The sequence below is a fragment of the Centruroides vittatus genome, unplaced genomic scaffold (assembly GCF_030686945.1).
Source record: "Centruroides vittatus isolate TY-2023 unplaced genomic scaffold, ASM3068694v2 contig_693, whole genome shotgun sequence".
NCBI lineage: Eukaryota > Metazoa > Arthropoda > Arachnida > Scorpiones > Buthidae > Centruroides > Centruroides vittatus.
The window spans coordinates 73,111-184,508 of record NW_027122437.1 but is presented as its reverse complement, the minus strand read 5'-3'; the positions used below and the strand labels follow the sequence as shown (position 1 = coordinate 184,508).

The following is a 111,398-nucleotide window of genomic DNA, read 5'->3' as shown; positions in this document are numbered from 1 at the left end:
TGCGTGGGGAAAAATGTGTTTTTATCTAAATTATCCGTTAAATATTGTTCCAAAATAAAATACAATAAAAAAAATAACAATTTTTTAAATATTTGAATATAAAGCAAAAATAATTAAATATTAATAAAAATACTGAGTAACAGTAAAATGTAAAATAAATAACTAAAAAATATACAAAAATATGTAGTAGAATTGAAGTAATTTTGGTATCCCGACAGACTTATATTTTAGAATGCACTTGCATGCCGTTGGTAAACTGTCTTTTGCATTAATGCACTTATCTTTCAACCTGCTTTTGTATATTTCAAGTTTTTCAGCGTTCTGTGCTAACGTAGGAGAGTGTACAACAGTGGCGTGTGGTGACATTTGATGATAGGGATGCCGTCTTTTCATAAAAATTATAAAGAAACCTAATCATTGGAAGCGTTATACGATATTTTGGTGTGTCGCATCCACGAGCTAAACCGCGATAAGTAGGTGTTTTGTAAAGCGCATGCGCGAATTGGCATGCGGAATTGGGTATTTTGGCCGTGGAAACTGTCCCGTATTCGATAATAAAGCGTTTCCATTGGGAATATGTGTTATACGAATTTGTATTCAAATATAGAATAGCTTTCTTATTATTGTTTTTTAATCGCATAGAAATTTGTAATAAAATAGATTATGTGGTTATAATAAAATACTACATATTAGAAAATGCAAGGAAACGGCGCTTCCACGGACGGTGTGCCACGGACGGTGTGCCATGAGAAGAGACAAACATCATTAAGACTTTACGTCTTAATGATGTTTGTCTCTTCTCATTTTATAACCAAGCCCTCAGTCTGCGTCATTCTGGAGAGTACTGTGTTATTGGACGCTTTTCTTACGTTACATTATTAAACTTCAAGGTTCAGTCTAACCTTCAAGTTTCTTGCGGTGACACCGATGTGATCCTTGTCCATCTTAACTGCATTTTTTCATGCCGTATCCTGTACATACCTGCCGTTTCTTTTGTTTGTAGTTTATCCTTATCGTTTCTTAAAATCCGATACTTAGTTGGGGATCTTTTTACAATCATATTGGACCCTTCATGTCCCGTGATTTATTTCGTGATGTTAGTTATATCTTTGTTAAAAATTCCACATTATTTTAGATTTGTTATCTTCAAATTGTCTAATCAGACTTTCTATATCCTAGTTTGGTGGCTGTTTATTTAATTTTGTTTAGCTTTTTCATTCTGTATATTACACTCCCACAGTATAAAAAAGCTCTTTCTGATGAGTGCCCGGATTGCCGCTACCTGATATTGATAAGGACCATTCGATTGAAAGGAATGTATACGTTGTCACCTTCATAACGTAAGCTATAACGGAAGCTTAAAGAGCGTGAAAACTCGTGCACCTCCACACACATCATACGTACAAAAAGAAAAAAAAATTCCCCGAATTTTTCGCATTTCTTGACGTTTGATGGTATACTGAGTCCAAAAATCTTCGGGGTATTCGACCAATCGCTATACTTCCCTTCTGTTATATATAACAGCCGGGGAGAGTGACACGTTATTGTATTTGTAATAAATATGAATTAATAAAAAAACAGTTTATAAAGACCAAGTGGTTTTTATCCTTCATTTGTCATAATTTAAAATATCAGAGATTTAATGTAATTTTCAATAAAATAGATGTTTTTATCTTTTCATTATGAAATTTTCGGTACAAATCAATTTATAATAAGTAACATTTACAAATACACGCAGTGTAAATTCTACAGTTTACACTGCGTGTTTATTGCGAATTTACACAATTCTACAATTTACACGCAGTATAAATTGTAGAATTGGAGCTCAAATAAAGCAGAAACTGTGTGTAAATTGTTGTACTTAAATCCAGAATTGGAATTTTATATTGGATAATGTGGTCATTGGACAAGAGAAATAACCAAATCTTACACTTATACATGATAATTTTTATGTAAAAAAATAAATTTATTAAATTGAAAAATTTATATATCAATTCTTATTATTTAGGGATTAAATAGAGAAATAATTACAGTAAAAAATATGCAATGTGAATGAAATTCAGCGGCATTTCTTTATCGTACTGTATATTACTGAAAAATGCAAATTGTTCATATACACCGCATACCTGCAAATACAGATATTATTATTATTTATTTAAATTTTGATAACGAGCAATTATTGTGACATCGTCACAATGCCAAGCTACAATTTTTAATCATATTTTTAATTTACATAATTTAAAATATATGCTTTCCACTTCAAATTAGTGGTGGCTTGCCCCTGTATATCATACTTTTCCTTTAACAACAGCGTCGTGCCAATATAACACCTTTCTGAAAAAATTTTTGAATTGAAATAACGTGAATTCAAGTTTGGACCTGCATTAGCCGAAAGCGTCGAAAGCGAATTATTTTTGAGATGAGTGGTAAAAATCTTATTTTGTGTTTAGTTACATTAATTGTTATATGGCCTAACTATTGTTATATGTTAAGTAATTAATTTTACCAAATATTTCTCTCTCATAGGTAAACTTGATATATTCATTAATTTCATTGGCTTTTTCTAGTATTTTCTCAGAGGATGTTACTTTACTATTGTATATAATAATTATGTCATCTACATACTTGCAGGAAATACTATTCCACTTAGTCTATCTCCCACACCCTGGACCTTTAACCATTAAAATATAATAGCTATAATGCCTCTAGTACAGTGTTTCCCAACCTTTTTTTGTGCTATGCCCCACCTAAGCCTTTCTAAAATTCTTATGGTCCCCCAACATATATGTTGAACTCTTTTGGAAAGTCTCTCGTTGTCGTGTTCGTTGATGTTTTTTCTTGCACTTAATTGCCACACTGTTTTATCGTAACCACGATAAAACCCAATCCTTTCATCAAAGTCTCTTGCACTTTCCAGTCATTGCCAAACGCGGCCTGGAACACCACAACTCACGTCTGCCCACCTCGAGGTCTGGACAAAGAATGTTCTTTCTCCTCTTTCACCGGCCTCAGGCCTCGTTCATCTCTTTGTTCTCAGTGGTTTTTAGAATTGTTAATCCCACTCCAAGGGAAAAGAGTTATAAAGGAAAGTTCTAGAAAATTAAAACTAACTTAAATACATATTTACAATAAATACGGCGTACAGCGGCTATACGGCTAACTTAAACTCTGGACGAGTTTCGAATTGCCCTCCTTAACAATCAAATTGCCCCCCTGTAAGTCGTTGGCCCCACGTTGGGAAACACTGCTCTAGTATATCCTCTCTGAACGCATTGAAGAATTTTCGACAAAAGGCACAGGAGTCAATCAAATCATATTCCATACGCATACGCTATCTTCTATGCATACAGAAAAAACACACACATTTTTTTTCATTTCTCGACGTTTCACAGTTCCTCCAATTCCGAAAGTGTATAAATGTTGGAGAAAGAAGTGATCATCGTACTTTTCCTTCGTTATATGTAACAGCGGAAAAGTAAAAATAATTACAATAATTACAAATAACGTATCATAATCAATTGAAGGCATCATTAGACATTTCACCGTAAAGTTCTTCCAGCTTTTTATAAAAGACAAATAATGATAAAACAAGAAATAGTAGACCACGTGCAATTCCTCCTGTGATGAAACTTGTCATTATTACTACTTAATAAAACAAATGTAGTTTGCATCATTCGTGTGATATTATAAAATTATATTCATACAAGTCCGTCGAAATTTTGCATCAGTTTCTATAAGATTAGCTGGCCCCGTTAAAACGGACAGATCGCTCACGAGTCGCGTTGCGTATGTAGACGAACACATTAATGGTGGCAAGAATAATAATCTCATCACAATTTACAGTGACTGATAAAATTTGTGTGATAAACGTCGATTAAATTTCCTTTTTGCTATTTTAACTGAAATTTGGAAATAAATTATATTCAACGATATAACAGACAGTTCAGAATGATCACTAATTTTATTACTTCTTGTAGCCGAAATAATAATAAAGTTTATTTATATCATTATATAGAAATAGTTTTATTAAATGCAATGGAGTAGATTGCGTAAGGCTTAAAGCATTTTGGATTTAACTTATAATACATTGAAAACTTGAATTACCTGTTAAAACGATTACAAAAAATCTGAATTAAGGTGAAAATATATGATTACATTTACTCTTTATCAATACGCCTACAGACAAGAATTTTGGGTATTTAATGTATCGAATATCCAGTGAAAAACAAAGATATTACGTCTGCTATTTGGAATTTAAATTATTTCGAAATTAGATACACAAAACATTTGTTTATATTGTGAAGATCGTGATAGAGTGACAGTTAAATAAACAAATAAATCATAGAATAATTATTTGCAGCAGAAATGTGCCGAAATTGTATAGAAAAGTTAGAAATAACAATAAATATCGAATATCACTCTAAATCGTAAGCAGTAAAAAAAAACTGATAAAGGATAATCTAATTAAATTAAGAATCGTTATGCAAAATGGCAATAAAATAACGTGCAAAAAAAACTTCCTAATGCGTTAAAAAGTTAAATCTCAAGCTCGGTTGAGCAAAAAAAAAAAATGTTTTAATCTTCGTTGATATCGATCTCTCGAAAACCATTGCACGAAAGTAATCAGAGTCATCTCCGATCACAGATAATAACTGAATTTAACGAATACTAAGATCGGAAATTGTAAGTTACGCAGCATCTTTACAACATTTCTTCCAGAATACAAAATTATTCAATAGAAAATAATGTGAAGAGGAAGTTTGGATGAGGCTGCTGATGACTAGGATCGATTCGTTGGATGGAAGCAATTAGCGCCATTTCCTATCACGAATGCCCACTAATTTCGTACAATGGAAAAATTGGAAATTGTGAGTTACGATTCCTCAACGGATTATGTGTTAGGGAGTTTCAAAAATTTTCATATTCCAGTAGAACATGAATGAAACCAACAGAAAGAGTCAAAGGTAGACGATTATGGCTAGTTCGAAGACGGTGCTGCCGGCCGGGAGTGGTGCGACGTTCCTGTAATCCAGCTACTCGGAGACTGAAACCGGAGAACGGCTGGTGGAAGGGAGAAGGCTTTCGCGTGGTGCAATGTCGATCGGATGTCCGCACTGAGTATCACGTCGATATGGTATCCAAGGGCGAACCCGGGATCACCGTGTTGCCTGAGGAAGAGCGAACCGGCCCAGGACGGAAACGTAGCAGGCAAAAGCTCCCGCGTGGTGCAGTAGTAGAATGGCATCTGTGAATAAACGGCGTGTCGGCATTATTCCGATAAGGTCAGACCCAGTTCTGTTCTTCTACTAATTTTTTCACGTATTTATCATATGTGGTATCCTTTGACTATCGGCATTGCGGCCATCGGCCGCAATTTCGATAGTTATGTTACATCAGTAACGGCTGGTACGTCATAAAATTTTCCATCATACATTTGGAGATTTTGGTACGCACTTTTGTAAAGGTTGCTCACCCCTGCTGTATATGGATTTATGTAAATCCTGTTGTATGGGTTTAATCTGGGATGACCATAAATAAATGACCATTTTCGCTTGGGTTTAATTGTTTATCTGAGGTATAGAAAATGTACTCTACCTTAAGATGACCTCAAATTTTTTTTCTTTTGTTTCAAATAACATATATTTGTAAGTATTTATAAAAATATGAATATAGTTAAATACTTTCTTCGGAAGAATTAATACTTTTAGAAACAATCAAACATTAAAATTTAATTTAGAAATTCCAAAAATGATAAAGTAGCAACGAAACATTTCTGAAAAATCGTTGCAATTTAGAAATGCTCGTTATTGGGAGGTTATTGTTATTGGAGATTCGACTTTATATAATTCTCGAGATATTTAAGTTTGTGTTAAATAATTAATGAATATATTTAAAAAACTTATGTAGTATGTCTTACATTCTTCCCTTATTCTTATACACTTTTGTAAATTGCATCCATCATAAAGTATCACAAAATGTCTAGTGAAACATAAAACTCCAAATCATTAACAAGTTTTATTCCTTAACTTAATTTATCAATACATCAGCATAACATGTATTTTCTCTTTCATGTATTTGTAAATTATTTATTTTTCGTTCGGATCATTACACTTATACATTTGCAGAGATTCCTCTAAGTCTGAAGCCATAACTGTTACGTTAATCTTTGTCTTTTACAGGTAATGTATATGACGTTGAATGAGATGAAACTAAATTCGAGTTATTTTAAGGGTGAAGACTCGCAATCAGCGTTAAATTGCCGAAGTGTTTTACAAGATGCATTTATACTTTTCGGCAACTTTATGCTGATTGCGTGTCACCACAACGAAATCTTAAATTCATTTCTTTTTATTCGGCGCCCTTAATCTGATTAAGAATGAACAAAGATCAACATGTACAGGTACTTTATGGTTTTAAACTTATGATACACTATATATACACATATTTATATATAAAAAGCAAAACATTTTAATTATACTTGAGGATAACTGGCCAAGGTGGCAACTCCACATTGATTCTTTTTGTTTCTTGACATTTTGATATAACCATCTGCACCCCAGCTTGTTCCCCAGCTTCCAGAAAAATTCAAAGCTAAATTATAATTATTAAATTCTCGTATAAATTAAAAACGATTTGAGTTTACCTATTTTTAATAAGCCAATACTTAGCACCGTCCTTAACGCTTCCATATCCAACAACAAGAACAGGCATATTTAATAAATCACTGCTGCAATTTTCATTATCGTAAACTCCATCCCTGATTGCAGTGTTATAAATGGCGTGTATGTATAGTATTACGTATCAAAGATATGTCAATAGTATTATAAATTTACCAACCTGTAGAATTGAAAGAATCGAGAACTTGCATCGATCACAACAGAAATTGGACCAATAGTGGCAATTGCATGCTGCAGTGATTTTTCGTCCCCACTTGGAAGATCCACGAATCCGTAACACGTAGCTCCAACAGATTTACTGTTAAACTTGCAAGAGCCCTCCTGAAGAAAGTATACACAAGGCCAATTTGTATGTTAAACATATAATTATTATTATTTAACTTCTAATTTCTTACTTTTCCTTCGTATGAATATGATTCTTCAGTATCGACGCCTCCGTTGAGTTTTACATATTCAAACGCTTGATCTGCTGAACCTTCTCCACATCCTTTGTTACCTAAGATAAATTCTAACATTATTTCCATAAAATTGTTATGAAATCGAATATGATACACGAGCATCCAGAATCTACACATCGTTACTTTCGCCTATAAGTCAAGAAATACTGTTCAGAACAGCAAGGATCTTGACACGTAAACCAGAGCGTTGTATTTTGTATACAAAAAATCAATTGAAAAAAACACATTTAGTATAAGCTACGTGAAACCAAATACCATTTATAAATCTGGTAGAATACCTAGAGTTTGGCTAAAGTCCACCTTCATTCTCATACCCAAAAACATTGGTTTTTCTCGGTGCGATGACTACCGTTTGATAAGTTTAATGTCTCATGTGCTCAAAATCTTTTTAAAAATCATCCATAGACGTATATACAGGAAATGTGAACTAGATGTTCATGAAACACAGTTTGGATTTCGTAATGGGCTTGGTACACGAGAGGCACTCTTTTGTTTAAACGTATTAGTTTAAAGATGCAGGGATAAGAACGCCGATGTTTATGCCAGTTTTATACACTATCGTAAAGATTTTGACAGTGTAAATCACTAAAAGATCATGGAGATCTTAACATCAATTGGCATTGACAAACGCAGTCTGCGTGTCATCGGCGAACTGTATTGGCATCAAACAGCAGAGGTCAGACTTGAAAAAGAAACTTTCGAAACCACGTTAATTAAGAGAGGAGTGCGCCGAGGTTGTGTGCTATCCCCCTCCTCTTCAATATATACTCAGAGGCTATATTCAAAGAAGCGTTGGAAGACAGTGATTGTGGAATCAAGGTAAATGGCAAATTAATTAACAACATTAGATACGCGGATGACGCAGTGGTTATGGCAAATAGTCCTGAAGAATTACAACAACTGATGGACCGTATTGTCGAGTACAGTAAACTGCATGGTCTCTTTATGAATTTTACCAAAACCAAACTTTATGTGTTTTCAAAAACAAGGGAAAATGCAAATCTTGTCATTCGCAGGAACACTATCGAGCAGGTATCATCTCTCAAATACCTCGGCACAATAATAAACGAACAATGTGATCAACGTAAAGAAATAAGAGCAAGGATCAAACAAGCCAGAACATCGTTTATAAATATGAAAAAATTTTTTATTACATCCGATTTGAGTTTATGTTTGAGGATTCGAATGTTAAGGTGCTACATCTTCTCTGTCCTGCTGTGTGGATGCGAAAGTTGGACTCTAGACCCCAAACTGAGAAAAGAATTGAAGCGTTCGAAATGTATTTGTACAGACGAATACTTCGAATATCATGGGTGCAAAAGATTACTAATGTTGAAGTCGTAAACCGCATTAACAAACAAAAAGAACTCTGCTGACCATCAAGATCAGGAAAACACAATACATTGGTCATATAATCAGAGGAGAGAAATATGGAATACTTAGACTAATATTAGAGGGAAAAATACAAGGAAAAAGGTCTGTTGGGAGACCAAAAAATCATAGGTTTAAAGACATCACAAGGTAGTTCGGGAGAGCATCTATGGAGATATTCCGAGCTGCTACATCGAGGACAACGTTAGCTATACGAATCGCCTACCTTCGACAGTAGATGGAGCATTAAGAAGAAGAAACCAAATGCAACTAAACGTATTAAGCATTATCGTAAATGGAGACAACTACATGGCACATTAATCATTATCTCTGTAAATAATAATTAATGTGCCTTGTGGTTGTCTCCTGCGCGTACATTGCTGCTCATCGATTTCTCAGCTCTGTCCGCAGCAAAGTCCAATCTTGACGCTCCTAGAGTTTTCTTGATGGAGGCTGGTGGAAAGCAAATCGTCTTTCTAAAGCACACCAAATATGTTCAATGTCATTTTCTGGCATTATATGCGACAATATTTTCACTGCAAGCAATGTATTAACAAGTGCAGCCTTATGTATAGTACATGTGCATTGTCCTGCACCAAAATAAAATATGCACTCGCAGCACCTCGGAAAAATTTGACATGTGATTTCTAAACATCGTCTCTGTACGTTCTTGCAATAATTGAACTCTTTGCAAAAAGTGGGTCTCAGTGGCTTTTCTTTATTTTTAATTTATCTATAGATTGGACGATTATTTCAATTTATGGACGTGACAGTATATATAGGAATAATTGTAATCAAGTTTATGTATTTTCAATTCCTTAGTATTATTATATGAAGTTAGTTAAAAAATTCTTACCTTGTGATTTAGAACAATCGATTAAATTCTGCTCACTTAACGTAACCAATCTATTTGTTTTCCTTTTCTGTTGTCCTTCTAATGCTCCAATGGCAGCGAAAGCCCAAGCAGCACCACACTTTCCCTAGCATCAAACTTTTACGTCAATTTACAGAATTAATTCTTAAAATTATTATATTTGTACCTGATTTTTGACTTTAGTAACGTATCCTTTTTTATTCCAATCGACATAATCTGGAAGAACTATATTTTCAACACTATTAAAAGTAAATACTGACGTCGTTGTTCTATTAACTGCTACCATCGAAGCGCACATCTTCTGCATGAATTCCGTATGGTTCTACAAAACAGTTTTATATTACAGAAAAACCTTTAAATAATGTCCGGTGATAATAACAAAAAACGGCCGCTGTTTGAAAGCTATTTTTTCAAAATGGCCGCTATCTATATGTAAACCATTATTACAGCTTGTACTGTATTAAATTACATGTTTCATTAATTGTTCGAAGTGCTACTATATGCCGCTATCTATATGTAAACCATTATTACAGCTTGTACTGTATTAAATTACATGTTTCATTAATTGTTCGAAGTGCTACTATATGCCGCTATCTATATGTAAACCATTATTACAGCTTGTACTGTATTAAATTACATGTTTCATTAATTATTCGAAGTGCTACTTACCAAGTCGCTATATTCGTTAAGTCCGAGCCTGTAAGACTTCAAACCCAAGTCATAATCTATGTTATGCTGTAAAATGAAATCCAAATTATGTAACCAGATATCGTGCCTTATGATTGTTTCGTCTTCTCCGTACTTTTTATTAAATTTCATCTGTAAAATATAAATTTGTCCTTGACAATTCTTAAAATTACAAATTACATAAATGTTTAATTACCTTAAAGTTTCTCCATTGCTTTTCAAAATGAAAACAAAGTGAAATATTTTCGGCAAGAAGTAAGCAAATAATTATCATCTGTAAATATTTGAAGGTAACAATTCTTCATTAAGTATTATAATAACGAAATTATAAAGATTTTCAGAAAGCAGAAACTGAATTTTAAAAATCCTAAATTAGTTATTAGGAATTATAACCAACCTGGAAATATATTTTTGCCATTATACACTGCAGCACGAATATTTATCGCCACTTTACTTCCTGAATAAAAATTTCAGGTATTTATATACTTATATCGTTTTATCACGATATATCAAAGTACAAACAGAACAGGTTTCATCGTTGTATATTTCCAGTGAAAACATTTGAACAATTTTAGTTAGCTGATACAATAATCTTTTTAAAAATCCTTTTCTTCTTGTGGCACTAACATAGCCTTTTGATCCTGTTGTGAATTTGCAAGGCCTACGAAGATACTAGAGTGTTGATGAGTGGGCGCAATATATTTAGAATTGACCACTAATGAAAATCTGGAATTTCAGAAGTTTCCAGGTAATCCAGGTGGATCTGGGATCGAATCCAGGTAGCAATCTTAGATGTTTTAACGGGTGATATATCCACAAAATGCAGAGTGCGTTTCTTACATTTGCTGATCGCTATTGTGGGCAAAACAGATACATACTTTAAACGTGGATGAAGTCTTAATGCCCATTAGATGGAGAGAAACGAAAATACTAAAAAAGTTGATCATGTAAATTTCCGGAAAAATTAATTTTTTTTAGAATCTAGATAATTTATTAATTCTGGAAGATTTCCATTCTCCAGCACGAAACACTCAGATATTTTTTAAGTCCATGAGTTCAGAGATTTATTTGTAAGCCAATACGCCATTTAACTAAAGATTTATGAATAAGCATTTAGTTATTTAGTTCTTTTGTAATAGATCAATTAATAAATACGTTTTGAAACTATAAAGAACGGGCAATTATTTATTGTGACATCGTCACAATGACGGTCTGAGATTTTTAATTATATCTTTAATTTATTTCATTTAAAATATATGCTCTGCATCGCAACTAAGTAGTGGCTTGCCCCTGTACAGTACATCACATTTTTCCTTCAACAGTAGCGTCGTGCCAGTCATCAATCTAATATCTTTCATGGGAGGTTTGAATTGAAATAGCGTGACTTCCGATTCGGAACGAAAGTCTTATATGGTTACTCGGGGCCTTTTGCTCTTAAGATTTCCATATCTGGTCTCTATCTCTGCCTTCTCAAGATTAAGGGAAGGATGGACGAAAGTGGGAATTTATAGGTCTACGATTTTTTCAAATTGCAACCCAACAACTTTAGACTCACTTGACAGCCATGCAAATATTTTGGAAATGGACACTGAAAAACGTATCATCACTTAAAATTACTTTCCACTTCTGCAGTTTATCGGGTGTTTGACATTTATATTTTTAATTTAATTTAATTCGATAAGATATGACCACACAACATGTGAGCTCATACCAGAATGACTTTCTACAGAAACTGGCCCATATTTAGGAGATAGACACGTGACGAAACTCTGGAAAATTCCACCTAACCTGCCTTGGGTCAGGCCCAAACTCGCGACCAACTAACAGTTTTTATTGGTAGTTAGACCTTTTGGCATTTATTAAATTCTAATATCAAATCAAATCAAATCAAAATATTTATTTATTTGTATCGGGCTGTTGGCCTGTTACATCAGGCTGTTATAATAGCATAATCACAAACCTTATCAGTATAGTATACACTGTATACTATACAGCAATATTTAATTAAAATTTCATTATTTTGAGTATACATTTTTTATGTATATCTGGTTTATACATCAATTAGTTTACATTAATTAATTTAATTAATTACCAAAGAAAATTTTTGCAAAATTATACAGTTTGTATATGGTAAAAGTATTTGCTGAATGGAAAAACAGATACATCTTATTTTCCTCCACAAGATTATTTAAATAATTTAAGCAGTCTTTAATTTTTTAATTCTTGTCCCACTCTTACGCTCACAAAACATATAAATTTGGTCAATATTTCTTTACATCTTGGACAGGACATTTTAAATAAATCATAAATTTTATTATTGACCATAATCATCTCCTTATTTAGTCTAAGTTGGATGAAAAATTTTTTGATTACAAAAGGGATACTTGTGAACATATAATTATTAATAAATGGTATTCCAAGATAATACTATACCACTCGGGTCTTTTCCGATTGTATATTTCTTTAATATCTTGTGACAATCAAATTTCCAAAGAATTTTGAATCAATTGAGATTTAAGTAATTCGCTAATTTTGGATTTTTCCAGGAGTGGAGCTATAAAGATACCACAGTTATTAACAATACATTATATTTGGTCTACCCAAGATCTTCTCTGCGAATCTTGACAGGATTTTTTATATAACAGAATCGACAATTTAGTAATTAAATTTCCGCAATCTCTAATTATGAATAATTTAATAAATCTTTTTATAAAGAAAGGAGTTAGTTTAAAATAATAAAAAACCAGTTTATCTGTAAAACTTTTACACTAGATCAGCGATTCTCAACCTTTTTAGCTCCTCGACCCTCCAAATAGTAAATATAAATAAAATAAATATTTCGCGATCCTTACGCAAAGGAATAATAACAGTAAGCCTTACTATTACTAATTGAATTTTGACTGTAATTATAAATGTAATTTTTTAAAATATTATATAATCACATTGCACTAATTTTATACATTAAAAAAATACCGACAGTATAAAAAATGTAATACAACTATTCCTATTATTTTATGTCGCTGCGTTAATAGCGACGAGGTATGAACATGCATGTATGACGTGTGTAGTGTGTATACATGAGCAATTTACAAATTCCAACTTGATGTGTACGTGCTCTTTGTAATTTGATCTCCTCCTATAATACTCGCTGTGAGAGCATGTTTGAACACGCATATCGATGCATTTGAACAAGTCGCGCTGTCACAAGTGTAGTATAAAAGAGGCGCTGGCGATTGCACCCAAGGGCGTCGCCAGAGGGGGGCAGAGGGGCAGTTGCCCCTCCCTAGACATGCGAAAAAAATTATTTAAATGCTAAGTCATTTATTCCCCGATTTATAATTCCCGAGCGAAAAACCCAAGAAGATTATGTTTTAATTAAAATAATCTTCTTAAGCTTCTTAAAATTTATGAATCGTTTTTATTTTATTTACATACAATTCATATCCTCTATCAATTTATATCATCTTGCCCCCCCTGGCCCATTGGCTGGCGACGCCCTTGATTGCACCACTTTAGTTAAGTTTCGAATGCGAAGCGTGTGTCTGGTGCTTTTATTTTAGTGTTCGGTCAACCGTGAAACTAAATTGTTTTTTTTTTTTTAATTTCTAATGCCTAATGGATAAATTTGTGAAAAAACGAAGTGAGCCATCTACACCTAGTGAATCGGTTGGTACAATGACAGTTACTTAAATTATGGTTTTACCTCATTGGATGGAAAGCCACAGCGTGTTGTTTGCTCTCAAGTTCTCTCCGATGAAAGCACGAAGCCATCAAAATTAGTTCGACGCTTGGAAACTAAACATCCGGTTCGTGAAAACAAACCCTTGGAATTTTCCGAAAGAAAATAACATACCTTAAGTAATCAACAAACTTATATTCGTAAGTTAAGCCGTACTGATAAAAGTGTACTTGAAGCATCTTATCTCGTAGCATTAAGAGTAGCTAAGATGTCCAAATCCCATACCCCGGAGAAAAACCACATATTTCCTGCTGCAATTAATATGGTCAGTGTTTTAATAGGTGTGGAAGAAGCAAAATATTGAAAAACATTCCGCTTTCTAACGATACAATATCGAAACGAATCGATGACATGGCTTCCGATGTTCGCGATCAGATAATTCAGCAAGTAAGTTCGAGTGTATATTTTAGTATTCAATTTGATGAATCAACAGATGTAGCAAACATGTCTCACTGTAAGTTCTTATGTTTTGTGAGGTATGGATGTGATAGGGACACATCAATCAAAGAAAATATATTGTTGTGCAAAACAGTACCGGGTCATAGAACAGGACAATGTCTTTCTGATGTTTTTTATGAAGCTACGAGAAACTATACTAACAGAGATTGAACAAAATGTATTGCAGTATGTAGTGATGGTGCAAAGATTGTGGAATATTGCATAAAAGTATATTTTGGTAGATTTATTTCTACAGCGGACAGATGGCCGAGCGGTCGAGCGGTCAAGGTGCTAGCCTACCGCTCTGGGGGACTCGGGATCGAATCCGAACGGATCGAATAATCCCCAGGAATTTTTCGGGGGGTGGTCCGTTCGGATATGTCGGACCCCGTCCCTCAGCACCCGGTCGCCCCATTGTGGGCCTGGCCGAACCCATAATGGGCTTTCTATAAGAGGCTCTCTTAGTGCCCACGGGGTGTCAGCAGAAGGTGGGAAAAGAAACTTTACATACTTACGTACTAATAGTTCACGAAAATTATTATCTTCATAAACTATTAGTACTTAAGTATATGAAAATTTATTACATTTCATGTTGTACGAGGGTTTTACCCAATTCTCCAATGGTGTCAGAGTGAATCCGTGCTATAGAAGTACCGTGTTATACGGGGGTTACCTGTAAATCTACTCGCAAAATGTACGTCACAAACGTAACATTTACTTGTTAGCATCTTGTCTCGTGGAATGCATCGCATCCACTCCTCAATCTTATAGCTAGGAACACGGAAAAAATGTCTCTTCTCGTTCGATGACTTATATCTTGCCTTGCATCCTGACACAAAGCACGTTGGCATTTTTATGTAGCTAAAAAAACAATTATTATAGGGAAAATCACTGACTTCTATATTATACACTCTTGCTGTGTATAACAATGCTCTTCTGCCAACAGAGGCGCCAAATATTGGCTCTAGCTAAGTTTGAACTATTAGTCGAAAGACCAGTTAATCTACCGACTGACCTTGCCCACATCAAATTTAGGTCTTGCCCCGCCACAGCTTACCGAATGGGCACCGTTCGACGACGCCATTGCTTAAGCTTGTTTTTGTCGCAGAGCAGCTCATCAAACGGCGGGCGCGAGTTTCCTGATCAGCGAATTTTTTGCAGAAAAATAACTTAACTTTGGAGACATCATTAATAAAAATATAATTTTTATGGCCGTTGAATAATAAATGATTTTTAGTAGGTCCAGTGCTCGTTTAAACTCAACGGTTTGTACAATATCCGCTATTGGTCCAGATTCGACCAATCTTGTCGCGACACGAGTCGGCGATGACGTTTTACCGTGTTATACGAGTCTCTTTTAGCGTGTTATACGAATCCGTTATATAAACCCGTGTTATAGGGGGATCTACTGTATTACCAATCCTATCAATATTCTTTTTGTTCTAATTATGATCAATGTTAAAATTTAATAGGTTTAAAGGTTGACAGGTTGGAGTGATAAAGGGGATCATGTGTCATATCTCAAACCGTAATGATGATTTTACTCATTATTAGCATTTAGAATTTATAATACTGAGGGGGGGGCTGTGTACAGTACATCTCGATAGTCGAAATCAGCTAGGTCAGTCAAGCCGATTGCATCTGCGAACAGGATTGGCATGTCGTTGAATTTTGGTTTCTCACGCAGATGAAAAAGTCTAAATGCCAATATCACGAGTTTATTTACAGATAGTTACAACTCAGAAGCTCATAACAACATCGATCTTGGAGACAGTGGTCGGATCACACGAGACGGATATCCGAACTTGAGTAAGTCGACCCGAAAAAGTGGTTAGCCTCGACCTTGATGTCACGCCGGTTGGGGTCGGTGGTTGGGCACAGTATTACCGAACACCGCAATACCCATCCCTATCCTCAAAATTAAGATTTTTGCCATTTTATAATAATTAAAAATATAAAATGATTTTTTTTAATAAAATATAACAGATAACACCATCAAAATTTTAAATGTTGCCAGGAAAGTTAAGCAACTTGTTGTTGAATTTTTTTAAGCAGGACTTATTACACTTGTAGTATAGAAGGAAAAACTTCTAGGTTGTTTCCACTTTCCTTTCTATTACTCCCAAATGCATTTTGAACACTTTTCATGCCTCTTCAGGGGATACAAAGGTAAAATTTTCTGGCACAATATTCACAAACAAATAAACGGAGGAGGAATGAAAAATATTCAAATGCATTTAGGAGTAATAGAAAGGAAAATGGAAACATCCTAGGTTTTCTTCCTTCCATACTATAAGTGTAATAAATACTGATTAAAAGAAAAGTCCAAATTGACGAAGAACATATTAAAACAAATTAATAAAGGACAAGAAGCTAACTCCACAAATCTGTTTGTCTATTAGTGTGTGTTTTGCTGGATGTTTTTGGTGTTAGTGTGTTAATTTGACTTTCTTCGGTTTTATGAGGTATTTATTTATAATGTGATCATAAACAAGAAATATTTATATATTCTTATGTGAGAGACGAAAGCTATATTAAAAATTTAAATAAACTGATAAAAGTTGAACTGATTCTTCATGATAAAAAGAAAGTGAGACAATTTAATAGTTATTATTTAAAATTCTTTATGACAAAAATATGTTAATTGAGATAATTTAATTGTATATTTTAAATGTTTCCATTCAAAATACAGTACAGTACATCAGCATTACTTTTCATATTAGTGTTTTAGAAACAAATCTATTAAATCCTTCATTATCTGTTCAAAGTTTTAGAGCATGTGTACAGCTAGGAATCTCATAAAATGGATGATTTTATTTTATTAAAACAAAACTTATTTTAAAATAATTTCATATTAAAACTGCTAAATATACATTTTTAATACTTTCATTTATTTCAAAATATTAATACAGTAAAATTAGTCATCAAACTTAATACAGCAACACCTGTGTAAACTGGAATCACAATACTTTCTGGTTTGGCAGGTTTCCATTTTGAACAGCTTTTAGTAATTTTTTTTTCTTTCTTTTATCTTCAACTACATCTGATAAAGGTCACATAGTTTCATTTTTATAGTAAACTTTTTTTACTTACGCAAAAAATTTTATTACTAGGATTAATCCAAAATGATTCAAACTAAAGATGCGAGGTTTCAAATGCAAAAATGGAAAACTAACTATTTGATTCTAAAAAGTTCTTTCCTAAAAATTTATGCTAGGTATTTCAATACTTCTTACATGCAATCCTTATGAGTTCACATGACAAGAAACAAGCCAACTTGCATACCAAAATCTAGTGTCTTGCTCTACTGTTGAAATAACACAATAATACAAAAACTGAGTTATTTTATGATCTGACTTTTCAAGAACTTTTAATACTCTAATTAATCATATACTACAGTCTCTAATTATCGACATGTTAACAAACTTGTTTTAGAATACTTGGTACTAGTTAGCTACTTATTACTGTGTATAACAAATCAAAATGCTTACTGGAATTGATAAACTAAAATAAAACAACACCTTTCACTGTTCCAGCACAATGTTTAATCATTTAAGAACATTTTCGACTGACTTGATCAGTCTTCCTCAGTTATTTGTACAAATGAAAAAAAACTAAGAATTCGAATTTATGAAATATAAAAACACAAAAATCCAACTGCGGTTGTGCGCTTTAACGGTAATATGCCTCGCGTGTCATGCAAATGTACAATGAATACAAAGGTAAAAAAATAAAACAAATTAATAAACAATTCAAAGTAGGTAATAAAATAAAAATAAACTAAAAAACGGCGTTGTCAATGAAGAAGTATCAGCTTGCTTTACGTTATTCAAAAAAGGATTTTCAAGCAGATGATAAACCATCCGCATCTCTGTGATTGATGCACTGTGAGGTTAATTGTGCTTTATGTACGTTGACAGGAACGTTGACAGTACGGTTCTGGCAGCCTTTGCAAAACAACAGAGTATCTCAGTATACTGGGATAAAGCTGCTATCATAAAGGCTACAAGATCTAGACAGGCGATTAAGCATATAAAAAAAATGGAGATACATAAAGCACAATTAACCTCACAGTGTATTAATCACAGAGATGCAGACAGTTTATCATCTGCTTGGAAAACCTTTTTTGAATAACGTAAAGCAAGCAGATACTTCTTCATTGAAAACGCTGTTCTTTAGTTTATTTTTATTTTATTACCTATTTTGAATTGTTTATTAATTTGTTGTATTTTTTACCTTTATATTCACTGTACATTTGCATGACGCGCAAGGCATATTACCATTAAAGCGCGCAACCACAGTTGGATTTTTGTGTTTTTATACTTCATAAATTCGAATTCTTAGTTCTTTTTCATTTGTACGAATAACTGAGGAAGACTGATCAAGTCAGTCGAAAATGTTCTTAAACGATTAAACATTGTGCTGGAACAGTGAAAGGTGTTGTTTTATTTTACTCTGTATAAGTTGTCAATACTATTACTTTATTATCATTGTTTTCACAAATTACATTCAACTGTTTGTTCTCAAGAACTCAATTCTTGGAACTCATTAAATTCTTGATGTTCTTATATAAACATTTCAATACCCAATGCTACTAGTTAATGCCAAATGATATTGTAATGTAGTATTCTCTAATCTATGGGGCATGTTCCCTAGTAAGATGTAAGACTATTGCAAGGAGGCTAACAGCTTTTACCAAATTATCATTTTTTAATACAAACATATAAACAAACAAAAAAGTGAAATCAATGTCAAAAAAATGAATTAAGCCTAATTCACAACCCTTGTCCAAATGACTCAAGTACAAATGCTACAAATTCATCCACACTCTTTTTCACAACAATTTTTTTCTGAAAAACAGAAGTGGAGGTACAGAAAGTTTGAAAACCACTGCTGTAATGAATAGGGCATTTCGAAATTTAATTAATGATGCAGCAGATAAATAGCCTGGTTCTTGATTCTTAAAAGTATTTGATTCAGTCCATCTAATTCAAACAAAGACCAATATTAACAAAACCATTGTGTCTATCTCTCTGCTACCTGACCTTTGTTCAAGGTCTGACAAGGTTTGAAATTGTTCTCAGAGTACAATTTATCACACTCTGTGATGACCATTATACCTGAGACAATTTTACTTCATTCTTCTACAAGTAAGATCTTAATTTTTCATTTTATCCAGGTTAAGTAATATTCTTTGTGCTCAAAAACCTACTCCATTACTGCATTGGAAAAGTTACTGCTTATAGTAAAATTTAACATTAAAACATCACTCCATTCTGAAGAATTTTTTCTGTTTAGGCAGGTTTCTATCTTATTCAGGTTATGTTTTGGACAGTTACTGTGCTATATCTGAATGTACACATACACTATTGACTCTCAATATAATGGACTAACAGGAAGAAACAATGATTCCAACAATGTAACTTGTCCATTGTATGTTGTGTACTTTTCCTATTGTATCTACCTTAAATACAATAAGAAAAGTCTTATTAAAACTTTAGATCTCCTCCCCACATAATGATAAAACCTGTAACAAATACAAGAAAATAGCTTAAAAGGTACAATAAAAATAATAAAACTATCCTAAGTATCAAATTAAAAGGTTAATGAAAAGCATATAACAATGATTTTCTGTGCATTAATTTTGAGCTGAGCTTCTTCAAGGTGGGCCATCAAAAGAACATTGGAGTCATAATTTATTAACTTATATCATCAGCATACATAATACAGGTACTCCTCACTTTACGACCAAGTTTCGTTCTGACAACTACATCGTTAAGCGAATTGGTCGATAAGTGAGGAGCTTGTGCCAGGAATATAGGATCATTGTAAAATTATACAAATTATGCAACAAACTTCAAATTTATTCATAAAAAGACTATTATAGCACGCGCAAGCCTATTATAGTACGCTTAGTGCGCATGTCACCATTTGCCACTGATCGACACTCAAGCTGAGAAAGGGGATTCCCTGAATTGCAGGTCGAAACTCAACTGGTCGTAAAGCGAGTGGTCGTTAAGCCGATAGGTCATAAAGTGAGGAGTACCTGTAACAGAAGATTTAAGTTGAATAGGTAATAAACAGACCTTTTCACATGTTTCCAGCAATTTTGCTACGAATAAATAATAAACAGACCTTTTTTGCCCTTTTCCAGCAAAGGTCTGTTTATTATCTATCTATATGTATACAGTGAAATTGCTGGAAACATGCAAATAGGTCTGTTTATTATCTATTTCTAAAAAGAATAAGTTTTTTAAGATTCAAGTTGACTGAATTGTTAATATAAACTGAAAAGAAAAATCCACCCAATATCAATCTCTGTGACATACTACAGGGTGAAACAAAATTGAGAAATTCAAATTGACTTATTTTAATTTTATAAGAACGGGATAGGAATAAGTTGTTGAGCTAGAAATGATATATCAAGGTTAACATCAAAATAATCACAGAGTGCTGAGAGAAGAATATTAGATAGAACAGAGTCAAAGGGCTGGTTAATGTCTACATAGATAAAGATAACATAGGCAAATATGTTATGTTCAACTTCAATACAAACTTTATTCAAGATGTGATAAGAAATACAAACAACATATATTGTGATGAATGCAGGGAAAACAAACACTACATTTCCCGCAACGATGTAAACAATACCTGATAATTTACTGACCAGCAAATATTTCGAGAACTAATAGATGCTGTCTGATATTCTCATGCTGTATTTTTATTCTAACAAGCATATTTCTGAAATCTGTTCTAATGGTGCATAAAATCAAGAGTCAATAGTATAATACTTTTCATTTCCACAAATACATCACAAACATAATCAGTATAGTCTAAAAAAACAAAACAGAAACAATAGGTGCACATATACTTAATATGACTTTTATATACTCACATCAGAATAATTTAGAATCCTTGTTATGTTTTTTCAACTTCAACTTGCTGTATCCATCTTTATATAATCTTATTCCTAATAAATCAGGGTGATTAAAAAGATTATTGACAAACTTAACAAAAAGAACAACTTACAATTAGGAACCAATGTTTTCCAAAGTAATTGTAAATCAACACAAGCCTTTGAATGTAAGAAACAATGTAGGCAACAAAACAATGAAATATTCTCAATTTGTACAAAATTTAATAAGTAAACAAAGATTACATGAACTTACAAAAGGTGTTTGAACTGGCAATCACAACATGCAATTCAGCCATTGCATACTCAAGCAAAACCCTGATTCATTCTCTCAAATATACTAGGCATCTCCGCAGACAATGTTGCATGCTTCATTCTGGCTAAAAGTGTTTCTGGATCATTCACTGGTATCTCATTGTTATTGTATAAATAGGAAGCCAGCAAACCAAACACACTTAATGGCATCTTATAAATGAGACATTTCATATGCCCCAAAGAAAGTAATTAAGAGGCATCAAGTAAAGGAAGCAGACTGGTCATGCAACCACATTGCCTCTTTCAATCCTATACCTGGGATATGTGCAATTCAGAAATTCCAGCACATAGAGAGTAAAATATACTGGCATTCTATCATATTGCATTCACATTTGTTGCTACACAATAAGTGGCATGTCACTTAATAATTCAGAAGTGGCCTTTTCGTAAAACATTCTGTAAATCTATTCATTCAATTTTGGTTGCAGGAGATAAGTCCTGATGATCACTAATAATACCTGCTTATAAGTTCACTGCAATAAGTTCTCTTGGTGGTGGTGGTGGTGGTGGTGGTGGTGGTGAACAAATGTAGTATTAAAATTATGTTCCACCTAAACATGGCTATTTTGGCAATTGAAGAAACCCGCTCTGTTGAATGATGTCTCATCTGTGAACATGTGGCCATCAGCCTTAATATTGTATATATTTTTACTTCTATTTTCATTTTAATTTAATACTCTGCTTTCCCTTCTTCCTAAATCCTTCCTGGAATCTTCTCTCTCAACCGTTATTGCCCGTGGGTAGGATTAACCATTCTTGGAAGTTCGATAGAACAAAACAGTTGAGGATGCTTGGGGCAAAACAGACACTTTTTGGCAAGATCTCGGAGAGGACAGCTTTGTAAGGTAGGGCTCTAAACTGGAGAAGAACAGAAGAAGAGACTGCGAGGCCAGAGAGATCAAAAGGAGAGAACCACAGGTAAGAGAGTCTTGAGGACACACTGAGAGACCCAAATAGTCTCTAGACCTACCAATAGACACGACATTGCTAAAGTTAAAGAATGAAGCGATAAGTTGCATCCTACCCAAGAGCACACACCGACCAAAAAAATCCCAGGTATTTCACTTCCCTATCCCTACTTCCTTTTTTCTCTTTCCTATATTCTCAATTTCCTTAGATTTAGGTTAGACATAAGTTAGCTGTAAGTTGCTCAAACAGCAGGTGTATTAATTGCTATGTGCAGTGACTTTCGATATTGTTATAAAAGATAAAAAAAACCCCGTTTGTATATAATATTGGTTTCAGATTTGTAAAGTTGGGATCCCTTCTAAGAACCTGTTCAGAGAGAATAAAGAGTACTTTGTGTTAAAATTATTTTTTTGTACTTCTTGTTGTACCGTTACGTTCGAACACCATACTGTTTCTTGTAGCGAACATCACAAACAACATGATGCTCAAAAACAGAGATTTTGGATGCAAAATCTATTGACAAAATTGCACCTGTCATGGGAAATCTTCCACAGATAATACATGCACTTATGTGGAAAGTAGGGGTGAAGCTGGTTATCATGGAAGACTCACCTTACTCTGCTTTGTAAAATTTCCATTTGATTAATTATAGTATGTTTGCTGACAGATAGCTATTCTTTTTCATATAAAAGTATATCCTCTTCAACAGCAACTGTTCAAATGACCTACTTGCAATTCTGTGTGATGTACTATATGCAGGAAACCATTTACTCTGACTCACCAGAGAATATTTTGGAACATATCAATAGTAAGTCTACGTAAAACAACTAAAAGTCAATGCATGCCTTTCCAAAATAAACAAATAGTCACAATACATCCACAACATAGTTTCTTACATTGAAAGTCTTGTACTGACTCAGGATTACTTTGGAAAACTTGAATTTCTATCAAAAATTGCTCTATTCTGACTCATCTATGTGCTTCTTAAATTTGTCAATGACCTTTAGAATCACTCTATACAATTAAGAAAGGAAAATGAAAATTAATGTAAACTTTCTTAAACATAAACAATACAAAAAATGCTTCATATATCATTGAAAAAATAGACATATCTATCTATATTGAATCTGAAAAATACTTACCAAATATTGTTGTAACGAAGGTCTTTGTTACAACAACTGAAACTAATATTAATTAATTGAATGTATCAGAAGCACTTAACATAGTGAAAAATGAGAGATTTGAATTCTTACAATCTCTAAGAAGCATCATAAACAAAAATAATGACAACAGAGAAGACATTTTGAGTTCTGCAGTTTGAAAAGTCAGAATCACTTGTCATTGTGAAACAAGTAATCTGAAGGAGCTGTAGAATGGTGGCTGCTGTAGGAGTGACAACAGATATGCCTTAGCGAGCAGAGAAAGAATTTGAGTATTGGTCAGATGAGTGCCGTGTGATGCAAGGTGCACATATTGAGAAATTGTAATGGACAAATATGAAACTTGGACAGTTTTCTAATGTTTTAATGTACATTACAATATTTTTGAATAATATTTAACTTAAAACATCACTAACTCAACACCAGAGTGCAGTAAGTTAACAATACCTTCAAGCCCGATACTGGTGTGTTCACCCATGACGACAAAAAAATGAAAAAATAGTTTGTTACTAACGTTTTTGAACCAAACAGGTTCTTCCTCAGGTAACGTTGAATTCCTGATGGAATGCAGATCAAAGAAAAGGAATACAATTCGAAACTCGAACACACACTTCTCGATTACATCTTCTTGGGCATGCGCTCTCCAGCGATTGTCATTATTTATAGATTTTCATCCATAAGCGCCTGCCACGCTACTGATAGAGTTCTCTCTTCTTTGTGATTGATGTAGTTATTATTGCTGAGGCTAGCTATGTAGATGCACATGGCCTCTAACCACCTGAGGTGTTGTGTGTGTTGTGTGGTGTGGATAACTCTCACCTGATTGAAATCCGGCTCTATGTCTGGATACGAGGAGTAAATGGCCAGAGCAGTGGTGGTCCTCTCATTTTTTCATTGTTGAGGGTGAACAGACTGGTAACAGGCTTGAAGATATTGTTAATTTAATATTTCACTTAATTACAATATTTTAAAATAGTAGCATTATTTTTGGAAGACCTTTATAAGACAAATTATTACAAAATAAACTTACTAATAACTATCAATTTGGATAAATTCAACTCACTCTTGAAATTCTCCAGAATGTTATTTTATTAAATTAAAAAATTTTACAGGGTATTAAATAAAAAATAAATATTACCTGTTTCTTGGAAGAAATATTATACTGTATTTCATTGAGGACTACTTCATTCTGTTATTAGATAATTCTGAAAGAAAAAACTTAAAAATAAACTATTTATGTTTTAACTTTTATATCTGCTTTTAGAAAATCTTCAGTTATATAGAAACAATAATTAGTTTTATTATAATTATTATTACATTAAAATTTACATATACATTTTTATCAACATTTTTATATTCAAATCCAGTAGCCTTTCTTATCAGCAGAGTTATATTTCAAAACCACCAGTGTATTACCTTCAGTTTCAGAGGATAATGAAATTGCAGATAGTACCAAACTCTAAATATACTGTTTTTTCCTATATATACACACTAGGAGATTAACAACAATAACTACCATATTTTCCGGCATATAAGACGACGTTTTTAACCCAGGAAATTCTTCTCAAAAGTCGGGGGTTGTCTTATACGCCGGGTGTTGTCTTATAGGGCGAGTATATCCCAAACTCTATATTTTAACTGTAAAAGTCGGGGGTCGTCTTATACGCTGGAAAATACGGTAATAATAAAATAGAACAATTATAACAACATACTGTAATAAAAGTTATGCAAATGTAACTCAGCGCACAAGTTTTTTTCCTTATTAATTCAAAACCTTTCACCTTTTCACTCAAACAAAGCTTTATTACTTCTCTTTGAGTTATCTGAATTGCTAAGATCACAACTCTTGAGCTTTGGGACCCTTAGTAAATAAAGGTTACCTGAACACAAGTGCTATGATACCATAACAGTCAATCTGATAACAAAGACTACTACATGGATATTGTACACAGTGTGAAAGCACTGGACAGCATGCTACTCAGAACAATGTGCAATTTAAAATTGGATTGAATTGGATTATTGATGTTTTATGGCACAAGAGCATCATAGACCAAGCTGCACCATCCAAGTTCAATTTAAACTTATGAAGTGTTTATTTCTGGAATTTTTCTTTTAATATTTTTGAATTGGGACTGATGACGGGTAACTTAATCATGGACGACAAAACTGCCAATAAGAGAGACTACTGTAATATGAAATCTCTAACATCCAGCAAAAATTTAAAAGTGTTTATAACTACTTTTCATAGACTTTATCAAATTACACATTCAATTTCTATAATAGCATAACCTGATCACAACTTCAAGTAGCTGAAAAAATTTATTTTTAAATACTCATCGAGAAAATTAACCATAGACAATATATATAAAGTTAGATTTTGAATTCACGACTATGATAAAATCGTAAATACAAGGATGTCCTTTATATTCTGAGACTAGTTTATCTTCTAATAACATGGAATACATATTACAAATAGGGATTGCAATCCAGCAGTGTTTTCAATCCAGCTGGATTTTTGCTGAATCAAAATAATTCCAGCTGGATCCAGCGCAGATATATTTTTGGTGCAATAAAGTGTTATCTGTCTATCTATCTATCCAGCATTTATGGTTTTTTTTTAAAAGAAATAAAACATTTTTTTTAAGATACTTAAGAAACTTTTATTATTTAGACTGGTCACTATAAATCAGTAAAACTTCTTACACATTTAGGTAGTAAACTTAACTTTGGTTCGCATTAACACTCGAGATAGAGATAATTAACTTTAAATGTTTAGTTAGATTATAATGTAATCTTTAAGTTAAATAATAGCAAAGGTAATTCTACTAATTAATTTATATTAATATATAATATTCTAATAATGTAAGGACGGATAATCAGTGACAAAGTGGCTATCAGTCTTACCAGTTTTCTTATATAGGCTCTATATATGAGTCTGTAGTTATTTATAAGTACAGTATATAAAATGTACTGGAAGTAGAATAAGTTAAATAAACTACATCTTTATCAATCCAGCAAAATTTCATAAAATAATAACGTTTTCAATCGTTTTTAACAATCTTCCTCAGTTACAAAAAAGTAGAACATTAAATATAGAACATAAAATGTGTTCGGAATAAATATAAAAATTAACGGAAAATGCCCAAGCGAACAAAATATAGATAAATAAACAAAATAAATAGCGAAAAGGTGGAAAAAATATAAGATATGACAACGAAACCAGCATTGTCCTTTAATAACATTAATTAATGTAAAAGGATCTCTACGCGATAGACAATGAGTCCGCATCTCTATGGTTTATATAACCAGTTGTCATGTGCGCCTTGCAGATTTCCAATCTCTCAAGATGTTTGATCGTTTGCCTATTCGTCGTCGTTTTTATAATTGCCGCTCGATCCCATTGGACGTTAACATCCTTCTGTCTTGCATATGATGCCAGTGCAGTGTTGTCAAGGTTCTTACTAATTGTATATTTGTGCTTGTTGAGCCTTTGTTTTAAACTGCGCATCGTTGCACCCACATAAACAAGCTTGAAATCGAAACGTCGGTCGCGTAAAGGCACTGAATATTTACTCGCTGTTGAATTCCAATCCTCTTTCTTTTTATCATTTCTTAAAAGTTTGAAAACAGTGGGATTACATCGGTATACAATGCAAAAATTATTAGACCTGGCAGTACATCTATGTATTTTCTTTAAAAATGGGATGTAATTAAGCACTATTCTTTTTATATTTATTCCGAACACATTTTATGTACTATAGTTAATGTATTTTTTTGTAACTGAGGAAGATCGTTAAAAGCAATTGAATACATTGTTATTTTATTAAATTTTGCTGGATTAATAAAGGTATAGTTTATTTATAAGTAATTTAATTATTAGTGTTAGTAAAGTAGTGAGTAAGTAATTAGTAGCAGTCTAGTAGTTAGCAAAGCGGCAACACCGACAACGTAGACTTTTGCGCCATTATTTAGAAAGTTAATTGAGTATTTGCGGATCCAGCAGGCCGAAGAATGCGCTGGATCCAGCAGGCAAAAGAATGCGCTGGATCCAGCAGGCAAAAGAATGCGCTGGATCCAGCAGAATGAAGGGATTGCAATTGCTGGATCCAGCAGGCAGAAGAATGCGCTGGATCCAGCAATTGCAATCCCTAATTACAAAACCATTGTGTTATAAAATTTCATGCAATAAAAAAAAACAGGGTTTAGAAAAAAAATAAAGGAGCAAACAGGCAGATCTATAGTGTTTCAAAATTTATTTTATGCTTTTCTTCAATACTTAACATTTTCCTTTTTGATTTGCTACTTGGATAACCAGACACTCACTCATGTTTAGGATGCTGTATTAAACACTTTTATCAAGAAAAGTACATAGACAAGCATGATATAAACTAGAGCAACACATAAATAAACTGAGATAATTAAAGAGAAAGATAAGACATACAGAAGAATCTCATTTTAACAGATTGCTCGGGCCGCCGAAAATCATCTGCTGTTTCAAGAATCCATTATATCACAAACAACAGATTTCCTGCATACCCAGGAAAATATCCGTTATTCGAATAGAATAGAAAGCCATGTCATCCCAAATTTCAGATAAAGCAAGACAGCATGGTCAATGGCCAACATATGCTGTGAAATTATTGATTTCACAGTATAAACTAAACAAAAATAAATTTTTCTCCAAATATAGTCCAAAAAACTCTACCGGTTCATTTTCATCTTCTGATGAACTTGTCAAATCTTCATCATCATATAATTCTGAATCAATATTTGAGAGCAGTGACAGCATTAATATCACTTCCTCTCAACTTTCTGCCATGTTGAACACCACAAAATAACCAGCATTTTTAAAAATGTGATAATTGCCTGGAATAACAAACTATGACCAATGATGTCAGTCACCACTATCGCAATGCTACCGGTGAGAATTTCCACACGTGCTTTTAGTTGTGATTGAAAAGATTTATTAATACGAGGGGAATTGAAAAACTGTTACAATGTATATTTAGAACTGCTTCTCCATCAATAAAAGTGTTTTATGTTTCAAAGACTTGTTTAAATATATAAATATACAATATATACAGGGTGTTTCACTCTTACTAGTATTTATACAGACATGTTTTGAGGCATGGAGGACAACTGAAATGCTATATTGACGGTCTTAAGAAAGATGTATATAGTGGAGAAAGACAAGGTGAAGGAAGACTGTGAAAGACTTGTTGTCTAATTTTAAGAAGATACTAAATTAGAACCTTATAACTGAAACGAAGAGTGTGGCTATAATTGTATAGCATGATGTTCAATAAAGGAGCAAACCTACTGACAGGTTGATAAAGTAGAGAAAGAATGCTTGTAAGAGTAATTGCTCCTGGTAATTTCTAAGAGCACAAAAATTAATTTATTTTTGTTATTCCTCATGCAGTAAGAAAGTATTGAATTTTAGCTAATTCTAAGAATTTTGCCAAGTGGAATGACTGCTTCTTCTTTTGTCTGTCTAATATGCAAGGAATGAATACATTTTGTTATAATTGATAACTTTTAATAATGAAATAATGGAAATGCAACAAATTAATTTTACTTTTAGCTACTACTCTTTTAGATTTTCAACGTGTGATGTTTCTTCCTCGAAACTAGTGTATAGTTTTTAAATATTCATTACATCCAGGAAACAAGCTATCTCTTCCTGAAATTTGCAGAGAAACAAGTAGCATTGCTTTGTTATAGCAAGAGGTGAATTTCTCAAATGAAACTGAAGCCTATGGCAGTAGATTTCATAAATACCAATGTAATTTTAAAGACAATGTTTCTAGACAATATCACAGTTTTGCATCAAAATCCTCCTGTAAAAAATGTGATTTTTTAAAATATATTTTAAAAAATCACATTTTTAGTGAGCTGAATATGAGTCTGAAGTCCAAAAATCTTCTATTACCCACATCTTTTTAAAAAACTACTAGTATTTTTGTAGAAAAATGTCTCTTTTAGACAAACTTTGTTACTGTTGTTTGAATAAAATATAAAACCAGAGAACAAATAATGTGCTAAGAGGTCTTCAAGAAGGATACACTAAATTCTGTTTTTTATATAAAAGAAACAGTCAAACGAGAACCAGTCACTACTTGGTTAAAAAGTGGCCTAATCACATAGCAAACACACAAGTCAGAAGAATATTGCTTTTCCTGCTCTGATGGAGAAAACTGAAAATCCTCTTACTGCCTCATCATATCGAGCTAGGTTTGATGAAAAACTTTGTAAAGTGCACGGACAGAAAAGGAGAAGGATCTGTTACCTGAGACAAAAGTTTTATCATCTGAACAATGCAAAAATAAAGGAGGGAATTTTTGTTGGTGCCCAGGTAAGACAGCTTTTGAAGGATCCTAGTTTCAAGGAAAGACTTAACCCAACAGAAAAACAGCATCTCAGATACTCCAAAGCTTGAGCAAGAATATTTTTTGGGGAATGTATCATCTAACAACTATGACGAAATCACGGAGAAGTTGTTAACATCTTAACAAACACTGGGTTTCAATATGTCAACTCAAGATGAATTTCCTGCATTCCTATTTAGATTTTCTTTTCCTATTAACCTAGGAGCTGTTTCTGATGAACATAGAGAAAGGTTCCATCAGTCTCTCTCTCTCTCTCTCAAATGAAAAAATTGGTTTAGCAAATGGTGGAACAAGAACATGTTAGTGAATTACTGCTGAACTCTACAGCAAGAGACTTCAGAAGAATAATATAAAAGGCAATACATTAATGTAGCAATATGCCATATAATATATACATTAATGTGGCAATATGCCATATTAATGTATATATTAGATATAAATTTAGTTTTAAGTTTTCTTTCTTCTTCCTTTTGTTTTCTCGAATTTTCTATTAACATTCCTTCCTGTGGGTGGGGTAACCCTTTCCACGAACCACGTTAACAATGGGAAGTGACGTCCCTGGGGCTACTAGAACGATAAGAAGAAAATTCATTCTTGGGTCGGACTCTCAGTGAAGGCAGACGTGCGAAATACGTCTACCTTCTACTTTCTACCGTCTACATTTACGCTCCTGCTTGTCATCTAAAGGGACAAAGGGAGACGAAGGTGGCCTACAGAAAAAGAAAGGACCCCACTAACGTAAAAAGAGAGAGACAACGTCACTTGTATAAGGAGAATCTTTAAAGAGATCTGAAAAAGATCATCAAGAAATGATTTAGAATGGTTCCCCACCAGAAGCGTCAATACCAAACAGAGAACCCGGGTATTCCTTATAACCTCCTCTACCATACTAAAACTTCTTTCTATTCTTCCTTTCCTTTTTAGTTTATAATTTAGTTTATGTTAGTCATAAGATTACAAGTCCGTCTTTCTTATTTGTCGCAAGCGTGTTTCTTTGATCTGTATTCACGCGATTCCTTGCCTCAGTTTTGGATATTGTATAACATTAAGAGTTAGAATATGAAAGAATCCTGTACATCGCTAATCACGTGAAAAAAATAAATAATTGTTATTTTTTTTGTGTACTGCCTTTCATGGACTATTGTACACTCACACGACTATCACAAAAAGAAGAAAACACGTCATTAAATGTTTCAGTTTTTAAATGCATAAAATTATGAAAAAGGAGTAGTTAATATAAATTTATTTGTATCTAATTAGCAAATTAGCAATCTGTGTAGCCAAGAAATATGATATTTTGAACAGAAAATGTTTTCTTTCAAAAACCTCATTTCTCTCAAAAATGGTTGGTATAAAGCCAATTCTGTTGCCAGATTCAGATTCACCACCACTGAAACTATAAAAACAGCAAAAATAAAGTTTTTTGCAGAACAAACAAATAGTATTTTATGTAGCAAATAGCTCCATTCTGAGATTAATTTCTGTTTAGACAGTTTTATAGTAAATTCTAGATAGATTTCACAATATAAACTGCATTAATTAAAGTATCAGAAAAAAAAAAGTGCAAATGCTTTAGACCAGGCCTGGCCAACCCGCAGCCCGTCACATTAAATTGTGTGGCCTGCTAAGCGATATTATTTATCTATTAAAACTTTTGTTTCCCGTTATGTGTATACCAAAACAATTAAATAAATGAAAACTTGCATGTGTCATTGTTATAATGCACAAGTACGAGTACTAACTCTTGGTATAACAATAAAATCTTATTCATTTTGTATTTGTTTTACTTTTTTAAAAGCATGTTTGCCTAAATTGTGGCCCACCATAATGTTATGCGTGATCAAAGTGGCCCGCGAAACAATTTGGGTTGGCTAGGCCTGGTTTAGACTTTTCATCTTTGTTAATAATAGAGAATCATTCAACCAAATAGCATTTCTGTAAATACAAGATGATAAAACAGGAACATATCAAAAACTATAAATTAACACTAAATAAATTTCATATAATATAGTAAAATTAAAATTAAACCAATACAAAGATTTGTGCATATTTTGCATCTATTTACTTTTTATTTTTCTGTACTGTACTCCTATAATATATTTCTTTACTGTTAATTTATTATCTTAAATAGGTCTCTCTGCTAATTCCCAACTTTTCTTTGGAACATCTCTATTTCTCTTAGTTTCTGAAGAGTAAATCAAAGTTCCTACACTTTGACATTCAGAGCACTGGGCAGAAATCACATCGCGTCAACACCGGCCTTCGGCCATCGCAATGCTTTGTTTTAATTAGACAGTCGGATTCCCCCGGTCCATGCCAGTTCTGAGTCGGCTGTTAGTTGCCTGCCGAAACTAATTCATCATCATCTTCTCTTCTTACCAAATTTAGGCATAATGAAAAAGAATAGGTTGACCAAAAAATGTTGCTAGGGATATGAAGTAATGAAAAACAGAATTAGATAGCTTCGGCATCTTCTCTTCTTACCAAATGCCGAAGCTATCTAATTCTGTTTTTCATTACTTCATATCCCTAGCAACATTTTTTGGTCAACCTATTCTTTTTCATTATGCCTAAAGATAGCAAATTACTTTAAAATATTTGCATTCCTCCTTTTTTCTGTTTCATTAATTAAAGCAGTTCAATAATATACATGATTACTTAAGTACAGTACATTACACTCAGATAATCTGATATATTATCAAAAAATATTAAAGTTCAGATCTTCAGAAATGTGTTTTAAATATCAAACAATAGTTTACATGTCAAACTCCATAAGATTAAAATACAATAGAAATATTTCTTTACTAGAATATAAAACAGATCAATTGGAATTCTAGTGCTTTTGAACTTTCATCCATCTTCAGTAAACAGATCATAGAATGCTATTACTAATGACACATATTAAGAACAGCTATGTTAAGAAAGCAAAAGATGAAAAAAGTTTTTAATGATGTTCTATGTTCTCAGCATTTCCTAAAGATGGATAAAAATTCAAAACCACTCGAATTTGAATTGTTTTTACATTTCATGCTCCAGTGAAGCAAATATTTCTATTGTAGAATATCATTATATTATTTCATTCTCTATTACTTCATCTAAACATACACAAACCTAAAAACAAAAATGACTTTAAATTTTTTTTACAAATGGTAAATTAAATAAATTACCTGATCAATTCAATTTTAACTTACGATTTAAATTATTGTTGTATACGCACAGAAAACAAACTGGTCCTGTTTCCTTCAACCACTCTTAAACTTAATAATGTTTAATCCAGGGGTTCCTAACATTCATTAAATCCCATTTTAAAGTTTTTCCATTGTTCTCCTCCTTAAGTATGTGTGTGTTTGTTTGTTTGTTAACTAAATAATTAAACAATATTAAAATATTGTATATACATGTACAGTACATTGTGTATCTAATTTGCTCATCGACCCCCTTTCAAACTTTCATCAACCCCATCGAGAAGCCCTAGTTTAATCTAAGGTTAACGACTGTCAGCTTCAGGATACATCTTTTAGACAGCCAAAAAGACTAGATTAAACAATAATTTATATGCTAGAAAAGGTTTAAAAGCAATCATATACAAAAATTACTTACAAAAATTATTTTAAAAAATGAAATATTAAGTTTTAATAATTTAATTAATTGAAACTAGAATTGATATGTATCGGTGTCTCTATTTGGTCACATAACAAGGATGGTCGAAAGGTAGCTTAATGAAATACTTGATGAAGTATTCAAGCTACTAAAATTCTAATACTTCAGCATCAGAACCATCTTTAAATTATACTCATTCGTTGTGGAGAAAAATTCATGTAAAAGTGGTAGGTACCTTTCAGGTTATCCTTTAAATTTGTTCAAGGAGTGAAGCAAATTTATTTATTTCATTTTAAATATAGCATGTCCCAGAAACTGTGTAACTATTTGAGTTATAGAAATCTTTTATTTTGTCAATAGAAACAAAACATTGTTTATATATGTCATCCGAATAAAGAATTTTAAGATTTTATATTTCCAAACTTTGAATTAATTAAAATTACATAGATTAAATTTATTCTTCTAACAAATATACAATTTATAAAATCAAAAATATTAAATTTGATTACCTTACTTGATTTCTGTTTTAATTGTGAAATCAACCATAAACTTAAATTCTTAAACTAGTTTTGGAAGTCGAAATACAATTTTCTCTAGAATTGCACTTTAAATTATCTTGATTTGGTTGAGAAAATCTGTTTGCGAAGCATGCTATTCTCACAGTATTTAATCTATTATGGACCGAAGTTTCCTCTTCAGAATCTCGTACCTATTTGAAAAATGAATAACGTTAAAATCAAAAGCTTATACCGTAAACACACCGCACAAAATTGCTATCTTATCTATCTAAAGCCAACATTTTTATAATATTTATTTTAGTAAATCATAAAAATTTATCTACATTAACAACTATAACTGATGTAATTTGAACCATAACAATTTTATTAATATAGTACAGTATTCTTTAAATGATAAAGTAATAACTTTATATTGCGGTTTATTATTTTGCTTATCTTGATTGTGGTGAAAAAGATATTGTTATACAATAGTTTTATACAACTGTACAGCTGCATTAAAAGAAAAAAATAAAAAGCATTTGCTTCCAGTTGAGAGGAACTGGGATCAAATGCATCTGGTTTCAATTCCATTCTTTGTATCTTACCACTCAACCACAATACAATAGGGCTTGGTCAGTCAGTTTTGAACAATGAATATAATCTCCCTTACTGCTTCAAATGAGCAGAAGGGTGTCAATAGGAAGTGAAAAATAGCTAGAGAGAGAGAAACAACCTGAAAAAAAAAATTGTAAACTGGGCCCCTAACCTTACTAAGAACGAGACGTACGACTTAAAAACACTCAAGTTACCCTACACATTATATAAATAGATTTATTTCCAAAGCAAGAATTTAAATAAAAAATATATTATATATAACTGTTGAATTAGTTACAACTTTTAATTACGAGTTTAAATACAAACATCCAACAATTTTAGCCTAAATTCAAAGAAATTCTTTATCAAACTCATCATACTGTTTCATTAAAAACATGTTGAAGATCTGATAAAAATAATGCAAGTCTAGCACATGGTGTCATCACATTTACAACCACGTGACTATTTCCCAGAAGACACCTAGCGGCCATCTGTTCTGATAACCTAAATGCGTCATCAGGAATTGCACGCATTTTTCCCCCCTCTGTCAATTACGCTACGCCATTAAAGAAATTATCAAGATTTTTAAAAATTTTAAATATTTTCGAGAAATAATTTATTAATTTCAGTTTAAGATTTGACAGAATTTCGAATAAAAATAATAATAATCATCGATATCGTACGTTTAATTACGGTTAATTACTCGTGTCGCCGATGGAAGATGCTATAATTTTAACTCTTTTATTTTTAAATTTTCCTATCACCTGAGGAAATATACGCTTTAGTAGCTTGTTTATCAGTTTGTTTACTGAGTTTAGCTGCTAGCGACTATAACCAAGGACAGGAAAGAAACAAAAATATAAAAAGGAAAAACAAAAAAAGAATCGCTGATTTACGGCCAGTCATCTGGAGCCGTGTCAGCTGATAATAATGTGAACGATTGTTGTTAACTTATAACACGCAGATAAACCATGGATAAATTTTATTCCGGAGACTTTAATCGCAGAAAATTACATTTTTCTTCTTTTTCTTTTCTTTCTTCATATAATAAAATGCTGATAACGCATTTAAGTCCAAGCGTTGCACCTTGAGAAATCGATTTTGTGATTGTTTTTAGTGGTTATCAAAAGACTATAAACGATCGCTAAACTATCAAAATACTTTTTACCTATTCTATCAATTATTTATCTATACAAAAATTGAGGACACCTGCAGATATTCGAGACAAACGCCAGATGTTCGCGGCTATAAATAGACCCCCACGACTCCCGATGTGTAAACATGGAAAGTGTTTTATCATAACTCAGAAATTCTCTTTGATATCATTTATACCGTTTTTACACACACCTTTTGCCTAAGAAATTGTGTGTGTGTGTGTGTGTGTGTGTGTGTACTTTCATACATTCTTCTGTGATTAAACTGGGCTTAATGCCCACAATTGAGCTTCTGCCTTTATAATTTTTAATAATGAAAAGTTTTTAATGCTGCTGTTTATAGCCAAGTCGATGGGGCCTTGCTACTGGCTTTTCCAGCCTTTTAATACATTAAAAAACAACAAAACTGCGTTAAAAAGTTATATTTTTTAATGGAATAAATTATTTTTAACACATATCTTCGGGGGTCCCCGTTAATATGAGGTCCCAGGCAAAGGGCCCAGCTAAACCCTCCTATAATAAGGCCTGTTTATAGGTGAATTTAATATTTAGATATAATATATTATTAAGATATTGAATTGAAAGGTATTGTGTTATAATAAAACAATAGAATAATGATAATAATTATTCAATCGATTAATGTAAAAATTGTATTAAATTAATAGAAAATATTAGAATAAATTTCTAATAAAATAAATTATTCTAAGATTTTTTAAGAGTCTATTTCAACGATAGAATAATTAATAAAAATATAATTTTATAAAGACACAATAAAACAATGGAATGATTAAAAAAAAACTCGTTTTACTTTCAAAAATATTATTGAAGAAAGATTATTCATAAATAAAAATATTACTGAATATAAACCTATTAAGTCAATGAAAAAATTATAAAATTAATAATTAAATTAATTTAAAATGCATATATATCAAGTTAACAATGCAGAAAATGATTAAAAATACAGTCAAACTTCCCTACAAAGGCCACTGAAAAGAAAATAAGAAATGCAGGTTATGTTGTATGCATTTTTTGCTCAAAACAATGGCCGTTGTTTGGAGGTTGCCGCTGAAGTTCGACTGTACAACGTCGAGAAAGAATTGTGTTAAACAAAAATTCAGTCAAATAAGACTGATCATTTTTTTAATGAATGCAGTAGGTTAATGAAAAAACACAATGAGATGAAGAAAAAATTAATATAAAATGTCATCTTGGCTAGGCCAAAAAAAAACGGATTAATCAAAAAATATAGTGTTAAAAATAGAAGATTAGTAAAAAAAAACTTAACGAAAAAAACACAATGAGGTGTAAAAAAATTAATATGCGATATTAGGTTAATGAAAAAAAAACATGGAATTAATGACAAAACAGCGAGTTAATGGAAAGCATCTGGATAATGAGGAACATCACGAGTTAATGAAACAAATGTAGAACAAAATACACGAAAATTATTAATATTTTCTTCTGTTTTTATATTGTTTATAATGTTAATTTGATAATCAAAAATGTAATGCATTTTATCTGATGAATGTATGAATTCTTCACTAATTTCAAACCTTGTCAAACCAGTTAATTGCCCAATATAAATGATGCTTTGAATGGAGGTTCCTCCGTTGACAAATAAGCAAATATAAAAATAAAAAATTACATTTTAAATATATATATGTGTGTGTGTGTGTGCGTGTACGAAAAACAATAACAAGCCTATATACACGTAAATACATACGATTATTAGTAAAGTTCTATGACAACAAGGTCATGTAAAGCAGTAAACCGTAAAGAAGTTCAACACGATTTGTGTTAGGTATTATTGCTGACCTTATGAACAGCTACCATATGAGGGCTTTAATAATTGATGAACGAAAGAGCAGGTGCATTCCCTATAAATCTATTTAGAGCTCGAATGGATTTATATTGTTAAATTATTAATTCTCCGTACACGCGTCGAATTATCCTACTTTTCAGACATGGATTTCGGGCAAACTGATGAAGTCGAATAGAACACCCCCGCGTGATCCTGCCAGAAATTGCTTCACGCATCGCCGAAAGAATGGATAAGACCTTTAAAAAGAATAAGATTAAAATTTCTGAAAGAATAAATTCGTACCACCATGCTTAAACTCCCTGATGATTTATTTACCTTTGCTAATTTCCGTTCTTCTTTTAAATTCGATCGATGGAGTAGGTTAAAAATCGCATCCTGTGTATAAAGTAAACAGGAGGAAAAAAAGAAAAAAATTCGATATGTCAGGCATGTTCTTATTACGTGATAAAACTAGGAAACGTCAGAAAAGTTACGAACTATCGAGCGGTTCGATACCGTAAATAGCAAAGGTGATAATGCAATCAAAGGTGAAGTAAATGTATCCTGTTGTGTGAATCTCTGTAATCTAAAAAGAAAATATTTAAATAAAAAATATCACATGGAAAAATAAAACATTCGATTACGAATAAATCTGTTTACTTATACAGCTTTTATTATTTTTAAAATGGTGTTTACATCTTAACAGTAATAACATTACGACTGACGTTACGCATTACTTTCGATGTCCCTGTTCAAAGTATTATTGATTTTACTTAGAACACATAATAATAATGTAAAAACATAGGCCTATAGTTTATTTTATATCTTATTATTCAGTGTAGCACAAAATTCAGTTAACCATGTTTTATATATTTTTCCTCTGCAATACACACAGGCTAATGAATTTTTTTCTTTTTACAAAATTGGTAGGAACTCTTTACAATGGGCCACGTTGTATACACATGTACAAAATATATTTATATATGTGATTCCATCACTCAATGTTTAAAAAAATACAGAAAAGCACTGAAAAAACTCACTTAAAATAGACTGCCTCTTCTGTCCTAAGTGATATTGCTTGCCTTTGACAGTGTTTTTCTAGAATGTGACTTGGAGTAGGTCACACCAACTAAAGTAAATACATCAATAAAATGTATCATTCTAACGCGTTAACAAAAATAAAATGTATAAAGTTTTTTTATATATAAATTTCGTGTTACTCTTGTTTTTAATTATACATTTATGCATTAATTTATAATATATTACTAATATAAATTATAAGGAAATAAATATAGATACTATATACTGTACAGTACAGTATACAGTACATAATACAGTCGAACCTCCTGTAATAAATAGTGGCCAACTTTTCTCTTATACAAAATTGCATACTAAATAACCTGTATACAGCGTCCATTTTTTTCAGGAACTTTTCCTTTTAATTAACCTGTAAACAACGACCACCTCTAAACAGCGGCCATTTGTGTTCCCATTAGTGGCCGTTGACAGTATATATAAATGAATACATGCAATTTTATTCATTTTGTAATAATTTAAGTCATGTCATCGCTGAAACATTTCATTAAGTGAAATAACTTGAGCTATTGTGAAATTTTAATAAATTTGCAAATTATTTTAAATATATTAATTATGTTTTAATTAAATTACAATAAAATCAATTTAATCGATGCCCTTTTTTAAAACCAAAAAATACATTAAAGAAAACCATTATTTTTTTACATGAAACGCTAATTTATCGTGTATTAGCATAAAGACGCCATTTCGTATTAAACACAAAACTTTATTTTCAAACTACCTTCCTTATCCAATCACGTCGTGTGTGTTAAAGGTGTCAATTTCTAGTGTTTTACTTTATTATTTTCAAATACACTATTCAGTTATTGTATCAAACGGCGTCGTTTATTATATTCCATTGTTTTAAACAATAAAAGTCGGTGTTTATGTATTATTCGTATTTAAACACGGCACTAAGTGTTTAGTATCGATCGGATTCAACTTCGAATTTAACTCACCAGATGGCGAGCGAAAAAAAAAGAAACAAGAGGGAGAGAAGTTAACAACACATGTTAGCGTTTCGCCGTTTAGTTAACAGCGCTGACATTTTATCTGTTTCTGGCCTTGACTTGTAACCGATCACGCTATCTTTTCTGTATTACAAGCACCCTTCTTGTGTACTATTTAACAGCTTACGAGTTACAAAATAATTTCTGCTGTTTCGATTTTTAGCCGTAAACAAACTCCTCACTCACTAAACAAACTCTACACTCACCATATTCCCGATTTCCATCTTAATGAATGGGTGTGCCGGGGTCACGTGACGGCCGGTTTCGTGCACCATTTTCATTCTCGTTCTGTAATGATTGCATCGTTTTAAGTTGATGAATCCCAGATACGTCATATATAATAAAAACGCAATATTATAGGAACCATCTAAGTTCGCGTGCGGTGTAGCTTAGCAACAGCAAATTCACCTTTCGATTGGGCAGATGCCCTTCAGCAGCCAATAGCTAACATCTTCATCACTCCCTTTTTTTTCTTATTTTTTCCCCTCCCTTTCTCTCTCTACATTTTCGCGTGTTGTGGAATTTTAACGTCATACCTTTCTTTGTATGGCTAAGTACAGAGATTTGTTGTGAATGGTGAGCAAAAAAGGGGTGCCCATTCCAGAATGAATGCGTGGCAAATTTTTCTATGAAAATGTTTCCTTTGTTTACACACCAGCAAGGGAAGTGCAATGAACAGCTGGTGATAATCTCAAATTACTGCAGGTGTCCTCAGATCCCTGTAGATGTACAGGCGCATACATATACAGTGTGCGTACGTGTACACGGTATATATAGGCTACTGTACTCTTTCGAAATACTTTGTTTTTTTTTTTTTTTCTTTTAAAGATGTTAAGGTTCAAATACGTGTGTTATCAATGCTTAACGTATATAAATATATATTGGGGAATTATTTTTTTCCTTTTACTGTATTAATTAACTGTTAAGTACAGTTTCGAATTACGCTAGATATCCGCATAACTTTGTAGATAAATCTAGAAGCGTACACGTATAAAGTTATACGGATATATTTACTCTTAACTACACTTTAAATACTTTTGAAATGCGATGCAATACTTACGCTAATTAATGCAATAAATAAAGATTGAAAAAGTCATCGAGGATGACGTTTAGTAAATGCTTATTTGTGAAGGGTTGTCTTTAAGTCAGTTAAAGTATACAACGCTTCGATCGTTAACAAGTTGTGGAGTTTTCTTTGTAATAATAACTAAATGATGCGGTTATCTAACCTTCGGGCAGCTGCAAATGATAATGTTTTTAATATTTATGCTAAAAATAATAATTAATTTGAAAATTTTAACAGATAAAAACCTTTATATTTTTATATTATTTAACCTTATATGTTTTCAAGGATAGATAATATCAATTTGTATAATATAACACTAGTGTTTGATCACATGGAATACATTACTATATGCAATACTGTAAAATTTAAACATGAGAAAACACAAGGATGGTATAATTTCCAACAAAATAATGAAATTAAACACTTTAAACGTGTTTAAAATATACAGTCGAAACTCCAACAAAGGCAACCTCCAAACGGCAGCCATTTTTTTAAAAAACTTCTTTGATAAAAATTGCTATTGTTCAGAGGATTGATTGCTTCCTACTGTTATTAATCACACCAAATCGTATTTAAAAAGTTATTTATGTCATAAATAACGCTATAATTTTAATATAAAACGCGTGACAATACAACAATACAACACCGAACCAAGATTGTGTGTTTTATAAAACAATACGTCACAGAAACGTTAAAACACACGAAAATAATTTAACTAAGATTTACCACGTGAAGCGTTAATCAGTTTTATTATTAATTAAACACACGAAAACACAGTGTTTTGCAATATAAATGGCGAAACGCCGCAATTGTATTGTCGTTAACAATGCAAAGTGTATCGAGTGTTTGTTAATTTATCGAATAAACACTAAAAATTGTATGGAAAATGTAGTGCTTTATTTATACGTTCAAAATAACAACAAGAAAAGAACAGATTCATTATATTTTTATCGATTTTTCGAGTTATATTACAAAACGTCTTTGATGACGTTTACATTAACAGCTGACACGGTTCGTGATGAGTCGACTGGTCGTAAAAAGAGGACAAGCTTTTCTTGTTGACCTTGATAGACGTTCTCATTTAAATTCAATAAACAAAAAAAACTGGTAAAGGAATCCCAATGGAGGAAAAATTTTTCGCCCAGTAGAATGCAGGAACATAACTTAATAGCAGATGACGTATTCGAGTTACCAGATGAAAGCAATTGTTAATCTATAACGTGATACTCCCCAGCCAAGGATAACTTGTCGTGACGTCAGAGGGTTTAGGAAATAGCGTGGGTGAATGTTGCCCAGGCATCTGATGGGGAAGGGCACGTGACCAGCTGACGAGTAAACTTGAATTTTCTGACACGATACGAGAATTTTAATGCATTTTACTGTTGCGTAAGGTGAATTTCTCGTGTTTTTTTCCCTTTAGTACTCACTGCATTAGCTGGCATCTGGATCTCGACAAATGCAGCCGACACGAATAGTGAAAGAAGGGGAATTGATGCGGCTTAAAAATAAAAATAAAAAAAAAAAGTCGATGAACGAGCAGCTGGATGTTCCGGTGACCACTCCCCCTTTTCACAAAGATGGCGGCTGTAAATGTGGTATATAGATACGTAGTTAAATAGATCATTTTATAAATATAAATTTTAAAATATTTTCGCTTTAAATGTATCAAAAATTCTGTAGTGTTAGAAATAACACTACAAAACACTTTTTTTTTGTGTGTAACTGAATATTTACCCTTTAATATAAAATAAAAATTATTTAAGTGCTTCGTTATAAAATTCACCGCGTATATTTGCTTATAAACATATAAATTTGATAAAATTCTATTCAGAAATGATATTAGAGTAAGAGGTGTGCGTGTGTGTGTGTGTGTATGTGTGTGTGTGGAAAGAAGTTGGATCGATCCTTGGACAATTTTCAACACCTTTTAATGCGCTTCGCTACTGCAAGTAATATTTATCAAAGTATTGCTAGTTTAAGCTAAAAAATATCTTGATAATGAACTGCAAAATCATCTAAAAAATATCTTACAACACTGACTCGAAATTTTTTTATTATTTTTTTTTCCCCAGTATATAAAGTACAGCACAAATATCGAGTGTATTTATGACCTTGCCTGAAGATAGTGTTGAAAGTGCGTGTATATTTTTGATTTTACGTGATTTTGAATAAAATAAGTAATATAAAGTACATTTTTTTGGACAGAAAATATATATCACCGCACAATTTGCATATATAGTATGCATATAAACTATACCAGTGGCTCTATAGTCGATGCTGAATTAAGCTCGATATCGAGGATTTTTTTTTTTTTTTGCTATAAAACTTTATTAAAACACTTTAAAATTAACGTTACAAAATAAATAATATGATTAGCATGAAGTTTCGTAACAATGCCCATGATTTATTGGTAGAAAAGACGGCTAAATGTGGCATTTAATGTCCATTAGACTGGTATAATCAACCGTAGACGTCACTCGGTGACTGGATAATAGTAATTATTATAAAGAAAAAAAATATATATGTATAATGTCTACTACTATTTTATAAATAATTTTCTTCATTTTAACTGTAATTATGTAACCGTTGACTTGTTTGTAATTTTTCTATTTCACAATCTCGTGTTAATTTAATTTCTGGTGTTGCAATATCTACTACAACTGCAAGTTGTTGATGACGAAGATTGTTTATTGTTCTTGATTGCTAATAATTGTCGAATGGGTTTAAATTAGAAAATTCAAAAATAAAAATCAAATGCACTAAAGGATTCCCTTGAAGCTATGACGTGATGCATATATTTTTGTATGAGAGAGAGGTGTACGGGGTGAGTGATGCAGTGGACTGGTTCATTCTGGAAAATATTAAATGTGACACAGTTCAAGGCTATCGAATCGCTCTCAATGCACGTTAATTTGTGATTAAATGTGATTCAACGATACTATAGGGTTGCAGTAAAGTATGTTTTATGTTAGATCCCATAGAGTATTTAGCAAAATCTAATCAGCAGATGGATTAGGCTCCCCCTCTGACGTTTCTCTATACATTTGTGGTGAGCTGCTTGTAGATATTGATTGTCCTAACCACAAAAGATATTTTACTAGCCTATACATGATGGGCCTTAGAATTGACAGAAGAGTTTCGCCATTAATCTAATCAATTATAAATGTAAAATTTATAACTAATTATCGATTATTGTCGATCAAATTTTATAATGATATTCTAATATTCTTTATGGATAAAAAAAAAGTTTTGCGGCTATTCACATGATCAATGACATTCCAGTTACCCGCTGGTTAATGATTGGACTCACTTTACTTCCATTTTCAGATTGATCGATGGAAGCTACCGGTACTGTAATATTATAGATTATGACTTATAACTTTTTACTAAGAATACATTTACGACGATAAACCTACGCGTTTTACTAAGAGCCATATCAAACTTCTATTTTAAACGATACATATTATGCTTCCAGGCTAAAAAAAAGACTGGTTTTTTTTCCATAAAGGACTCTATAAATAATTGTGTAACGTGAAGGGAGAAGTTTATAATTTCAAATATTTATGTTAAACTTTGCGAAGAACTAAGGAAATTTGATTATCCCGCAATCCATATGGGCTCATTGGCGAATGCAAGATGATGTGTGAAACAATCAATACCACATTCCTGTAGCTAAACTCAATCAAACTGTCCAACACTCAACTGGGAGTATCCTTGATGACTCGATACTGTCGATCCGCCCAGTCACGTTATTCGCTTAATTTATTATTGAAAACTTATTTTTTTAAGTGTACAGAATATCTTTTTAATGATCGCCAGGCAACTGTATTGAAATTAAGTAAGCTACCTTGCTGAACGAAACGGCAAAACGTCAAACAAGTAGACTGTATTTCAAACAATAGCTAAGTTTGCTAATAATATAGTGGCAGAAAATATCATTGTACTAACTTAATACTAAACAGAGTAACCGAATACGTGATAAATAGATTTAAATCGATTATTTGGAACGGTAGATACAAAACGCCAGTGGTTTCTCTAAGCTAAAGTCATGAGGGAAAGTAGGGGGTATGATCAATACTTGTCCACACCTTTCTGTCGACTTTCTAGTACACCTTTGTGTAATTTCGTGGACAATATTTCCACGAAATTTAAGGATTTTTTTCAAAAATTTTATACGTAAAATTTTCTTGTATTGATTACTAATTATAATTTAAAATAAATATTAAAATTATGCTTTGTACATCATCTCGAGAGTGATAAATCAAACTTGAATACTTTGTTGTTAAATACGTGTGGAAAGATCAATACAATTCTCATATGGCTTTACTTGCTGTTAGTACTCGGTGTTCTGCTGCTTTGGTAATAAATTTATGAACATTGTATAAAATATAATACAATAAAACTCGAGATAAACGTTTTACTGATACTATACAATAAATTTATGCGCTATTAATCACACTCTTTAAATCGAGTCGATAGCAGTTTGGATTTTAAAAGTCGGTATTATCATTTATTTTTACTGTTTTTGATAAAAACGAACGTCTTAAAAAACAAGTAAATGAATTTTTTTATTAAGAAATATAGTCCTGTTTTTATTCTCGGGAACAATCTGAACTGTGTCAAAGGATACTGCAACATGTTGGCTACAAAAGTAACGATTGGTTTGTAAGAGATTACTCAATAAATTATTTATGGGGACATTCCATAAGACCTGGGTTATTGTTATTGCTGTTAAGTTTCTTACACGAATATATTAATCACAAATCAAAGATGGAAGATAAGATTTTGACTTTAGAGAACCAATAAACAAGGGCACTCCAAAGTGTCTACTCATAACCAGGTCCTGATTTACACATAAGTTAAACAAACTGCACATTAGGGCCTCGTGTGATTTTTGCATTTATCATTACTTGGTGAAGAGTAAAGGCTTCTTATTTGTTTTATCTTAGGACCACAAGTTTAAGTCAGTTCTGCTCTTAGTAATGATGCCCTAGAGTATATTTGCATTGTATTTTTTGACTTCTTTATCCAAATCAATTTTGAAAATAAAATGAGTAATTGCTACATGATATCGTATAGTAACCACAATATAAATTTTATCAGATACGCTGAAACATATACCTTAAGAATTTGGGAAGCTCTTTATTATAAAATATCTCATTTACTTTACTTGTTGAAAGATCTTATAAATTATTTATATAAATTTAAATGCTTCATATATATTCAAAATATTAAATTTTAAATTTAGCATTGAGCTTTTATCATCTAGCTTCTCAGAGAACATAAAGATTTTCTATAACATATTTCGTAGTTCAACTCGTAACAGTCTAAATTTGTTACTGAATATGCAGTCAAACCTCTAAACAACGGCCACTGACGAAGCACCCAAAAGACGGCCGTTATTTGGAATGATTTCATATGCATTTTTGTTAAAAAGATATAAAAGTTCCTGAAAAAAATGACCGCTGGGTATAAGGGTTGCCATTAACTCGACTGTATTCAATTTCACTATTAAAATGTTTGCTTATTCTTCTGTACACGTTAATAGTTATTTAAAATTCTGCACAGATTATTTCAAAAGATGATTTAAAATTCGAAGCATCTGATCAGAATAATTGCGAGTCTCGAAATTCAAAGATTCAGTACTGTTCTCAGATTTTGAAATTCGTTATTACTTATAGAAAGTAATTATTTCTAATTGTATAGTTCAATAGTTTTTAAATCTAGCTGAAGCATTAAAATTTATTGTATATAACTGTCTGTTTTATAAAAAAAATTTTCATGAACCAGACGTCACCGCACGATAACCGGCGCCTGGAAGCCATTATTGTTAACAATCTTACTTTTCTATCAAAGAAATTTTATTATAATTGCTAGAAAATGATTTCATCAACTTCAATCTATCGGGCATATAAGAAATTACTGAAATATTTACTGAAATTCAATAGATTAATTGTTGCAACTATGAATCTATTCAAAATTAAACTGAAGAATGTTTCGGCGATCTTTATTTTGATTTTATTCGAAAAATATCATAGGACAGTTCAAAATAATAATGTTTTTTAATGGTAGATTTGCTCCTCCATTGGACTAGGCACTTGCTCCTCCCTGTGATCGAGTTAAAAATTCATAACAAATTAACGAATTATAATCATAAAAGCGATTGAGATATGTAACCTTACACCCTCGACTATAGAACGCTTTGTCCTTTGTATTGATGCAATACCTGTATTCTCTAATCCACTCGTAGAAAAATCCAAAATCTTAAATAATGAAATAAAAATTTATTGATGTAATTATTTGTCTCCAAGCTTTCCTCTTTTCTGTGGCCACTCATACTTACACAATATATATTGTTTGTCTTCGTGTTCATCTTCACCATCTTCTCTTTCGCTCCAAAATCACTCGCTAAAACATCGCTGAATTTTCATAAATTCATGACGAATATCTAATCTTTAAATTGATGTATCGCAGAATATTTGCAACACTCTTTTCTGATAAGAAACACATTTGTGCGAATATTGATATTCACAATATACTTTGATAACCTACTGTATGACATCACAGTTCCTGAATGATATTTCTGATATTCATTAAAAACATAGAATAATCTGTACGCAGTACTCTGTTGTACTATAAATTTCGGCAATAAATACTAGAAAATGGACAAAAAATTTAAATTTTTGCGAATTTCCAACGTCTTAGAATAATTTATCGTATTTCAATCCATCGAAGGCGGCTTCGTATCGTATCGAATAACATTTGAAATTAATACAAACGACACCTTAATGCTGAGAACCTTTAAATTTAATGATAAACAAACGTTTTCAACTCATTCCATGAGCCATCTTCAGGTTACAACATTCGAATACTATGTCGAATACTATTTGAAATTAAATAATTTGATGTATCATTTACCGAAAACTTAGCCAATTCGCTTTCAAACACAAACTAATTCTCATTAATAAACACGAGTTTGCTTAACCTTATACATATAACCCAAAAAATGCGTTCAAATATGTCGCATTTCCGTTTCAAATACCTAAACGCATTCATCTTCCATATTTAATTCTTTCATCTTATATATATACTTTTATAAATAAAAATAAAATAATTCGATTACGATACATAAAACAAAGAAAGAAAAAAAAAACAACAAAACAAAAATATCGATTGAAAATTTTCCTTCCGAAGCTTCCCAACATAGCGCCATTGTTGCTATACGCCACCTTCTATTATTACGACACATCCAACAGGTGGCGCAGATAATTTTTCGGAAACAGAAATGGCAACACTGTCGTTCAATTAGTCAAGGAAACAGCGGATTTGTTTTGTTTATGATGCAAAACTACGAAATTTTAAAATGTTGAGAAGTTTACTTATGGGAAATGTTTCTACGCTTGATTTCGAAGATGAGAAGCTGTTTAACATTAAAAAAGAACCGGATTGGGAAGATATGAAGATTAAACAGGAGTTAGATTTCGAGATTGACAACATCAATGAACATGGAGAATTCAATATTGTTAAAGACGAACAAGATTTACAGGTGAGACCATTGTGACGTAATTTAAAACATTTTAAACCGTTTAAAATCACGTCTCAGCCATTTTTTACCGCTAAAAACACTGGAAAATTTCCTTGTATCAACATCAATGGCGTATTTACTTAAAGAAATTAGAATATGGCACAGTTAAACATTTTTTATAATAATTCACTCGTTTAAGCTTAAATTCTTCTTCACAACACAATCTAATTTACCACGTTTAAAAATGAAAAAAAAATAAAAAAATAAAAATAAATTCCTACATTCAAATCAATAATGTTAATTATCTGATTTATTGTTGATTCTAGTGTTTCGGCGGTGCAGAAAATGTAGGGCTTATCACACAGGGATTTGACAGGGAAACGGTGCGCTTAAGAGCATTGGCTTACCTGCCCTAATTTAAGCATACCGAATCTTGTTATTCCGAGTGCCTCGTAGGTAAAAATATCATCGATGAGATCAGGAGTATAATTAACTAATTCTTTTGTCGTGAGATAAAAATTAAATATGAGATTCTTTTCGTTACCTGTACTTTGTTGTTGTGCGTAATTAGCTGTTTGATTAAAAATATATTTTTTATTAATTAATTAATTAATTTTTTTTAATATAGAAAATAGTATCTTTCCTATAATGTAACAGTGAAAACATCAGTGTTTTAATAGGTTTATTCATTTATTTTTAATTATTTTTTTCGAATTTGTAACAAAGAAAAGGTCTCAGAATGCTGCATTGAATCAAAATGCTTAGTTTTCAAGGTCATCCTTTATAGGCTTTAATTCAAAGTTATTTATTCGATACTTTTATTTTACTCAAATTCAAATCACAATTAAATTTTAATTATAAGAATTTATAACTAAATGATAAAGAAATTTTTCATTTTGTGACATTTAAAATATATTTGCGTAGACCTTACCGCTTATCGAATTCTCCCGTTACTTTTATCGTGTGCTTCATTGTGCAATAATGGTACAAACATTTTTGTTAAATAAGATAATTTTATTAATTGTGCTTTATATTGCGATTTATTTTTGATTTGTAGTTCAGAGTGTAAAATTTAATGTGAATATATTAAAAATAGACATCAAAAACTAAAATTTCATGAGAAAATATTTAGCATTTATAAGTAGATCAATTAAAACAAATAACCAGTTTCTAAGTGATAAATTCCATTAACGGTATACAGTAAAGCGGAATACATTAGAATATTAATCGCATAAATATTATGACACGCCATTCTATTTATTTTAATATTATGATATAAATATTATTAGTAAGGATAATAGTGTTAAAACTCATTGGGGCTAGGTAAGTTTTATGAGTTTCGCATAATTGACAGCACACAAAATTAAAAGTCAAATACTTAATGAGTGCTTTTGCTTGTCTGATTCAAACTTTGTTGTATTGCTTATAAAAAAAATATCGGATTTATACACGGATGTATTTTTAACAGTTAATAATATAAAGATCTGTGTTAAACATGCAAAAAGTATAAATATATATAAGATATATCATAAATAGTATTAAAAGTATAAAGATTTATCTTACACGGTGATTATCATTTGTAGAAACTGCCGACGAGAATGAAATTTAGGCATCTTTCAAATTAATAATAGATTCTGTATTCATAAATTAATTATTATTGTTAAACAAGTAGAAAATTTTCAAATCGTTTTTAATTAAATTATCTCATTCTTATACAATTTTATTATTATTATTATTATTCAATATATGCTATTGCACATGAATGACGAAGGTTATAATAAAGTTGAGAAAACATAAAATTTTATGAGATTTCTCAACTTGCACTTAATGCGGATTCATTACATTTTTAATGATAAATAAATTGTTGTAATTATCAATGAGAAAAAAAGTCGTTATCGTAAGTAAACATTTATTTCACGCGTTCTAATTTGCGAAAAGAAGCTATAAATTGATATATTATATAAACTACTGCATAAATTTCAAGCTATTTAGAAATCTGTGATAAGAAATTGTCAAGAGAATATATTTTTTTTAAAGATATTTAAAGTAACTGATTAGAATGAAAATTGGTTTTATTTTTCTTGTTTTTTTTCCTTTGTTATTTTTGTTTCAGTGTGTTGACTTCACGGTTTTAAAAAATTCTATTCCCTTCAGGACAAACCCATAAGGAAAATTTCAGTAATGTGATGCCTATTAAAAGAATTTCAGAAGTTTATGTATGCCTAATATGGCTTGTGAATGCTTTTACTTATCTGTATAGCGACAAGGGAGTTTATTTTCTTAATGGGCGTGAAACTTCTAGCTTGTCTTATTATTATGCTTAGTTATAATATATTTTGATGACTACACCTTTCATAATACCTTTCTCATTCTACCTTTTGTTTGCGAAAATATTTTTAATCATATTTGAATAAGTAATTACTCGGTTTTTTCTTAATTTAATTTTTAGATGTAATTGTTATTCAATCACAGTTAATAATTAGTAATTATTTTCGATTATTAGCTCATACTTAAATCTAGATCATCGACTAGACATCCGCACGTTTTCAAATTTATTCGTAGCATTAACTGAAAAGTAAGTTTGAAAGAAACGCTTTGTCGAAGATTATTAATTAGCAGCTTTTCGAATTTTATTTTTACAACAAATTTATAATAAACAAAGAGAAATACGATGCACAGAGGATTTTTCGTAATGATTGGTTATTAATCATCGTAATATTGCACAAGAACGTAACAATTGATGATAAAAATTTCTGCTAATCATCCGTTTCAAAATACATTTTCGTGTAACAACTCTGTAGATGAAAAGTATAATAAGGCTAATATACCTCCTGATCAGGATGCAGCTATTCAAATAGAAAAATGTTGAATAAATATACTGATTGTATAGGGAGGATGTTAACTGTGAAACTGTTCACTTTTATTTTTACTACCGTGAGAATTAAATATACTTGAAAATTTTAGTTTATGTATAAATTTAAAATTCTGTGATTAAATTATTATTATTATTATTTTGACAGTAAACACTTGTCACAACTTAAAAACATATATAAAAATATAGAACAAATTAATATGAAATTACAAAACAACAATGTTTTGACCCTTAATTTAGCATTATTTATTTGTTATATTAAATATTTTTATAATTTCTCAATGAAGTCAAGTAATTTTTCTTAACAAACTTGTAATTTCTGTATATTCTGATGAATTTTTGAAACCTCAATTATGCTTATCAATGGCTACTTCTTGTAAATAATTTCAGATTTGTTAAAATATAGTTAATGCTATAGTAGTATTATTCATGTTATAATAAATATATTTTAATTGAAAATGGTACATTTCTCTTCCCTCAGTATAACAAGTCCTAGTTCACAAGAACATTCAAATTGGACACAAGTATAGGTTTATACAAAAAATTTTATAAATATTAATAAAAAAAAACTGTTAATTGGATTAAATAACTTTCTAGAATTGTCAAAAATAGATTAAATATTGTAATAATCTGTTCACAATTAAGGAAGAATAGGTGCATGAATGCTAACTGCATGTAAAAGTGTTTAAATTTTAAACTTTAGTTTAAGAAATAATGTTAATTTAATGATGATGATGATGATGGTGATAAGAAGCATAATTCATCATCCTCAGTTAAATAATTCACATTGATATAAATGTTTTCTTTCAAGATATAAATCATTATTAGAATATGAAAGTTGTCACATGTCTTATTAATTAGCTTTCATGAATAGTTTCTTAATGTTTCAATACATTATAAGCATGAAGAACTGTTTCATAAATTTCTAAACATTTGCATTTTCTAGTTTAAAAATATCTTCATATCTTCATTAATTATTATATAATATAAAGAAATTAGTGAAGATTCAAGGAGGTTGTTATTTTTTCATCCTTATTTATGGCCTTGAGAGTCTATTTATAATAAATTTGCATATTCTGTTTGTGACTTGGCTACTTGCTCATTTTAAGATGTATCGCTGTTTCTCATTATATTGGATTCAGTTCCAGATAAACAGTATAATCTGTTTGGTCAGACCTAATGTAAAGCCATAAAATGTCGATGATTAAGTATCGTAATAAAGTTCGTCGGAGGAAAAAAATAAAGCGTTTTAAGTAATTTCTTTTCTACGGTTATAAAAAAATTCTTACATATTTTATCAATAAACATTTGCACGTTAGAAAAATATGCAGAATATCGATACGTTTGTATCGAATATTTTCAAGATTTATTCCGAAAATGGGTACGTAATAACAATTTTTCTGTTTCAGATTTGTTTTTAAACATTAAGAATAATAATTAAATTAATTAAATCACGTAAAAGGTGATTTATACAACGTCACGAATCTATCGGATAGTTTTAGAATGGTTTCGAATGCTGAATATTTTAAGAAATTCATAATTGTTTTAAAATATAATGTATGATAAATAAATTAACTACTTTAATTGGAATCCTTTAATTAGATTAGTCATGATGTAAAGTTTTTTTTTTGTCTTGAAACAAATCTAAATGTTAGCAATTAAATAATAAAAATGATTCTAATCAAACAGATATTTTAATTTGTTCAAAAGATAAAAAAAAGTATCTTGAATCATTTAATTAATTTCGATTGCAGTAATTCTGATGTTTAATCTGTAACAAATTTTCATATAGGGCCTATATATTTATGTTTTGGTTCTATATCTTTTATCAAATGTACCAGTGATGAAGTGTTAAATTGGATTGTTATTGGTCTCGTATGTGGTTGACTCAGATGAGTAATATACTTCAGCTAGTGATGTACTGCCTGGTGGAATTATAGGCAATTACTTGATTGAATTGCTGCAATGCAACATTGGATATTTTCGAGTTTTGTTTTCTGATAAGTTAAGATAATTTCGAGAAAAATAAAATCAACATTTTAAAATTTTTTAAATGATTTTTTACTGAGTATTGGGGATGCTGTAATAAAATCTCTATATAATTAATTAACATTTTTGTAAACTTAAACAAAATACCTCGGCCGAAAATATAACGTTAATACTCGTTTTGTGATAAACTGTCGTACGTCAAGTGCCACTATAATAGAAGATAAGTGCAAGGATAGTGTATTGATTTTTAATTAGCCTTGTAATGAAAATGAGTAAATCTGGGTTGCTAGGCAAGTTGTAACTCTTTTTTTCTTATCCGATACATAAAAATATTGTCTAGATTTTTCACCTAGGTTATAACCTAGGTGAAAAATCTAGACAATATTTTTATGTATCGGATAAGAAAAAAAAAGTTACAACTTATAACAGCTTATAACAGAGGTACAATTGAATTTAAGAGGATATCCTACTTAAATTTTTACCTCTGTTGATTACTAAAAATATACAATATATATATAATATATATACAATTATTAGTCATTAAATTCATTATATTGCTTGATTTGTTCTAAATGTGTTGATTTAGATGAAATAAAATTCGAAATTTTAGAAAATTCTTTAAAAATATATCTATATAAAAATTAATTTATAAATTATTAGTAGAACTAGAGAATCAGTTGTATAAATTGGCAAAGTTCTATTTGTTTTTAGAAGCGATTTCAGTTATTATATTTATCAAAATTTCTTTTTGATAATTAGTGATGATTATAATTAAAAACAAATGACGAGTTATCACTACGCTAAGTAATTTACTTATAATTTAAGCCAAAACCCAGAACATTATCTAGCAATTAAAATCATTAAAAATGAAATCATATTTGTTGTTTAAAACATATCTGGACACACTCATCTATAAGTCAATACTTAATTATATGCTCCGATACCAGTTTCTGTTGTTATAATATAAAACAAACTAATTTTAAGCATGACTTAAATCTAATGATTAAGTCACGCTTATATTAATATTACTAATCTCGACTATGCCAGTTAATTTATTTAGATAAAAGTCACGGATAAAGTTATTTAGACACGTCATTATCGAGAAAAGTTTTTACGGGATTGTTTTAAGAAATTTACGGTTATTAAAATTATATAAGCGTTATAATATCTACTTTTATTTACTTCTTTTTTACTCCTCGTTTTATTCAGGAAAGTATTATAGTGTTTTAATGTTTTATACGTAGTTAATATGCTGCATTATATGTCGGTACTAAAATAGTCCTGTACTTTTAAATTTATCTTCTTCTTTAGAATACTTTGATCGGGAGTTATTGACTCACCTGATGAGATATATTTCATTCAAACATCTGTAACATAAAGTGAGTGTGGCCGGACTTTGGAGTTTGTTGTATGATAGACTGAAAAGTGGAATGAGTAAATGAATAATTGGACTACAATTTGCAATGTATGAAATAAATTACAGTTTGATATACAATGTGACAAATAACTTCCAAAGTAATGCACGTAACTGACAAGTTAATTTATCTTGATTAAATCAACATTAATAAATTCAATCATATGCATACCGTAAAATGTTTTTTGAGAGATTTAATTGACAATATATAAACTTTGTTTATACATTATCATGAAAATAAATCTGTTTTTTAAATTATGGTAAGAAAAATGGCTTTTTTTGTTTTCTTTTTTACATTTCTGTGTGCTGCAATCATTATCTATATTTATGACAACTATATTTGCCTTTAATGGAAGAGATTGGATTATTTAGTTTCATAATTTTATAACTATTGATAAATAAATCTTCTTACGTAAATTATAAGTAAAGATGAAGTTAATAAATACAACTCCAACTTATTTTCCTCTGTGAAATTGTATTTTTATATAAATGAGAACAATTTCTGTTTTAAAAATTGCTATTTTTAACAAGTAAAGATGATTTTGCAAGTGTCATTTTTATCCATTGGTAAGAATTTCAATTATTTTATTATATTTTTTTTTATCAAGAAAATGCAACTTGACTAAATGGAATTGAAAAAGGGATGGAAATTAAGGATTAATTATTTTGTAAAAAATAATCAACCATTAATTTTTAATTGTAGATCATCTAGTAAGTAAAATGAAAATTACGAGTAGTCGTTTAAGTCGTATTTCTAAAAAGCCACGAAATGAGCATTTTGCATTTCAATTAAATATATAAATTTGTTTTAATGAATCAAAATTAATTATTATTAATGATATATATTTATTAACTTAGACAAGTATGTAAATCAGCCTAACCTTCTTGTGTACAACAAATCTGTAAATATTTAATCACCTAATTATCCAAATATGTCGTGAAAACTTTCAGTTTTTGATATCTCGTGTACTGTAGAGTTGCTTAAATAAAGTCTAAATTAAGAATTTAGTATTATTAAATAATCTTAACATCCCAATCAATCGATATAAAGGAAGAAATCAACACACGTGTTCAACAGTATTACTTCAAATATTACCGCGGTGTTAAACATATATTCTACTGAATTAATGTGAATTCCGTTTATCGTATAATACATACTGTACACTTACTGTGTTCATTGTTAACGTTAATAACTTTATTCAAATTATTTTCCAGAAAAAAAATGTGTCCTTCAAAATTATTTGACACCCAAGCGTTATTCAAGGACATAAGGAACACAGCATCTTCATGTGATATACGTATTATTTCCCCCTTTCAGTAAGCATTCTAATTATTAAATTGACTAAAGATTTTTGAACTTAACCAGTATAATAAACATGGAAAGTTATTCTAATTTATTACAGTAATTTTTCTATAAAAAACCTGTCTGATAAAAATAAAACCACAACAGAATAGTTTCCCCTTCTGATAAAATTCTTCATCTCTCGATCAAAAACACTGTAAAAAGTAATGCGTCGATTTTACTTGTGCACAAATATATTTACCATAGACACAAGTGATTCGATGTTATATTCATTTAGTAATTTAAAAATAGATTTCTATAATCCATTTGTGCATTTTCCACAATCTGCACTTTAAATTTATGTATTTTTATCTCATTTTGGCAATAATTCAAGTTAATTATGGCCACAGGTGAGGTAAGGATGACTATAAGAAGCTAATGTATACAAGTTCGTAATTTATTCTAGTTTTTTCTTTTTTTTTCCTTCGACATTTTTTAAATTTCTTATATAAATGCCTTAATTAATACATAATTAACAATTAGTATATAAGATTAAATAACGAATTGCTTACTCTAATATAATTAAGTGTAACAGTTTCTGTAGAGATGACTTTGTTTAAAAATATTGAACTTAAAATCTTTATTAAATAAACAAATAATACTTTGATGATATAAAATGCTACTCATATTTAATAAATAAATCAATATAATTTTTAATTTTGACAACGCTCATTAGCAATAATTGATATATAGTAGTAGTAGCAGCAGCAGTAAAAACTTTAGCAATAGAATTAGACAAAGGCTCGACATTGTAATTTCTATTTTAGGCAGTTATTTGATGTGTTTTTTTCAAATTATTTTGTAATTAATGTGTACGAAATATATTATTTTATACTGTTTACATGTTTTCTAGTTCACGTTTTTAATAAATAAAAAGTTATCCGTTGCATACAAACAATGTCTATTTTAAAATATTTAGATTGATCGGAAACAAGTGTGCAGTTCATTCCGCGACTACATTTTCCCGTATAATTTTACAACCAAATTGTACATTGTTTTCAAAGGACATTCATGGAGTTTAGCCAATCAGCATATCATTGCCAAGGTTGAAAGCTTTGAAAGTGAGAAAGGAATTTAAACTAGTAGAAATGAATGATGATTTTTTCTTTCTTTTTTTTTTTTAATGCTTTTTTCAAGTTAAACAAGTGCTCTTTAAGTTATTTAAATGTTTACTCGGTTATTGCTGCTATATTTAATAGAACTCGTATTTTGTTATTTCGAATTGTACGTTCTTAAATACTTCTGAGAAGTATCAAATTTACATTTTAACAGCTGTTTTCACGAGCATATTTGTAAGGATGTAATATTTAAGTACGAGTTATACATATTTATATTCTAAAACGAAACTAGTTTGCTAATAGTTTTATGTTATTGCTTGCCCTGAACAGTCATTTTTTTTTTTTTATTCTTTTAATAAAATGCTGCATTAATAGCAGTTAAATTATATTTTTATACAAATTAAACTGTTTAAAACTTTAATTTTAATAATTTAAATTTATTACCTTACAAAAAATTAAGAAAAGAAACTATAAATAAGAATACCGCATCGAATTAACTGCTGTTTTTAATGATACGACTCTGCAGAGTCGATTATAGAAGTATTATCTGATGTGAAATTCTCTTAAGAGTGATGAGTTAAGGCAAAAAATGAAAACATTTTATTCAAAAGAAAAATAGAACATGAATCGTTGCCGGAGAATTTCTGACAATAACGAATCGACTTCATCTTTTTAGGTTAGCTTCGATCTATTTGCCTTTAACATAAGAATGTCGTCAATGGATATTGTCCTTTTTTTTTTTTTTTTTTACATAATAAGAGACTATGTCATCTGTAAAAAATCGATATATAATTAAGCGTACTGTTTACATGTGAACTTAAAATATAACAAACAAACAGCTGAAAAAGGGGAGGGGGAAACTGATAATGATGTAAGATATGAGATAATGGTTAGTAGGACAGATAACAGGACAGAAGTGATTTATTGCTATAAAAGCAAATATATGCTGAATTATATACAAAATCCTTTTCAACAACTTGATGTTAATGCAAGTTGACAGTTAATGCAAGCAATCATGCTTGCATTAACTGCGAATTGTGCTTAATAATAATAAGTAATTATCTTTAAAGTACAAAAAATAATACTGCAGTTTTTGCAACTTTTTTGTAACCTGGTTAAAGCAATACGAAAGTTCACAAACTGCATTTCATTTAATTGGTATAGTGCAATAAGCTATTATCTTTTTCATTTGAGAACATGAACTTTTTTTTTCTTTTTAAATATAATAAGCAATTACTAACTGATATTTAAATATATTTAACCAGCTAATTAATAAATAAATTGCTGTATCGAATGATTAAGAAAACTGTAAATAATTAACTCGAGATGCAATTAAATAAAATAAAATAAACGTCAGAATGTTCTACTTTAATCACAAGCTTATGCTCCTTTGATTAAATTTTTAATGCTTGATAATTTAACCTACTTCTGGTACTCGAAGTATCCTAATTATCATTCCGTATTAGATTTTCCGAGATACTTTATCGATAAGATGATTTGGATAGAAAATTTTTGTTTAAAACGATGTATTTAATGTTTTCGAATTAATATTTATTAATAAAATCGATAAGAATTTAGAATGATTTTTGCAAGTATAAAGTATGAAATGCAGTATGTTGCCACTCTTTAAATTTCAGCAAAGATAAAGTACTTAGGTAATCAAACTCTGTTGGCAGGCTTGTAGGATTGAGAAACCTGAAGTCAATGAAGGTCATTCCAGTATAAACAAACTTGTATATTCTTGTTTTTTTGTTACAAAAAGCAAAGATATTAAATTGGAACAAGGGGTTTTTTTCCCCCTATTAAAACAACAGTAGAAATATTTATATATTTTCGATATGTTTATTTTTAAAATAGCTTATTTTTGTATTAATATTTTGTTTAAAAATTAGTAAAAATTAATGGGAAAGTTCTTACTTTTTAAATATTAAACTTTATTTTATAGTTTTTCTATTTTTATAATTATTTGCATTGATTTTTCTTTAAGTTTTAGATAAATTTTGAATGTAGAAAACAGTCAGCTTATCAGTGCCTTGTACTGGTACAAGTGTCTTTCACCATAATGTTTTTTTCGGCTTTCAAAAGCTTGCTTCTGTAGTCGCAATACAGCACACTTACATTTTGTAGGACTTGTAAGTAGGCCAAATTTTGAACACGTTAAGTCAACTTTTTAAAATATTTCTAACGTATTCCAGTAATAAATTAATTAAACGAACAGACTTTGAGATTTAAGAGTAAATTAAACAGAAAAAATTTCCACAAATAGATGCAGATTCTAAATATATCATGTAATATTTCAAATTAACTGAGTATAAAGAATAATTTAAAATAAAAATATTAGATTTCCTTTGTTAAAAGTTTTCTTTTTATATTAAAATTCTGAGTATTTTTAAGTATATTTTAACTGAATTATCAATTGAAAATAGAGTTAAATTAAGTAATTAATTTTCTAATTAAAAAGTGCTTGATACAACTATTGTCGCAAGTGAGAAAGTTATATTTTATCAATTGCTTATTCTAATATCATCAACGAATTTATTCAAGAAATCATATAAAATTATATATTTTTTCTTTAAAAATAATTTTAGTTTATCTTATCAAGCACATTGACATAATGAAGTTTGTACACTGTAATCAGTAGGAGCTATATACAAATAGTGCTATAAACTGGCTAAAGCGAAGTAAATAAATAAACCAAACTTAAACAGAATAGTTTAAAAAGATAGTATTTTACTAAAAAAATAAAATAAAGAATACAAAACGTAAAATGGCAACTGCGAGCGAACATTGTGGAATTTCTAATTCCGAGAATTTATTGGGCATAAAACTAGAATCATTAATAACTCTCTAAGATAGAGTAGAGAAGTGTTAACTATTTAATGTGATATTTTCGGCTCCTTACAGTTTAGAGGATATTTTTCCAAGAATATTATGATCTATTGTTATAAGTTAGATTAGTTTTTGTAAAACGTTCACCGCGGTACAATGTTTTCTTTATGGAATACATGATGACGATTGTTACAAACAGATGAATACTATTTGTATAAGTAAATATTTTTATTTTTATTCGTTTTACTGGTTTTTTTTTTGTATTGGTGTGTATAGTTTTATTGTTTTTTGTTTTGATATTCTTTATTGTTTATACAAAAGATATTAATACACGTTAATACCAATGTACAAAATAAGTCATTCCCATATATGATACTCGTTAAGTGATGATACAAATTTTCGTTTTTGTTTCGAAAAGTATTTCATTTTCAGATTGTGTAAATTAAAAGATGTTCCATTTTGGATAAGCAAAAGGGCCTTTTGCTTATTCTGAACAGGTCCTAAAAGGGTCAGAAACGTTTGTTCATTATATTAAACCATTGCTGGGAAATGTACAAAAGGTGTGGTGTCATTTAATATAAGCATTTTCAGCTTTTTTCCCCATACAACTTAAAATCTGTATAAAAGTTATCAAAATACTTTATTTCTTATGTAAGCTTGATGAAAACTGATCACATAAATGTCATTAGTCCATATTTGTAATTGATATTAACTAACTAATAATTTTATTTGTTCAATTATTATGATAATTATAATATATAGTCAATACAATAAAATGCTACAGCTTTACATTAAAAATTAATAAACATAAAAGAAAAATTGATGAAAGATTAGATTAATAATTGAAGGTTGAAAAAGATGTTAAAAGTCAGTGATTCAAACACCACTCAGCTGCTTACTTCATCTATAACAATTATATAAATTTGTTTATGAAAAACAGGCGTTAAATGAGTCTAGATTCATCCTTATTACTCCAGACGACGTAAAGTCAGTAAGATGTTAATTGGAAGTTTAACAAGACCTAATAAAGCATTTCGAACGATGACTGTCGCGTGTCACAGCAAAATTATTTTATATTACTGTGTATATTGTTAAAACGACTTCGTATCTCGAATTACTTGGTACATTTTATTTATTGTTGGATTTAAAAATCTCGAAAATATCTTACTGTAAGTAGATATTTAGATGATGATAAATTTTAAATTAATGTTTAACAGACAATTGATATTTAAAGGTACCCAGTAAAATTTTTGTTTTTAATTGTCTTTTCTTCATGTGCAATTTATATATTACAGTTTAGATTAGTAGTGTAGATTAATATATTTGAATATTATCATGATCTGTATTTAACTTTCAAACTGTAAGTTTGATATTTCAAGTAATCTGCGTGATGATTTCTTTACATTTAAATTATTTTATTACAAAAATTACTTTAATCAAGTGACAAATAGAAAAATTTTCAATGCTTTTATGCTTAATTTTAAAAGAAATTTTATACGAATGTTTGTTGTAAATGGTTAGCCTGAACGAACTAATATGTTAGAATATGGGCCCCTCCCAAACTTTGACTGTCAACTTCTATGATTTTTTTACCTTTTATTGACCCTTGTCTTTTTTTCAAATATAATAAATAATAATAAATAAACCAGGTGAGTCATTATTGATTTGCACACCTTTTCCGTAGAAAAGATCTTAGTGTCCAAATTTTCAATATCGTGAACTGTCATATATATAATGTATTGGACTAATATTTCAAAATTCTGTTATTGCTTGAGTTTTCAAAAATGCCTTATTCACCATTTTGAGGATCACAATGTTAAAGGATTGAGATCTATTAACATCATGATAAAATTATGGGTATTTTTTAAAATTTATAACCCTATTTTATTCCTGCATTATAAGAGACTCTCTCTATTCAGACTTGCAATAAAAAATTAAGTGAACAACACAAAGAAATGCTATCATTTTGAAGGAAAATAATACATTTGCAGGTACAAGTAATCGGAGCAAATATTTAGAATATTAATTGTATTACTGATGAATATTGGGATGCCTTCGTGCATTTGGTATTCGGTGAATACCAAGCAAACATTTGGCAAATACCCAGTAGTGCGGATAATTTACTTCTGGTGAATATTCAGTATTAACTATTTCCCACTCCTCGTAGATAAATTTTCAAATCAAAGCAGACATATTTGCATCTGTATTCGTGCTGTCCATTCACACATTCATACTCGCATTCATGTATTTTCTTGCTTTTGGTTATTATTTTCAAAATAGAATGGTCTAATGAAACAGTAATCGAGGTGAAAAATATTCTGTCACCAAGTTAAAGGGTAAAAAAAAGGGGGGGGACTCATGGTATTATTTAGAACATGTAAAGTGAAGTGGGATAGGAACAGATGAAGTGTATAACCCAAACTGGTTTGCTTATTTTTCATCAACAGATATAAACTACTCATAACTACAGAAGCAGCGGCATAAATTATTGTTTGAGAATTGTTCATTTTCTAGATCCTAGACAAACATTCATCATTCCAACCATGAACCAATGCTTGAAAAATAATCATGTTTGTGTACATATGTCCTCACCATGTGAAAAGACTTCAGTAAATGACAAAAGGCATTTGTTCAGTGTTTGGCAAATACTGAATGTGTGGAGACATCCTTATACATATTAAGTATAAATATATTTTATTGATTGTCATGAAGTTCTATAAGTCAAGCAATATATGCATTTTACTTTATATACAGGTTGTTTGTCAACAGTAAAACATATTGCCAGATTAAAAAATTTTGTTGGACTACATATCATGTGTGTGTAAAGCATTTATGAACCACTAGGATCTTGAACAAAGCATATATATTAAACATGGATTGGTGTTTGATACCACCAACACTTGCATCATTTTTCAGAAGCCAGAGCTAAACGTAAAGTTAAATGTAAATAAAATTTGCTTAAATTGCACAAAATAGACTATTACCAGTTGCAATGTGGATTATCCAAATTAATATATGACATTGTTGAATTGTAATTCAAAAAATAAGTCTGTTGATTACAGGAATTTTAAAATTCTTGTTGTAATTCCATCAAGATTAAAAGAGGTGCCAGAAAATTGGTGGGGAATCTGTATATATATTATACAGTGTACATAAAATAATATATTTGCTTTGAAATTTTGGCTTTTTCATTTGCTTGTATTGAGACATTTTCATGACTCCTTACAATAAATTTAAGTTTAAAAACGTACCTTGAAGTAAAGAAAATCATAGAAAATAAAGCAAAAATTTGTGATCAAATTTCATTTAGATCATTCATCGAAAAGAATTGTTCTAAAAGTTGAATAAATCCACATTTTTAACTCTATTATTATTCTGTTTGTATACCAGTTGGCCCTTCATATCCTTGAGTTCCTCATCTGCAGATTCAACCAATACAGATCAAAAATAATTGAAAAAAATTCCGAATAGCAAACCTTGAACATTTTTTTATTTTATATGTTCTGTTTTATTTTCCATATTTCTCTGGTGATTAAACAAAAGCAATATGTAAGTGGTGAAAGAAAGAAAATGTTATGTTGTTGCTGTGTGTACTATATAGTTGGGACTACAATAGTTGCATCTATACAGAACATGTACGGGCTTTTTCTTGTCATTATTTCCTGAACAATACAGTATAACAAATATTTACATTATATAGACATTATATAAGTAATCTATAGATGATTTAGTATACTAAATCGTCTTTAGATTACTTGTAATACTTATACATGGGAGGATCTGCATAGGTTATATGCAAATACTAAATGCCATTTTATAAATGGTGTCCGAGAAGTTTCTGCACAGTGTAAAAGGTTTAAGTTTTAATAAAAGTGAAGTTTCCTATACAATATTGCAGTTTCTCCTACAGCAAATGTGGGAAATGTCCCTGAGACCCCAAAATCTGGGGGATGAGATCTAGAGGTCCAGACTAGATTCTATGGGAGATTATGCAATAAATAAAAAATTCTTCCAAAAACCAGAACATCTGTTAGCAAGCGGTAATGCCATCTACTGCAAAGTGGAAATACAAGATATAAAACTTATAGTCTGATGCAATACCATACACATAATTTTAATGTCATGACAAATTTCTCACTGCGTAATATCTTTTCAAACACCCACATAAGACACTTGAGCATCTGCAGATATTGATATTTGTGGAGGTGCTGAAACCAGTTACCCATGGTTACTAAATGACAGCAGTTTATAATTATAAAAAATAATATAAATTTGAAGTAATGACTAACACAATAAAAAGTATATAAATATTTATGTTGAATGTGGTAGTTACTAGAAACAATGAATGTTGAATTGATTGCGATGAGTTACTTTGATAAAAATGATAATTAGTTTTGAATTTACTATGTTGTGTATGTTATTCTTGATCTTTTAAAATGAATAAAAATACTTAATCTATAATTCATAACTAAGCGTTAGATATTGAACTTTATCATCAATTATCTGAATAATAGATGGATTTGACGAAACTTCATGAATAGTAACGAAGAGAAAAACATAATACTTAATTTTTAAGTTCATTCACATAGGGACGTCACGAACAAACTTCGTGTATACGTTTTTCGCATTTCAAAACTGTATTTTCTTTATTTATTAAAGAGTTAAATGGTTCAAAATTAATGAAGTTTTATCTTTTAACTTACATTTAATGACATTCAAGAATTTAACTCAAAAATTCAATAACAACATATTTTTGAATTGTATATTTTCTATTAAATTTTATATATACTAGAATATTTTCCTGTTTTTAAATTAAATAATTTATTCTACTGAAATACGCGATTCCTTAACAGTTCTTGTTATAAATTGTTTGTTTATATATTGTAGTGTGATAGAAATTAAAAGCAGTTGGACGAGGGTACTTATTATATACTGAAATTTTAATCAGTAGTGTTTAAAGTAATTGTAGACAATAAGAAACAGAGCTGAAGTAGAAGATAATAAAAATTTAATATACTGTGTAGATGATGATAATCTTGTGAGAAAATTCAAATCTTATTCACCTTCTTTTATTATTTAACGTATAAATTTATGCAGTGCAAATACAATTAGAGAAGAAAAAATAACGAGGTCGAGGCCGAAGTTTTTAATGCGAAAACGTGTACATTGGACGTTCGGCGCCACTTTCTTGTAAGCCTAGAAGTTTGACAATGGCATTTGGAATATCGAGCATGATTCCACTGACTTTCCAAATGCCATTGTCAAACTTCTCAGTTCACAGGAAAGCGGCACTGAACGTCCGACGTACACGTTTTTGCGTTTAAAACTTTGGCCTCAACCTCACAAATCTCCCAAGAACTTGTAAGATGAAATTAGACATTAATGGAAAAACAGATGTCAATGCTATTCTTTAATTTCATTCTAATATATTGTACTGTCTACAGAATATCTTACAAAAATTCGGAAATCTGAACAGAAACTAAAAATGCAATAGAGAGAAAGCTTGCAACTAAGTTCATTTGAAATAATTTTAATCTGGCAGATAAAGGAAGAGGAAATGTGGTAGGTTTATTTATTGTTTAAGGAAAGTTATTTTGCAGTTTGTAATTGTAATCATTTATATTGTTATTGTTGAAGTTGGAAATGAAAGTAGAAACGGTTACATTTCTTTAGTTAAAGTACAGAAAATGAAGAAATATATTGTAATAATTTTTAGGCTGCAATTTTCAAATTACAGACGTATACATTTTCAATGTGGTCCATCTTTCTGTTCTTCATTAATCTCAACAATGGAATTAGATAGATGAAAACCAAGATCAGATATGGAAACTCTGGTCAAAGGCCTTGATTAACAATATATATGAAATTCTGGTCTGGACTAGAAGTCATATGATTTTTTAAATTTAGAATTACAATTATAAGGATCAAATGGAGTTTGAACCGACAGTCCCCTTATCTGTTACAGGATAAGAGTATAACTGTACTGTATAGTTTAGACAATGGTTTTCAGTAATATTTAATATGCCTGGGATCCACCGATTGATTCGGGATGATGATAGTACTTAGACCCGGTTTCCGGTAAATGTTCGTCTTGATTTCCCCTTCCCCGCAGGTGATATTAATATCGAGGAAATGAACATTATTATAGCTCTCCTGGTCCAGTTGTAAAGTTAAACCATAAGGGTTATCATTGATATCATTTAGGAATCGTTGAGTGTTGTGCTTATTATTCCATAGAATGAATATATCGTCTATGGAATAATATCGTATACTCATTGCACAAACATATGTGATACCTATAAAGAATTGGATTACATACTCGAAATAGCAACACAACAAGGTTACCAGAGAAATATAGTAGAAAAACTTATCACAACGTTCCAGAATTGAAGTAATCACTCTCCCGCGGATAACGGTAAACAGAAGATGGTAATCAATTATTATCCCTTCTTGAACAAAATGATAAACGAAATTGCTAAGGCCAATAATATACGTATCGTTTACCGACGTAATCCGACAGTTTACAAATTGTTAAGGAATGACAAGAAGAGAGAAGATCGGAACTCTTTAACGGGGGTTTACTCCATACCAATAAAGGACCAACGATTTAATTCGGATATTGTTTATGTGGGAGCTACTTTACGGCACTTAGAGCAAAGAATCAAAGAACACCAGTACTCGATTAATAAGAATCTGGACAGTACGGTTCTAGCTTCATACGCCAAGCAACAAGATATTGAGGTATTGTGGGACCAAGCTTCCGTCATCAAGCCGATGAACAATAGACATACAATCAAACATCTAGAAAAGCTAGAAATATATAAAGCCCAAGAAAAAAACGGGATGTATCAATCATAGAGACGCGGTTTTTTTTATCAACCGCATGGAAATCGTTTTATAAAGATAAACAATAACAACATACAAGAGATGCGGCCACGTATTTTTGTTTACATAATTTTATTCATTTATTCTGTATATTAGGCATCATGCGCGATATATTTATAGTTGCGCATGCGCATTTATTATTTTCGTATTTAATTCTATTTTATCGTTCTTTTTTTAATTTGAGTTGTAACTGAAGATGACCGTTGAAAACGATCGAAAACGTTTTTATTTTTGTTAAAACATTTGTGCTGGACAATTAAAGGTGATAATTTTCATATTAAGTATTAATTAAGCTATAAACATAAGTGAAACTTAAAATTACAAACAACAATTGTTCAAATTTTAAGTTTCTCTTATGTTCTGCATATAATTTGAAGTTTTGCTTATGTTTTCGCTTAAGTGTTCTGAACATCATAAATACTCCAGTCAGTCATAATTAATTTAAAAATTTCTTACTATAACAATAAAAATTCAGGCTGGAAATATTCATTCTTGAATCTCTATTGTTGTACAACTTTTGTAAATAAGAAGATTCTGTCATCATGCAGTTTTTAAGAACAATTTTGTGCTTTCAGTCAAGGAAAAGTCTTTAAGAAAGGGAATACAATTTGTGTTCCCTTTAATATCAATATTTGTAAATATCCAAATATAAACATACAGCCTGATATAATCCAAGGATCTTTAAGGAGTTTTAATGTAAATATCTGTCTGGATACAAATGTTTTAGCAAAATTCAGTTGTAGAAAAATTCAGGCATCAAAAAGTTATATTCTGAAACATTGAAAGTGTATAAATGGTACTCCTTTTGTCAGACTGTCTCTTCATATTTAAGTTTTAAAATTACACCTTGTTATACAGATTATGGGAAAATGGTGATATCTTTTTAAGCGATGTCATCTTGAGACTTTCATACATACACAGAATATTTAAAAAATTTTTTTGTCTTGAAATTAAGCCAATTGGAATTCATTCAAATCGTAGAAATATTTTTTATGACTTTTTTTTCTCTCGGAATATCTCCAAAATCAGAATGACATTTTCATTTCGTTTTGGCATTTTGTTTTTCTGTTTTTTTAATCATAAAATTTGGAAACTAAAATAAAAATGTGTTCTAAATTTAAAAATTTCAATTAGTTCAATATATTAATAATGACAATAAAATAAAGCGCAATAGAATAGTACATTGGATATTGGCAATGTCTCTTTAGTAATTAAACTGTAATGTTCTTTGATCCCTTTAGGTGAGGACCTATCTGAGCCAATATAATAAAGACTATACGCATGTTTGACCAGTTTAATCATGTATATTCCTTGCTTATCCTGGTTGTTGATTTGGTCTTTGTTCCTTCTTACATTTTGCATTATCCTGTGTAATTATCTTGTATATAGTGTCTTAAGATTGAAGTAGGGAAATTGTCTTTGATAGTAGAATATTTTAAATGCTTTTTGTTTCGTAATTAGATTTAGAAGGGTTGCCTTAATGAGATCTATGATATTTCTTTTTACTTCTTCATTCATATGTGATGGTTCATGTGGAATGAATATAATGTTACATGACTTCCAGTGTATATAGGAGTCAATTTATGCAGGCTTGTGAGACATGTACAATACTTTTGGTCTAAATATTTCACTGTAAAAATACTTAACTGTTCTAAACCTAGCCTAATAACTCTTGAATTATTGTTGATTTCTTCTAAGAATGTCCCAAATAATTTATCACAAATAGTTTTACTGTAAATTAAGATTTTTGTTCCTTTTGCTAGTTATCGATGATGGCATTGTGATTTATTAACTCACACGATGCCCAAGATCGACATTTTGTTTGGAGTTGGTTGTTATGGAATGCAATGAAATGTTACAATTCTAAATATAGATATAAATTAGGATAATAATAAGGTAAGTATATATACATTAATTTTGCAATACTTTCTCTGGATGTAATCACACAAGGAAGACAATTAACTGTATTAGAAGTATTTTATTGTCCATATTTTGGGCAAAGCCCCCCCTCATCTGTTTGACAACATATGCAGAAAAAACAAGGATCTAGATATCATTTACAATAATACAAATAGATAGATATAAATGAAAAATTTTCAAATCAGTATAGTTTTAGGAGTTATTTTAGCATAATGTATATAAATCAATTCAGAAAATATTCAGAAACATCTGAAATATCAAGCACGTACCATACGTTTATAACATTCTCAGGCTTCAGTCACAGAAAGGTCTTAAAATATAGTATTTTATAGAAACACATGATATGAAAGTGCTACAAAATCAAAGTTTCTTCTGATAATTGGCAAAAAAAAAACTGCTTTATTGATTTTTATATATTTCTGTGGTTTTCAGACTGAATGGAGCTTCACATTTTCCAACACACTAATTTTTGTCCTCATCCTCATGTCTTATTTTTGTCTCTATCAACTTTTACATTTGAATAATACAATTTTACTTTAAATAATTTTGGTTAATGTTACCTATGGTAGTGTCTCTGAAACAGTGGGGATGCACGTTCTAACCTAACCTAACCTATTCTAATAAATTACCATAATTATTGCCAACCAAATTACTAGAATAGGGGTAATTAGGGGTAACTGTTTCAGAGACGAGTCGCCATGCTCGCTACCATAGGTAACATTAACCATAATTTTCTATCGTTAAAATATTACTTTGTTATTAGGGTATAAAATCTGAAGATGGTAACAGATTTAGCCAGAAACATCAGCTTCTTTCAATAAATATTACTGGGTAAAGATGCATATGTACTATTTAAATGGTAAATCTTTCATAAATGAATGGCTTCTTTAATTCGTGATTTAGTTAATTTTTTAATGTTGTCAATTCTGTATTTAAGGCAATTTATTTCTTAACCTTAAAAGTTCTTTTCTATATTTTTACATTTTAATAATTTCTCGCCCATGTATACAAATTTATAATTTAATATAAAGTTATAATAAATATTTTAGTTGGAAAATATATCATAGAGAAATTTTAAATATTTGTTTTTATATGATTAGTTTATAGTTTCCTATATTAAAAATAGCTTACCTTCGCGAGTATTAAGTAATAGTTCTTTATTAACAGCAATAAAAGAGAATTAAACCAGAAACCTTGGCATCATTAAACATAATTAATATTAAATTTCAATTTTTTCAGAATATATTTTTAAGATTTTAATTACCTACTAACATAGGATACGTCGCGTTTTTTTGTGTAATTTTGAAACATTTGTTATATACTTTAAATGATCCAGCAAAACTGAAAAATTCTTTCAAATTTCTGATATTCATCTGATTATTTAAGAAGAATATCTCAAAATAAATTTCGGCACACTTTAATGTTTTATATAAAGTTTTTAAAAGCTTCAAATAATTTATTTATTTATAATTATTTGAAGAGACGTGTGGAAAAATAGTATAAGTGTCAAAACAGTTTTATTTCGCAAACGAAAGAATATAATTATTCTATACACAAATAAAGGGATGGAAGTGTGCGTTAGAGTGTGGGGGTCTTCCCCTTCGTAACAGAACTTCCAAGCTTGAGAAATATTAATCGCATCATTGGAATTGATGCAGTTAGTATGTAACCCGGCTTTGTATATTTCCAGAGTTTCTAGCGATTGTATGTGATCCACTCGGTGCGAGAGTCTGATCATTTCGGCCTCGTAAGGTTGGCTCTTATGCCCAGGGTCGAGGCATAAGTGGATAGAGTAGTTTTATTTATTAAATATTTAAAAAATTATTTATTTAAAAATAACAGGATAATAAACGTTAGTAATATGCAAGTAAATACATCTATTTAATGTAAAAAGATATGATTTTTTAATGAATGTTAAACTATACCACTAATATATTCAAGTCGTACTATTTCTCACTAATACCACTTTTCCGCCGACCCTTCATTTTATTAATCAATCAATCAATATATTATAAATTTAGTAAACCTAAATATCGTGTTTGTCTATTCCCGATATAAACAGCCAACATTTCTTTCGTATAAGAAAGAAGACGAGGATATCATCCAATACTGTTTATCAAAACTCTGAATGTATATGTATTCTGGGCCTCAATACATTCTTCATGTAATGTATCCTGTTATTGTATTGCATCTAATAAACATATTAAAACACACTTCGCTCATTCTTTATGAACTAGCCGCAAACATTACTAACTGTTACAAAATGGCTCCTTCTTTATTTTAACCTCATTTAACCTTATTATTATTATTGATTTTCTAAATTACTCTAAAAGTTTTCCATCAAGAAAAAAAAAAAAATTAGAATTCAACTTAAATTATAAAAATCTTTTTGTATTATTTATTTAAATATTTGTTTTTGGAAGGCGTTAATTTTATTTGGAAAGCCGAAGCCAATGATTGTAAATTTCATTACATAATTTTGAAATTTGTTATGATGGATTATAAAATTCAAATTATTTTTAAAATAAGAATAATAAGTTATTGAGTGTTTGTAAGCAGCAATGTGTAGTTTCTTTTCAGCATTTCAGATGTGATGATACTGCTTTTAAATCAGTTATATTACCATAATTTTAGACTAAACTGGAAGAAAAGAATCGGTCTGGAGCGTCACTTGAACCCACATATTATTAAATTTAATACGAGACACAGCCTAATGCCTCTCTCTGGTGCCATAATTTTATGTGGATAATCCGTGGGTCGTGCGTTTGAATGATAATTTGTAAAGGGTGCGGGTTATGTGTTAATTTTAAATTCCAATCGTGTGTTAAAGTTAATTCACACTGTAATTATTTTCTGAGTTTATTTTATTATTATTACTGGATAAAGAATATAGCGGTAAAATAAAAATGATAAATGGTATTCATCTATGTTTACATTTAATTTATAAAATTGGGACAGTTCATAAACATCTCCATTTGAATTACTGGGGTAGTCAGTGAGTAAAGAAGTAAATTTTTTCACTGGCCACTTCCTTGTTGAGGCTAAGTTTCATACCGATCACATAAAGCGTCATCAAACACATGTCAGCAATGATAATACACAAGCAAGCATTTGTGTGTATATTCTACTTGTGTACAATTTTATCAATGTACTATGCTGTTGTATTTGATAATGCTTGCTTGGATTGAAAATTATTTAATATTTTAAATTTTATACAAATGTTAAGTATAATTAATGTAAAATGGTTTCTACATTACAGAGTTTAAAAGATAAAGTGAGAAGGTAATGTCATCTTTGGTTTATATTTTGTTGCATTTTATTCAAAATAATAATAATTAAATATCAAAAAATACTGTAATCAGTAGTTAATGTTAGTGCAGTTAAACTGTTATCTTATACGACGACAGTCTAACTGATTCCCTTTAGAAAAAATTCCATTAATTATTAATAATTAGCCAAAATATAGTCCATATAATCCAGAAAGTAATATGATTATCTTAAGTTGATTACACAAGAGCAGTGAACAAACAGAGACATTTACAATTTGCTCAATGCTCTTGAAAATTAATATACAGGGTGAACCCACGAATAGGTGGACACTAAATGATAACATGTATTGAAATTACATATACATATAAATTTTGAGATAACATATACAATTATGTTTGCTAATATAATACAATTTTATCAATGTAGTTGCTCAAACTGTTGTCCATCAGAATTTACACAGCTCTGAAGTCTACATTTCGTCCTTCGACATACATTTTTCCACAAGTACCTCTGTGTATTAATTTCTTGAAATGCATCTCTGATGTAATTTTTCAACCATAACAAAGTTAAATACACACCATTGTTTTAGTATAACTCTAACACAAACCCTTTTCCATTTACTGTCCACTTACTTTTGGTCACCCTGTATATTACAAATAGGAGTAGAAATATACAGAGATAACTGAATTCAACTTCAAAAATATATTCAAATGTATAAATTTCAAACTTGTTAGCGTTTGTTTAATTCATTATATGCTTATTATATGTTATAAATGTATATATTGTATGTAGTTATAAATATATATATATAATTGATAAGACATACAATGAATTTCCTCATATATATAAGGAAATATATCAGGACTTGTGAAATCCTATTGTTTTCTAGCATTTCAAGAAAATATTAAAAATTTATTATACAATTAAAACTTTCAGAAAATTTATTTTCAGTTATTCCATTTATCATTCACTAACTTGTAAGTATAGTTTAATGAAAAGAATTAGATTTAAATTAAGTTCATATTTTAGGTATTTTTTATAACATCTGTACAAATATATAAACTTTAATAATGACTAGCTTCAAATGTTATCAGATCTTTAATCAAGATAAAATTTCTATATATTTATCATGGAAGTATAATAATAAAACCCTATTATAACTCTTATTCTATCAGGAAACTTTAGAATTGGTATTTAGTTTTTATATTTATACAGTACTTATCAAGGACATTTGAAAAGACAATAAATCACCTCATCTATGATTCAAACACTGTTACTAAAAAGAACTATTGTTATATGTAGATTTTAGCAGTATACTCAGTAACTTAAATACAAATAGACTATTTTGTTATCTGCATTTAAAATTATAATAATAAATTTTTCTCGAGACTCAAATCGTATTTTATTGCACTATCATAACCACTGGAATCTATTAAACCATTGCTATGACACCAGAACTATGGTAGTTTTGTGTCAAGTTACAACACACTTGTTCTGCACTCTCAATGAGTAACACAAGACTTAAAGCTCATTTATTCATACAAATGTTATATTAAGTTAATAATGAATGGTTTGCAAATCTTGTCCTGCTTGTTAAGAATGCAGAATAAATGTTTGTTGTCACAGCACAATCCAAAAGTTATAGAAAGTATAATGTGTTTCCAGGGGAAAGATTGTTATAGCTAATGGAAGTTTCGGTTTTACCAAAATCGGTTTGGAAATAGTCGTCATGTTTTGTTTGTGTCTTTTTTTTCAATGGACTTGTCACATACAGGTACAGTATGTAACATCTGTTGTCTCCTGCTGAAACTAGGCACATGAAAGAATGAAGAGTCGTTCTAAAGGTTAGCTCACGCTGACAATGAATAGCAAAACTGAGCGAGAAATTGGAAAGTGATTTTTATTTACATTGCAAAATTGGTTCATAGAATTAATCTTTGATTAATATATATTTGTAGCAAAAAAAATTTTTTTTTTATTCTTCCGTTTATATGCTTGTTCTGATTTAACGATTTCCTTATTATTTTGGCTACATTTACAACAAAATTTTTGAAGTTTTCAAGCAAGATTTTTTTACATAAATATCTTCATATTCTTAAATTTTTAATTAATAAACCAAAGAAAAGTTATTGTTTGTTTGAAGATACTAAAGGATAAAAATAAAAACAATACTGTGATAGTTTGATGTCATTTCTCAGAAATTCATATTAATATAGTTAATATTTCATAATTTTAGAACTTTCGGGCATTTAAATGCCAAAACAAAGCTTATTTTTCATATTGCGGGCACCAAGATGGCTTTTTATTTATATCCATCGCAAGGACTTGCAATGGAGCATCAGAATGGCAAAGGACAAATTATCCACGAAAGTTTAAGGAATAATTCAGACCTGCAACAGTTTTTGTTAACGATATACTTAAAAATAGTATTAAAAATTTCTATACTTTTTAGTGTAATATTTCTCATGTGCACTGTAGTATTTACATTAAAATAACCCACTTAAATCATTAATTCCATTTGGATTATCAACAGTCGCTTTATTAGACCGATTTTATTTAATTATTGAGAAATATTTATAAAATATAGTAGCAACTTCATAATACAATAACAAGTATATTGTATATTCTCGTGAGATTTTATACAAGATTCAGGATTATAAGGTTACATAATTTCTTGATATATGTATAATATTGACATGATTTTAGGTAAAAACTAAATTTCTACGTATACTTAGAAATTTCTATTGCCACTTGTAAGAAGACTTACAAGTGGTTGAATTCTTTTTTTAGAGTCTGAACGCACGCATGTGCACATGTAAAGGTGTTTAAAATGAAATAAGTATAGGTAAAAATAACCCTTTTTTTTTTTTTATTATTATATACAAGGTGGCCGGGTTAAAACTGTACATAATGGATTTCTGCCAAGTCGAAACTTGCAAGCTTTAACCGTGTCGCTTGATAATGTATTAATCTTGATAAAACCGTGCGTTAAAAGCAGAAATTTCTATATTTAAATAATCTATTAATCGAATGAATTATTAATGCAACATATTTAAATAGTACTAAGTTCATTCCAGAGAATCTTACATAGAAATAGATTTCAGTTTATTCGTAATGAACTGGAACAGATTAACAAAGAATAATATATAAATGAGGCATTTAAAAGTTTTATTAAAAGATATATACATATGTTTTGTTAGAATGTGTGTGTGTGTGTGTGTATATATAGGATGAACCAAAAGTCAGTCAAACAACATATATTTTAAGAACAGTTGTATCAACTGAATCACAAGTAATGATATAATGAAATGGTGGAATCATAAATAAGTATATGTGGTTGTTCTAAACTAGTTTTAAACCTTTATAAAATTTATCTCGATTAACTAGCTTTTGGGTGCTCATCTTGGATTTGGTTGACCAACTGCATTTGTTATCTCGAAATCAGACTTGTAGCGTCGCCAAACTCCTTGCGTTGCTTCTCGTGACTTTCACTTTTATTCAATCCACCTGGTGGTAATTAATTAACAGGTAGCAAAGTACCTAAAATAGAAAATTATACTAATTTATAAATAAAAAGCTGATTATAAAGATTTTGATATTCATATTTTGCATATTTCTTATATTCTTACTCTGTTTACTGAATAAGGAAACCTTATTTTAAAATCTATCTGGTTAACGCCGGAGAGAAAAACGGTCACTTTGTTATTTTAAACGATTACTCGTTCGAATTATGTTCACCCGAGTGACTCCTTTGTTTTCATGCTCGATTCAGATTAATTTAATCTTTCTATTCTTTATTGTTAATTTTTTCAGAATAAATTTTAAATGAGAAGTCTGGAAATGTTTTTATATCGTTTTAATATATTACTTTAATACTATATATTCTTGATAGAATCTGTTGATTAATTACGGAAGTGAATTATCAAAGTAATATGGCTTAAATATTGGCGCGGCAAGCTCAAAAGCACGAATGGTTTACATTAGTGTTTTGTGAAGCAAAAATTAGGATTCTGCTACTTAGCGAAAAAATTAGTTTATATTTTATTTTTTATTTTATTTAAATATAAATGTGTGTTAGTTTTTAATTTAATGAAGGTTAAAAGTATTGTATTAGGACTTCTTGCTTAATGTACACATTGTAATGTCATATATGCATGGTTTTATGAATGATTTTTTTCAATCATGCATGTTTCTGGTGAGAAGTGTAATCACTTTGTAAGGTGCTTATATTATTTTTTATGAGTTTTGAGTTTATAATTGATAATGACAGCCAATTTGATAATTATTTCAAATATCAAATGAACAATAGGATTTCTTTATTTTGTTATTGTGACTACATAGTTACTAATTAGTTAGTAGGAGGTAGGCGGTTAGGCTGCGTTCTCTTGTTAAATTTAATTACAAGTAGTTATTTAGCCATAATATCCCAATAAAGAAATCCAGCTGTTCATTTAATGCTACATTGTCATTTTGACTTCACGTGAGAGGGATTCTGCAATTTGTTCAAATGGGTTTTGTGACCAAATGAAATTGGAAAGTACTGTTTTAGATCTGGTCTGACATGTCGTTCTTTAACAGGGTCATTTGTGATTAATTATGCACGGTCACTTTCCTGAAGGCAACAATTAGTTGGCACAAAAGGTTTCTAACTTATAATTTCATCTAGAAGTTTTCAGCAATAAGTCCGTGAATTTATTATGAGTTGATAACAGAAACAAGCCTTAGTTCTGTCTCTATCTATGGCTAAACCACTATTTTTCACATAGTTGTTCATTTTAACGATGTCCAAAAAGTTAGTGCAATGAGAAATTTGTAATGATATTAAAGTTATATGTATGGCACCACATACGAGACCTGTAAATTGTATGCAATACCATACATATAAATTTAATGTCATTACAAATTTCTTGCTGCAAAGTAACTTTTTGGACACCCTGTACAGTACCTATTTTTCAAAAACAGTTAAAGATTAGACTAAACTATCATTTAAGCTAGATTTAATTTTTTTAATTGGTTTGATAGATTTTATAATTGAAATTAATATGTTGTTATGTATTAACTTTATACTATATTTTCAATTTACTTTTTGTAATGTATTAAAATTCATTACTTTACTAACATTGATGATTTGCTTTCTTATACAGTTTCAAGATGTTGATGACTTCAATTCTGTAAGTGATGCAGACTTTTATGATTGTATACCATACCTGAATGGTTTCTCTCAACCATATCAAAACAATATGATGTTCTTTCACCACGAAGAGAATCACCTTTATAACTTTAAAGCGAGTCTTCCAGAATTAGATTTCATTGACAATTTAATTAAAAATGAAAGCTGCAAAGGTATTTATTATTATTTTTTATTTTACATAAGAAGTAAGTTTGTTAATTTATTCCATTTGTTTTCTTGCAGTCCATGATAATTTTGTACATGCAAATAAAAACATAATATAGTACAGTAGAGTCCCAGAAATTTGACCCTCGATAACTCGGCATTCCATAAAATTCACTCTGTCATTCAGAGGAAAAGAAATACATGTAATCAAATTTTTACCTTTATAACTTAACACTAGGATTAAATAAATTATCATTCTTCACTGCTGGTGACACTTGATAGTAGCATCAATTTCACGCGTTAACAAAGAATATAACCCTTTTTTCCAAAATCCACTGCAAAATTCCATGGGGCAAATGTCATTGAATTGGAAGTAACCATTGAATAGCTAATATTCTTATAATTAAAATCTAATTACAAATAGAAATAGTCACTATTGGCGTGTAGTTAATACATATATGAATTTGCACATATAATACCTTTAGGAAAATTCTGCCATTTAGACTAGCATCGTCACTGTGCCATAAAACTCTCCATCGCCATTTTTGCTAACTTGTCATCTTCTCAGTCCACATTAAATCAAATTTGTGAGACACTACTGTAATATAAATCATGTCATCTATGATGACTAAACATGAAAATTAAATGCTTAATGTTGTTTATAATAATGATTCAATAATTCTTTAAAAGCATTGTTTATTTCTTTAAAATTCACTTCTATTGTGTACATATTCAAAACTACACTGATTAAACATTCTTTTACTGATTTCGCTATTACATTGTTTCATTAATTAAATGACTGACTTGCTCAACGGCATTGTTATCAATCTTTGAAATTTTTTTAAACAGCTTTCCAAATTTTTAGTTCTGTTCATCTCTCTCTTATCAAATTTTGTTCATCGATAAATAATATTGGTTAATGTTATATTTATTTTAATTTGGCAGATTGTCCTAGCAAATAATCACTTTTAGTTGAACAGAAAAGCACTTTCAGTAAGAACATTTTCAGCTAGTTCGAGATTGTCTTATACTTTTCATAAGAACAAGTGAAAAGTAACCTGGTCTAACTTTTATTTGTAGTCCCTCATTGAAATTATTGTATTGTATTAATATATGTATTGAATATTTTACTCTTGCTTTGACATTTGAAATTAAAACAAATTCTAATACAAATGACATTACAGAAGAGAGATTTAATTGAGAGAGAGTAAGACGGATTGACTACTTCAAGTACACGTTGTTTCAACATAAGACTGTACAAAGTCAGTCTTATTAATAAAAATATAAAATTAGAATAAATTTACTGTTTTGCTTTGTTGCTTTGTATAATTTAAATTTTAAAAGTTTCTAAATGTTTGGAAGAGAGAATATTAATACTTTTACTGACATATATACATTATACAGGGTGTCTGTAAAGAAAGTCTCACTTTCAGTAACATACAGCCCATTACCTGGCCAATATATCAGAATGCATCAGGTCTAAGGCAAAATAGCATGTCAGATGATTTTCTTACACTTGACTGGGGTCTCGATGTAATTGCAATGATGATCCCCTCACGACATGGACCCATGATTCTTGCAGTTTTTTCTTAGGGGTAACATAAATAACAGTGTCTTTGTGCTCTTCTTCCACATGATCCATGCAAACTGGAAATGAGAATTGATGAAGATGTAGTCATGGTGACACTTGACTTGTATCTAGAATTTGAATACCACATTAATATTAGTCACATTATGCAGACCCTCATATAGAGTCACTGTTATGCAAACATTGTGAAACAAAACCTGGACACCTTGTGCAATATACATTAGCTAATGCTTTATGAGTATTATATAATGTACCATGGTATTTGATCAATAAATTTCTGAAAGTGGGACTTTATAGACACCCTGTATTGTGATTAAGATGATGATGATTAACATATATTACATGGAATAAACTGATTTTCTATACAGTAAACTTTAGTTTAATGTTCCCTATTTGATTTATATAAGTTAATCATTTCCATATTTGAATTTTCAGTGACTGTAAATGTAGTCTAAATCTGAAATAATAGAATTTAAATGAATATGATTTGTTCATAGCTACATTGGTTGTAACATGCTATAAGTAACACTGTTAGCACTGTTTAAAATAATATGATAGCTTTATTCCCTGTTTCATTTTTCAATAATACACCAGGAAAATATATTTTATATTTAATAGTTTTTTGTGTAAGAATTTCAATTAGCTTGTCCATGATGATAAGGAAAAAAATACTTTCTTCTTTCATTATCTGGACAAATGCTATGTTTTAAAATTATATTACAAGAAAAATATATTAAAAAATTTTGTTTATTTCTCAATTTTAACATGGTATAAAGTTTTTTTATTTTTATGGTGATTTTCAATCCCTTAAACCAGATTCTCCAACAGGAGCTCCCAAAGCATAGCTTGTTTTCGATGACATGTTTTATCATTAACATTTAATTAGTTCAAAGTGTATAATCTTTTGAAAAGTCAACTAGAATTAATAGTATTTTCTTAGCACAATGTTGCCGTCGAGAACATATCACACAGGAAACACTTTCAGAGGAAAAAGGTTGGTTTATTGGTGTAAACGGATATGCATTTCAGACTTAACGCCTCTCTCCAGTTCTATTATTACATTATATTTATCAGCAAATTGATTACAGGTTTACAAATTTACAGAATGCATTGAAAAAATTAGGATACGCATACAATGGTTTATACAATAAAACTTAATTACCTGAGATTGTGACAGTTAAACCAACATGACTCGTAAGAAGATATACAAGTAGTTGAAAAAAGGAGGGAAAAATGGAGCTAAAAATTCTTTTGGCTCCGCACTTATACACATTAGGACCGTATAACATGTGCTAAAATAAAAAAGGGGTAAACTTAAATCTAAAATTAAGTAAATATTAAGACGCAGAATGTTTATAAAATTAATAATGGAATACCTGTAGGGTGTGAAATAATTCTGATGAGATGTACAGAGAACATAGGCAAGGTATGAGATGTTAAAAAGAAGTGTGTATGCCCCGTATCATGCACTGAAAGAATTAATAGATCTTGCCACAAATGATTTTTATAAAATCCTATTTAAAGAAGGGAGTTTGTTAAAGTTTTACAAATTTCTGTCAGAAAAGAATTTTAAAGCTTCTTGAAGTTTGTACGAGGGATAATTTCTATTTTTGCTTCTGTGGACTTTTGCAAACAAATCTTTCCAAAAATAACAAAATATAAAATCAGAATATTGAACATCAGACTTGTCATTTACAGTGGATGTTGGCCTCTTCAGTTAAAGTTTGAGTCCACTGCCTGAACTTTTTAAGCTATAAAAATTAGTTCTTTCTATGTACCTAGAAATTGTTTTACCTTTCAGGTTACAAGGGAAATTTGTATAGCAAAACCAGTCAAACAACTTTCCTTTCAGTCAATTTGATCTCGAACAGATTAAGGCAATTTTTGCCGATCTCACGTTTAGAGAGATAATTATACTATTGGCATCCTCAAAACTACAAACTACGTCGTGTATAAATGTAGAGATAAAGTTAAAGCAAACTAGCTTAGTTTTTATAAGAAAATGAATTGCTAAAAGCCTTTTTCTTTAAAAATTTTTAAAGTTTTCTTAATTGCTCTTAACTTCATAAAATTTAATAATGATTACAAATAACAAAATCATTGGGAAAATAAATTAGGACGATCAGACATTTGTTAATTATTAAAATATTTTTTATATTGTAATTGGTATAAGTTTGATTTGAATAGATTGGACGAATAGTATCTTGAAAAAGTAAAACTCAGATCAGTCGTTTAACTGAAATGAATGTTGTGACATGTCAGAACTTCCTGACAATACGCAATGAATTTGTAATGTGTTAAGAAGTGTTATTTATTTTGGAGTGTTGTTTTCAAAGCTGATTCTCTTAGATCAGTTGATTTCAGACTTTCAATATTCGTGAAACTTTCACCGAACTGTAAAGTTAAATTGACCATTAGATACAAAATTAAAATTAAATCGAATATCTCTTATATTAATTTTATTTCCAGTCATAAAATCTCATTTTAATATAAATTTTATTGAAAAAATGAAAGCATTTTTGAAAATTATTGTCAATTTGATATATAATTATCATATTTTGATTTGTCATTTATATAACTAGTGATTTTAGAACATTTTAAGACCTAGTTCAAGTCCTTGAAGTAAGTTTAATGATCATCTAAAATTTGTTGTAGAATTATTATTTTATGCTGTTGAAGATTTAACCTTTCTACAGTGGGTTAGTCAGATATGGAGCTACCACGATGTAGTAGAGAATAAACATGGGAAATTTTTTAAGAATTTTCCCATGCGTTTTTTCTGTTTCTGTTTAAAAAAAAAATTGTTTTTAAACAGTTATGCCTAGTAAAGAAAAATTTCTTTTATTGTCACATAATTCCTTTTTTTGTGAACTTTTTTCGCGGTAATTTTTGGCAATATCCGCAAAATTTCTTTGCTGATATTGCCAAAAACTAGCCAAATATCCGCAAAATTTCTTTGTGGATGTAGACGTGGTTCGTCACTGCCACGTGATCGCCCTTGATAGATATATCCAACGAATCACTGCAGAGTGGTTAATTAAATCAATCGAGTAATAAGCCAGATTTATTATCGGGCTACAGTTTACCTAATTAAATATACAAATGCTGTGTAATTCGGGCTAAAGATCTGCATTTGTATTAATTTTAATAATTAGAATTAAATTGAATTAATGTAGAATATTTGGAAAGAAAAGGTCAATCCAAAGCAGGAGCTGAACTTGCAACACCTGTTTATCCTACAGTTAGTTGCATTATTGTAAATAATGCAACTGTACATTGATAACAAAAAAAAATCATCCCAATACTACTGGGGTAAACAATAATAATAAAATAAATATGTAATTACCAAACAAAAAAAACCAGCAAAAATTCAATCTACACGAACGTTTTCAACTGTTTTAAGTGATTATCCTCAGGTTCGATTGCAAAAAATTTGAAAATCGTATCGTAAAGTTAGGCGCATGCCCCATTGTAGCTCTTTAACAAATTAGTCCTGTAAGTCAAAATATGCCCTCCACGCAGTCGCCAATGAGTCCGTTTCTTTCAAATTGATGGCTGTTCCCTTCTTGAATGCTTTAAATATCTCCAGCTGTTCGAGATATTTTAGGCTGCCCTGGTGCTCACACTGTTGTATTAATTGTGCATTACCAAAGTCCACCCACCCTACTGTCATCATCAAGGGCGAAAGAAGCCAATGCTGTAGTGGAAAGGCATTTTTGAATGGAGTATTTGCGCTCCTTGATCCTTGTTTTAAGGCAGCATGTTGTAGCACCAATATATTCACCCGGGCAGTTCACCCTATGATCCCTAGGGTTAGAATATACTCCATTCAAAAATGCTTTTCCACTACGGCATTGGCTTCTTTCGCCCTTGATGATGATGGCAGGGTGGACTTTGATAATGCATGATTAATACAAAGGTATGAGCACAAGGGCAGCCTAAAATATCTCGAACAGCTGGAGATATTTAAAGTGTTCAAGAAGGGAACGGCCATCAATTTCAAAGAAAAGGACTCATTGACGACTGTGTGGAGGGCGTATTTTGACTTAAAGGACTAATTTGTTAAAGAGCGACAACGAGGCATGCACCTAACTTCACGATACGATTTTCAAATTTTTTGCAATCAAACCTGAGGATGACTGTTTAAAATGGTTGAAAACGTTTGTTTAGATTGAATTTTTGCTGGTTTTTTGTTTGTTAATTACATATTTATTTTATTATTAATAACAAAAAACGTTGCACAGTAATAAATTCAGCTTGTTATTTGATTAGTAATATAATTTATTTTAATTTGCTACATATAACTTTTAGGCCAAGTTTTGGATTTCAAATGGTTCATATGTGCATATTTACAAGTAGATATAAACAAATTGGATGGTTCAGTTTGAATATAATAACTTTTAATTCAGTAGTAAATTACTCTGATGACGATAACCAATTGAGACACCAAAAAATGTTAGTTTGTTGTAAGCTACTGTTGGATTAAAGGTTGTTTACGTATATACTTAGTTAACAAAAAATTCACAAAAAAGAACCATTCAAAATCCAATAATTATGTTCAATTAAAGTTTGAATATAATTTTATTAAAATTTTTATGATTAATACACAATAACTATTAATATAACATATTTTACTTGCAGGATTTGAATTACAGGACGAAGATGATGAAATAATACCTCTCGATTGCAATATCAATGATATTATACAAAAGCCGGAAAAACATTTTAAATGTAACATTTGCCAAAAGGAATTTGGTTTTAAACTTAAATTAAAACTGCATATAGCACTTCATACAAAAAAGAAATATTATCAATATAAACTATGTAAGAAAAAAGTTACAAGGAAAGATTATTTGAAAAAATGTATAATGCTGTATTCTGGAAAGAAATTTCAATGTGAATTTTGTAAAAGGATTTATCAAAACCAATTTTTCTTCAGAACTCACCAAATGATTCACATTGGAAAAAGAACATACAGTTGTAATATCTGTAAAGAACGATTTTTCCTGAATGCCCACTTACAAAGACACAAAAAAGTTCACGTCGGAGAGAATCCTTTCTACTGCAAGATCTGCAAGATAAATTTTCGGTTTGAATCCGATCTTACAAATCATCTAAAAAACCATTCGGGAGTGAGACTGTATCCATGCGAGCTTTGTGAAAGGAGTTTTATCTGCCAGTCTCACTTAACACAGCATCTTAGTTTTCATTTCGATGAGAAACCATTCGAATGTGATCTTTGCAAAGCAGGTTTTAAAAATAGATCAGATCTAATACAGCATCAAACTTATCAATGTGAGGACAGACCTTTTCAATGCGAGCTTTGCAAAAAGAGCTTTAAATGCAGATCACATTTAACAAAGCATCAAAAAACTCATTCTGAAGAAAGGCCTTTTCAATGTGAGCTTTGCAAAAAAAGTTTTAAGAGTAGATCAAACTTGACTCGACATCAAAGTTACCATTCTGGAGAGAGGCCATTTGAATGCGAGCTGTGTAAGAAAAGCTTTAAGAATAAGTCCGACTTGATACAGCATCAGAAATGGCACTCTGGAGAGAGACCTTTTGAATGTGATCTTTGCAAAATGAGTTTTAAAAATAGGTCAAATCTAATGAATCATCAAAAATGCCACTCGGCAGAAAGACCTTTCGAATGTGAAATTTGCAAAAAGAGTTTTAAAAATAGGTCTGATTTGGGAAAACATCAAAAATGTCATTCTGCAGAGAGACCCTTTGAATGTAATCTCTGCAAAATGAGTTTCAAGGATAGGTCCAATTTAAGGAAGCATCAGAAACGTCATTCTGAAGAAAGACCTTTTCAATGTGATCTTTGCAAAATGCGATTTAAGAATATGTCAGATTTAAAGAGACACCAAAGATGTCATTCTGGTGAGAGGCCTTTTAAATGTGAGCTTTGCAAAATGAGCTTTAAGAGTAAATCAGATTTGATACGACATCAAAGCTGTCATTCTGGAGAAAAGCCCTTTCAATGTGAGCTTTGCAGAAAAAGTTTCAAGCGAAAGTCACAGTTAACCGAACATCAAAAAACTCACTCTGACGAAAGACCATTTCAATGTGATGTTTGTGAAAAAAGCTTTAAATATCGTAAAGATTTAAAATTTCATCAAAGTTGTCATTCAGGGGATCGGCCTTTTCAGTGCGAATATTGCACCAAAAGTTTCAACTGTAGATCACATTTAGCAGAACACCAGCAAACCCATTCCGATGATCGACCTTTTCAGTGTGACATTTGCAAAAAACGATTTAAATTCACTAAAGATTTGAAATTTCATCAGAGCTGTCATACTGGAGAGAAACCTTTTCAATGTGAGCTTTGCACAAAAAGTTTCAAACGTAAATCACAATTTACAGAGCATCAAAAAACTCATTCGGACGAGAGACCCTTTCAATGCGATCTCTGCAAGAAAAGCTTTAAGTACAACAAGGATTTGAAATTTCATCAGAGTTGCCATTCAGGGAGACAGGCCCTTCCAATGCGAACTTTGCACCAAAAGTTTCAAGCGCAAATCTCAGCTAACGGAACATCACAAAACCCATTCTGACGAGAGACCGTTTCAATGTGATCTTTGCGAGAAGAGTTTCAAATATAACAAGGATTTAAAGTTTCATCAACGGTCTCATTCCGTGGAAAGACCTTTCGAATGTGATGTCTGTTCAAAAAGTTTTAAATGTAGATCATATCTACTACAACATCTGAAACGCCATTACGGTTAGAAAAATTACTCATTATAAAATTCATGACGAAGAGTCGGACGCTAAGTCGACTTTTGATTTATCAAAATAGTTACATAATAGAAGAAGAACATGTTAATATAATAATTACCGAATAAACAAAATGATAATATACGCAAAAATACTATAAAAAATTTATCTGAGAAATCATTCCCTATTCAGAAAGTATTTTTTTTTCTCTTATGTGCAATATTGGAAAAATTCGTTCAGGAACTGAATATAAACAGATAATTACTAGAACAGAAATTCTTTCATTGTTTAGAGATGTAATTAGGATTTGCAAAGAAGCAGTTTCAAGAACATTATTAGAGTAACAAACAATGAATGAGAAACTAGAAGGCCAATGCATAGTGTAATTCAATAAAATATATATATATATATATTTAAAGATTTATATATATATAAATAAATATATATATAGTGAACATTTCACTAAGAATTATAAATAAAACTATAGAAATATATGCAGCTGAAAGATCTGTATGAAAAAAAAAAAAAAAAAAGATTAACTTTTTATCATATTTGCATCTTCATGCATACACATTGCTCAAAAAAAGAAAAGTAGTATATGATGGACTTTCTTATGATCGAATGATGAAAATAGTGAATTTAATCAAATAAGAAACAAAATATATTATCTTGTCCAGTTTGGAGCTTGAACTCAGCACTCTGTAGCAGGTAGCACTTTACCAAATAAGCTAACCAGATCCTAATCTTGCTGAGATAAATGTATATAGATATAATTAATCCTGGATTACTTAATTCTCACTGAATCTTACTAAACTATTGTAAATTTTACTACTTTAACTTTTTATCAAAATTACACAATTAAAAAAAAAATGAGATTTATTGAAAGTATTTATTTTATGCTAAATATTTATACATTCTAACAATATATGTCAAAAAAAATGTATCTGTCTGTTGCATTCCAATGGAAAATGTGGTGTGTTCCTTACAAAAAATGAATTTATTCACAATGTTCACTGTTGTAATCAATCGACGCAAGCAGAACTTTACCCGAGTTCATGTTATGCTAGAAGAAGAACAAACAATCGATTTGCATATTTTAGAAGTTCATAAGTTGTAATATATGGATCTGTAAAAGTAGGCAAGTATTGAACATGCAAAATTTTTGGTGATAATCTATTTCTTTTTGGAAGTAAATTCATTGTCATAATATCTTGTTCTGTGTTGTTGCACATTACCTGTTCAGCATTAGATTTAAAAATGATGATCAAATCTATGCTGTATTTCTTTGAAATGCCTGGAATTAACGAGAATACAGCACACTTGCCGTAGTTTTAATGCCGATTAAGACAGGTATCTGTACGAAAGCTTTCAAAATTAGATCCATTTTATCGAATATTATGGAAGGATACTTTGTATGCTCACTGTGAATTATGGCCAGTATCATTTTAATTTTATATGTATTAAAAACTGTAGATATGTGTAGATTTTAACAATCAAATAGGCTGCTATTTTATTTGTAGATATCAATAAGCTATTACTTATTGAGTATGTAGCAAAAAGAGGGTGTTAACGAGTTTGTTCTAAGCATGAAATTTCATTCATGCGTGTTGAAATATGGAAGCTCGAATGCAAAACTGCTACGTTTGTATTTAAACTCACGAACCAAACCACTAAATTCACCACATCTATCACTTTGTATCATAAGAACATTGGACTGGACGACACAAGACACTTGTGGATACTTTTCCAAGAAAAGCACTCAGGAGAAATCTAGTTGGTTTGACAAAAGTTATTAGAAGCATTCGTATGTAAGCTAAATTTCTTTGTTTTATCTCTACGATAAAAAAAAATATTGTATATTTGCAGATAAATCTGTACGTTTCCTGGACGTCCCAGACAAATTAAGCATAGAATCCTATATTGCATTTACCAGTAATGCAGCATAGATCTGGTGATCATTTCTAAATGGAATGCTTAATAGTATTATGCAAAAACAATGTTGCTTTGCATTTTTCTCAAAGTTGAGTGTTTGCATAATCACGCTACTAAGTGCAATATTGAAAAAAAAAAAAAAAAAAAAAATTATATGTCAGAACCACAGTTATGATGTAGTAAAAAGAAGTGTGTCTGGCTATTACATGCTCTTTGAAGACTTTAAGAAAATTTCATGTATACTGTTTGCTAATTATTGTAAGAACTTACAAGAAGATTATTATCATTATAATTATTATTATTATTATTATTATTATTATTGAAATTGAAAATTGATCCTCATTCTTTTCATTTATTAATCTTTAAAGTCATTTTGCTCTGTGGTATTTTGTCTAATTCCTGCAATTCCCGTTTGCTTCATTTTAGACTAACCACAGTTTATTTTCCCTTACTTTTTTTTTAGTATTCAGGTGTTTGTTGTGAAAGTGGAGCAGGTTTTTGCATTTATCTTTTAACAGATTTAAAATAAGGTGTAAACGGGATATGTGTTTGGTTTTGAAATTTATCATTTTTTTTATGAATTTAATTCTTTAAGGGGATTGTTTTAGTTTATTATGTGTTGTTGTTGCATTTGGGATTTGCCTTTGTGTATCTGTATGGAGTCAGCTATACATTGTATAATAATGAATATAATTTGTTTGCTTCATAGTTACTGTATTAATTAGAAGTTCACAGAGACGAATATCGTTGCCGTCGGCAAGATCACTTTTCGAATTTCCGAGATACAAGAAGAAACCGATGATTAACTTTTTATTTTTTCTTTGTGCCACCCGGCCTGTATATGCTGCAGGAAACAAATGGTACAGACATTATTACATAACACACGCATCAGTTGCCTTGCTTCTAGAAGGATTTCGCAGAGAGAATGTGACAACTACGTCATTTACGCAGTCTGTGTTTTCTCATTTACACTGGAGAGAAGAAATAAAAATTTCATTGTGATATTTGAAAATGCATATTTTCAAGACATTGCATTATGAGATTCGTACGTTAACAACAAACTACAGAAGGACATTTTTCATCTGCAATATCCTCACCAAATAGAATGGAATGCTTTTTGTTTTTTTCCTTTATTTTTTTTGTTCTTTTTATATAAATATATGCAAGAATTCTTCGTACAGTTTCACTTGGTTACCTCTTAAAGAAATTTGCGTTGCAGAGAGATCTTTTCACTGGTGACTATTTTTTTTTTCTCTCTCTCTCTCTCTCTCTCTCTCTCTTTTTCTTAAAGGAATAAAATTTCAATTATTGGTTGCTAATTGTTAAATTATATTAAAATAAATTTTTTTATAATTTACTTGTAATGATATTTAATAAATAATTTCTTGATATAAGTGATTTATTTGCTTGTTGGATGTCTTCTTATCAGAATTTATCATCATCAGACGGGATTATTACCAATCGAATACACACAATGTCTTCTGCAATTCACGCAATTGGCATAGATCAATGAAATTTTGCAATTGATAATACTAAATTTACATACGATGTTCTAATTTATGAAAAATATACTTTGGCCTCGATAATTTGCCAGTTTATCTAATTATTTTTTTATTTGATAAGAATATTTATTGTTTAGTAAAAAAGCCTTATAAATCAAAAGGATAACTAAGAAAATAATCATCTGTGATTTAATTAGATGATAATGAATCTCAGGCATTATTAGAAGAAGAAAATGTATGAAAAATAATGTATTTAGTAAAGCACAGTGTAAAATTTCACTTACTTATAGAATTTACAGTAATTAATTAAGCCATATTTGAAAATTTCTCTTGAAATTTAACACTAACAAAGTAAAAACTTCATAGCTTATAAAGTGTTCCATAAGACTGGAGCCATAGCAGTTATGTTTATCTTCGTTAGTTTACAGGTAAAGTATGGAACTACATAAGGCGGAACAATGGTACACACCCATAGTTGGTGAGAAGTTGCTAAAGAGTTTAACAAATCTACATCCAGATTTCTGTGTGTGAATGGTGGGAAGTCTAGATGTAGCACATTAAACTGTTTTCTGGCTTTATGCTGATTACAGATCCCCACTATTAAAATAGCATGAATTCATTCTTCCATACTAGTGCCACACTTCATCTGTGAGACAATAATCAAAGCCCTACATAACTCCTGTGGTTCCAGACTTACTGACATCCCCTTTTCTCAGAATTTAGTTTATTTAATGGAGTTTTCAGATGACTGTTTTAAATTCTTGTCAATCAATAATAATATCATTTGTCCATTGAATTACATAATACTATCATTATAGTAAATTTCAAAATACCTGAAAAGTTTCCCATAATATTGTTTTGTAGCAATACACTAAATGATTATAAAATTTAGTCATTGCAATGTTAATGTTCAAATATATTTTTTTAAATATCTTTATTTCTTTACTTTGTTTAGTTCATATATTTAAACTAATAAAACATATTAATTATGTAAAATGTGGTGTTCATTAAACTATTTTTCATTACATTTCTGGCCAAATTTAAAAAACAAAATGACCCCTATTTAGCTTAATCTCCCCGAGCCTAACTTTTTATCAAGTCACCTCAGTTTTTAAATGAATAAAACGAATTATCTGATTGACATCAATATTGTAACCTTGTGTTACGTAAAGAATAGAACATTGTTGACCTAATTTGAATATGCCATTGTGGATAGAAATTCCGATGGGAAAAGAATTGTAGTTGCAGATAATCATGAATATAATTTGTTTGTATCAGTGACTGATCTTAATCCTGATTATTTCGAATATTGCACAGCAACAATTATGTTGCTGTGCAATATTTGAATCTACTCAATAATTAGATTGGATTAGAATAAGGCAACACCATACGTGTGCGCTATGCCAACGAGGGAAAACATTCATTCAGGTGTTAGGCATGTGGGAAATTCGGAAAGCTTCACCGTTGAGGTGCGAACCCGCGACTAGTACAGTAGTGTTATTCACTCGACCACTGGTGGACCATTATTCAAATTATTACATTTTTCGGGATTACTACAAGAAAATAATGATTAGAAACATGAAATTAAAAATCGGTCGCCCTGTAACGCCTTATAAAAGTATTTTTATAATGGAATATTCTTAAGATTAACACAATATAACGAAGCATTGTAACAGAACTATAATTAAATTCATATATAAATTTTTTTATTGGTTTTAATCAAAAAGTGGCTTCCATTAACAAATTAATTTTTATACCCATAATACATACTTTTTTGACACGTTTTTGTAAGACTCATGACGTTCTTTACGTTGCATTCCTTCCGGAGATCGCGGAAGAAATGTAATATACAGAACTTTGTACTTCTTCCGTGGTGTAATTTGCACAGGTACAGAATTAAATCTAATCCTCGCAAGAAGGTAATTCTTATTGATATAAAGGTTAAATTAGAAGAAAGGTCTGACATGAAATTTCACTTCTCTCGCTTTATTGACGGATCACCAAATGCAAACATTAGCGAGATTGAGGCCGAAGTTTTCAACGCGATAATGTTTACGTCGGACGTTCAGCGCCACTTTCCTGTAAGCCTAGAAGTTTGGCAATGGCCTTTGGAATGCCGAGCATGATTCCACTGACTTTCCAAACGCCATTGTCAAACTTTTAAGCTTACAGGAAAGCGGCGCTGAACGTTCGACGTACACGTTTTCGGGTTGAAAACTTCGGCCTCAACCTCGCCATTCTTTAAACAAGTGTTGTGTGAGTCACTGATTCTTTCAATATTTTCATCTGGCCATACAGATGCAATACGTATGGCAAAATTCATACGGACTCATTTAACAAATAATTCATTGCAGATTTCAAGTTCACGTATCAAGTAACACTGATGAAACTCGCGGTGGCCTATCATTAATTCACGAATATTCTGTTAATTTAAGGGTGAACTTTGGTGATTCCATATTAAATTTTTCAAAGTAAACAGGTGATATTTCAATATTTTACAATTTTCATAAACTCTAGTATCTGTATACTTTTAGTACAGTAAAGAAATAAGCTATTGGCTCCATTATTGCCCACCCACTTTGGACTATACAAGCTGCCACCTACAGTCTAGGTGATAGCTTAGTCATTATAAAAAATAATTAGAATCGGTCAAAATAATAGTACAAACTTAGTGGGTATAAATGGAGCCTTTATTAATGCGATTATATAGTATCAAATCATTGTTCACATCTTTATTCTTTCCGCTTTGTGGACACTTGAGGACTTTTTCCATGCCTGTTATATGTTCTGCCAGGCCCTCAGAGCGACGCGGTATTACACGTTTGAAAGAGGCTTCTAATGGAAACTTTTGGGAATGCTTTTCCGGATGCGATTCCTATTCTTTCAGATTTCCGCTGGGACCTCCAAACCCCTACGTATGGTTATAGATGGCCGGATGGCCAAGCCCTTGGCTTATTCCGGGAACATCGAACGAATCAAAAACTCCAGGAATTTGTCCGGCCCAAATGATAAAGCAACTATGTATTGTTCCCAGGTTCGTACCCAGTGTATAGTGGCTGGCCAAGTGGAGTTTTCCGGGTTTTCTCCACGTCAGTAACGCCTAAATAGGGGGGGAACAGTTTTTTAAAAAAAACCTCGGGGGTTTTTTCTCTGTGTATGGATGTTAGAATGCACGATTTTGTTCATCCTCTGAAGCTTAATAACTTTTGTGCTTTTTGCCGAAAATTTCTGAAATTTTGCAGGGAGGTTTGTTTATAAGGAGGATTGATGCTACTAAATTTTAGCGATTAAATGTCGAGAGAGTGGGGAGATAATGGGAGTCGTGTGTATCTCTAGTAGGGTCGGACTTAATGGCGATTTTATTTGTTGTTAGCATTTAATTTTTTATAAAAAATAAAATAAAATCCATCCTTACTCTTAAAATTAAGCTTTTTGCCATTTTATAATATTTTAAAAAACTCTTTATATTTTTAACTAAAATATGATAACAGATGGCGCCATCAAACATCGGGGAAAGCAAGGTCTATATAAGAAGGTCAGGACACGCGTACTGGAGCTGCCATTTTGGGACTTTTTGAGTCGCATGTTTAAAACAAACTTGTACCAGCAGTCAGTTTTATACGACATTAATTTAACTAAAATTGCATAAATTAGTTAAATTAATGTCGTATAAAACTGACTGCTGGTACAAGTTTGTTTTAAACATGCGACTCAAAAAGTCCCAAAATGGCGGCTCCAGTACGCGTGTCCTAACCTTCTTATATAGACCTTGGGGGAAAGGTAACCTTGCAGAAATCGGTGGCCGTGTTTGGCCATCGATTTCTTAGGATTAAAAACGGACTTCGTGCTCACATGGAATAAAAAAAATCACTCTTACTTGATTTTTTACCTTAAAAATATCATGAATAATTAAATATTGAACAAGCATTGACATAAATTTAAAGCGATATTCATCCAGTAAGCCGCAACCATTCAAAATTTTTTTGAGTCATTTGCAAACTTTTCTATATTCATGATTCCACACGGTAGACAACTTTAATTGGTATTATCAAACCGATTTTAAAACACCAATAGCAAAATAAATATGATATTTAATATAAATATTACACAGGTACCATTCTCGAGTTGACCATTCCCTAGGCAGATCGCCCAAGTGTCGCGTTGCCATAACTTAACTAAACAAACAAACTTTTATATAGAATTTTTGAGGAGGAGCGTCAGCGAAGCCTTTTCTATGTAGTTTATAAAATTGCGTTCGATCTCAAAATTTGATCGATCGATTTTGATTAAACTTTGCCATTTCCACTAATTGTGATGAGGAATCCAAAAATGTAATAAGGGTAAACTTAATTTAAATGTAAAAAATAGGAGTTTATGACGTCGTTTTTGATATAGAATGGAGTCAAAATAACTATTTCCCTGCTCCTGAAGCGATAGAGCACGTCAGAAATGTGGGATCCAAAAGAAAACCAGCATTGCCTTCCCCTAACGGAAAATAGGCGCGAAAAACGAATAAAAGTACACAGAGGATCTTTAATTCTTTATCTACTCTGCGTGTGGACAAGTGGGAGGATCGCTTCTTTTTTTCCAACTCGCCTCAATGCTATCGCTATACGAGAAAGTCGCGTGATAGGACTGTAAGAAAACAACTAATCTACAAATAAGCTATATTTATTTTCGAAAATATTAGTAAATAATTTTACTTTTTCGATATACTATAGATTACTCCTTATGGAATTTCGGGATTTTGAGTATACATCTGAACTCGGGGGACCGAGACGAGTTCAACGATACCCTACTTTTGTACCTGAGACCAAAAATAAGAAAGTTATGATATTTACCATTTCTTGCCTTTCACAATGCATTCTACACCATTTTAGAGTATTCCACTAGGTGGCGCTGCTTGTAGTTCTTTTCCTTTTTTTTTCTTTTGTTTAAGAACTACCGTGAATCAATAGCGAGATTGCGGCCGAAGTTTTAAACGCGCAAACGTGTATGTCAGACGTTCGGCGCCGCTTTCCTGTAAGCCTAGAAGATTGACAATGGTGTTTGGAAAGTCAGTGGAATCGTGCTCGACATTCCAAGCGTCATTGTCAAACTTCTAGGCTTACAGGAAAGCGGCGCCGAACGTCAGACGTATACGTTTTCGCGTTTAAAACGTCAGCCTCAATCTCGCTAATAACTTGTGACGTTAAACACTGGACGGCCTGCCGGCGGCTTCCCTCCCGGAGGAATCCTTCGGGGGCACGAACAGTCGGACGCCACCTAGTGGAAAACACTAAAATGGCGTAGAATGCATTGTGAAAGGCAAGAAATGGTAAATATCATAACTTTCTTATTTTTGGTCTCCGGTACAAAAGTAGGGTATCGTTGAACTCGTTCAGATGTGTACTCAAAATCCCGAAATCCATAGTACAGCCATTTTTTTAAAAGCTGTAATTTATATTTTCGGTTTCTGGTTCAAGCGAATCAAAAGGATTTCTTTCTCATATGCAAACAATAAAGGAATTTTAATAACGTAGACTTTTATATATGTCAATTATACATTACTAGTAGATGAGCCCGGCGTTGCTCGGGCAAAAAATAACAGCAAACACAATTACAATTGTCTAAAGTAATATTATAGTATTTGATTTATAATTACAAAGGTTATCTTACATAAGAGTTTATCACACCCAGTGCCAAATCTAACACATTTAAAAAATTCTTTACATTGTGCACAGTAGAATACAGTACAATAAAGAATTTAAAAATGTCTTAGATTAGTTACTCGGTATGATAAGCCCTTACGTAAGATAACCTTCGTAGTTATATAAATCAAATACTATAATATAACAGACATCAAAACGAAAACCGTATAAAGAGTTTGGTTATTTCAGCCTACCAATGTCATGTTTGTGTCAATACTTGGATGGTAAGAATGGCACAATATCATTGGTCAAGTAGACACCAATTGAAAATACGATATTTTAATTTTTTTTTAAGATATCATATTTTTTCCTAACGTTAACACTGAGAAATTGTGCCATTGACAGCCGAATATCAAACGTTAATCTTCCAACAAATCGAATTTGGCTGAAAACGGACCAAATATTTAAACTCGGCACCCTGGAAAACTGCATAAAACATTTTGTGCATGCCGGTAACCTCGTATTATGTAATTTTCCTATTAGAATGTTATCATACCGTTTGTAAGATAGAAAGAAGGGTCTGTTGCAGAAGGGGATTCGACCAAAAGTAGTCGTTGACCTCATCCTGGAAGACAGGATGGTCTACGACTACTAATTAATACTGGTCTGCTATTAATATTTGAAAAGTGATCCGTGTTGAATAGGTTGTGATGTCCTCGCACGTGATCGAAGTTGCAATTTTAACGTCCGAAAGATTTCATATGCAAATTGTTTAAATAAAAATAATGTTGTCAAAATGCGATAATAATTGCTTTTATGTGATGATAAAGTGCTGAAATTTGGTAACAGATTTTATAAACTACATGGGAAGTATGTTCTCGTAAATATCGCGTTTATAGAAAAATTATTCGGTTGCAGTTTGAAAAATCTGTAGACATTTAAATTTACACTGTCCTCCCTCTGACTCTGCCCTCTGAGCACTTTTAGCAAGCCCATTATGGGTTTGGCCAGGCCCAAAATGGAGCAGTCAGGTGGTGAGGGATGGAACCGATATTAACAATATGAGAGATTTGTTATACATTAGAAAACTTATGATTTGTGTAGTATCAGATCACATTATTTTGTAGTAGGCCTAAATTACTTAATTAAAATGAAAGTTTAACAGATGAATTAATAAGATGAATAAACATTCAAATATTAAGATACAAAGCCACGTGTATAGAGTGTAATTAAATTAAATGCTTTAGATAAACAAATGATTTAGGCATTTACGATAATAAAATATTTTTCGACTTATCCAGAAAAGAGCAAATAACAATACAATTTAATGTATCAATTTAATGATTAATGTTTTCTCATATGACATAAAATGATGATAAAATTATTATTAAGCAATTTACTTGGAAGCATTCAATTCTTGAACGAATGCTTTCACGTAAGTTAGACGAATTATTCTGGTTTATTATCAAGAACACTGTAGACCTTACACGTCGTTTCTCAGAAATGCAAAAGTTAATATAAATGGTTTTGATTTTATAGAAATTTCATAACAAAATGTCGGAAGTAATTTGTTCTGCTCCATTAAATTTTGGCTTGGAGGTGTAAGACAATGCAACGCACGGCGATCTGACAAGGAAAGATCACTCCCGGGAGGATGACCTACTTAGGTATTATATACATTAGGGATGGCCAACACGTAGACCGCGGTCGACCGGTCGACCGCAGAGGTTTTGAAAGTAGCCCGCGAAGCTAAAGTTGAACAATTTGCTTTCACTTAAATTAATGTTTAAAAATCTTAATTTGATAATTTATTCTTACAATAATAGACTGTCTATGCAACGTACCCATACTGTTTGTATTTATCCCGATGAACAATGCAAATGAATGTTAACTTTTAAATTAATTGTAGTCGCAGCGCATATAAATGGCAATCGCAAAAAAATGGCGCAAAATCATGTGTCAGACAGTAACGTGACAGCCCCTGGCTTCAATCCACTTGTTACTCCTTGTTTGTGCACTTGTATTTACTTTAAATTTTAGTTTTTTTTTTATTCATTCATACAGCGAACAGAAGCAGGTATGTTAGTTTATTAATTATTGTTTTAAATGTTGTTAATATTTAGCCCTATTATTTTAGAATGAATAAACCAAGTACAGTCCGGAAAAAAATAAAAACTTATCATTATTTATTTATCATTATTAAATATTTATTAAAATATCTATGAAAAATCCTAAAATTGTTTGCCCATATTCATAGTCGCCCGCAGACTATATTTTACCGAAAAAGTAGCCCCTAAGGGATAAAAGTTTGTCCACACCTGATATACATGATGAAAACATAGCAAAGTCTACGTGGCCAGGTTCCTGAAGATTCACGAACACGTATAACGATTTTCAGTGGTTTTATTCAATTGGCCAGTGATGTGCGAACAGAAATTTGAACAATCTTCATATTATGAGAGTTAAACAAATAATTTAAAATTACAATAAAATATTTTAGCAATTACTATTTGCTTATTTTCCGAGTTTCTGGAATCTCTAGCAATGCAATTTATCGAAATGTCTGCTACTGCTTACACTGAACGCCACGTTTGTCCTTCACATATCACGAATCCATTACTTTCCGCTGTTAAAGTATTTGGAGTAGACTTGTTCCGTCAGTGCTGTCATCTAAATGCCTATTCAACAACTTTCCTTTGGTATGCTCGAATTATAGAAGTATTTTTATGGTACATTGTCATTCATTTAACATTAATTACCACAATGGATTCGGTTTATTGTGGCGAAATCATTTCTTTGTTCCACACATACGGAAAACAGCAATTTTTGTAATATTAATCATATCGATGTACGTTGCTTATCAATTCAGCGTCACGAAGAGAAAGAAAATTGTCGCTTCACTTTCCTGAAAGCAGTTACGGGGGAGAAGACCAATTAGAAATGGAAATGGAATCAGCACCTAATTAAAATACTTGCACTATTTTATTTCACTATGATAACAATTTCTTTACTGTTATTCACTGTTTGGTATTCCCATTTACTTACAAATTCCGAGTGAAATGGAAGCATTCTATTGTACGCTATCTCTGTCAATATGGGCCTTTTACTGTGTCGGACAGATAGGTTCGGTTATCGCCATAGCCGTCACGATTTTCGTAATTCTGGGAAAAAGATATGTCGTGATGACGTGTCAATTGGCGGAAAGAAAAAACGACGACGCTTCGTTAAATTCGTTTTTGGAAAGTTTCATATACAAGCATCTTGAAATACAAAGTTTTTCATCTTTCTCAATAATCAATGGGATGTTGTTCTTCCGGCGATCTATGCTCATTTTATCTACGTGACAGGATTTGTATTGTACGGCGCCATATTTGTGGATATGGTACCAGTATTAAGAAATGCCACAATAATTATAGCCGTGATTCTCTTAATCGGATGTATTGCAGTCTCTAGGGCATTATCGATTCTAACTTCAATTGTAAGTATTTTGTATTATCGTAATAATTAGCATTTATAAACGTGATTGACTTTATTTCAGATGTACGATAATTACATTTCTGTGAGAAGATTCTCTTCTAGTAATCTGCCTTTGGAATATAAATTTAAAGTAAGAAAATATTTAAAAAAACATAAATATAATAATGTTATTAACAAAAATATGTTTTGTTCTTAACACAGATTATCGATTTTATGAAAAAATTTGGCGGAAGACCTTTCGGAATATGTGTAAATGGATTCTTTTTTGTCAAGAAAAATTTTGTAATCTATGTTTTCATCATGTATATCAGGTGTGGACAAACTTTTATCCCTTAGGGGCTACTTTTTCGGTAAAATATAGTCTGCGGGCGACTATGAATATGGGCAAACAATTTTAGGATTTTTCAAATTTTTCATAGATATTTTAATAAATAATTAATAATGATAAATAAATAATGATAAGTTTTTATTTTTTTCCGGACTGTACTTGGTTTATTTATTCTAAAATTTTGTGATATCTATTATGATGTAATAGAAATGAATAAATGTCATAATAATATCGTAATTAATTTACAGGTGGTGAGTGGTCTTTATTCGGTGTTGTCATCCGTAATTCAGTTAACCGGTGTTCTTGGACAGAAAAGATGTTTATCAAGAAGCAAACAATTCGATGTATCAACAAATATGACAGTCCATTAACTGTACTCTTTCATATTAACAGAATTTGATTGTCGAAACGTATTGCATTTTCAGAGATTCATTAGAACTTTTTGTTGACTCATGATCTAATTACGTTGGCATCAAAACTCAATTTCTTCTTATTACTTTAAAAAATATAAAGGAAAATTGTGGTTAATGCATTGGCTAAAGTTGCCATTAGATATCATTAATTAAATATAGTCGAAATTGAAGAAGTTTGATATGTTAGAAATTTTCAGAAAAGATTATTTATTAGATTGTCACACAAAGTTAATTACTGCAGGTTGTCTTTAGTTGTACTGCACCTTGTAGCAGAGAAATATTCCACATTATTTGTTCTATATGTTTTATGTTAACGAAAGGTTATAAATAAATCTATTTGATCCTTGTAACATCGTATCTGATCATTTGTTATTTTCAATACGTAGAACTTTCTTCATATAAAACATTCACTGTGTTGGTTGTTTCAAATTCGTTAATCAATAAGCTATGTGTTAATTCGTGTTCAAATTTTTTGTCTAGTTATTGGTATTTCGGTCAGACGGCCGAGTGGTCAGCTTACGACACTGGAAAATGTGGGATCGAATCCGTATTGGTCTTAAAATCCCAGTAAGTTTTTGAAGGATAGTGTGATTATGAGGGGTCCGTCTCTCACCACTATGCTATCTCACTGTGGACATGATAGAAGTCATAATGAGCTTAGTAAAGGCCTAACTTAAAACGGGCGAAAAGAGTTAAAAGGAATATCGTAATCCTTACAATAAAAATGTAAATAACGATTATATATGAACCTGAAAAGTAAATGTAATATAAAATCCAAATCTTATCCCTTTAATGTTTTACACATAAAAGTCACAAATACTGCCTATTTTAAGCATCACTTCGCCACCTGCGTGTTTTAATTTAAGAAGTATGATAGAATTAATATATAGAAATAGGCTACTCCGTGTTCTTTTCTTGTAGTGATTACTTCCCTTTCCCTCTATTCTTAAGCAAGTAGGCAGTTTTCTGTGATGTATAGTATTAAAGCTTGCACAGGTCACAGATAAAATTTTATATTATATTAGCAAAGATCTCTATATCTGGAATGCTGCATTACCCCCGAAAACAATATTTTGCTTTGTCTCTAATCCCGCTACTTACTAATAGCCGAGTAAATAATTGAATTGGACACTGCAACCATTAAACGTGTGTAGTTTTCCGGATCTCTTCCCGTGACTAATAGTTAAATAAAAACCATTTGAACCATGGAAAATAAAGACTTTTGACAGGTCGCCATGTATTGTCTTATTAAGTTAATCCAACTCATACCCCTAATTACATCACTGAATACTAAATAAACAGATATTTTAATTTAAATTTTATTTTTAATTATAGTGTTAGTTTAGATTTCAGTTTCCATGTATAAACCAAAGTTCTAATTATTATTATATTATTATTTTTAGTTTTAATTAACTGGTTACCTAGTTAAATTTGTAATAAAACCCTTTTTTGTGGCATTAGAATACACATGTTAGGAGAGGAACTGTCTGTTTTTTTTATTTTTTTTATAAACAAATTGCATAAGAAATGACATGAATAACACAATATTAATTTCTTTTGCACAGTTTATTAATATTAGTTTTGACAAATAAAACAACTAAATATTCGAAAACTTAAAATAAAACTTAACACAGAAAATGATAATGAAAGATTATTTCATTTTTGATCTTTTGTTTAACTTATATATAATTTAAAATTTAATCATAAAGATAAACTGCAAATTGTTGGTACTGTACTTATAAATATCGATGATTTACGATACCTACATAAGACTCTGCCCTCTGAGCACTTTTAGCAAGCCCATTATGGGTTTGGCCAGGCCCAAAATGGAGCAGTCAGGTGGTGAGGGATGGAACCGATATTAACAATATGAGAGATTTGTTATACATTAGAAAACTTATGATTTGTGTAGTATCAGATCACATTATTTTGTAGTAGGCCTAAATTACTTAATTAAAATGAAAGTTTAACAGATGAATTAATAAGATGAATAAACATTCAAATATTAAGATACAAAGCCACGTGTATAGAGTGTAATTAAATTAAATGCTTTAGATAAACAAATGATTTAGGCATTTACGATAATAAAATATTTTTCGACTTATCCAGAAAAGAGCAAATAACAATACAATTTAATGTATCAATTTAATGATTAATGTTTTCTCATATGACATAAAATGATGATAAAATTATTATTAAGCAATTTACTTGGAAGCATTCAATTCTTGAACGAATGCTTTCACGTAAGTTAGACGAATTATTCTGGTTTATTATCAAGAACACTGTAGACCTTACACGTCGTTTCTCAGAAATGCAAAAGTTAATATAAATGGTTTTGATTTTATAGAAATTTCATAACAAAATGTCGGAAGTAATTTGTTCTGCTCCATTAAATTTTGGCTTGGAGGTGTAAGACAATGCAACGCACGGCGATCTGACAAGGAAAGATCACTCCCGGGAGAATTACCTACTTAGGTATTATATACCTGAAGTAAACAGCAAAGTCTACGTGGCCAGGTTCCTGAAGATTCACGAACACGTATAACGATTTTCAGTGGTTTTATTCAATTGGCCAGTGATGTGCGAACAGAAATTTGAACAATCTTCATATTATGAGAGTTAAACAAATAATTTAAAATTACAATAAAATATTTTAGCAATTACTATTTGCTTATTTTCCGAGTTTCTGGAATCTCTAGCAATGCAATTTATCGAAATGTCTGCTACTGCTTACACTGAACGCCACGTCTTGTCCTTCACATATCACGAATCCATTACTTTCCGCTGTTAAAGTATTTGGAGTAGACTTGTTCCGTCCGTGCTGTCATCTAAATGCCTATTCAACAACTTTCCTTTGGTATGCTAGAATTATAGAAATATTTCTATGGTACATTGCCATTCATTTAACATTAATTACCACAATGGATTCTGTTTATTGTGGTGAAATCACTTATTTATTCCACACATACGGAAAACAGTCAATTTTTGTAATATTAATCATATCGATGTACGTTGCTTATCAATTCAGCGTCACGAAGAGAAAAAAACTGTCGCTTCACTCTCCTGAAAGCAGTTACAAGGGAGAAGACCAATTGGAAATGGAAATAGAGTCAGGCCTAATTAAAATACTTGCACTATTTTATTTCACTATAACTACAATTTTTTTACTGTTATTCATTGTTTGGTATTCCCATTTACTTACAAATTCCGATGAAATGGAAGCATTCTATCGTACGCTATCTCTGTCAATATGGGCCTTTTACTGTGTCGGACAGATAGGTTCGGTTATCGCCATAGCCGTCACGATTTTCGTAATTCTGGGAAAAAGATATGTCGTGATGACGTGTCAATTGGCGGAAAGAAAAAACGACGACGCTTCGTTAAATTCGTTTTTGGAAAGTTTCATATACAGGCACCTAGAAATACAAAGTTTGTTCATCTTTCTCAATAATAAATGAAATGTTGTTCTTCCGGCGATCTATGCTTTTTTCATTTACGTGACAGGATTTATATTGAATGGCGCCATATTTGTGGATAAGGTACCAATTTTAAGAAATGCCACAATAATCATAGTCGTCATTCTTTTCATCGCATGTATTACAGTCTCTAAGGCATTATCGATACTAACTTCAATTGTAAGTATTTTGTATTATCGTAATAATAAGCGTTTATAAACGTGTTTTCGTGTTTATTTAAGATGTACAATAATTACATTTCTGTGAGAAAATTCTCTTCTAGTAATCTGCCTTTGGAATATAAATTTAAAGTAAGAATATATTTAAAAAAACATAAATATAATAATGTTATTAACGAAATATGTTTTGTCTTGAACACAGATTATCGATTTTATAAAAAAAATTTGGCGTAAGATCTTTCGGAATATGTGTAAGTGGATGGATTTTTTTTTTCGCATGTACAGCTGCGTTCAGTAAAACAATGCTGTAAGACTTCTTGTTTACAAATATAAACGAAGTCTGTTTTACTGATTTGTGTAATATTAATCAACAATTTTATACATCTTTTCATAAAGTATATTTTTAATTATTAAAAAATGACAAAAAGATTAATTTTCACAGTAGGGATGGGTTTTATAAAACATTGTAATGTAAACCTTAAATATTGAATAAATTTGACATCACAACTGACGCATTCGTTGTGACGTTAACAAATGCATCGCTGATGACACAAAGAATTACGAATTCTCTACAGAGTATTTGAAACTGTCTATTTCTAAACGTTGGTCGCCATGTTGAAGAAAAAATTTTTGGGCGAAAATCTGGTTTTTCTTCGGTGAATTACAATGCTTTTTCTTAACAGATTGTTTAGGAACGTCTCAGGAGTATAATTTTTATCTTTTGATTTATAGGAAATAATAAGAATTCAAAGGCAATAGAATATTTAATTAAAACATAATTACAAATTTAGATTTCAATTTTCATTACATATATAAAATTTTAATCAACGTCTTCAATTTAAGGCTAATTCAATGTTATTTAGTCAACTAATACCGAACGAATATTTTGTATTTATTTAAATCGTTGAACGTACATTCTAAATGCTGTTTCGTAACATGAAATATAGTTACAGAATGCCTTTTCATTTCATGTCAACAACAATTAGAAGTTTAAAACATTTTTGAATAGAAAAAGCATTACATACTAAGACCATTTGACGCATAACCATTTAGAATTAAAGTCGTTCTAAGATTAACAGAACGAAGCTGTTTACAACATTTGCAAAGGCTAAAAATAATTATATACAGAATACTTTAAACAATATTAATACTAATATGGAATTGCTTTGTTATGCGGGATTCGTAGGGGCCTACCACTCTCCCATATTGTCCTATGCGTTGCTCACAACAAAAAAATCATTACACAGTTTCAAAAAGTACAACCTTTTTACTATCTAAATGATTACACAATTTACTTCATATAAGTGTTACTACTTTTTCAAACAGCTAATATATTCGTGATAAAAATATTTCTAAATACACAGACCTTATTAAACAATAGTTAGACTGATGCAGTCTTAATTGGTCAAATGCCCACCATTGGCCAAGCGGTCTTCGTACCCTGAACACTGGGAATTCAGTCGTGGGTAGGCGCCTCGCTCGGACGGGCTGGTTACGTGAAGTTTTTCGAGTTTTCTACAGGTCTGCCTTAATGAGGGCCAGTTTCTCTTAAGAAGACCTCCCAGAAAGTATCCTCTTAAGCACATCGCCCAAGTATGGCGTTGCCATAACTAAACAAACACACAATTGGTCAAATGACAAGAATTGACGATTCATTGAGTTTTGATGCATCAATTCTTCTGATTCAACAGAAAATTAATTAATTAATTTAATTAATAAAACACGTTTAGACATTCAAAATCTGTTAATATGAAAGAGTACACTTAATGTGCCGTCATATTTGTCGATACATCGAACTGTTTGCTTCTTGATAAACATCCTTTTTGTCCAAGAACACCGGTTAACTGAATTACGGATGACAACACCGAATAAAGACCACTCACCACCTGCAAATTAATTACGATATTATTATGATTATGACATCCATTCATTTCTATTACATCATAATATAACTTACTCTGATAAAAAAATTTTTCTTGACGAAAAAGAATCCATTCATACTTATTCCGAAAGGTCTTCCGCCAAATTTTTTCATAAAATCGATAATCTGTGTTAAGAACAAAACATATTTTTGTTAATAACAATATTATATTTATGTTTTTTTTTTTAAATTTTTTCTTACTTTAAATTTATATTCCAAAGGCAGATTACTAGAAGAGAATCTTCCCACAGAAATGTAATTATCGTACATCTGAAATAAAGTCAATCACGTTTATAAATGCTAATTATTACGATAATACAAAATACTTACAATTGAAGTTAGAATCGATAATGCCCTAGAAACTGCAATACATCCGATTAAGAAAATGACTGCTATAATTATTGTGGCATTTTTTAATACTGGTACCATATCCACAAATATGGCGCCGTACAATAGAAATCCTGTCACGTAGATAAAATGAGCATACATTGCCGGAAGGAAAACATCCCATTGATTATCGAGAATGATGAAATAACTTTGTATTTCAAGATGCTTGTATATGAATCTTTCCAAAAACGAATTTAACGAAGCGTCGTCGTTTTTTCTTTCCGCCAATTGATAAGTCATCACGACATATTTTTTTCCCAGAATTACGAAAATCGTGGCGGCTATGGCGACACCCGAAAATATCTGACCGACACAGCAAAAGGCCCATATTGCCGCCAAAAACGTACAATAGAATGCTTCCATTTCACCAGAATTTGTAAGTAAATGGGAATACCAAACAGTGAATAACATTAAATAAATTGTTATCATGACGAAATAGCATAGTGCAAGTATTTTAATTAGGTGCGATTCCATTTCCAATTCTAATTGGTCTTCTCCCCCGTAACTGCTTTCAGGAAAGTGCAGCGATAATTTTCTTCTCTTCGTGACGCTGAATTGATAAGCAACGTACATCGATATAATTAATATAACGAAAATAGCCTGTTTTCCGTATGTTTGGAACAAAGAAATGATTTCTCCACAATATACCGATTCCACTGTGGTAATTAATGTTAAATGAATAGCAATGTACCATAAAAATACTTCTATAATTCGCGCATACCAAAGGAAAGTTGTTGAAGAGGCATTTAGATGACAGCACGGATGAAACAAGTCCACTCCAAATACTTTAACAGCTGAAAGTAATGGATTCGTGATACGTGAAGGACAAACGTGGCGTTCAGAATAAGCGGTGTCAGGCATTGCTCATGAACTGTTCTGTTAGAGATTCCAAAAGCTCAGATAAAAAGCAAATCTTAAATGCTTAAATGTGTTTGTTTATGCATTTATTTTATGAAACTCTTTCATAATATTTATCGAATTCAAAGTTACGTTTCTAAAGCAGTAGCCTAGTAAATAAACTTGTGAACATTAATGATCGGGTTAGTGCCATATCATCGGGGGTGTCTCTTGCGGTTATCTGTGTTTTAATCAACAACGTAACAACTAAACAAAGGCCAGCTTTTTCATAGAAAATCATTCCTAGATACATCGTTATTCGCAGATAGCCGAAGAACTGTTCGCTTATACACTATAAAACTGAAATTTCAAAAGAAAAATATTAAATAATTTCGAAGTTTGTTCTGAAACGAAAAGGGCCTTTTTGACTTTACAACTGATCAAAGGCAAGCTTTCAAGTGTACAATTTCCTTTATATTAAAGCAGAAGCTCTTGCGTAATACACATAAAAACATTCTTTCAAGTATCGAAAAATGATTTTATGTGAATTGCTTAATTAAAATTTTATCATCATTTAACTTGATACGAGAAAACATTGTCATTTAGTATTATTACTTGCAGTTCTGGAGAAATCCATAAATTTTTCATTATCGTAAACGGAAACATGCGCTTGAAGTATTTCCTTAAAATTTCAGTTTATAGACGTAATTTAATAGCTAAAATATTTGTAAAATCTTTATTCTACTTTATAATTCATCATTGTTTACATTTTCTCAATATAATAGATAATGCTTAATTGGCTTATATAATACTCTAAGATATAGGCTCACCAGTGGCCAAGCGGGTCCCTTCTTAAAATACTGGGCGTTCGGTCGTTGCACAAGCTTGCTAGGTGGAGTTTTTCGGGTCTTTACCAGGTCTGTAACGCCTAAATATATTTCAGTTACTTTTAAGAGACTGACTTCCCGGAAGGCATTATTTCTGGTGTAACGACTATCTTAAAGAGATACGACTGCTATTACGTGAGAATTACGTCACATTTTATCATAGGGCTATATAGCATAGAAGGTCGTGCCAAACTAGCTGATACAAGACAAGTTTATACGTTATTAATTGTAGGCTCGTTTGAGATATTTGTATTAAAAAATAAAATATATGAATAAAAGATTTTTTAAAAAATTCAGCAAAGAGTTGACTAACTCTCCGCCATCATTTGGTGGCGCCATCTCTTACAATATTTTGTTTTAGAAAACGTTTTATATTTTTAACTGTTATAAACTCCTATAAAGCTTAATTCTGAAGTTAGGGATGAGTTATATAAAATATTGTAAATGCTAATGACGAGTGACGTCGTCATTAAGTCTGCCCTAGTAGAGGTACGACGAAGTCGGACCGCCGTCTAATTTCGGCTAACAAGTCGGAGGGACTTGCCCACGAGTCAGAGATGGCTTATTTGTCGGGTTTCCCGCAGGGACGGGACTACTTCTTCATCCGGTCGAGTGTAGGAGGGAAAGTTGAGTCGTGGTAAGGCGATAGGCGAATATTCAAACAAACAAGACACCATTTAACATGATAACAACGATTTATTGGAATCAAGAGAAAACGTTACAAACGTCTAACATATGTATCTGTATATCCCTAACACGCGAGGAGAGAGAGAGAGCTCACATAGATGGGTTCCATACCTCGTAGACAATCCAATGTTCTATAGCGTCGAACCCGTACACCAAATCGGTAGGATATCCAAAGTTCGCACAAGAGACGTTAATTCCTTCGGATTCAGAAACGTTAATTATTGGAGCGAGAGACGTTAATTATCTTCGGCAAACCTACTATCTACCGGTTGACGATCGACTCCCCCGCGAGGGGGGAAGGAAGCATCTTATATAGCTTTTTGCTGGGAAAGTTGGTCACGTGAATGTGATTAGGCCCTAGGTGTTCCCGGGATTTGAAACAATACGGCGAATTCGGGCGCTAACTATAAACCTAAGATGATCTGTACTCAGCGAAAGAACAATGGATAGTTGACAGTTATACGGCCGGAGACGCATATTTTCTCGGCCAGAACATTTTCTAGCGAGGATGTTTATAATAGGAAAAACTCTCAATTCAATATAGAGAACAATTATTACAAATTTACGTTTACGGGAATTTTCAGATCTCACATTGGACAGGCAAAATAGGAATAACGACAACCTTTTCAAAACCTAACTATATCATATCAATCTATGTTAACAATGTTCCTGTGAAAATGCAAATTGATCCTAGAGTAGAGCGCACACTCGTATCAAATACCCTAGTCAATAGATTAAAAGGGAAAGCACCTATAAAGTTTGGACGTAGACAAAAATTAGGAAACGTCTTAGAAAAGCCAACCACCGCCATAGGAATGGCAATACCCACTTTTAAATTCCGAGGAAGGAAAGTTAATATGCCCTGTGATATCGTACGAGCCGAAATCACAACCCCGTGTGAAGGGATTTTGGGACAAGACATCATCAAAGCCGCGGGATTAACCCTAGACTTGCAAATGCTCAAATAGTTCTATTAAATCGGAAGACGATACATTTTTGTACAGCCAGACAAATCCGATATTATGCTCGCCGATCTGTCGTTATCAGCCGTCACCTATGACCTCGATCACCTATTACGAATGACACCGAAATCAACTCCCTTATCCTTCCCTTTTTCGGTAATAATAATAATAGCCAGCTGCCTTGGAATCATTGTTATTGGACTATACTTCATCTGCACCTTTCGATATTACCGGCGATACAAAACAGGTTGTTCGACGAACCGACAACGTCCACCGGAAAGAGGACTGGTAGAAATTTCCCTCCACGACTTCCATCATCTCCCCATACTCTCGACATTTATCCATCAAAATTTAATACCATCGATTCCCCTAATAAACAAACCTCCCTGAAAAATTTCAGAAATTTTCGACAAAGAGTACAGGAGTTATTAAGCTTCAAACAGGTTAAACAAAATCGTTTTCCCTATCAGGGCCAAATTAACCCACTTTGGGGCCCTAGGCATTTTCTATTTACCAGGCCTCCTGCTTCTTCCACAAGAAATTAAGCACACAAAATATATAAAACAATAAATAAATATTTTTATTAATAAAAATTTAAGATTTGTTTTAGTTTTTCACATTAAAATCGTATATACTCCACGGAAAAAAACAAATAATGCATCCCTAGGTCTGTAACATACTATTGTTTCTGTTTCCTTAACGGGGCCCCATCTTGGTCCTGGCCCAGGGCCGCTTACGTTCTAAAGATGGCACTGACTTTATTTCTATTATATATAACGGCCGAAAAAGTAAAAATTGCGAGAAATAAATGTTTATATGTGTATATTTTGCCATCTATTTCGTTTAATAACTTGGATAAACATTAAAAAGCGAATTTGGCTTCGCAGCGTGTGTGTAAGAGGAATTGATGTTGTTAAATTTTGATGGTTAATAATGTGTCTCAAATCCCTTAATCCTTCCATTGAAAATTCTTCTAAGATTGAAAATCCTTTCTCTCTGAATATTTCTTCCCAACGTTCATGAAGTGATTTATGTATTTGGATTTCGCAAAAACGTTCAAATCTACGATAACATCTCTCATCCCTTGCATTTTAATTTTCCTAGAATCATTAAAAATAGCGTATCCTTCGAAAAACCCCAAGCATTTTTTTAATATATAAATTGGGGAATTTTCCCTTTTATCGTTAAAATTTCGTGGGTAAGAATTTGTAAAATTCTTAAATTTTCTGAACTTTTCGCCTCTATTGTTAATTTTTTCATTTTTCTCTCAAGCCTTTTCTTGAATGAGTTTACTGTATAAATTATCAAGGCTAATTGTTTAAAATTGTAAAAAATAAAGGAAGATTAAAATTTAAAAAATTCAATTACATTAATTTGTTAATTGCAATAACTTCAGCTTTATATAACCCCTTTGTAACGACTAATGTTCAAGCAATAAAGATTTGAATTGAATTAAATTTAATATTTCTAATGCATATAAACCGACGACGATGTAATTTATTAACTTACAAATGTTAATTTAATAGAAATACTTTTTATGTCTTTAAAGACGGGATATCAATTTTTAGTGGCCGAGTAGAAAAAACCACTGGACACGATTAGCTGGTATCGGGTTCATGCCTAATTGATTAATGGACTGGCCACGCGGGATTTCTCGCATTAAAACGATTTATTTTAATATTATACAATTCTGTATTAATAAACAGAATTATTTATTGTTCTCGTAAATTGTATCTAGTACATCAATTATTGTTTACAGAAACTAATTGTATCCTTGAACAATTCGATATTGAACTCGGTTGTTAATTAAATTCGTTCGTACTTCTGCGTTGTGGAAATGCTGCTACAACAATAAACAATAAGGATACATGTAACGATAGTATAAGCGCGTCTAGGAGGCAAGAATCTACGTAGGCAAACCAATGAGAAAGTCCTTTTCGTACGAAACGAATCTGCTTGCCAATTACAGGTGCCCTTTGTTACTATCAATAAAAGTGGTCAAATTAAATTTAGTAAAAGTAAAGGGCGGTGAGAAACGAGACGCGTGGCTTAAAATAAACTTAAATAATGACGGTGATTTATACTAAACTATTTTCGTTGAAATAAAATTCTTCACAGAACAATACAAGTACCTTTGTCTTTACTATCTCAAGAGTTTTCACAATGAAAACCGACGACTAAAATTAAAGAAGTAAGTCTTGAATAAAATATTTTGCTTGATAAAAATATTTTTTAAAATAAAACCTAACTTCGGTCCTTACTAAAAAAGCAACATATTTTATTATATAAAACCACTAATGATGTTTAATAGACAAATGAATTTATAAAATTCTATTAATATATTCAAAGTTCATCTAAATTATCTAGGGGTAAATTTATTTGTGCTTTAAACAATATTAATACTAATATGGAATTGCTTTGTTATGCGGGATTTTTAGTAACATATTGTTTTCTGCGTAGCTCACAACAAACAAATCATAACCTAATTACAAGGTTAAAAAAAAGTGAAACCTTTCTATCTCAATGATTACACAACTTTCTTCATATAAGTGTTACTACTTTATGAAAAACAGATGATATATTTGTGATAAAAACATTTCTAAATACACAGACTTTGTTAAATAACAGTTAGATTAATGCGATCTTAATTGGTCAAATGCCCACCAGTGGCCAAGCGGTCTTCGTACCCTGAACACTGGGAATTCGGTCGTGGGTAGGCGCCTCGCTCGGACGGGCTGGCCACGTGAAGTTTTCCGTGTTTTCTACACGTCTGCCTTAATGAGGGCCAGTTTCTCTTAAGAAGACCTCCCAGAAAGTATCCTCTCAAGCAGATCGCCCAAGTATGGCGTTGCCATAACTAAACAAACACACAATTGGTCAAATGTCAAGAATTGACGATTCATTGAGTTTTGATGCATCAATTCTTCTAATTTAACAGAAAATTAATTAATTAATTATTAATTAATCTGTTAATATTAATTAATTAATATTAACAGATTTTGAATGTCTAAATGTTGTATTGATTTCATCAATAAAACATTTAGCCATTCAAAATCTGTCATATGAAAGAGTACATTTAATGGGATGTCATATTTGTCGATACATCGAATTGTTTGCTTCTTGATAAACATCCTTTTTGTCCAAGAACACCGGTTAACTGAATTACGGATGACAACACCGAATGAAGACCACTCACCACCTGCAAATTAATTACGATATTATTATGATTATGACATTCATTCATTTCTATTACATCATAATATAACTTACTCTGATCAAAAAATTTTTCTTGACGAAAAAGAATCCATTTACACATATTCCGAAAGGT

General features: G+C 30.9%; 3 protein-coding genes and 1 long non-coding RNA gene across 6 annotated transcripts; 2 read left to right on the top strand and 2 right to left on the bottom strand.

The window, feature by feature from the left end:
- Positions 1 to 6,395: 6,395 nt before the first annotated feature.
- On the bottom strand, positions 6,396 to 10,516 carry LOC136980323 (cathepsin L-like). Of its 2 annotated transcripts, none has more exons than XM_067276413.1 (9): positions 10,465 to 10,516; positions 10,264 to 10,341; positions 10,050 to 10,199; positions 9,547 to 9,702; positions 9,363 to 9,486; positions 7,073 to 7,185; positions 6,838 to 6,998; positions 6,644 to 6,757; positions 6,396 to 6,572 (listed from the first exon to the last, which is right to left on the bottom strand). In XM_067276413.1, exons 1-9 carry the CDS (start codon positions 10,483 to 10,485, stop codon positions 6,473 to 6,475), a joined length of 1,017 nt encoding a protein of 338 aa, XP_067132514.1. In that variant the 5' UTR covers positions 10,486 to 10,516; the 3' UTR covers positions 6,396 to 6,472. The 2 variants fall into 2 exon arrangements, with proteins under 2 accessions (XP_067132514.1, XP_067132515.1); XM_067276414.1 differs by having other exon boundaries at positions 7,073 to 7,173.
- A 6,598-nt stretch (positions 10,517 to 17,114) lies between these two features.
- LOC136980322 (uncharacterized) lies at positions 17,115 to 38,765 on the bottom strand. 2 transcript variants are annotated; one of them, XR_010881537.1, is made up of 5 exons: positions 38,617 to 38,765; positions 34,040 to 34,239; positions 24,680 to 24,746; positions 21,140 to 23,395; positions 17,115 to 17,287 (listed from the first exon to the last, which is right to left on the bottom strand). It is a non-coding gene; the product is annotated as an uncharacterized lncRNA (long non-coding RNA). The 2 variants fall into 2 exon arrangements; XR_010881538.1 differs by lacking the exons at positions 21,140 to 23,395; positions 38,617 to 38,765 and adding an exon at positions 35,002 to 35,083.
- A 9,225-nt stretch (positions 38,766 to 47,990) lies between these two features.
- LOC136980321 (zinc finger protein 271-like) lies at positions 47,991 to 88,803 on the top strand. Its single transcript, XM_067276412.1, is given in 4 exon segments — positions 47,991 to 48,272; positions 76,975 to 77,173; positions 83,395 to 85,226; positions 85,228 to 88,803. Coding segments are annotated over 4 exon segments (2,472 nt in total). The 5' UTR covers positions 47,991 to 48,089; the 3' UTR covers positions 85,486 to 88,803.
- Positions 88,804 to 97,857: 9,054 nt separating this feature from the next.
- Positions 97,858 to 98,781, top strand: LOC136980317 (uncharacterized). Its single transcript, XM_067276409.1, has 4 exons — positions 97,858 to 98,015; positions 98,076 to 98,144; positions 98,216 to 98,305; positions 98,591 to 98,781. Exons 1-4 carry the CDS (start codon positions 97,917 to 97,919, stop codon positions 98,711 to 98,713), a joined length of 381 nt encoding a protein of 126 aa, XP_067132510.1. The 5' UTR covers positions 97,858 to 97,916; the 3' UTR covers positions 98,714 to 98,781.
- The last annotated feature ends 12,617 nt before the right edge of the window (positions 98,782 to 111,398 follow it).

Excerpts from the sequence above, each read along its gene's own strand:
- LOC136980317 (XM_067276409.1), top strand. The coding sequence starts at position 97,917 with ATGGTACCAGTATTAAGAAATGCCACAATAATTATAGCCGTGATTCTC. Across the intron at positions 98,016-98,075 it reads TATCGATTCTAACTTCAATT|ATGTACGATAATTACATTTC; the intron begins GTAAGTATTTTG and ends ACTTTATTTCAG. Across the intron at positions 98,145-98,215 it reads CTTTGGAATATAAATTTAAA|ATTATCGATTTTATGAAAAA; the intron begins GTAAGAAAATAT and ends TTCTTAACACAG.
- LOC136980323 (XM_067276413.1), bottom strand. The coding sequence starts at position 10,485 with ATGGCAAAAATATATTTCCAG. Across the intron at positions 10,200-10,263 it reads AGCAATGGAGAAACTTTAAG|ATGAAATTTAATAAAAAGTA; the intron begins GTAATTAAACAT and ends TATATTTTACAG. Across the intron at positions 6,573-6,643 it reads TATTGGCTTATTAAAAATAG|CTGGGGAACAAGCTGGGGTG; the intron begins GTAAACTCAAAT and ends TTTTTCTGGAAG.